Genomic DNA, 125,396 nt, shown 5'->3' with positions numbered 1-125,396 from the left:
AGGAGGCCGGCGGGGCCAGTGCTCACGCCACGCCACTCGCTGACCACTGCAGATCCACCAGGAAGCCACATCCCCTGCCCCTGGGCCCTGTTACCATCCCCGCGGGAGGAGGGAAGGTTTCCTCCTGCCCCGGCAACAGCTCGGCCAATGAGGGGCCGTCCTGGCCCAGCCAATGAGGGGCCGTCCCGGCCCAGCCAATGAGAGGCCGTCCCGGCCCAGCCAATGAGAGGCCCCTGTACTTTGAGCCCAGTTCGCTCCCATAGGCTCTCCGTGCCCCGCCCCTGCCCCGCCCCTGCCCCGCCCCTCCCTCGGGCGGGCGGCCGGCCTCGTGCCCAGGAGAGGCGCGCGCCCCGCGGCGGCTTGTTTCCGGGCTGGGCCGTGGTGCTGGCGCGGTTCGGGGCTCGCGGCCGCCGGGGACCCGGGCGGGTGGGCGGGCCGCCGCTCCGGACCGCTGCCCGCTCGGTTCCGGGCGCTCCGTCCCGGCTTCCAGGCGGACCCGATGCCCCCGCACACCTCGGAGCGAGGCCTCGGGCGGGCCGGAGGCGGGGGCGCCGGCGGCCGGGGCTGGGTCTGACCTGGCGGCGCCGGACTCCGCCGTCCGGGCCGCTGCGCTCCCCCTGCGGCCCCCCGGGCGGGGCGCTCTGCGGCTCCGCGCTCCGCGCAGGGGAGCGGCTGGAGGGCGGCGGTCCGGCCGCGCGTGGGCAGCTCCCGCCAGCGCTCTGCAGCCGCGGGGACGCGGGGTACGCCCGCCGCCTCGGCCGGCGGCTCACAGGGCAGGCGGGGCTCCACGCCGCTGCCCCCGAGCCTGGGGGAAGGGGAGGCAGCTTGGCGGGGTGGAGCGGACCGCCGGCCGGTGGACTCCGGGCCCCGCCCGGCCTGGCAGCCCCGAAGGCCGCACAGCGTGGCCTCGACCGCCTCGACGGGCTCGCGGGCTGGGGCGGGTGCTCCCTCGGGACGGCGCTGGGGCTCGCGGGCGGCCGTCCTGGAGCCTGTGGCATCCGCCTTCCTCAGTCCTTGGAAACGGTTTCTTTTCTCATTCCGTTCTGCTTTTGTGCCTAATTTTGTACTTGCAGGTTTGCAGTCTCTTGGGGAAAAAGCCCCCAGATGTATAGAGGCTGCGGGCCAGCCCCGCACAAGAGCACAAGGGCCGCCTGCTGCCGGGGTGCGGCCAGGGCTTGCCCGACAGAGCAGTGTGGCCGCCACCTGCACAGGCCTTGTCCTCCCTGGAGCCCCGCGCCTACAGGGAGGCCACCATCCACAGGCCCATGCCCTCCTGGCCCCGCCTGTGCCCTCCTGGTCCCTGCTGGGCATGTGAGCGCTGCCGAGCTGAGCCCAGCCGGGGAACCGGGGTCTGAGGAAGGCCGCAGCTGCTGGCCAGGCACTGGGCACAAGGGGGTGCTGCTCCATGGTGGTCTCACCTATTGGACGGCAATGGCCTGGGGCCGGGAGCAGGGCAGAGGCCAGGCTTTGCTTCCCACCCTGCCCCGGTGGGGCTTGTGTCCTGGAAGACAGCCTCCGGGAGGCCCCTGGCCGGGATCTTGCTCTTCCCCTCCTAGGCTACTGGCCTGAGCGCATCATCAGCACTAGGTCAGCAGAGACAGGACAGCTCCCTCCTGGGAGGGCAAACCAAGGAGGGGAGCCTGGGTCCACAGTGGCCCTGAGCAGCTGCTGGGCACCCGGTCCGTGACCTGTGCCCGGTTGCACCCTTGTTCTTGGGGTGCCTCTCTGCCTGCATCCCGGGATCCACCTGCCTCAGGGCCAGGGGTGGGGCAAGGCCAGGGCCTGGCCCGGTTCTTCAGCCAGCACCAGCCTGCCCGAAGCCCAGGCCTCGCAGTGAAGACCAGGTTGAAAGTGAGCTCCCCGCCCTGTGGCTCTGCAGTGGGGGCCCACCCAGCGGGATGGGGAAGGCTCCCCGGGAGTCTTTGGTTGGCATGTGCGTGCACGTGTGTGTGGCTCTTGGACGAGGCACATAGAGGGTGATTTCCCGGGGGTGGTTTAGGGTTTGCTTGTGTGTTACTGCACTGCTATTCATGTCTCCCAGATGCACATGCTGGAACCTGACTTCAGGTGTGCTGGTATGAGGAGGGGGCCCCTGGGAGGTGTCCTCGTGATGGGCTCGGGCCCCTGTCAGAGGAGATGGGACGGCTAGCTTCCCGGCTGCCCTCTGCCCTCTAGGCGCACAGTGAGACAGGAGAGACCCACGGGGACTCCCAGGCTCCATCACTGTGGGAAGGAGCTTGTCCGAGCCTCCCTCGAGGTGGTGTGCTGTGCCGGCGGCCAGAGGCTGTTGAGACACAGCGTCCCCTCTGGCACCCGCCCCCTCTCGTGGGCCGCCCCACTCGCACCTGGTCCCGGCCATCCGTGTCCGTGCCAGGCCGGGCTCCCGCGGGGTCAGGGCACAGGTCTGCTCCTCGGGTCTTCTTCCCACGGATCCTGGTGCTGTCCCCGGGACCTGGGCACTCTGTCTTGTGTCTGCTCCCTCTGTCCGTCTGTCTGCGTCCTGCTCGGATGGTTTCCATGGACCCATGGGCGCTCACGGACTGCTCCCCTGCTGGCCAGGTCTGCCATCAGGCCCTTCTCCAGAAGGGCTCGCGTTTGGGGTGGCGGGGCCCGCTTTGTGTGTTGCCGTTTTGTTCTTTTGTGTAACTTCCGAGTCTCCCACGCGTGTGCCGCTTTCCCACCAGACCCTCCCCAGCTGTACCCGCACCCTTTCACGGTCTGGGACCTGCACCGTTGGGGCCGTCTCTGCCTCTGCTCCTGGGGTTCTCGCATTTTCATGGACCTGTGCTGTCTCGCTGTCTGCTAAGTACCCGCCGGCCGTGGGGCCGAGGCTCGGTCCTACTGCCACTCCCAGAGGCCTCCCGTGTCTGCGGGAGCACTGGCCGGGCTCTGGACATGAGCCCGGCCGCCAGGTTCATAGACCACTGGAGGCTCCCCTTGCCCCATTCTAGGTCCCTGCACCATGCCTCGGCCTTGCTACCCTGTGGAGCCTCTAGAGTGGGCAGCCGGAACCCCGAGCAGAGTGGTGGGGGGGTCTCTCACTTCTCCAGCCCTCTTCTGAGAGAGGCTGGCTCTACTTGGGGATTTTCTGTCAGCCTTCCCTCCTTACAGCCCATTCTGAGCACTCAGCGAGGACCCAGAGCTGGACAAGGGATCCCTGGGGCCCCGCCCCTCCCGCTCTGCGCCGGGGGCACTGAGTTCAACTAATGCAGGTTCCTTGGCGTCCTCAGCTCCGAGATGGCTCTGAATCCCGATGTCGTAGCGGACGGGCTGCGTTCCGGCGGGCGCAGTCGGAGGGGGCCGGCCAGCGCTCACTCTCCCCATTTGGAAGGCCCCTCCTTGAGCACCTGGCCAGACACCGGACACCGCATCTGAGCCAGACTTGATGTCTGCTTGGACACGGACTGAGGGACAGGGACAGCCCTAGCCTCTGGCTTGGGGAACAGAGCTGGGGCGCTGGGCTGGCCAGGGTTCAGGAGAGAGGTCAGCCGCGCAGGGGAGTTCCGTGCATGTCCCAGAGGGAATCTGGGGGAGGAGGCCGAGCACAGAACAGTCCGTCTTGGGTTCTAGTCTGACTTTAAGTACAGGCCGGGAAATGATGGCACGTCCCAGTGGGTCTCTGCTTGTAGGGCCCCGGAGACCCTGGGCGGAGGCTGCCTTCTGGGGAAAGCAGGTGGCGGAACAGCAGTTTCCAAATTTTCTCTCTCTCTAGCTGAAAATGAAAAATGAGGGCAGGTTTCCCGAACCTGCAGCACGAAAGAAACGTGATCACGCCTTCCCATAAGCCTCAAAGACCACTGCAGCCTGGAGAGGCAGGGACACCCCTCTCCCCGGGACAGGCGACATCTGCTGGCCACTGTGTCCCCCCCGCGGTCACTGTTTGGGTCTGACTCCAGGGTGGACGGAGCTGGCCTAAGGCAGGACAGACGCTCCAGCAGAGGGACGGGGCGGGGCGGGGGCAGCATCGGGCATGGGAGCCTGCGCCGCCGCGCTTCTGACAGCGGCCCCCACGAAGCAGATGAGCCAGCGAGAACGCGGCCTTGTCCAGGCCATTTTATTTAATAAAAATTTTACAAAAGTCAGTGCCTTCGCCAGAACCAGAGAAAGCCTGCTGGGAGTCAGAGGGGAGGGCCGGACACAGAGAGAGGCCACCGGATGGGTGCTGGCGCAGGGAAGGGCTCCCAGGGCCTTGGCGTCCCCCTGCCCCAGGTGTGACAGTAACGTGCTCCGGACCCCGAGTGTTTGGACACCTGCCTCCTGCGGACAGTCCCAGCTGACCACCAGGCCAGCCTGGTGTGCCCCTGGTGGCCACACAGGCAGCCAGGCCTGGGGTCCCTCCCCAGGCGGCCACAGGGGCCAGCAGCACCTGCACCGGGTGGAGGCCACCAGAGCCACCTTGGTTCACGTCAAGCTGGGGCAGAGCTCCTGGGGACCTGGGGCACCCCTTTCCTATTGAGACCGGCTCTGCCAAAGGACCCACTCTTCTAAAGGGGCCAGACCCCAAGGTGCACCAGCGGGCACGCACGGCTTCCTGCATGGCTTCCCGCACAGCGTCCCCAGAAACACGCCCACGGAATAGTTCTGGTTTCCAGCACCAAACCAAGCCGGTAAAAAAACGTATAATTCCTCATAAAAATACAAAGTTCTCCTGTTTTAGCAAACGTCACTATTAAACAAGGTCATTTTTAGTTTACGTGGATTGAACATCTTCTTTTTCCACGGAATTGTGATGTACTGCCCGTTTCTGGGTAAGGGGGTCTTCAGAAAGACGCTGTAGGCAAGCAGGCCCCCCTGTCTGCTGCCAGACGTCCCGGGGAGCTGACGGGAAAGGAAGGGCATGGCATGGTCAGGGCCTCCTGAGGCTGGCTTGCTGGCCCTGCCGCTTGGGCCTGTGCAGCTTCCTCCCCTCCCACGGTCGTGCGGTCAACACAGAGATGCACGGGACAGAGCGGACAGCTCTGTGGCCTCTCCCAGGACTAAGCGGGCTCCACGCTGGCAGGATGGCTGTGCCGTGTGCCCAGGGCCATGCAGGCCTCCCCATCCCTTTTTTTTTTTTTTTTTTTAAAGATTTTATTTATTTGTCAGAGAGAGCGAGTGAGAGCGAGCACAGGCAGACAGAGAGGCAGGCAGAGGCAGAGGGAGAAGCAGGCTCCCTGCTGAGCAAGGAGCCCGATGTGGGACTCGATCCCAGGACGCTGGGATCATGACCTGAGCCGAAGGCAGCCGCTTAACCAACTGAGCCACCCAGGCGTCCCAGGCCTCCCCATCCCTAAGTGACCCTATGACCCTGGCCTGAGGGCCTAGGTGGGGTCCCAGGACCCGTCCTGCTCTTGTCTGCAGTGTCCACGGACGTCCACTACCAGTGCCGCGCACATTTCAGTGTCTTGCTGATCTAAGATGGTCCCTTCCTGCACTTCTAGAAGTTCCCACCTCCTGCTCTGTGGGGTTTCCCGTAGAGCAGAGGGACCAGCATGCCTGGAGATGGCCCTGGCCCCGGCTGGATGACAGGGGGCCCACACTGTCCACACCAACCATCAGAGCACACCTTGGTAGTGGACGCCCCCTGGTGCCACTGCGTTCCTGGGGCAGGGGTACAGGCAGAGCGAACCCCACCTGTGCTCCAGGTCCTGGGCAGAACAGGCCCCTCCAGACTGGGCACTGCTCCCCACAGTACCTGGCCACGAGGGGCAGGTGCCCCCACTCCCAGGAAACACTGTGCCCTGGCCTCAGAAGAGGACACCTGCCCCTCACGTGCGCCTCTCTGCCGCTCCCCCCGCCTGCCTGCTTCCCAGCAGCCCCGCGGGGGCCCTGACAGCTGCTCACATCCCAGCGCCTGGTGCTGCCCGGCCTGCCCCGGACGGCGGCCGCGCTCCCTTCCCCCGAGTCTGTGGGACTCAGGGAGCAGGTGTCGGCACGCAGACCCGCGCGGCCCGCACAGCCCAGGCGTCTCCCGGGGGTGGGCGGCGACGACTCACCTTGGTCTGGATCACGGCTCTGCAGGGCTGCAGAGAGAAGGCAGGCGCGCCCAGGTCGTCAGACTGTTTGAGGTCAGAACATTCCAGAATGTGACCCAGGTCTCCAGAAGGGTTCTAGTGAGACAAGCCACTGTCACCCGCCGGGAAGGACGATATAGGACGGCTTTCTCTGCGTCTGCCTCGTGAACCCGGACCCTCCGGCACATCAAACTGCTCAACGGCCACGTGCCATGACTCGGTGTCCGCAGGGTCGGGCAGCCGGCTGGCCCCCGCCCTCCGCTCACCCGGCTCACAGCCATCCCTGCCCTCCAGACCCGCAGGGCCCTCCACCTCCCCGAGTCCGCCCCCACCTCAGGGTGAGCCGTGCTCCCCAGCCTGGCTGAGCCGAGCTGGCCCACCTTCCGCCTCCTGTCCAAGCTGCCCGTCCCCTTCCCCACCCTCCTGGCTGCTTTTCTGGCACAAACACAAAGGCAGGGCGGCCTCGTCAGGCCCCTCCGGCCCCTCCCACCCCTCCCGTCCCTCCCGGCTGGCCCCGGGTGCCCCCTCGGCCCAGCGGCCATCCCAAGACCGGCCATCAGGAAGGCCTGCCAGCCCCTTCTGGGTTTTCCGTGTTTGAAAATTTCCACGACAGCAACAAACAGGAAAGGATCTCTGTGGACTTGACAGCCAGCTCCGCATACAACTTGCATTTTCTCTTGTAACCCCTGCCACGCCTCTCGCCGACGCCTCCCTGCCCCCACTCTGCCGCTTCCAGCCTCAAGCGCAGGGGACCCACCTGGTGGCCGGCCTCACGCCCCGCCCGCACCTGCCGCTCCTCGCAGGGCCCCCTCCTCCCTCCCCTCCCCTCCACCGGGAGCCCTGCCGGCCCCACAAGCTGCCTCGGCCCCTCCCTCACCAGGCGCAGAGGGCGGCGCTGCCCTGGACGTCTGCACGGCCTGCCCCAACCAGACCCCGCCTGCGACGCCTCATCCTCCCAGCACCCCCGCAATGCGGTCCATGTAGGCGGCTCCCGTGGCCCCCCCAGGGGCGCCCGGCTCACCTTCTGAGCAGCATCTATTCCGAGAACGAGGAACAGGTTCTCCTGGCAGCGGGACCCGCTCCAGGGGCAGCGAGAGGCTGACGCGCCGTCTGGGCTCTGCAGGGCTCTCCAGAGTCTGCGGGACTCAGGGCTGAACAGAGACCCATTCGTTAACGGCTGAGCGGGAAGCCTTCCAGACGGACGCCGAGGGACCTGCCCCAGGGGCTGTGAGGACAGAGTTCTCCCTTCCAGGCCGGCCCACGTGTTGCTGCCCCCTGAGTACCCCCGCACCCCCGTCCTCCTCCCCGGGCACCGGAGTGGCCAGCGGCTCCTCCAGGGGGCAGACCCTCCCCGAGGCCCGGTACTTTGCGGTTTTGTTCCTGATGGTCTCGGGGACCACGAGCTGCACCGGGGGCCACAGGGACACTCAGAAACTAGAAGCGGGGCAATGCTTAGGGGATGACCACTGGGTGTCCGCTGTGCACCGTCCATAGCTGCGAGCCACTCCCCAGCGGCCGCGTGCCACCAGGGCGGCTAGCGCGGCTCCTACCACGGAACGGAGGGTGTGCACAGGAGGGGCCACGCTAAGTGCCCACAGCATTTGCAAGTCGTCTTCCTGTTTTCACACCCTGAAGTCACAGCCACCTCCCGTCACACCACAGTGTCCAGCCCTGCTGGACCTGACGGCCAGGACCACCTGTGTCTCCCCGTGTCTGCGGCTCCTGCTCCCACCAGAGGCCCTTCTGCCTGCTGGTCCGGGCCACACCCTGGGGAAGCGCTGTATCCAGAGAGCCCTCTGGCCACGGTGGTGACAGCCTTCCGGGGTTCAGGCCTCTGTCCCCCCAGGCCCCTGCTGGGGGAGGTTCCCTGGCTTGGACCCCAGCAGTAGCCCTGCCTGGACCCAAGGCCAGAGCCCAGAAGGGCAGTCTGCAGAACTCCCTGACAAAGAGAACACGGGTCAGGGAGGCCAGCTCAGCCCCTCCTCCTGTGGCCTGGGCCCCGCAGACCTCAAGCCGACCACGCCGGCCCCCACAGCTGAGCTGCGCCTGTTCTGCCAGCGCCCAGTGAAGGTGCGTCAGAGAACACAGCCATCCGCGGGCCTGCGTCTGTGGTTTCCCAGACAACGAGCCCCGGGGACCATCAGCCTTGCCGGCAGCAGCAGATGCGCTCGGGCGGGCTGGCCCTGTGGGTTCAGACTGTCCCTCGGGGGCACTGGTATGTTTCTCTGTGGCTGAGGATCAGGCAGTCCAGTCCTCCGGGACCAGCACTGACACGGAGACACCAGGAACTGGCGCCCCTGGTCTCCCTTGATCCAGGTGAACACAGCTCTGAGGGCGACCGTGGCCAGAGCATCAACCCATGCTGCCCGGTCCTTGAGGACCCCACGACACCAAGGTTGTGGGGTCTTTGGGACAGACAGGCTCTCTCTAAAAGGCCACTTGGTCAACCAAAGTACAAACTCGGACTCACTCTAAGAACCCAAGTTCATTACCACAGCTGCTGTCCAGATTCCCAGCCGGGCGCTTCTAAGATGCGGTTCAAGGGGGAGACGCCGTCGGTCGCCTGGGGGACTGGTGCGTCTTGAAAAACACACGGGAACACATCCTCGGAGCTGTGTGGAGGCTGGAGGGAGAGAGAAACGCACGTCAGGTCACCTTGCTGCCGGCACGGGGCAGATGACACATGCAGACGATCGTGCCCTCACAGCTGCTGTAGCGTGGCCCACTCGCCCCCTGAAGTCTCTGCTCTACACGCTCCCGTGGGAATCCCAGAGCGTGGCGGGCGAGCTCCGGGCACGGCACTCACAAGCTTTGTCGGGGACACACGAGACAGCGGCACCTGATAAACACATTAGTGTTTCCCGTGTGTCAGCCGGTTGGGAAGGCTGTCCACACGGCGGTCAAGGCGGCCTTTCCTGGGCGGAGACCTGAGGTCGGAAGGTCGGGAGTTAATGTGAAGGGCCGGAGTGAGGGCTGTCCGAAGTCTGGCAGGAAGTGACAGGAGTGCAAACCAGGAGGGGAGGGCGGGCGTGCACAGGGGGCAGGCTGGAGGGGAGGGTGGGTGTGCGAGCTGGGGGTGCGGGGAGCCCCGAGAGCTGCTGGAGGCACGCGTGTGTGCGGCATATGTGCATGTCCGTGCGGGGCTATTTTCTGTCGTCACCTAGTGTCTCTTGCAAAGTTCACATCGTGGTCAGATTGTTCCCTGATCTGTTAGCCCCACAGTCCTGTTTTCACCAGCGCACTCGCGGAGTGCACGGCGCGGGGAGCGCCTCCCGCCAGAGGTCCAGGGCGCACAGACGGGCTCCGGAAGCCAGCGCTCATCCCCAGAACCAGTGACGCTTTCCTCTCATCCCTTCCTGACTCCTTCTGTTCTTACGGTGCGTGGGGGCTTGGGGGTGAGCCCTTGGGAAGAGACGGCAGAGAAACAGGAGCAAGGGGAGGAAGAGGACGAAGAGAGGCGTCAGATGCGTCACTGCGCGTCTGTGCAAGAGGCGGTCGGGCCAAGAAGCGCGTGCGGAGACGACGCGGCGGGGCGGACTCTCCTGGCCAAGTCCAGGGCCCGGTGGCCACACACAGGCTGGAAGGGACTCTAGAGGGTGAGGCTTTCTGAGTAAGGAGCGTGACAGTTTGGACCAAAAGCTCCTTCCCAGTGTGCCCTGAAGGGAGCCGGGAAAGTGGGCTGGCGCGGGGAGCGCTGCGCACACCAGCACCCGCTCCTGAGTGGCCCCCCGCGTGGTCCAGCCTCCCTCCCTGGCTCAGGAGGACAGCGCAGCCAGCCGCACAGGCGGGCCGGGGCCAGGACAGAAGCAGACCCCCTCCCGGGCCAGCCCAGCGAAGCGGAGGTCCGCTGCGGAAATACCTCACGAGGTGCGCTGCCCGCGGCTCCTGGCACCCCAGGCCCGCGCTGGGCAGGCTGGCGAGCACCGCGCTCCTTTTGGGTAGAAGCCACTGTCTGCCGCCGAGGACGCGGGGGTCGCTCCGGGCGCTCCAAGTTTGGGGAGAACTGCTCAGACTGGGCCGAAGCGTCCCGAAAGCCTTCAAACTCCCCCCAGGCGCTGCCGGGCTCCGCGGGGTCCGGGCCTCGGGCCGGGCAGGGGGAAGGGCCCTCGAGCGCCCCGGAGAGGCGCTCCCCGCAGCGCCGCTGCGCGCCTGCCCCTGCCCGCCCCCCGGGCGCCCTGCTCGCGCCGCGCCCCTCAGAAGCGGGGCGCAGGGAGACGGGAGCGGCGCCTGCTCCCGCGACAGGGTCGCTCGGACTCCCGCGGGGAGGGGGCGCCTGGCCCGGCGCGGCGTCCCGCTGCCGCTGGCCCTGCATGTCGGAGCCGCGCGGGGCTGCACGGGGCGCGGGCGCGGGGCTGACGGCAGCCCGGGGCGGGGGTCCCCGCGAGGGCCCGGCCTGCGCCCCCGGCCCGCACCCACCGCGGCTCGCTGGAGCAGCGCGCGCTGCGGTCACCACGCCCGCCCGTTGCCCGGCAACGGGGCTCGCCGGCCCCCGCGCCCCGCGACCGACGCCATGACGTCAGCGCGCCGGCCCCCCCCCCCCTGCGCCTGCGTGCCCCGCCGCACCCCCACCCCAGGCCCTCGCCCTCCCCCTCCTGCGAGCCGGGTCCCGGGTTCCTTGGAGCCCGGACAGCCCTCCCCGCTGCCCCCCGCTGCCCCCCGCTGCCCCCGGAGCCCGGGGCAAGGCCACTGCCCGGCCCGCCCCCAGCTCGCTCCCGGCCCCCTCGCTCCCGGCCCCCGCGGACCCTTCCCCGCGCGCCCCCAGCCGGCCCGCGGACCCCCCGGGAGGCGTGCGCCGGACTCCAGCGTCGCAGAAGTGCCCGCAACCCCGGTCCGCACCCCGGTCCCGGCCCCTCCGTGCGCCCACCCCTCCACCCTGTGACCTCCTCGGGGCCGTCCTGTGGGCACGAATCACCCGCTCTCCTTGGTCCCCGCCAGCCCAGCTACCGAAAATCTTAATTTTGAGAATTACCAGATGAGATCATCCCTGACCCCTGTCCCTCCTGGGCTTCCTGAGGGTACATCGGCCAGCACCACAGTGCGCAAGCAATGCAGTCCGACTGCCCAGCTCTGGGCGGACACCCGGGTGACCCTGCGGGGAGGGCGCCGCCTCTCCGGCCTGCACGTCATCCCAGGGACAGTGTCCGTATCCCAGGGACAGTGTCGGCGCTCGGACCCCCCTCCTCCGTTGTGCCTGCTGTCCTCCTAGTCCAGGGAGCAGGACAGGGGTAGAAGCGTTGTCCTCGTGTACAGGTGGGGAAACTGAGGCCCAGGCCCAAAGGCCGCGTGAGAAGTGTTGCTGGGGCTGGAGCCAGCTCTGGGGAGCTCCGGAGTTCCCCACACCCAGTCTGGACGGGCCTCAGCCGACAGTGGCGCTGTGACCTTCAGGGTGCGGGTGGGCTGACCTATCTTACTAGCTGTGGTGGCTGAGTAATGCTGCCCAGAAATGGCCACATCCTGTCTTCAGAATCCGTGAATATGGGACCCTATGTGTTCTACGAGGGATTTTACAGACATGATTACGTTAAGGCTTTTGGGGTGGGGACAAAGTCCTGGGTTAGGCGGTTGAGCCCGATGCCCTGAGGAGGAGGAAGCAGCGGGTCAGGGTCTGGGGAGCCGGAGAGACTGAACCAGAGGCCCCAGTGATGCGGGGCTCCCAACAAAGGGATGCAGGACCCCCCAAGAACCTGAAAAGGGCAAGGACATACACCTGGCCAGAAACCCCGGAAGGAATACTGCCCCATCGAGGCCGGGAACCACAAGGGAATGGGCGCGCCAGGGTGAGCCACTGTGCAGTTATGTTACTGCCCTCACGGGGAACACACAGACTTGGGTGCCCTCCGGCTGCTGAAAACGTGCTGCTTCAGGGGGGCCAAGACCCCGAGGAGGTGGCAGAGGTGATCTGATGTAGGGTGCTCAGCCCCGGTTGCAGTGTGGGGGGTGGGAGCTGGGGACCGGACGCGGGCGGCCCCTGGCTCCTCCTGCCGGCCACTGGGCAAACTGGGCACAAGACGCAGGGCACCAGCCGAGGGTCAGGCCTCCGGGTGGGGGGTGCAGGGGAGGTACCTGTTCAGGTTGAAAAGGCCTCACCTGCTGAGGGAGACTGGTCAGAGGGGAGCATGGTGCCCTTCAGGTGGGGATTCAGGGGACACAAGCACGAGTGTCCGAGGGGCCGTGGAGGGGGTGGGCACAGTGTAGTCAGGAGGAAGAGCCCATGTGGCCCTCCAGGCTCCTCTCGGGACACCTCAGTCCATCCCTGACCTCGGCCCTACCGAACAGGGGTGGGAGGCGGCTTCTCTGGCATCAAGCTAAGCCTCCCCCGTCCCAGCCCCCAGAAGCACCCTGCTTGCCTGGGGTTCTCAGACCCAGACCACTGGGATGAGTCTGGGAGCCCACTTTCCCCAGGCTGGAGCAGGCCCTCAGCCTGGGGGAGACAGAAGCAGTTAGAGGCCGGGGGTCAGCAGACTCGAAGCCCACTACCTCCTCACCGTGTAGGGCAAAAGGGGAGGGCAGGGGGTTGCCGATGGGGTCCTACAGGGCCCCCAGCTCTGCTGTGATTCTTGGGCCGGGCCGGGCTGGGGCAGGGACAATGCAGAGCTATTTTTGCTCCTGGTGCAGCGGCTGCTGCACAGAGACATCAATCATTGATGCCCTGGGTGTCCCTGCTGCCTGGAGAGGCCTGGGGAGCAGCCTGCCAGGCAGGGGGAGCCCTGCTGAGGAGCCACAGCCTGTGGAGGGGGCGGCCACGGCTCCTCATCCTGGCCCCACCTGTGTCGCGCGTCCTGGGCCCCAGTTCCCAGGCTCGTGGCCTTGGGAAGCTGCTGGTGAGCCTGAGACCCCCGCCCGTCAGTGAGGGCCAGGCTGACATGTGGCCTAGCATGGTGGTCCCAGGGAGGAGAGTGAGCCTGTGTGTGCCCATGGGACAGGGTGTGGGGCACTGCAGAACTGTCACATGCCGCCCAGCGCTCCAAGGGTGCGAGCCTTGTAGGGGTCGGGGCGGCTGTGAGTCGGGCTTGTGGAGTAACAGCGACTCCTGGGCTATGTCCAGTGGCTGTCATCTTTCCCGGCAGGGCGTCTGTCCCTGGAGGGGCCACGGGGGCAGGGCTGTAGTAGGATGTGACGAAGGCAGTCCTGGCAGCTCAGGGCCCTGCGGCAGCTCACAGCCAGGATTCGGCTGGGGTGGGAGGTGGTGAGGTTGGGTGCGGAGTGCGGGGGAGGGACTGGCGGTGGTTGGGGGTGGGGGACGGTGGGGAGGGGCAAGGGGGACAAGGATGGGCTTTACAGCTTTTCTGCTGGGGCCGACCCTGTAACCCTGGGGCCATCCTGGGGCGTCGAGACCCCTGGCAGGAGGGGAGGGATTGAGCACAAGGAGGCAGGGCCGAGTCTGGTGGGCCTGGTGGGGGTGGGGGTGGGGGTTGGGGGCCAACGTTGGGGCCATCGCTCCCGCCCCATACACAACAGCATACACTGCTGAGGCGCCAGGCCCTCCAAGAGATAAAATGGGTCCCCCAGGGACCCCCGAGGCTGTAGGGGTGAGCATAACAGGTGAGGCCAGCCTTTTGCCTGAGAGCAGGCAGGAGAGGGGGCAGTCTCTGGGACAGGAGTGTCCTGATCTGGGCCATGAGCCAATGCCGAGACAACTGCCTTGCTGCAGAGGGAGCAAGGCCCCAGCAGGGCAGTGTAAGCCCACCCAGCCTTCAGCAAGGCCAAGTGCAGGAGTGGCCCCCGAGAGGGTCCCTGGCCAACCAGGGGTCCCAGGGACCACCCAGCCGCACAGGGGCTGGCTGAGGGCTGTTCCTGCAGTAACTGTGTGAGACCTCTGCTCAGGAGGGGCAGCTCCCTGGCCTTCCCCCCAGGCCTCATCATCCCCCTCCCCGCAGAGCTGGGAGGAGCCAGCCTAGCCCCAGGGGCATCATGGTGGACAAACAGAATATGTCGCACGGAATGAGGCCATTTCACTTGGACAGGGAGACAGGGTCCACACAACTTGGCCAAGGTCACTCACCTAGTGGCGCAGGGGGACACAGAACTGGGTCTGTGTCCTAAGGTCCCTGATTATAAAAGTGGCGCTTGTTTCCAGGCCCCCACTTCCAGACTCATATACACAGATGGGCAGGCTGAGATCCCAACAGATCTGGACAGATGTGGGACACAGCCGGGGACACAAAGAATGCCCCCTGCCTGCACCCATGAGCGACGGACTCCCAGATGGACAGAGTGGGGCTCAGGATCTCCATCTCCAGGGCAATGCTGCCCAGCCTGCAGAAAAACCCCAGGGCAGGAGGGACAGGACTGTGCCCTGTTGTGCCACGGGCGCAGTGGGGGACAGGCTGCCAGAGGATCTTCCGAGCACTGATGTGCGTGTCTGTCCGACCTGCTGCTGGCGCGCTGCCCGGCTGCAGCCCAGCTAACGGGAACTGGCACGCATGAGTCATCCTGCCGGGCAGGCTCACCTGGGCCCGGCTGGCCATGCACGTCCCCGCGGAAGCCTGGGAGCAGAGGGTGCCGGTGTGTGCCCCTGGGCGTGTCTGTGTCCTCTTGTGCATCTCTGGGCACACGGACACACCTGCGTAGTACGTGTGGGCCTGTGTGTGCACGGAGACATATCCCAGTCCATCTGTGTCTGTGTGCAGTGTGAGTGTGCACGTCGTCTTGTGTCACGTGTGCGTCTGATGCGCTTCCCTGTGTCTAGTCCGTGTGTCTCCGCGGCCCCCTGTTGCAGCCTGTCTCTTTCTGCCCCAGGAGCGTGTGGTGTGTGTGTGTGTCTGTCTGTCCCAGCAGCACTGGCACCAGTCCTAGAAAGCCCCCAGGAATGGTTCCCCCCAGTAGCTGGGCTTTTCTGGGTCTGTTCTGGCCCAGGCCCCCCCACCCCCAGCCCCAGCAGGACCCACAGCTCCAAGGTCCCCTTCCTCAAATTTGCATCAGGCTGGACTTCAGCTAACTCCCTGCTTCGGTGGAAACAGAGTTCTCCTGGGCCTTGCCACTCCTTGCCCATTCCCTAAGGAGGCCATCTTCTGCATGCTCCCCAGGCCTGGAGCCCAGGGGCCCTTCAGCATCCCACTACAGCCCTTACCAAGGCCCTCTGGCAGCTTCTGGAACATCCTGGGTCCTTGGCTCCCTCCTCATACTGCTGCCCTGCCCAGCCCCACACACGCTCTTGCAGGCTCCGGACTTCCAGCAGCAATCCCCAGGCCACGTGCCTGGACACCGCTCCGACCACCGGGGTGGTCATTCCTCTGTTCCCACTGCCCATGCTCGCTGCCCTGGCCTCACTGCCCCTAATCCTCAGCCTGGGCTGTCTTACCCTGTGCTGGGCACACACGCCACTCTGGCCTCTGCACGCAGCACTCTTCCCGCACCCCTGAAGTCCCAGCTCATCCTGTCCCTTGGGAGCCTGCCAGGACCCCCGCCCCACGCATCCCCACCGCGGCGCCGCGCCGGCCGGCAGAGCGCGCCTCTAGCCTGGGAGCCCCCGGGGCAGGGCAGGGCCGGCGGGGTCGGATCACAGGCCCCGCGCCCCCACGGGCTCCCGCTGCCTTGTGGCCCCCAGAGGGCCTCGCACCCCATCTTGTCACTAAAACGTCCGTCTCTGGGCTGGGGGGTAAGACCGCGGAGCGCGGGTCCGGCCGGGGGCCCGACCCCTCCCCGGCGGCCGCCCGGAGTCACACGCGGGAACCCAGAAAGGCCGGCGGAGGGCGCGGGGCGGGGGCCTGCAGCGGGGGTCGGGCCGGGGTCGGGCCCGGGGTCGGGCCCGGGGGCGGGCCCGGGGGCGGGCCCGGGGGCGTGGCCGGGCGGGCGGCAGCCAATGGGCTGAATGAGGCCGGGCGGGGCGGGGCGGGGCGGGGTCCGGGCGGCGGCGGGGTCCCGGGCGCGCCGGCGGGGTCCGCAGTCCGAGGCGGGCGGCCCGCGGCAGCACGAGCCGGCGGAGGCTCCCCGGCCGCCCGCGCGCCGCAGCCGAGACCCGCGACTGGACGCGACGGGCCGCCGCCGGCCCGCACCGCCCGGCCGCCGCGATGTGCGACTGTTTCCACATGGTGCTGCCCACCTGGCCCGGAGCCCCCGGCAGCGGTGCGCCTCCTCCCCGCCTGCCGCCCGCGCCCCTCGGGAGGGTGGGCTCTGCGCGGGGGCGCGCGCCGGGCGGGTCGCGGTGCGCAGTGCGGGCAGGGGTGGGGCGCCTGGGGACCGGCCCGGGGCGTCGCGCGCGGGGTGCGCCTCGGGGCTGCGCGGGGCTGCCTCCCTCCTGCCGCGCCTGGACCTGGCTCGGCTGTCTCCGTCTCTCTGGGTCGCTGACTCATCTCTGCCGCTCCCTCTCGCTCCCCACCTCTGTCCCTCACGCTCCTTGCCTGTCTCCCCCTCCGTCACTGTCCCCCTGCTCTAGCCCTCTGGGACGTTGTCTTGTCCCTAGAGGCGGCCGCGTGGGGAGGGCTGCACGTGCGAGTGGGGCGTGAGGGCTGTGGGTCACCAGGCGTGGGGACGTGCTACCAGGCTCGCCCTCTGCCCTGCCTTGGGGGAGAGCAGCCTGGCCAGAATAGGACTTAGGGCTGTTGGCCTTGGTGCAGAGTCCGAGGAGGGGATGGGTGCACAGTGTGGCCACTGTGTGGCTGGGTCACTGGCTAGGTGGTGGCTACGGCAGGCCGAGACCTGAGGTCTGGGGCTTGGTGAGGGGTCCGAATGGGGTCAGAGCTCAGGCCACAGAGTACCCAGTGCTGGGCAAGGGAGGGGAAGGTGGGTGTTGCCCTCTCTCCACGCCTCCGGCCGCAGAATGGGAGCCAGGTGCTTTGTTATCCGTGTGTCCCTGCACGAGGTCTGGTTCCAGAGCCTGGGTGTCTCTGCACCCCGGGGGGCAGGGTGGCGTGAGGCAGGGGCCACTCTCCCAGCGCTGGGTCATTGATGCGGCAGCCACACCCAGGGCATCGGGCCAGTTGCCAGCGAGGGGGGCTGGGCCTTGCTGCAGTGGCGCAGACCGGACCCCACTCCTTGGGGAACTGAGAGGGAAGATGGTGATGCCGAGGGGGAGGGGCGCCCCGTGGCCTGGGCCTGCCCCTGCAGCTGCAGCAGGAGCCCCCATGGTCCCTTCTGCTGCCCATTTGTCTGGTGAACACTGAGGCCTAGCTGGCCTCCTGTTTGGGCCTCCCTTGTCTCGGGGATTTTCCCTGGCCAAGCATGTGAGGATGGTGGCTGCAGTGGGCCTCCAGCCCCCTCCCCCTGGCTGTGGCTGGCCCTGGCCCACATCCCTGGGGATCCGCTGCGTCACAGGGAAAGGAGAGGGGGCAGAAGGACCTGGGGCTCCCTCCTGCATCCCACACGGGCCCATATGTTCACTCCCAGGTTACCCAGAGACTCCCAAGGTGCAGGGTCCAAGGCCATCTCGTCCACCTTCCTGCCTCGAAGAGGCCTGGTCTGGACACTCCTCCCCAGCTGAGACCCTTATTTTCTGCTTGGACTTGGGACTGGCTTCTGGGGCCAGCCCTCCTCATGCTGTGCCCACGAAATCATCAGCTCTTAGGGAATGTCAGTGGCTCTCATGGGCACTGACAGGAGACCTGCCGGATCAGAGCCGCTGGGGCTTGGGTCCACCGAGCAGATTCCCAGGCCCTCCCCCGCCCTGCACTAAGGCTGGGGAAGGTGCGTTTCAGATAAGGCGCTGGGTGGGGCCGCGGGGTTGGGGTTGGTCCCGGTCCTCCTAGCCCGGTTCCCTCCTTCCAGGCCAGGGACGAGTAGGCCTTGCCCCATCTCATCGTCCTGCCCAGTCCAAACCTGCGCTCCTGGGCCAGCCACACTAGGTCCTTCGGAGACTCTTCCCGGACCCCCCTCAGGCCCCCGGGAGGAAGCGGGCACCGTCCAGCCTGCACTCGGAGGCTGCCCCCTGGTGGCTGCCCTGGGAGCACACCCGCGGGGGATCCGGCCAGCCTCAGGGCACCTTGGCCATGCCATCCCAGGGGCTTGGCCCCCAGTGCCTTCCAGACCCTGCTGGCATGGGAATGGAGCTCCACCTGGGGGCCCTGCTCCCACTCCACTCTGTGATGGGTAACAGCCATCACACGCCTTCCTTCCCCAGAGGCAGCTAGTTTCTGCGCTAGCAGCACTGGGTCCTGGGCAGCTGGGCTGACGGGGAGCCCCCTACTCCTGCTCTGGGCCCGTGCCCTGCCCCCGAATCCCCTGGCTTGGCCTCAGCCCTCCTCCCATCCCCACTCTCAGAAGCCCCCACTGGGTCCAGGAAGGCCCCACCAGGAGGGAGGGTCTGGGTGGTCTCCCCTTGTGGGGGGCCATGGTAGCTTTGGGGCCCTTCCCAGGAGCACCGCAGTGTGGGGCGTCCCTATGCTGGCCTCCCTCTTTCCAACAGGGCTTGTGGCCTTGCGTGGCCCTGGCCTTGGGGCTGCAAGGGGCTTCGGGCTAGAAGTTGTGTCTGGGAACAGAAGTGGCCGTAGCTGCCCACAGCAGAGGCGGGGCAGAGAGCCGGAGCTGTGTGGTCACGGAGGCCACAGGCCGTGCGGCGGCAGGTGTCTCCGCACTGCCCGCACCGGCAGCTCTCCCCGGGCTGTCCACGTTGGCAGAGGGTTGGGTCCCCCCATTTTGGAGACAGGGACACTGAATCTTGGGGCCGTGAGTCAGAGCCCTGCACCAGCGTGGGGCCTCTCTGGCCTCCACGGGTGCTGAGTGGCCACACCACACGCTTAGGGCCCAGTGGCCAGCAGGTGCAGGCGCTGCCCCCCAGCCGCCCCCCCCTCCCGCCTAGGTAGAGCTCTGGGGCGCCCCCTGCAGCCCGAAGCATCCATGGCAGGAGCGGGCTGCGCGGAGGGGGCAGCAGAGGGCATCCTGCGGGGGCAGCGGGAGACCCAGGCAGACTCTCCAAGCCCCGCTGCGGAGGCCGACGTGCTCCGTCAGCGCGCTTGTTCTTCTCCCTGGGGGGAACTGAAGCTGGACCGCCTGCTGCTGCCCCAGTGCCCCCCGCCTCCCCTGCGCACCACAGTGCGTGTGTCCCCACGGCGGGGGATTGCTGACCGCGGCCTCTCTGTACCCTTTCTCCCATGGCCGCCCTTGGCTGAAAGCTGCTGTGCTTCAGGCTGAGCCTGGGGCTGGCCTGCCCAGGCTGGGGAGTGGAGGTGTCGGGGGAAGGACCCAAGCATTAGCCATCGGGAGGCCCTGACTCTCACTCCAGTGAAAACCCGGATGGCCCCAGTGGCGGGGGGCTTGGGTCCTTCACTCATGGCCTTGTCAGGGGCCCTGACCCTTGGGAGGTCACACAGGAGGGAACAGCATGCCATTGTTTGTTCCGGTAAGGGGAGTCAGACACGGCTTCTGCCATTCGTCCAACCGCGGGCATGCAGAGGAGTCAGGGAGGGCTTCCTGGAGGAAGGTGCATGTGGTAGGGAGAACAGAGGAGTGCAAGAGGGCTGGGGAGAGCTTTGTCTGGAGAACAAGTGGATTACAGGGTGGGTCTGGGGGCACACCTAGGGGTGAAGGGTAGAGAGGCAGGGTCAGCTGTCAGGAGTGAGGTTTGTTCGGGGCAGTCTGCATGGGAAGAGTCGAGGCCAGGCAGAGGAGGAGGAGATGGAGGGGCAGAGGGCTGAGCAGGGAAGTGGGGAGAGCTGGGGCGGGGGCTCTTAGCTGGGTGCGCAGTGAGACCGGGCTGTGTGACCCTGACCTCCCTGGCATGCCCCCCACACCCCCCTTGAAGGGCGGGGGCACTTTCTTCTGGGAGTCTGAGCCTCCCAGTGAACCCAGCTCTGCTTCTACCTCCAGGCTTCCCTCTGTTTGTCTTTTTTGGGAAGCCGCAGGTGGCCGGGAGCCAAGGGTCCGCCTTGCTGGGATAAATATTTACTAGTTTGAGGCACTTTCTCAAATGGAAAGGCCTGAGGGGCTGGGATAGGGGCGTGTGGTGGCGCGGGGCCTTGGGTTCCCACCCTGCTTCCTGCCCTGTGCTGACCCCAGTGTGTGTATGAGGGGGAGTGGGTGGCATGGACCACCTGTCCACAGAGCTTTTGGGAAGGACCCGGGCGCCTGAGGGAGAGCAGGCAGAGAGCAGAGACCTGCTGGCGGCCTCCTGGACCCCACTGGGGGCTGGGGCAGGAATCCTGAGAGGGACCCACAAGCCGCAAGCAGCACTCCTGCCTGCACACGGCCCCGGGTGCGGGTGTCCACTGCCAAGAGGACACTTGAGGTTCTGTGGGGAGCAGCCAGGGACAGGACCGCTTGGGGTCCTTGTCTGGGCCTCACCTGCTGGGTAATGGCATCTTGTGGGGTGGAGGGAGTGGCGGTGACTCAGCCCACCTCTGGCCAGGTCATGTCTCCGTTGTTTGGGGCTCGAGCCCCTGGCGGGCTGCTGCCCTAAGTGGGGGTTAGACCACGGGCAGCCTGTACCAAGCTCTGTCCCGCCCCCCAGCCCTGCGCCTCTGTCTCTGGTTGAGGCCCATGTTTCCCAAGAGCTGCCAGCCTTGCTGGACCCCTCCTGGGGTGGGGATGAGGAAGGCCTCCCGCAGGCTCTTGGCCACGGGACCACTGGCTCGAGGGGCAGCTCCCTCTCTGGCAGGCCTTACCCTCAGTGGCTCCGGCCCCCAGGGCTCCTCCGTGACACATCTCCCAGGAACGCTGTGCGTGGCCCTGGCGGCCTCCCCAGCTGATTCACTATCAGCCGGCCCTGGGCCTGCCCACGCTGACTCCCAGCTGGAGCCTGGGGTGCCCGCGGCTTTGAGCTACAACAGCCTGGGTAGTGGGTATCGGCTGGCACGTGCGGACGGCCTGGGTCTCCGCATCTGCGGTGTGGAGGGTCAGCAGACACCCGGCAGCCAGCCTGGCACCTGCCTGCCCTCCCCACCAGGCTGTGTGGGGCCCTTGGGGGCTGAGACAAGTGAGCAGAGCCTTGCCCCGGGGCCCCTGTGCGCTGGAGAGCCAGGTCTGACCCTCGTGGGACGAGACACCAGCTCAAGGGCAAGGGGTGACAGGCGGCCCCTGACTCTTGCCCCTACAAGCTCCCAGACTGGACCCAGAGCCCTGAGGCCCCGGCCTGACTCTGTGCCTTCCCAGGGCTCCCGGCTGGCTTGCCCCTCTGCAGGTGCTGCGAGACCCCATCGCCCATTGCCGGGGCGGCCGGGAGCACACGGCGCTTCCCATGGCGGGAGCCGGGGCCCGGGCTGGGAGCGCGCCCCCACTCAGAGTCCGAAAGGGGTCTGTGCAAGCCAGGAGCAGAGCCCCGTCTGGGGGGAGGGTGGGGCCGGGGGACAGGCCCCAGCCTGCAGGCCGGGGAGCAGAGAGTGGGGAGGAGCGGGCCGCGCCTCCCTCTGGCGGTGTGAAGTGGGGCCCGGCCCAGGCCACCTCCGCGCTCCCAGGCCAAAAGGCCGGTGGTGGCAACGGAGGTGGGGGTGGGGTGGGGTCCCCAGAGATGGCGATGACGGGGCTCTGTGGGTTTGGGGCCCCCAGGCTTGGGAGCGAGGTCGGGGGTGGCCCTGCTCTGGACCAGCAGAAACCTCCCTTCCATGGGGCTCAGCCCTGCCCTGGGGGAGGGGACGGGCCGTTGGGTGTCAGGCAGTAAACAGTTTCCAGGCGAGCACCATCTGGGGCTGTGGGAGGGGGTGAGGACACGGGCCAGCAGGCTTGGCCAGCTTTCCCGTCTCACTGTAAATAGAGTCACTTGTGACCGTTAAATTTTTAGAGAGGGAGAGGCTGGGAGAGGCCTGGGTACCGTCCCTCCTTCCGGGACGGTGGACCCATGCGGAGCCAAGAGGGTCCGCTGACCCAGGCTGGCCAGAGCCTTCTCCTCACCTGAGAGGCCAGGTGCCCTGCCTCACTGTCCCCCACCTCCAGCTGCTCCCGGCTGCTTGTGTCCCGGTGCGGGGCCTGCTGCCCTCAGCGGTCCCCAGAGCCCCCGGCCCGAAGCTGCCTTGCTGATCCTGGCCGGGGTGCAGCTGTCCACCACCACCTCCCTGGGGCTGGGCCTGACCCCTCACTACCCTGGAGCCCCAGGCCGGGCTCCTTCACTGTGTGGGCCAGCTCCAGCCTGCTCGTGGAGTGCAGGGCGGGGCAGCTGCGGGACCCAGGGAGAGATCTGCTGATGGCACAGCCTGTGGAGTCCTGCCCGGGCCTGCCAGGACTCCTGGGGCGGGGAGGGGCCTAGGAGCAGGAATCTGCCTCCTCCCACCGGCCACTTGGCTGCTCGCGTGGGGGCTGAGTCTTGGGGGTCAGCAGGGTGGGGGACAAGAGGGAACAGGCCAGGTGGGCAATGCTCCAAGGAGCGGATGGCTCCTCGGCCCGCACTCAAGCCCCATGATGGGGAGAGGGTTCGAAATGCAGGTTCCAGGGCCTGCCCCGCCGGGCTCAGCAGAGGCCCTGGTGCTTTGGGAAGTGGTAGCTGCTGAGTCTGGGCTGGGGGGCTGGAAGGAGGCCCCCGAGGGACATGGGCGGGGTCAGGCTGCCCCCGAGGGACATGGGCGGATGAGCAGGGCTTCCCTGAGGGCACCCAGCAGCCCAGGCCATGAGTGGGCTTGGGCTGGCCCTGCTCTGGCCTTGCTGGTCTGTGCAGCGGAAAGGGATGGCTGTGCCCCGGGCAGGGGTCTCCCCAGAGCCCAAAGGGCTGTGTCCCCCTCGCGCCGCAGATGAAGTCCCGATCTGCCGCAGGACTGTCTCGGGAGGGCCTGTCTACCCCTCGGGCCGCAGATGAAGTCCCGATCTGCCGCAGGACTGTCTCGGGAGGGCCTGTGTCCCCCTCGGGCCGCAGATGAAGTCCCGATCTGCCGCAGGACTGTCTCGGGAGGGCCTGTCTACCCCTCGGGCCGTGCCTCCCTTCCCTGCACCCCTCGCCTGGCCGGCCCCAAGCCTCTGTTCCCGCATATACCGGGAAACTGAGGCGCGGGGCCCATGAACAGCCCAGCGGAGGGGGGGGATCCTATCTGACATCTGGGCCTGCCTACCTGTCTACACAGCAGGACTGGACTGGGCTGCGCTGGAGGGTGGTAGTGACTCAGACATCCCAAGGCAGGCGGGCGTTTCCTTTCCCAGTCAGCTGCTTGGGCTTGGGGGGGCACAATCTGGGGTGGGGCGGGCTCCCCAGCTCCTGGAAGCTGCTGGGGGCGGGGCCTGGCCCAGCTCTGGGCCTGTGAGGGGGCTGCCCATCCCTCCGCTGGGCCGAGGAGGGGGGCTTGGCGGGACTCCAGGCCTGCCTGAGGAGGAGGCCAGGGCGGGCCGTGTGGCGAGGGCTGTGGAGGGGAGGGACCCGGAGGGCGGCGGACGGAGCTCAGCTGGGATCTTCACTTCTGGGCAAGTTGGGAGGACGTCGACCTGGGTAAGCCACTGCAGCTGTCCTCTGTCCCTGCTCCTGCCCGCGGCCCACGGCCCGCTGGCCCCTGCCCCCTGCCCCCAGCCTCCAGACCTCTGCCTGCAGCTCCCTGCCCCCTGCTCCCAGCCCGCAGCCTGCAGCCCCCTGCCCCCTGTACCCAGCTGCCAGCCCCTGTTGCCAGTCCCCTTCCCGGGTCCAGCCCTTGTGTGCCTGCCCACCTCACCACCCAGGAGGCCTGTGGGGGCCGGGTGGGGGCTCAAGCTGGGGGCTAAACCAGGCTGTCGTCTCCCTGACTCTCCCCCCTGCCTCAGCCCGAGCCCACGCTGGAGGGACAGGCCTTTAGTTCCTGGGGGCCAAGGGCTCCAGCACAGCCCCTGAAGTCCCAGGGTAGGCAGATCCCCGAGGTGGGACCATGTGGCTGGGCAGGGTCCCTCTGGGGATGCCCAATGTCCTTGTTTGGTGCACTGAGGGCCCTAAAGGTCTGGGGAGCCCAGGTTCACGGCAGGTGGCCCGTGACAGGTAGGCAGGACGTTGGGTATGGGGTTTTCAGCTTAGAGAAACAGGCCCAGGCCCACTGGTGCAGCTGGGATGGGCAGGAGGGTGAGGCCTTTCCTTTCGGCTGCTGGGCCCTCCGTCGTGGGTAGACAGGCACGTCTGCCTTAGCTTCTCCAGGTGCAGAAGGAGACGCGCTAAGCCCACGGCTGCCCTCCCGGTTCCACAGCTCGGTCACACCCTCAGGCTGGGTAGGGCTTGCTCCTTTCCTGGACATCTGCCTGCTCTCTGCACCAGCGTTTGTTATGCACCTACTGTGTGCGGGGCTCTGAGTGCTTGGGATCAGAGGGCAAGTGATGGCAAGGTGGGCCACGCCGTGTCTGTGAGTTGGCAGGGTAGCCACAGGTGAGAAGTGCCAGGGCTGGGGATTGGGGGAAGCCTGGGCCCAGGCAGCTGTGGGTGGGCTGGGCATCTGGGAGCGATGCCGGGTGATGTGGACGTGTCCTGGGTGCAGCCCCGGCAGCAGTGGGAGTGGGTGTGGGGGGTGGCAACCCTCCCCGGCAGGCCTAGGCAGCCAGGCTAGGGCCTTGGGGACAGAGCGGGAGCTGGGCTGGCCTCCCCAAACCACGGAGTTACCTTGAGAAAGCTGGGAAGGGGTGCGGGGAGGGAGGCAGGCCCACGCTGCTCTGGGAAGTCTGCAGGTCTCATGACCCGTCAGCCGAGCCCAGCACTTGCCTCGTGAGGTTCCAGGACAGGGTGAGGTCTGGGCGTGCTGTGCGCTGTGTGGGCACTGGGCCCTAAGCCGAAGGCCAGCGTCCCCTGAGCGGGGAGCCTGCCTCGCGGGCTCCCGCCCCCACAGCTCCCTGGGCAGCCTGGGAGAGCAGGGGGGCCCCATCTGGGACTGCGCGGGAGCTCCAGGGAGGGGCCCCGGCCCAGGCCCACGGGTCCACGCACACGCCCTCGTGGGCGCACGCACACACACACGCGCGCACGCGCACACCGCACCTCTCGGCCCCCATCTGGGCCCCGTCTGCAGTTGTCCTCCTGGCCCTCTCACAGTCCCCCAGGCCCGCCATTGCCCTGGTGACATGCAGACGTGCCCACCCTGCGGCCCCCTGGAGGGCAGCCAAGGTCCATGCAAACTCGGGTTTTGTTTGAGGAAGATGGCCCCACCACAGGCGGCCTCCTCTGGCCAGGGCCTGGCAGGAGAGTCCCGGGGCAGGCCTGGAGCCCCGCGGGCGGCGGTGAGTGTGGGGAGGGCATCCTGGCCAGCGCCCCCCTTTCTGCCCCCTCCTCCACCTGGCCAGTCCGCACACCTCCCCACCTTGGCTCTGCCCTCTCTCCAGACGCACTTCCTTGAGACCCTGCCCCAGAACGACCCCCTGGTCTGTGGAGTGGAGCTGTTGGGAGCGCAGACCCCCGTCCCTCATTGGGAGGGCTCGGGCGCTCCCCTCCAGGGTGCATAAGGCCTGAGCCCTCATGCCAGCCCCGGCGGGCGCTGGACACGGCAGTAGTGTCTGAGGCCCTGAGGGTCAGGGTGGGGGCCTGCGCCGAGCAGCGGGACGGGGCGTGTGGGAAGCCCCCGTCCTCCTCTGCCAGGTGGGGCTTGGGTTCGCCATTAGTCATTATTCGAGGTGACCGCCCTGGGCTGCCTGCAGAGCCTGTCTGTGGGGCCGCAGCGGGCAGGGGGCCAGGTCAGGCTGGCAGGTCACCGGTCACCAGCCATGCGCTCACGGCGGCGGGGGCGGCGGTGGAGGGCCTTGGCTGATGGGGACAGATAGGACGATGCAGTGGGGGATCCTGGGCTGCCTCTTCCCCCTTCCCTGGGGAGCAGGTCTGAGGCTGGCAGGCTCTGGGCAGCTTGGCCCCACAGCAGGCGGGCAGGATTTCCTCCTTCCTGTTTGTGCGTCCCGGGCCGGGTGCTGGCCAGTGACCCTCCTACCTGAGGGGGGCACAGAGGGACCCAGCGCTTGAACCACAGCCTGCGTCCTCCTAGTGCTGTGGCCTCCGGGAACCGAGTGCGGAGCAGGTCCCGCTGCCTCCTGGAGCCTGCTGTTCGCCCCGCGGTGGGCGAGGGACACGGGGCGGGGGTGGTGGCGGTGCGGGGCCACAGCGGGGCTGGTGGCTGGAGCAGCGCCAGCGCCAGCGGGGGGACCCCCGGCTCAGGTTCCTGGCTGAGGGGCGGGGTGGGGGGGGAGTGGCCCCGCCTCCACGCTGCACCTTGGCCTCGACACCCGAAATGCCTCAGGAGTAGATCTGGGGATGCAGGTTCTTGGGGCCGGGGATCCCTGCCCCACCCCGGACGCTTCCACTGTGGTGTGGGGTCTCCCACCCCCCAGTTCCCCAGCACGGGGCGCCTAGCTGGAGGCCCCGCCTGGGTCCCCTTCCCAGGCCAGCGGGGGTGGGGGGCGGGACTGGGTCAGGGGAACACGCCTGCCTTCCTGCCTGCCAGGAGAAGGAGAGGGCGGTCACCCGCCCTGGTTGTGTTGTCTGACTCACAGAAGCTGCGGAGAGCGGGCGGCCGGTCTCTGGGCAGGCGGGGGAGCTTGGCAGCTCTCTCCAAGCCCCTCTGCCAGTGGGACTGCCTGAGACCCCCCACCTGCCGGCCAAGGCCCCACCCCAGACCAGACCCTCCTCCGTGCAGCCCCCACTGCTGCCCCTTGCCCGAGGGCGGGGCGCCCCACTTCTTTCGGACTCAGCCCTCCCCTGCACCCCTCCCCCTGGGGGCGAGCCACCTTGGGCAAGAGGCTTCCCCCCATCCAGGCCCGCTCTCACGTCTCGCTGCTTACACACAGCCCGCCCGCCCGCCTGCCCGCCGTGGGCAGAATTGGAGCGAAACGGAGGCCTTTAGCCGGCAAGCAGGGGAGCCGGGACAAGAGGCGGGGTCTGGAATCCGAGGGAGGGACTTGCTCCCGACTCTCCGCTCCCCATCTGGGCAGTTGCCCTGGGGCTTCTGGGTGGGCACAGCAGCCCTCAGATGTCCCTAGGGAATTCAAGGCCTGGAGAGGGACCGGCGTGTTCGGGGTCACGCAGCAGCTTGGCCGGAGAGTAGGCACCCAAGCCACACGGCTGTGGGGGCTGGGCCTCCCCTATCTGCTCCGCAGGGACAGGGACCTGCCCCGTCCCCCAGGCTGGGTGCCCACCCCATGGGGCAGGGACTCGCTCCTCCCACGTGGCGCCCTGCTGGCTGCAGGGGGCTGGGGCTTGGTCCCTCATCACCGGCAGTGTGGGCCTCAGCAGAGAGGGCGTCCCCAAGCCCAGGCCCACGTGCCAGAGCTGGTGTCCCTCCCTGCTGTGTCTTCGTGGAACATGTGGCCCAGTTCCGGGGGGTCGGGCTGGAGTTGTGTTTGTGGAAAGGCGGTGAACAGGCGGTGACTGTCGGGTCGGGACGGAAGCATGCAGACGGCCGACTTCTCCCCGCGCCGGCCCTGCGCTTCTCGACAGATGGGTCTAGTTCGTCGGGCTGTTCGGACTCATTGGCATGAAGCTGACCATTTCCTCATTTCAGTTTCATGGAGAATTTCAAAAATTCTTTCTTGAGAAGAGTGCAAGTTGTACAAACTAGAACGGGACGGAGAGGGAGAGCGAGCGTGCGCACAAGCAGGGGGAGCGCAGGGGGAGGGCAGGGGGAGGGCAGGGGGAGGAGCAGGCTCCCCGTGGAGCAGAGCCCTCGGACACGACCTGCGCCGAAGGCGGTCGCCTCACCGACGGAGCCCCCTGGTGCCCACAGGTGGGCACTTCTGTACCCGCCTTTTGGGAATGCATTTTGTCGGTCGTGTCCGCGGGTGCAGAGCTGCTTGGCCATAGAGTGGACTCAGCTTCCAGGAGACGTGCCAGGCTCTTTCCCAAAGTGGTCGTGCCAGGTCACCCCACACGCGCCTCAGGATGGGTGTTCCATGGTTCGCCCCCCAGGCTAGACAGCAGCCTGCGGCAGGTCAGCCTCGGTCCTTTCCTCCGCTCCTGTGGGGGCGGGCGGAGTGGGGGCGGCGGGGAAGGGCACCTGGTCTGCGGCGGGGCCTAGGCCGGAGGGCGGAGGCGTCTCTGCCCGCGGGGTTCTCCTGGCCTTGTCCCCGCCACCCAACACGCTGCGCTCAGGTGCTAATTGGCCACTAGATGTCTTCTTTGGTGAGTTGCCTTTCCAAGGTTTTCTTGCCCATTTTCCTATTGGGTTGTTGGTATTTTCCTTTCGGTTGGCAAGAAATCTTCGTACTTTCCAGGCAGGAGGCTTCGGTTTGGTTAGGCATGTTGCGTGTCCCTGCCCAGCGCATGGCCCGACGGCCGACTCCCGTGGCGCTGCCTTTTGATGAGCTGAAGCTCTTCAAGTTACCGTAGGCCAGTTCTCCACCGAACCTTGTCGGCCTGGCCGCTTGCGCGCGATGCAGAGGGATTGCTGTCCCACCACCCCCAAGGTCGTTTCTGTTTATCTTCTGGAAGCTTTACGGTTAAACCTTCTGCTTTGGTCCTATAATCTGCATGAAATCAGTACTTTCTGTGGCTGGTATAGGGTTGAGATTAATATTTTTCACATGGATAGTCACCGGACCCACACAAGTAACTGAAAAGATCATCCATTTCCCACGGCTTTGCATCTGTGAGTTTGGTTCTGGGATCTTTGATCTGGTCTGTTGGGTTTTGTTTGCACTTTCCTGATGGCTGAGGAAGTTGTCCATCTTTTCTAGTGCACATCAGTATATTTTCTTTTGTCAAGTGTCTGGTGTCTGTTCAAATCTTTTGCCCATGTTTAATTGAGGTGGGCTTTTTTTTTTTTTTTTTTTTGGTCTTTATTGATCTGTCAGAGTTTATCTGGAATACAAGTCCTTTGTCAGATCTAGGCACTGCTTTTTCATTTTCTTTTTTTTTTTAAGATTTTATTTATTTATTTGACAGATACCACAAGTGGGCAGAAAGGCAGGCAGAGAGAGAGGAGGAAGCAGGCTCCCTGCAGAGTGGAGAGCTTGATGTGGGGCTCGATCCCAGGACCCCAGGATCATGTCCTGAGCCGAAGGCAGAGGCTTTAACCCACTGAGCCACCCAAGCGCCCCGCTTTTTCCTTTTTTTAAGAATGTCCTTCAAGACCGGAAGTGTTTAATTATGATGACATGTAATCTATCACATCTTCTTTTGTGGGTCACACCCTTGGTCTCAGAAAACATTGCCTCCCCAGGGTGGTGAAGAATGTCCCCTGTGTTTTCTTCCAGAGGCTTATAGTTTTACATTTTACATTTATCTCTCTGATTCATTTTGAATTCATTTTTATGTGTGATGTGAGGTGAGAGTCAATGATTTTTTTTTGTTTTTTATTTTTCAAACACATACCCCATTGTCCCAGCACCTTTGTTGAAAAGACGATCATTTTTCTATTGAAATAACTTGGTCACTTTGTCAAAAATCAATCAACTGCACAAAGTGTGGGGTTACTCTGGACTTTCTGTTCTGTTTCATCGATCTTTTATATTTATATCATACTGTCTTGATTCCACGGGGGATCAGAGAAAATACCTAGCATGATTTCAATTGTCTTAAACTTACTGAAACATTTTATTTATTTTATTTTTTAAAAAGACAATTTATTTCTGAGAGAAAGAGAGAGAGTGAATGACAGGGCCAGAGGGAGAGAGAGATCTCAAGCAGACTCCTTGCTGAGCGTGGAGCTGAGATCATGACCTGAGTTGAAACTAAAAGTTGGATGCTCAACCAACTGTGCCCCCAGGTGACCCCCCTTTTATTCTAAACTTACCGAGACAAATAGTCTATTTTGGTGAATGTCTTGTGCATGTGGGAGGAATGTGTATGCTGCTGTCAGCAGGTGGACGGGTCTCCAACTGCCAATTTGGTCTCACTGATTCACAGGTGGTTCACCTTTCTTACTTGTCCTAGTTTGTACCCAAGGGAGTGTTGGGCTCTCCTGTTATCACATGGATTTAGGTGTCCTGTCAGTGTGGCCATCTTTTCTGTTTGTAACCGGTTATTAGGTGTATACAGACATAAATATATTGTGTTTTTTTTAAATTAATTATTCCCTTTTTAAATAGGGTTATTAATTTGAGAGAGAGTGCACAGTGGGGAGGGGCACAGGCAGAGGGACAGAGTCTCAGACTCTGTAAACATGTGGATCCCGACACAGAGCTCGATCTCAGGACCCCGAGAGCACGACCTGAGCTGAAACCAAGAGTCTGACGCTTAGCCGACTGAGCCACCTACGTCCCCCAATCCCTTTTATCATTACAAAATGTTAGGATGGTTAGTGGGTGATGTATACTTTTCTTTCCTTTCACTTGACCTATCTATATCTTTACATTTATAGTCCATTTCCTGTAAAGAACGTAAAAATAGGTTTTACCTCTTTAAATCATTTCTGACCATCTCTCTCTTTTGATTGGAATTTTAAGTCCCTATATAGTTAATGTGACTGTCAACATGATTGGTCGAAACCCCACCATACTGCTGATGGCTTTCGATTTTATCCTTGGTCCTCTCTCCTTCGTTGCTTACCGTGTTTTAGGATTCATGAAATTCATTGACACATATATAACTATTCAGGAATATACATTTTATATGTAGATACACACGTACTATGTGTGCTTACAGATAATGTGTGTTTAGGCTCCATCCCATGCCCACTGTTGGCTTATCAGCTCTGCGTCTTCTTCAGTGGCTCCTTTATGGTTAATACTGGGGACTCTGCACCCATGGCGGTATACTGCCTCGCACGTAAGGTAAGAACTTTACAACTTTATGGCAACTTCTATCCCCTCAACCCCATCCTCCAAATTATAGTCTTCATAGCTTTACTTCTACACGTGGTCAATTTTACATTTTGTTACTTTTGTTTTGTGCAATTAATTCCATTTTTCTTTCACAGCATAATAGAGGGATACTTTATTGACCGTAAAACCCACCCGTCGTGAATGTACAGTGCAGTCATTCTTAGTAACTTCATGAAGTTGTGTGACCATCTGCACAATGCACTTCGGGGACATTCCCATCACCCCAGATTCCCCTGGGCCTGTGTACGGCCCACGCCTGCGCCCAGCCGTAACCCTAGTGACATGTACTTCCTTCCGGTAAAATACAAAAACTCGACCCAACATACGTGCTTTCCTCCCCTCCCTCTTGCTGCAGTCATCACGTTCGGAACGCATCTATATGTGCGGTCATCCCGACGAGAGGGCCCTGGGACGACTGCCTTCCCTGGGGAGCAGAAGGACTGGCCTGTGCACTGAACCCTGCCCACTGCTCGTTTGGGCAGTTAAGTCTGTTGCAACGGTCATGTGGCTCGTTTTTGTCAGCACGGCCACTCCTTGGCCACAGTTCCTGTGGCCTGCAAAGCCTAAACTATCTACTCTCTGGCCGTCTACAGGAAAACTTTGCCAATCTTGTGTCTTTTAAAGAAGTGAAGACATGGACGGAGGAAAAACGTATTTATAGTGTCTGATGCTCGCCCACGTGTGCGGCATTTAGCACATTCTCTGTGTCCTCCCTGCGGACTCGAGTTAGCGTCCAGCAGCCTCACCTTTTCTTCAATGCTGCTGGTGTGGCCGGCGCCCCAGCGGTGGATTCTGCCCGTCTTTACTCATTTGTGTGTCCCTCCGTTTGCCTTTCCTTGTGCGGGACGGTGTGCTAGACCCGGACATCTAGCTTCCCCGTGTTTTCCCTTCAGCACTGTGAGGGTGTCCTCCGGGTCCCGTGGCCCCTGGGGCACCAGGGGCTGATTGGGCCGTCCTGCCCTTCCCGTGCGGCTCATGTTTCCCTTGTTGCTTTGAAAAACCTCCCCTCTCTCCTCCGTTCGGACTGTGATGGGCCGGGTCCGGATCCCGCTGCCATGGCTTCCAGCCGCCCTCCTCCTCTCTCCCGCCCTGCCCCCGCCCGTCCCCCTCTCTCTCCCGGAGACCCAGGCCACGGGAGTGCTGATGGGCTGACTGTGTTCCCACACAGCTCTCAGGCACTGCCACTTCCTTGAATCTTTTTTCCTCTTTTCTCAAAATGGGTTAATTTCTATTAATTTACAAGTTTTGCGATGCTTTCTCCAGGCGTGTCAGTTCTGCTCCTGAGTCTCTGTAGTACATTTCCAACTCCAGAATTTTCATGTAGCCCTTTTACAATTTCTGTTTTTTATGACAACTGCCCTTCGCTGAGCCACAGCATTTTCTATCTCGAGTTGTTGAAGTCGGCGCCCGGTCCCTCCTCCCTGGGTGTTCGGAGACTCGCCTTGGGTGGCCCTGTTCCCGGGAACAGATCGGATGCTTTCGTTGCTCCGCATGTCTTGTAAGCTCCGGCTGGATGCTGGACATTGTGGGGGAGATGTCCCAGCGTCTCTGGATTCTGGCCCCTCGGGGCGGTGAGTGTTGTTTCTCCGTGTTTGCTTAGTGACTCTCTTGGACTGGATCTGTGAAGGCTGCCTGGCCTGAGCTGCCCTCGTGCGGGCTCACTGCCACCCAGCCTGTGTCACAACCTGCCCAGCCCCGCATGTGCTCTCAATGCAGAATGGGGTGATGCGTGCACCAACACGGCGCAGCGACGGACACGCCTGGCCCCGCCCCCGGGTCCGCCATCTGATCTGCCTGCCTGCACGGGCCCCCCTGACTCGGACTCTCTCTTTACAGTGTCCGGCCGGCAGCTGCAGCCGGAGGAGCAGGAGGCCGAAACAGAAGACGACCCCTTGGTAAGTGAGGCCCCTGGAGGACGCCCACCTACCTCACACAGCCCCTGCTCAGACCCCAGGGGGCTGAGGGCTGCCTGCTTTCTCTCTGCTGCCAGGTGACCGAAGGGCCCGTGGACGACATCATTCGGCCACGGCCACAGGGGTCCTCCCCTGTGTATGAATACGCGGCTGAGGGTACCAGCTTTGGACTCCCGGTAAGCCTGCGGGACAGAGACCCACGGGCCGAGGGGGGGTGCCGGTGTGGGGCCACGGATGGCCATGTCTCCTTCATCACCCTGTGTGGACAACTCCCTTCCATTTGTGCAGCCACACAGCCCTGCCCTGCTGCCCGCTGGGCCACAGTGATGCCCATTCCACCATCCTCTCTGACTGTCCTGTGCCCAGAACCCCTCCCTTCAGTGGGCCAGGACGTGGCTGAGACTGTGCACGTGTGTGCACATGTGGGAAAGAGAGGCTGTGCTCTGGATGTGTGCGTACGTGGGCTGTCCCTGGAGAGGGCCTGGGGAGGGGTGGGAGCAGGGCTGTTTCCTAAAAGACTTGTTCTTGCTGTGTCTCCTTACCCTGCACACAAAACCCCAGTCCTGTGGGGTCTGCCCTGGAGGTGGGGGCTCGGCCTGGTCAGGCAGCACCAGGACAAAGAGTTACCCCCACCCCCGGCCTGTCCCCCAAGCCATGAGGTCAGCTCCCCTGGCAAACAGCACTGCTCTGGGGCCCCCTGGTCTCCTGAGTCCCTCCCGTGCCCGGGGCATGGACAGGTGCATGACCTCTGGCCTCTGTGGCTGCAGGAGGACACACCAAGGCGGCGGGCTTCCTCAGGCTCCGGGGGACTGAGGTCCTGGTGGAAGCGAGATTCAGGGGACTCACGGACATTCTCCAGAATGAGTCGACCACAGGTGAGTGTGGTAGGGCCTGAGGGTCAGAAAGATGGTCTGTCTGCACGGGCCTCAGCTTGGGGGAGGCAGGGCTGGGGTGGAGCCAGGAAAGAGGCCAGGGACGGGCCTGTGGGGAGGCGGGAGCGCCAGAGGATGGACAAGGCTTTGGCCACCCTGCAAGCAGGAGGCCGTTGGCTTTGCTGCCTGCTCGCGCTGGGCCTAGACAGCAGCTCCTGCGAGCTGGCAGCTGGGGTGCAGATAAGAGGAGGCCGCTCCTGCCGGAGGTGGCTTGCAGCTGGCTCCCTCCGAGACCCGGACACGACAGCCCCGGCCCTGCCTGGGGGCCCTGAGCTTGCCCCACGTCACCTAGAGGGTGCACAGGACTCTGGGGTCCCTGTGCTCAGGGAGAGTGGGTCCCCAGCTCTGAGGCCCATGGTGGCATAGGCAGAAGCGCACCACGGCCCTGATGTGCTTGTGCTCTGGTCTGTGCAGGAGGCGACGGAGGTGACGCTGATGACCGAGGTGGAAGCCGGAGCCAGCGGCTACAGCGTCACAGGGGGCGGGCACCAGGGCATTTTTGTGAAGCAGGTGCTGAAGGACTCGTCAGCGGCCAAGCTCTTCAGCCTGAGAGAAGGTGCCTCGAATGCCCCTCCCTGGGCCCCCCACGGTCTCCCTGAGGACGGAGGGACTCGGAGGAAAACGGGCCATACGTGCTGCTCAGGACGGCCCTGCTGAGACGGCTTGGCCACCTCCAGACGGGGCTGCCGCCTGTGTGGGGCGGGGTGGCCTCCTGCCCCCGTGGGGCTCTGTGGAGGGGATGTGGGTCTCCTGCTCTGGGGCCTGCCTCCCCTGGCCCGGTGGACGCGTCTCTCGGGGTCGTGGCAAGACCGGGGACCAACCCGAGGCTCTGTCTGTCCAGGGGACCAGCTGCTCAGTGCCACCGTGTTCTTCGACAACATTAAGTATGAAGACGCTCTCAAAATCCTGCAGTACTCAGAGCCCTACAGGGTTCAGTTCCAAGTCAGACGGAAACGTCCCGCCCCAGACGACGAGGACGTGGCCGCTGGGGGCACTCAGCCTGGCCCGAAGGACAGGGAGAAGCAGGTGAGGCCCCGCAGCCCGGGAGGCCGGGCCCCACTGAGCTCCCCACCTGCAGGGCCGAGGCCGAGGTGGGGGCCCCACACCACCCTCTTCTCTCCCCTGAGCCCCGGGACTCAGCGGTCTGGTCTGAGCACCCGCAAGTTCCCACGCCTTGTCTTTCAGGACAAAGATGTGGCTGACGGCTCCACCGAGACCCCCCCTCAGACCCTAGAAGGAAGCGGAGACCAGGAGAGACTGCTCGCCAAGCCCAGGGAGGGCAGAGGCAGGCGAGCCCAGAAGGAGAGGCTGTCCTGGCCCAAGCTCCAATCCATAACAAGCAAGCGCAGGCCGGGACCGCGGAGGTCCCACAGCTCCTCCGAGGCCGACGGGCACGGGAACGCCCCAGACGTATCCCCCACCAGCACAGACACGGAAGCCCCGCGCCCAGCGGAGGAGCGGGAGCCGAAGGCAGGACCGGACAGTCCGCGCAGGAAGAGGTTCCTGACCCTGAGATTCAGGATGGGCTCGGGGAAGGGCCCGACTCTGGAGGGGCGGCCCAGCGGAGGGGACCCCGGGGGAGCGCTCCAGACCGGGGTCGTAGAGGAGGCCGGGACCAGGGAGGACAGACAACAGGCCGCCGAGGCCACTGTGCTCAGCAGGAAAGAGGACTGGATGGCAGAGGGACCGGAGGGGACACCGGAGCTGCCCAAGGAGCCTGGTGCCCCCGCCCTGGGAGCCCTGCGGGGAGGGGCCAGCATGGTGTCCGGGGGCCGAAAACAAACAAAGGAGGCAAAGGAGCAGGAGGACGCTGTGGCCGAGGGGAGGCCTGGGCCGAGCTCACCTGCACACGGGGTGGACGGCCAGAGACAGGCGGCCCGGGGCACAGAAGTGGGGATTGCTGGGTCCGCTGGGCCAGGCGAAGGAGACGCACGGGGCCTCCACGCAGATATCCACATCCAAATCCCCAACTTACAAACACCCAGGTTTACAGTTTCCAAAGAAAACAAACACGACCCAGAGGGAGGCCTAGCGCCGGGGCCGGAGGACAGGCGCAGAAGGACCCTGGAGGACAGGGAACACGTTGCTGAGCGGGCAGCGCCCAGGAAGCCCTCTGGGCACCGGCAACGGGGCGAGGTAGGAGGAGCAGACGGAGCAGAGGCAGGTCACAGGACAGGACACATGACGGGCGGGGACAAGGACAAAGGAAGGAGGGAGAGCAGGAGGACGGTGCTCAAGTTCAACGTTAGCTCCTTCGCGTGGTCGCCCCGAAAGGAAGTGAGAGCCGCCTCGGAAGCACCAACGGAGGAGCTGCACCAGGAGAAAGGAGGCACCTTAACAGAGTGGACCCTGCAGACAGAGGACAAAGACACACTGAGAGAAAAACAAGAAGAAAAAATACGCACCGAGGGGGGACAGCCATCTGCAAGAGAGACACAAAGACAGAAGAAAGGGGAGGTGACACTGGGAGACAAGGAGGTGTCCGCCAGAGACAGCAAGTTCAAGATGCCCAAGTTCAAGATGCCGTCCTTCGGCGTGTCGGCGCCGAGCAAGGATTTGGGAACCTCCGTGGACGTGACCGTGCCCAAGGTCGGAGGCGAGGCCACACTGCCGTCCCTGGGAGGGGAGGCGCGAGCCCCAGAGGGTGCCGTCCAGCTGCCCGCTGCTGACATCCAGCTCCCTGGGGGAGAGCTGGAGGTGTCCGTCCCCGAGGCAGAGGTGGCTGTGTCCGGGCTGAAGGGCAAAGCGGAAGGGGTCAAGATCAAGGGCCAGCTGCCCACAGTGCAGATGCCCAGCCTCAAGATGCCCAAGGTGGACATCAAGGCCCCGCAGGTGGACGTCAAGGCCCCGCAGGTGGACATCAAGGGGCCGAAACTGGACCTGAAGGCCGCCAAAGGGGAGGTGAGCGCCCCCGATGTGAAGGTGTCCCTGCCCAGCGTGGAGGTGGACGCCCAGGTGCCCGGCGCCAGGCTGGACGCTGACCTGTCCCTGGGAGACAAGGAGGTGGCCGCCAGAGACAGCAAGTTCAAGATGCCCAAGTTCAAGATGCCGTCCTTCGGCGCCTCGGCGCCGAGCAAGTCCTTGGAGGCCTCCGTGGACGCGTCCCTGCCCAAGGTGCAGGCTGAGGTGTCCGTGCCCTCCGTACAGGCCGACGTCAAGGCCGGTGAGGTGACCGTGGAGCTGCCATCCGCCGACCTGGAGGTCAAGACTGCCTCGTTGGGCCTGAAGCTCCCTGAGGGCCACGTGCCCGAGGGGGAGCTCCAGGAACCCTCGGCCGGGGCCGGACTCAAAGGGCACCTGCCCAAGGTGCAGATGCCCAGCATCAAAATGCCCAAGGTGGACTTCAAGGCCCCCCAGGTGGACATCAAGGCGCCGAAGCTGGACCTGAAGGCCGCCAAAGGGGAGGTGAGCGCCCCCGATGTGGAGGTGTCCCTGCCCAGCGTGGAGGTGGACGCCCCGGCGCCCGGCGCCAGGCTGGACGCTGACCTGTCCCTGGGAGACAAGGAGGTGTCCGCCAGAGACAGCAAGTTCAAGATGCCCAAGTTCAAGATGCCGTCCTTCGGCGTGTCGGCGCCGAGCAAGGATTTGGGAACCTCCGTGGACGTGACCGTGCCCAAGGTCGGAGGCGAGGCCACACTGCCGTCCCTGGGAGGGGAGGCGCGAGCCCCAGAGGGTGCCGTCCAGCTGCCCGCTGCTGACATCCAGCTCCCTGGGGGAGAGCTGGAGGTGTCCGTCCCCGAGGCAGAGGTGGCTGTGTCCGGGCTGAAGGGCAAAGCGGAAGGGGTCAAGATCAAGGGCCAGCTGCCCACAGTGCAGATGCCCAGCCTCAAGATGCCCAAGGTGGACATCAAGGCCCCGCAGGTGGACGTCAAGGCCCCGCAGGTGGACATCAAGGGGCCGAAACTGGACCTGAAGGCCGCCAAAGGGGAGGTGAGCGCCCCCGATGTGAAGGTGTCCCTGCCCAGCGTGGAGGTGGACGCCCAGGTGCCCGGCGCCAGGCTGGACGCTGACCTGTCCCTGGGAGACAAGGAGGTGGCCGCCAGAGACAGCAAGTTCAAGATGCCCAAGTTCAAGATGCCGTCCTTCGGCGCGTCGGCGCCGAGCAAGTCCTTGGAGGCCTCCGTGGACGCGTCCCTGCCCAAGGTGCAGGCTGAGGTGTCCGTGCCCTCCGTACAGGCCGACGTCAAGGCCGGCGAGGTGACCGTGGAGCTGCCATCCGCCGACCTGGAGGTCAAGACTGCCTCGTTGGGCCTGAAGCTCCCTGAGGGCCACGTGCCCGAGGGGGAGCTCCAGGAACCCTCGGCCGGGGCCGGACTCAAAGGGCACCTGCCCAAGGTGCAGATGCCCAGCATCAAAATGCCCAAGGTGGACTTCAAGGCCCCCCAGGTGGACATCAAGGCGCCGAAGCTGGACCTGAAGGCCGCCAAAGGGGAGGTGAGCGCCCCCGATGTGGAGGTGTCCCTGCCCAGCGTGGAGGTGGACGCCCCGGCGCCCGGCGCCAGGCTGGACGCTGACCTGTCCCTGGGAGACAAGGAGGTGTCCGCCAGAGACAGCAAGTTCAAGATGCCCAAGTTCAAGATGCCGTCCTTCGGCGTGTCGGCGCCGAGCAAGGATTTGGGAACCTCCGTGGACGTGACCGTGCCCAAGGTCGGAGGCGAGGCCACACTGCCGTCCCTGGGAGGGGAGGCGCGAGCCCCAGAGGGTGCCGTCCAGCTGCCCGCTGCTGACATCCAGCTCCCTGGGGGAGAGCTGGAGGTGTCCGTCCCCGAGGCAGAGGTGGCTGTGTCCGGGCTGAAGGGCAAAGCGGAAGGGGTCAAGATCAAGGGCCAGCTGCCCACAGTGCAGATGCCCAGCCTCAAGATGCCCAAGGTGGACATCAAGGCCCCGCAGGTGGACGTCAAGGCCCCGCAGGTGGACATCAAGGGGCCGAAACTGGACCTGAAGGCCGCCAAAGGGGAGGTGAGCGCCCCCGATGTGAAGGTGTCCCTGCCCAGCGTGGAGGTGGACGCCCAGGTGCCCGGCGCCAGGCTGGACGCTGACCTGTCCCTGGGAGACAAGGAGGTGGCCGCCAGAGACAGCAAGTTCAAGATGCCCAAGTTCAAGATGCCGTCCTTCGGCGCCTCGGCGCCGAGCAAGTCCTTGGAGGCCTCCGTGGACGCGTCCCTGCCCAAGGTGCAGGCTGAGGTGTCCGTGCCCTCCGTACAGGCCGACGTCAAGGCCGGTGAGGTGACCGTGGAGCTGCCATCCGCCGACCTGGAGGTCAAGACTGCCTCGTTGGGCCTGAAGCTCCCTGAGGGCCACGTGCCCGAGGGGGAGCTCCAGGAACCCTCGGCCGGGGCCGGACTCAAAGGGCACCTGCCCAAGGTGCAGATGCCCAGCATCAAAATGCCCAAGGTGGACTTCAAGGCCCCCCAGGTGGACATCAAGGCGCCGAAGCTGGACCTGAAGGCCGCCAAAGGGGAGGTGAGCGCCCCCGATGTGGAGGTGTCCCTGCCCAGCGTGGAGGTGGACGCCCCGGCGCCCGGCGCCAGGCTGGACGCTGACCTGTCCCTGGGAGACAAGGAGGTGTCCGCCAGAGACAGCAAGTTCAAGATGCCCAAGTTCAAGATGCCGTCCTTCGGCGTGTCGGCGCCGAGCAAGGATTTGGGAACCTCCGTGGACGTGACCGTGCCCAAGGTCGGAGGCGAGGCCACACTGCCGTCCCTGGGAGGGGAGGCGCGAGCCCCAGAGGGTGCCGTCCAGCTGCCCGCTGCTGACATCCAGCTCCCTGGGGGAGAGCTGGAGGTGTCCGTCCCCGAGGCAGAGGTGGCTGTGTCCGGGCTGAAGGGCAAAGCGGAAGGGGTCAAGATCAAGGGCCAGCTGCCCACAGTGCAGATGCCCAGCCTCAAGATGCCCAAGGTGGACATCAAGGCCCCGCAGGTGGACGTCAAGGCCCCGCAGGTGGACATCAAGGGGCCGAAACTGGACCTGAAGGCCGCCAAAGGGGAGGTGAGCGCCCCCGATGTGAAGGTGTCCCTGCCCAGCGTGGAGGTGGACGCCCAGGTGCCCGGCGCCAGGCTGGACGCTGACCTGTCCCTGGGAGACAAGGAGGTGGCCGCCAGAGACAGCAAGTTCAAGATGCCCAAGTTCAAGATGCCGTCCTTCGGCGCGTCGGCGCCGAGCAAGTCCTTGGAGGCCTCCGTGGACGCGTCCCTGCCCAAGGTGCAGGCTGAGGTGTCCGTGCCCTCCGTACAGGCCGACGTCAAGGCCGGCGAGGTGACCGTGGAGCTGCCATCCGCCGACCTGGAGGTCAAGACTGCCTCGTTGGGCCTGAAGCTCCCTGAGGGCCACGTGCCCGAGGGGGAGCTCCAGGAACCCTCGGCCGGGGCCGGACTCAAAGGGCACCTGCCCAAGGTGCAGATGCCCAGCATCAAAATGCCCAAGGTGGACTTCAAGGCCCCCCAGGTGGACATCAAGGCGCCGAAGCTGGACCTGAAGGCCGCCAAAGGGGAGGTGAGCGCCCCCGATGTGGAGGTGTCCCTGCCCAGCGTGGAGGTGGACGCCCCGGCGCCCGGCGCCAGGCTGGACGCTGACCTGTCCCTGGGAGACAAGGAGGTGTCCGCCAGAGACAGCAAGTTCAAGATGCCCAAGTTCAAGATGCCGTCCTTCGGCGTGTCGGCGCCGAGCAAGGATTTGGGAACCTCCGTGGACGTGACCGTGCCCAAGGTCGGAGGCGAGGCCACACTGCCGTCCCTGGGAGGGGAGGCGCGAGCCCCAGAGGGTGCCGTCCAGCTGCCCGCTGCTGACATCCAGCTCCCTGGGGGAGAGCTGGAGGTGTCCGTCCCCGAGGCAGAGGTGGCTGTGTCCGGGCTGAAGGGCAAAGCGGAAGGGGTCAAGATCAAGGGCCAGCTGCCCACAGTGCAGATGCCCAGCCTCAAGATGCCCAAGGTGGACATCAAGGCCCCGCAGGTGGACGTCAAGGCCCCGCAGGTGGACATCAAGGGGCCGAAACTGGACCTGAAGGCCGCCAAAGGGGAGGTGAGCGCCCCCGATGTGAAGGTGTCCCTGCCCAGCGTGGAGGTGGACGCCCAGGTGCCCGGCGCCAGGCTGGACGCTGACCTGTCCCTGGGAGACAAGGAGGTGGCCGCCAGAGACAGCAAGTTCAAGATGCCCAAGTTCAAGATGCCGTCCTTCGGCGCATCGGCGCCGAGCAAGTCCTTGGAGGCCTCCGTGGACGCGTCCCTGCCCAAGGTGCAGGCTGAGGTGTCCGTGCCCTCCGTACAGGCCGACGTCAAGGCCGGCGAGGTGACCGTTGAGCTGCCATCCGCCGACCTGGAGGTCAAGACTGCCTCGTTGGGCCTGAAGCTCCCTGAGGGCCACGTGCCCGAGGGGGAGCTCCAGGAACCCTCGGCCGGGGCCGGACTCAAAGGGCACCTGCCCAAGGTGCAGATGCCCAGCATCAAAATGCCCAAGGTGGACTTCAAGGCCCCCCAGGTGGACATCAAGGCGCCGAAGCTGGACCTGAAGGCCGCCAAAGGGGAGGTGAGCGCCCCCGATGTGGAGGTGTCCCTGCCCAGCGTGGAGGTGGACGCCCCGGCGCCCGGCGCCAGGCTGGACGCTGACCTGTCCCTGGGAGACAAGGAGGTGTCCGCCAGAGACAGCAAGTTCAAGATGCCCAAGTTCAAGATGCCGTCCTTCGGCGTGTCGGCGCCGAGCAAGGATTTGGGAACCTCCGTGGACGTGACCGTGCCCAAGGTCGGAGGCGAGGCCACACTGCCGTCCCTGGGAGGGGAGGCGCGAGCCCCAGAGGGTGCCGTCCAGCTGCCCGCTGCTGACATCCAGCTCCCTGGGGGAGAGCTGGAGGTGTCCGTCCCCGAGGCAGAGGTGGCTGTGTCCGGGCTGAAGGGCAAAGCGGAAGGGGTCAAGATCAAGGGCCAGCTGCCCACAGTGCAGATGCCCAGCCTCAAGATGCCCAAGGTGGACATCAAGGCCCCGCAGGTGGACGTCAAGGCCCCGCAGGTGGACATCAAGGGGCCGAAACTGGACCTGAAGGCCGCCAAAGGGGAGGTGAGCGCCCCCGATGTGAAGGTGTCCCTGCCCAGCGTGGAGGTGGACGCCCAGGTGCCCGGCGCCAGGCTGGACGCTGACCTGTCCCTGGGAGACAAGGAGGTGGCCGCCAGAGACAGCAAGTTCAAGATGCCCAAGTTCAAGATGCCGTCCTTCGGCGCGTCGGCGCCGAGCAAGTCCTTGGAGGCCTCCGTGGACGCGTCCCTGCCCAAGGTGCAGGCTGAGGTGTCCGTGCCCTCCGTACAGGCCGACGTCAAGGCCGGTGAGGTGACCGTGGAGCTGCCATCCGCCGACCTGGAGGTCAAGACTGCCTCGTTGGGCCTGAAGCTCCCTGAGGGCCACGTGCCCGAGGGGGAGCTCCAGGAACCCTCGGCCGGGGCCGGACTCAAAGGGCACCTGCCCAAGGTGCAGATGCCCAGCATCAAAATGCCCAAGGTGGACTTCAAGGCCCCCCAGGTGGACATCAAGGCGCCGAAGCTGGACCTGAAGGCCGCCAAAGGGGAGGTGAGCGCCCCCGATGTGGAGGTGTCCCTGCCCAGCGTGGAGGTGGACGCCCCGGCGCCCGGCGCCAGGCTGGACGCTGACCTGTCCCTGGGAGACAAGGAGGTGTCCGCCAGAGACAGCAAGTTCAAGATGCCCAAGTTCAAGATGCCGTCCTTCGGCGTGTCGGCGCCGAGCAAGGATTTGGGAACCTCCGTGGACGTGACCGTGCCCAAGGTCGGAGGCGAGGCCACACTGCCGTCCCTGGGAGGGGAGGCGCGAGCCCCAGAGGGTGCCGTCCAGCTGCCCGCTGCTGACATCCAGCTCCCTGGGGGAGAGCTGGAGGTGTCCGTCCCCGAGGCAGAGGTGGCTGTGTCCGGGCTGAAGGGCAAAGCGGAAGGGGTCAAGATCAAGGGCCAGCTGCCCACAGTGCAGATGCCCAGCCTCAAGATGCCCAAGGTGGACATCAAGGCCCCGCAGGTGGACGTCAAGGCCCCGCAGGTGGACATCAAGGGGCCGAAACTGGACCTGAAGGCCGCCAAAGGGGAGGTGAGCGCCCCCGATGTGAAGGTGTCCCTGCCCAGCGTGGAGGTGGACGCCCAGGTGCCCGGCGCCAGGCTGGACGCTGACCTGTCCCTGGGAGACAAGGAGGTGGCCGCCAGAGACAGCAAGTTCAAGATGCCCAAGTTCAAGATGCCGTCCTTCGGCGCGTCGGCGCCGAGCAAGTCCTTGGAGGCCTCCGTGGACGCGTCCCTGCCCAAGGTGCAGGCTGAGGTGTCCGTGCCCTCCGTACAGGCCGACGTCAAGGCCGGCGAGGTGACCGTTGAGCTGCCATCCGCCGACCTGGAGGTCAAGACTGCCTCGTTGGGCCTGAAGCTCCCTGAGGGCCACGTGCCCGAGGGGGAGCTCCAGGAACCCTCGGCCGGGGCCGGACTCAAAGGGCACCTGCCCAAGGTGCAGATGCCCAGCATCAAAATGCCCAAGGTGGACTTCAAGGCCCCCCAGGTGGACATCAAGGCGCCGAAGCTGGACCTGAAGGCCGCCAAAGGGGAGGTGAGCGCCCCCGATGTGGAGGTGTCCCTGCCCAGCGTGGAGGTGGACGCCCCGGCGCCCGGCGCCAGGCTGGACGCTGACCTGTCCCTGGGAGACAAGGAGGTGTCCGCCAGAGACAGCAAGTTCAAGATGCCCAAGTTCAAGATGCCGTCCTTCGGCGTGTCGGCGCCGAGCAAGGATTTGGGAACCTCCGTGGACGTGACCGTGCCCAAGGTCGGAGGCGAGGCCACACTGCCGTCCCTGGGAGGGGAGGCGCGAGCCCCAGAGGGTGCCGTCCAGCTGCCCGCTGCTGACATCCAGCTCCCTGGGGGAGAGCTGGAGGTGTCCGTCCCCGAGGCAGAGGTGGCTGTGTCCGGGCTGAAGGGCAAAGCGGAAGGGGTCAAGATCAAGGGCCAGCTGCCCACAGTGCAGATGCCCAGCCTCAAGATGCCCAAGGTGGACATCAAGGCCCCGCAGGTGGATGTCAAGGCCCCGCAGGTGGACATCAAGGGGCCGAAACTGGACCTGAAGGCCGCCAAAGGGGAGGTGAGCGCCCCCGATGTGAAGGTGTCCCTGCCCAGCGTGGAGGTGGACGCCCAGGTGCCCGGCGCCAGGCTGGACGCTGACCTGTCCCTGGGAGACAAGGAGGTGGCCGCCAGAGACAGCAAGTTCAAGATGCCCAAGTTCAAGATGCCGTCCTTCGGCGCGTCGGCGCCGAGCAAGTCCTTGGAGGCCTCCGTGGACGCGTCCCTGCCCAAGGTGCAGGCTGAGGTGTCCGTGCCCTCCGTACAGGCCGACGTCAAGGCCGGCGAGGTGACCGTGGAGCTGCCATCCGCCGACCTGGAGGTCAAGACTGCCTCGTTGGGCCTGAAGCTCCCTGAGGGCCACGTGCCCGAGGGGGAGCTCCAGGAACCCTCGGCCGGGGCCGGACTCAAAGGGCACCTGCCCAAGGTGCAGATGCCCAGCATCAAAATGCCCAAGGTGGACTTCAAGGCCCCCCAGGTGGACATCAAGGCGCCGAAGCTGGACCTGAAGGCCGCCAAAGGGGAGGTGAGCGCCCCCGATGTGGAGGTGTCCCTGCCCAGCGTGGAGGTGGACGCCCCGGCGCCCGGCGCCAGGCTGGACGCTGACCTGTCCCTGGGAGACAAGGAGGTGTCCGCCAGAGACAGCAAGTTCAAGATGCCCAAGTTCAAGATGCCGTCCTTCGGCGTGTCGGCGCCGAGCAAGGATTTGGGAACCTCCGTGGACGTGACCGTGCCCAAGGTCGGAGGCGAGGCCACACTGCCGTCCCTGGGAGGGGAGGCGCGAGCCCCAGAGGGTGCCGTCCAGCTGCCCGCTGCTGACATCCAGCTCCCTGGGGGAGAGCTGGAGGTGTCCGTCCCCGAGGCAGAGGTGGCTGTGTCCGGGCTGAAGGGCAAAGCGGAAGGGGTCAAGATCAAGGGCCAGCTGCCCACAGTGCAGATGCCCAGCCTCAAGATGCCCAAGGTGGACATCAAGGCCCCGCAGGTGGACGTCAAGGCCCCGCAGGTGGACATCAAGGGGCCGAAACTGGACCTGAAGGCCGCCAAAGGGGACGTGAGCGCCCCCGATGTGAAGGTGTCCCTGCCCAGTGTGGAGGTGGACGCCCAGGTGCCCGGCGCCAGGCTGGACGCTGACCTGTCCCTGGGAGACAAGGAGGTGGCCGCCAGAGACAGCAAGTTCAAGATGCCCAAGTTCAAGATGCCGTCCTTCGGCGCGTCGGCGCCGAGCAAGTCCTTGGAGGCCTCCGTGGACGCGTCCCTGCCCAAGGTGCAGGCTGAGGTGTCCGTGCCCTCCGTACAGGCCGACGTCAAGGCCGGCGAGGTGACCGTTGAGCTGCCATCCGCCGACCTGGAGGTCAAGACTGCCTCGTTGGGCCTGAAGCTCCCTGAGGGCCACGTGCCCGAGGGGGAGCTCCAGGAACCCTCGGCCGGGGCCGGACTCAAAGGGCACCTGCCCAAGGTGCAGATGCCCAGCATCAAAATGCCCAAGGTGGACTTCAAGGCCCCCCAGGTGGACATCAAGGCGCCGAAGCTGGACCTGAAGGCCGCCAAAGGGGAGGTGAGCGCCCCCGATGTGGAGGTGTCCCTGCCCAGCGTGGAGGTGGACGCCCCGGCGCCCGTCGCCAGGCTGGACGCTGACCTGTCCCTGGGAGACAAGGAGGTGTCCGCCAGAGACAGCAAGTTCAAGATGCCCAAGTTCAAGATGCCGTCCTTCGGCGTGTCGGCGCCGAGCAAGGATTTGGGAACCTCCGTGGACGTGACCGTGCCCAAGGTCGGAGGCGAGGCCACACTGCCGTCCCTGGGAGGGGAGGCGCGAGCCCCAGAGGGTGCCGTCCAGCTGCCCGCTGCTGACATCCAGCTCCCTGGGGGAGAGCTGGAGGTGTCCGTCCCCGAGGCAGAGGTGGCTGTGTCCGGGCTGAAGGGCAAAGCGGAAGGGGTCAAGATCAAGGGCCAGCTGCCCACAGTGCAGATGCCCAGCCTCAAGATGCCCAAGGTGGACATCAAGGCCCCGCAGGTGGATGTCAAGGCCCCGCAGGTGGACATCAAGGGGCCGAAACTGGACCTGAAGGCCGCCAAAGGGGAGGTGAGCGCCCCCGATGTGAAGGTGTCCCTGCCCAGCGTGGAGGTGGACGCCCAGGTGCCCGGCGCCAGGCTGGACGCTGACCTGTCCCTGGGAGACAAGGAGGTGGCCGCCAGAGACAGCAAGTTCAAGATGCCCAAGTTCAAGATGCCGTCCTTCGGCGCGTCGGCGCCGAGCAAGTCCTTGGAGGCCTCCGTGGACGCGTCCCTGCCCAAGGTGCAGGCTGAGGTGTCCGTGCCCTCCGTACAGGCCGACGTCAAGGCCGGCGAGGTGACCGTGGAGCTGCCATCCGCCGACCTGGAGGTCAAGACTGCCTCGTTGGGCCTGAAGCTCCCTGAGGGCCACGTGCCCGAGGGGGAGCTCCAGGAACCCTCGGCCGGGGCCGGACTCAAAGGGCACCTGCCCAAGGTGCAGATGCCCAGCATCAAAATGCCCAAGGTGGACTTCAAGGCCCCCCAGGTGGACATCAAGGCGCCGAAGCTGGACCTGAAGGCCGCCAAAGGGGAGGTGAGCGCCCCCGATGTGGAGGTGTCCCTGCCCAGCGTGGAGGTGGACGCCCCGGCGCCCGGCGCCAGGCTGGACGCTGACCTGTCCCTGGGAGACAAGGAGGTGTCCGCCAGAGACAGCAAGTTCAAGATGCCCAAGTTCAAGATGCCGTCCTTCGGCGTGTCGGCGCCGAGCAAGGATTTGGGAACCTCCGTGGACGTGACCGTGCCCAAGGTCGGAGGCGAGGCCACACTGCCGTCCCTGGGAGGGGAGGCGCGAGCCCCAGAGGGTGCCGTCCAGCTGCCCGCTGCTGACATCCAGCTCCCTGGGGGAGAGCTGGAGGTGTCCGTCCCCGAGGCAGAGGTGGCTGTGTCCGGGCTGAAGGGCAAAGCGGAAGGGGTCAAGATCAAGGGCCAGCTGCCCACAGTGCAGATGCCCAGCCTCAAGATGCCCAAGGTGGACATCAAGGCCCCGCAGGTGGACGTCAAGGCCCCGCAGGTGGACATCAAGGGGCCGAAACTGGACCTGAAGGCCGCCAAAGGGGAGGTGAGCGCCCCCGATGTGAAGGTGTCCCTGCCCAGCGTGGAGGTGGACGCCCAGGTGCCCGGCGCCAGGCTGGACGCTGACCTGTCCCTGGGAGACAAGGAGGTGGCCGCCAGAGACAGCAAGTTCAAGATGCCCAAGTTCAAGATGCCGTCCTTCGGCGCGTCGGCGCCGAGCAAGTCCTTGGAGGCCTCCGTGGACGCGTCCCTGCCCAAGGTGCAGGCTGAGGTGTCCGTGCCCTCCGTACAGGCCGACGTCAAGGCCGGTGAGGTGACCGTGGAGCTGCCATCCGCCGACCTGGAGGTCAAGACTGCCTCGTTGGGCCTGAAGCTCCCTGAGGGCCACGTGCCCGAGGGGGAGCTCCAGGAACCCTCGGCCGGGGCCGGACTCAAAGGGCACCTGCCCAAGGTGCAGATGCCCAGCATCAAAATGCCCAAGGTGGACTTCAAGGCCCCCCAGGTGGACATCAAGGCGCCGAAGCTGGACCTGAAGGCCGCCAAAGGGGAGGTGAGCGCCCCCGATGTGGAGGTGTCCCTGCCCAGCGTGGAGGTGGACGCCCCGGCGCCCGGCGCCAGGCTGGACGCTGACCTGTCCCTGGGAGACAAGGAGGTGTCCGCCAGAGACAGCAAGTTCAAGATGCCCAAGTTCAAGATGCCGTCCTTCGGCGTGTCGGCGCCGAGCAAGGATTTGGGAACCTCCGTGGACGTGACCGTGCCCAAGGTCGGAGGCGAGGCCACACTGCCGTCCCTGGGAGGGGAGGCGCGAGCCCCAGAGGGTGCCGTCCAGCTGCCCGCTGCTGACATCCAGCTCCCTGGGGGAGAGCTGGAGGTGTCCGTCCCCGAGGCAGAGGTGGCTGTGTCCGGGCTGAAGGGCAAAGCGGAAGGGGTCAAGATCAAGGGCCAGCTGCCCACAGTGCAGATGCCCAGCCTCAAGATGCCCAAGGTGGACATCAAGGCCCCGCAGGTGGACGTCAAGGCCCCGCAGGTGGACATCAAGGGGCCGAAACTGGACCTGAAGGCCGCCAAAGGGGAGGTGAGCGCCCCCGATGTGAAGGTGTCCCTGCCCAGCGTGGAGGTGGACGCCCAGGTGCCCGGCGCCAGGCTGGACACTGACCTGTCCCTGGGAGACAAGGAGGTGGCCGCCAGAGACAGCAAGTTCAAGATGCCCAAGTTCAAGATGCCGTCCTTCGGCGCGTCGGCGCCGAGCAAGTCCTTGGAGGCCTCCGTGGACGCGTCCCTGCCCAAGGTGCAGGCTGAGGTGTCCGTGCCCTCCGTACAGGCCGACGTCAAGGCCGGTGAGGTGACCGTTGAGCTGCCATCCGCTGACCTGGAGGTCAAGACTGCCTCGTTGGGCCTGAAGCTCCCTGAGGGCCACGTGCCCGAGGGGGAGCTCCAGGAACCCTCGGCCGGGGCCGGACTCAAAGGGCACCTGCCCAAGGTGCAGATGCCCAGCATCAAAATGCCCAAGGTGGACTTCAAGGCCCCCCAGGTGGACATCAAGGCGCCGAAGCTGGACCTGAAGGCCGCCAAAGGGGAGGTGAGCGCCCCCGATGTGGAGGTGTCCCTGCCCAGCGTGGAGGTGGACGCCCCGGCGCCCGTCGCCAGGCTGGACGCTGACCTGTCCCTGGGAGACAAGGAGGTGTCCGCCAGAGACAGCAAGTTCAAGATGCCCAAGTTCAAGATGCCGTCCTTCGGCGCGTCGGCGCCGAGCAAGTCCTTGGAGGCCTCCGTGGACGCGTCCCTGCCCACGGTGCAGGCTGAGGTGTCCGTGCCCTCCGTACAGGCCGACGTCAAGGCCGGTGAAGTGACCGTTGAGCTGCCATCCGCCGACCTGGAGGTCAAGACTGCCTCGTTGGGCCTGAAGCTCCCTGAGGGCCACGTGCCCGAGGGGGAGCTCCAGGAACCCTCGGCCGGGGCCGGACTCAAAGGGCACCTGCCCAAGGTGCAGATGCCCAGCATCAAAATGCCCAAGGTGGACTTCAAGGCCCCCCAGGTGGACATCAAGGCGCCGAAGCTGGACCTGAAGGCCGCCAAAGGGGAGGTGAGCGCCCCCGATGTGGAGGTGTCCCTGCCCAGCGTGGAGGTGGACGCCCCGGCGCCCGGCGCCAGGCTGGACGCTGACCTGTCCCTGGGAGACAAGGAGGTGTCCGCCAGAGACAGCAAGTTCAAGATGCCCAAGTTCAAGATGCCGTCCTTCGGCGTGTCGGCGCCGAGCAAGGATTTGGGAACCTCCGTGGACGTGACCGTGCCCAAGGTCGGAGGCGAGGCCACACTGCCGTCTTTGGGAGGGGAGGCGCGAGCCCCAGAGGGTGCCGTCCAGCTGCCCGCTGCTGACATCCAGCTCCCTGGGGGAGAGCTGGAGGTGTCCGTCCCCGAGGCAGAGGTGGCTGTGTCCGGGCTGAAGGGCAAAGCGGAAGGGGTCAAGATCAAGGGCCAGCTGCCCACAGTGCAGATGCCCAGCCTCAAGATGCCCAAGGTGGACATCAAGGCCCCGCAGGTGGACGTCAAGGCCCCGCAGGTGGACATCAAGGGGCCGAAACTGGACCTGAAGGCCGCCAAAGGGGAGGTGAGCGCCCCCGATGTGAAGGTGTCCCTGCCCAGCGTGGAGGTGGACGCCCAGGTGCCCGGCGCCAGGCTGGACGCTGACCTGTCCCTGGGAGACAAGGAGGTGGCCGCCAGAGACAGCAAGTTCAAGATGCCCAAGGTCAAGATACCGTTTTTCAGTTCGTCGGTGCGGAGGAAGTCCTCGGAGGCTGCCGTGGATATGTCCCTGCCTATGCTCAGAGGTGAACCGTCCCTGCTCTTCCTGGAGGAGGAGTCACGTTTTGTGTCCCATGCTCTCCACGTGCCCACTGTGGATATTGGCCATCCTGCAGGAGAGCTGGAGCTGTTCGTCCCCGAAGCGGAGATCACTGTGTCCACAACGTCTCAAAAAGCCGAAGCAGTGACCACCATGGGCCCGCCTCTTGAGACGGGAATGCACTCGGTCATGATTCCTGTTGTGGACGTCAAGGCCCCGCAGGTGGACATCAAGTCACCGCAACTGGACATCAAGGGCTCTAAAGAGTTCGTGAGTGCCCCTGAGAGTGACATGTCTGTGTCTGGTGTGGACGTGGACGCCCAGGTCCACGGCTCACAGTTGGCCGGAGGTATTATCTCTGGGGATGGGAAAGATTTTTCCGCAGGGAAGACATTCAAGATTTCTAAAATCAGCATTTCCCCCTCCGTCCCGTCCCCCAGCAAGCCTTCCGGGGGAGCTGAAGACACCGCTCCTTCCTCCTCCTCCGGCCTCGGACTTCCAGTGGTCTCTGGCAGCGGGCAGCATCTCCATACAGACGGTGATGTGCTTTTGTCAGTTGGAAAAGGTGGAGAAAGAAGCAAAAGCAAAAAACCCTATTTTAAATTGCCCAAAGTCTTCTCTCCTCCAGGGAAAACAGGTAAAGGCTTTGCAGTGTCTGCAGAGGAGCACGAAGTCCCATCACCTGGGAGTGTCTCTGCCCAGGGGCCGCCTGTGGCTTCCGTGGAGGCTTCCCTGCCGATGTCCATGCTGGGTCGGCTCAGGGGTCCCCCTGTGGAACCCTCCAGCCTCGGCCCCTGCGAGGACGTCACTCTTACAAAATTCCAGGTGACTGTCCCCAGAGGCCCTGTGCCCCCTGAGCTGCCTTGTGAAGCCCCTTCTGGGTCCCAGATCGATCCTCAGCTTCCGAGCTCAGCAGGGGCGGGCGACCCCAGCTCCACTGAGCACGTTCTACTGTCCCAGCCTGACGGGTCCCCGGGGCCCATGGGCACTGTTCTTCCTGACTCTTACGGCCGGGTGACTTTTCCTAAATTTCATCGACCCAAATTCTGCCTGTCACTCTCAACCTCAGGGTCCGGAGTGCCGGCGCCCGGAGACCACGAGTGCGCGTCCCCTACGTCTGCCCAGCTCGCTGCGCAGGGGCTGGACTCCTCCACGGAGGAAGCCGTGGCCCGCCCAGTGCCAGGCCCCCCGGGGCCACCTGTGGGGATGTCTGTGTCTGAGGGGGCAGAGGGACGCGCAGGCACGGCAGGGACGGCAGCTCCAGGCAGAGGTGTCGCACGCAAGGGGCAAGGCAGTCCGGGGAGCTCACCGAGGCTTCCCTCGCTCAGCTGGTCCCCGAGGAAGGGGGCAGAGACCAAAGCAGACCCTGGCCACAGCCCGGGGGATGCCGGCGCCCTGGGCGGCCGGCCAGGGGGTCGCGTTCCAGCTGCAGAGGCTGCTGCACACGTGACCCTCGGGAAGGAGGGAGAGGCGGGAGCGGTCAGCGCGGCTGCCCTTGCCCTGCTGAAGGTTGCGCCTCCCGGAATGAAGGCTTCCCCAGGAGGGCCTGGCCTGCCTCAGGGAGACCCGGGTCTGGCCCGCAGTGAGGGTGGTGTTGGGGGTGTTGGCGCAGCCATGGGCCTGCCTGAAGTGGCCGATGTGAGCCTCCACCTCTCGGAGACCCCCATTCCCAGCTTGGACTTTGTCCAGCCTGACCTCAGCCCCGGCGAAGCTGCGGCACAGGGGGGCCTGGCCGCAGGCCCCCTCCCTCTTTCCAAACATGGCCTGTCTCCCCGAGACAGCGCCCAAGGCCTTGGGCTTGCGGCCGGCTCAGCAAGCCTGCTGTGTGGGGAGGGGACGGCCGCCTTGGCAGAGGAGCCCCTCCCGCCGTCCCTGATGGTGGGGCGCTCAGAGCAGGGAGCAGCACCGGGGGGCCCCAGGGTGAGCTGGTTTAGGATGCCCTCACTCGGCCTGCCCAGCCTCCGACGCGCCCCCAAGGAGTGGGCGGAGTCTGCAGGTGCGCCAGGGGAGGGCGAGGCAGTGGTCCCCGCACCTGCCACAGAGGTGGGCACGGCTAAGTCCCTGCAGCCCCGGGAGCCTGGTGCGGACAGGGCAGCCGCGGGCAGCCCGGCTTCTTCCTACGCAGATGTCCTGCGGAGGAACCTTGACCCGCGCATGCCTGCAGGGCCGTCTGCTCCCGAGGTCAGGGTCCGGCCGGGCGCAGGCTCCCTGCCCCTCCAGCTGCACGGACCACCTCCAGCAGAAGCAGGAGAGGCCCCTCTTCCTGCACCAGGGGGTCAGGGCCTGGTCGGGGGGCCCGAGGGGAACGAGGGGCCGCCTTCCCAGCCCGAGGGCCCTCTCAGACTGCGGGCTTGCAGCACGCACTTGCCGTCGCAGGTTTCCGTGGTCAGTGTGGGTCGGGTCTGGGAAGACTCTGTGCTGCGCGTCCAGATCCCCAAGTTAAAGGTCCCGAAGTTCAGCTTCCAGGCCCCCAGCTCGGAGGCCGTTGTTTTCGTGCCCAGTGTGAGAGAGCTGTCCTGCCCGCAGAGAGCTCCCGACGCGGCCCTGCTCACATGCAGTGCTGGAGGGCGGGGCACCCGCACCCCGGAGGCCCCCCCGGCCCTCAGCCCCCCCTCAGAAAGTGCCCCCGTTTGTAAGGTCAGGGTGCACATCCAGGGCGTGGAGGCGGCCAGCCGCCAGGTGGCCGTGCACAGCATGGTGACCACTGTGTGCACTGAGCTCTCGGGGCCCGAGGTCTCTCCTACCCAGATCGTGCGGGAGTCAGAGGTCCCCATGTCAGAGACCCAAACGCTTTCTTACGGGTTTTCCTTGCTAAAGGGGAGGGTCCCAGAGCCCCCAACACGGGCACGAGTGCACGTGGCGCCTGCAGACCGTGGGCCAGCGGGACACCGAGAGGCTCAGGAACTGGTGGTCCCAGGACCGGACCCCACTTCTGGAGACCTCCAGCCTGACACCGGGGAGCCTTTCGAAATCATCGGTCCCAGCGTAGACGAGCCGGGACCGGCAGCGGGCCCGTCCGACCTGCGCTCCGGCCGCGGGCGCACAGACAGCTGCTCCGACGATGAGCCGGCGGAGATACTCGAGCTCCTGCCGGAAGAGGACCAGGAGACAGAGGAGGCCGGGGCCCGGGCTGCAGACGACCAGGCTCCCAAAGCAAGACCGGAAGGCAAAAGGTCCTCTGGTCTGTTCAGGTTTTGGCTCCCGAGCATCGGCTTTTCCTCCTCGGTCTCCGAGACCAGTGCCGATTCCCCAGCCGGTGCCCAGAGACCGGCTCCTGTGCAGACCCAGCCCGAGGCGCGGCTGCCTCCCTCGCAGGAGAAGGGGGGCTGGTTCCGATTTCCCAAGCTGGGCTTCTCCTCCTCCCCTACCAAGAAAGGCAAAAGTGCAGAAGAGGAGGCCAGCCCAGCCGAGGAAAACCTCCAGGACGAGGCAGGCACCTTCTACGATGCGCGAGAAAGCCTCTCCCCGGAAGAGCCAGGAGCCGGGGAGCCGGCAGAGGCGGTGGGCGCCGGCGCGGCTCCAGTTCCACGGTGACCTCCGCGGCAAGAACCGAGCGGGTCCTGCTGCAGCGGGACGCAGCCGCCAGCCGGCAGTCCGCGCCCGGCCCGCCATGGCATGAGGACTGGGAAGGGGAGACTGTTCCACGCCCACACCGAGCTCCAGAACCCCCTCCCACCCGACCGCGCGGGCACCCACCGCTCTCCTGGCGCTGAGGCGCGCAACACACAGCCGGCCCCGACGCGCGGCCGAGCTGCAGAAGCGGGGAGGCAGCCCGATGGCCCAGGCGCCAGGCGCCGTCCAGGGTGGGGGTGCTGCGCCGGCGGCTGGGGTGAGGCCTCCCTGAGCCGCGCCTCCAGGGAGCCACAGGCAGTGCCCAGCGGGTCCCAGCCGCGCTCTCGGGGAAGGGGGTGGTTAACCACCGTGGGTGTAGATGTAGTGTTTGCCGTGGCCCCTGTCTTCTCCTGCTGCTTCGGGCAACGTGGTTTCCCTCGACTCCAGGCAGTCGGGTGCGTTCCAGGAGCCCCCTGCCTGCTTCGCTGTAAGGAGCTCGTGTGTGGGACATCCTCCCCCGGGCAAGCCTGGGTGCTTGGTGTAGATGCGGCCCACGCGGCTGGACATGGCGGTCGAGGGGGGAGCCGGTGGAGGTCTGCAGTGTCCCGCCCGCACAGCCCTCACTGTACACGCTGCAGCCAGGACGCCATTGGAACCCCCCCTCCCCGCAAAGGACAATAAAGAGCAAGACCCACCCCAGCACCGGCTGCGGCTGCGAGGTCTTTTGTTCCGGCCGTGCTCTGCCCACACGCCCCAGAGCTAACCTCTCCCGGCCCTAGAGGGGTTGTGGGTCTTCCAGCTGTCCTGGGTCCAACGGGTCCTTCCCTGGCCCGGCAGCCAGAAGGAGGAGCAGGCCGGGAGCTCAGAGCGAGGCCGGCCGTCAGGGCGACACAGCACCCACAAAGGCAGCGCAGGGACAGCTGGGCCGACACCCCTGGCTGTGATGGGGGCCCCGCTCGGGGGCTGCCCTCCCTCCGCCCAAGCAGCTCCCAGGTACCCAGTCTCCTCGTCTTGAGTGCCCTGCAGGCCCCTCCCAGGCCGGGAGCTCACAGCTCCCAGTGTAGCCTGCCCCGCCCCCGCCTGGCCCCGGGGGACTCCTGATGACCCGCTCCTTCCCCCTTTCAGACTGTGGCTGAGCCCCCACCTGGTGCTGCCCCAGCAGGCAGAGCAGAGGGCTCCCCTCCTAGCGTGTGCACGCCGTGCCCTCCCCGTGGCTGGTGGGAAGGCCACCCACCCTGAGGACGGGCCATCCTCTGGAGAACGGGCAGTCTGTGAACTCGAAAGGGGACCGAGTCAGCGGGGCGTTTGTCCCGAAGTCAGGAGAGACCAGCAGCCCCAGGCAGACGCCCCTGGCCTATCCCGTGTGTCAGGCCCTCCTCCTGGGAACACCGCCGTGGGGGTCAGCTAGGCGCCATGGGCTTCTGGCCTCAGGTGAGGCTGCGGTCAGGGCCGGAGACATGGGGGCCTTGGGGCTGGAGGCGGGAAGTGTGGAGGGTCTCCCACGCGGCCTCCATGCTGCGGGCGGCCTTGCCACAGGCCAGCAGCTGACAACAACGCGCGTTTGGACCTCCCAGTTCCTGTGCCTCGAGAGTCCGAGCCCCGATTAGCTGGGTCCTCAGCCCAGGGTCCTGCAGGCTGGAGTTGGGGTGAGGGCCGGGGCTGGGGTCCCTCCGTCCGAGTGGGGAAAGAGCCGCCGGCCGCTCACAGCACTTGCGGGCTGCGTCTCGCTGCGTCTCGCTGCCGCGCTCGGTGCCCTGCCTCGGGGGCCTCGCTGAGGACCGGCCACAGCCCAGGAGCTTCCTCCGGCCTGTGAGGAGCGGACCCCCAGCGGGCGCACTCACAGACGCGCGTCACACAGTCGCAGAAGTGACAGATCGGCCCCTTTGTGTGCTCTATTGCTTACAAGCAAACACGGTTGTGCCCCCCGCCGAGGGGAGGGGTCACACAGGACACGGCTTCCGGGGCAAGGTCGTGAGTCTGTCCACCGAGGCCCAGAAGGAGCCACATCAAGGCACCCCGGGGGGCCTCTCAAGCCTCACAAGCTGGGTCTCCTGACGGGAAGGTCTGCTTTGGAACAGGCCATAGAGACTGCCCCGACGTGTGGCCACCAGCCCCTTCCGTGGCGATGGCCACTGGGCCATGGCTGTGGCTTTTTCCCTGTCATCCAGGCACGACCTGGAGCACGGGGACCTGATGGCTCGTGGCTGACCGGCCCGGGGACACCACTGCTGGGGGCCAGGACCAGAGTGCAAACCCCCACTCAGCTCTGGAGGGCACCATGGGTCCAGGACAGGGTCTCTTTCTGACGGGGTCGCTGTGCAGTCCACAGGCAGGGGACAGGAGCTGTGGGGAGCCGCCACAGAGGCGGGGGGCTTGGTTTGGTCCAGGGCTGCTCACACACAGACCAGCTCCCAGAGGCTGGGCCTGCCCTGCAGGTCTGGGCAGGGGAGCAGGCTGGGTCGGGGACCTTCCTCACCAACAAGGATGCTGACACATGGGGCCCGGCTGCAGCCCTCCTGCTCACTGTGGGGCAGAGAGGACGGGGCGGCCAGGGGGGCGGCACTCCAGGATGTGGGAGGGCGGACGCGGGCATCTCCTCGCTCAGCTCCTCAGAGTCCAGGGTCCCCTGGCCACGGAGCTCACCCCACACTGCCGCCCAGGGCGGCCTCCACAGATCGGGTGGGCTCTGGAGCCTTGGTCAGAAACCAGAAGTCGGGAGAGGCCAAGTGGGTGCGCTGGGACGGCCTCCGATCCGGCAGAAGGGCCAGAACCCAGGTGTCAGACAGGATTCAGAGCCTCTGCAGGGCGGTGTCCGGGCGCCTCCTGGGGCGGTGTCCCCTGGGCAGGTCCATGTCCAAGGCTCCACCCCGGCTTGGTGCCAGTACCCCACCCCCACCCCCCCAGCCCTGGCTCCAAACCAGGTTCTCTCGACCCTGCCTGAAGTGCCGGCCCTCACTGCACATGGTCCTGGGGCCACACAGCAGCCCTGCACCCCTCCCCTCTCCATCTGTCCCCCATCCTGGGTCCGCCTGTCCCAGCACCTGCTCCAGCCCCACCCCCGGCTCCTGTGGGTGAGGCCTAGGCACCGACAGGCAGGCAGAGCCGTCCCAGGGTGGGGGGTGCAGAACCCCAGCCTGGGGCTGGGAGGAGTGGAAGCCGCCCATGCCAGACCCACACAGACAGGGAGGGAGGTGCGTGGATTCTAAAGCCTCTTCGTGGGTAGGGACTGTGGTTCTGTGGGTCAGGGAGGACAATCCCGGAAGGCTCCCTGGAGGAGGTGGGGCGTGCAAGGGGCCGGTTCAGGCGCCAAGGGCAAGCCGTCCATCTGTACCTGCCGGGAGCTGGGAGGTCCTAGACGTGAGCAGGGCTTGTGAGGAGGGCGGCTCAGAGCCCTGACCCGCGGCAGGTGGGGAGGCGCAGCGGGACGTGGGAACTGCGGGCTGGGGACTGGGCAGAGCAGCCCCTCAGCCTCGCCAGGCGCAATCCTGGCCCTGGGCTTGTGCGTCCAGGCCCACGGCGTAGCGGGAATCCCAGTCTCGCTCGAACAGGCGACGCAGCTGCTCCTGCACGGTGAGGAGCCCTGGCCGGCCGCTGGGCGCTCTCTGGCTGACCACCAGGCCCACCCCCGAGGTGCTGCTGAAGTAGTCCTCCGACCAGTTGGAGGTGCCTGGGGCGGTGGGCGGGAGAGAGTCCCGTGTGACTGGGAGGGGGCTCTCTCCCTCCGCAGGGCCCAGCCATCAGGCTCGGCCACGACGCTGGGGACGGAGGGGCTCCAAGGCCACTCTGCTGCCAGAAACTGCAGCCGGGCCAGCCCCTCGATGCAGAAGAGCCAACCAGCTCTCCGCGCGTGCGGTGCGGCTCCTCCCAATTCCCCTGGGGCTGGTGTCCCGACTCAGCGTCCTGAAAACTTGGGGCTTGGGGCTTCCCACCCGCCTGGTGCCCTGAGCCTGGACCTGTCCTGGACCTGAGAGCCCCCCCCGGCTCGCCTCTGTCCTGAGGGGTCCGTGCCGCCCGTGAGAACAGAGTCCCCTTTAGCACCCTGGCCCAGCCACTGCTTGGGGGTCATGTCCCTCTTCTGTGGGTTTTTGTGGCCTCCGTGGTCATGCACACGTGCTCGGTGCCCCTCAAAGACTCGGGGTCCTGGGGCAGCGCCTGCTCACCGATGTAGGCCTCCTTCTCTGTGACCATGAACTTGCTGTGGCTCACCCTGCTGAAGGGGATGTTGGAGTGATTTCCCACTGGCATGATGAAGACTTTCTTTGGGGAACAGAAAGGGAGCACGTGAGGAGGGGGAGGAGGACCACCCACCCAGCCCGGCCCTGGTGGGGGGGTCCTCACCACATCCACCGAGACCCCGGCCGTGGGGTTGCTGAAGGCCTGCAGGGACCTCAGGTTGGGGAACATGCTGGGGTCCGTGTGGGGCCAGCAGCTGACCAGCAGGCGCACGCGCACACCCCTGTTGAAGGCCGCTGTCCGCAGCGCGGTGTCCAGCACCGGCCAGTACCTGTGGGAGGGCGGCTCAGGGTCCTCGGGCCAACGGGGACCCTGACTGCAAGCCGGGGCTGAGCAGGGGTCCCAGTGGGAGAGGAAATGCGCCGGGGGCTGCCCCTCCGCAGAGCGGACCCCCATCCCGGGCTCCCACGCCCCTACCTGGCCGGGTGGCTGAAGCGCGTGGTGGGGAAGTACTCCATCACCGAGACGTAGATGAACTCCCGGGCACCACGCACCACGGCCAGCAGGGCTTCCAGGTCCCGCGTGCGGCCGTGTGGGCAGAGTGCCGGTGGCGAGGCCTGTCCAGGCAGAGAGGTCCCCGAGGGCACTGAGCCACTTGCTTCCTGGACCTGCGACCCAGCCTGCCCTCACCCTCCAGCATGTGGGATCTCAGAGGAAGACCAGAGGGGCCCCCTGGAGAGGTGGGGACAGGGGAGGGAGGCTCTGCACCGGGACCTAGGGCTGCCCTCAGTCTGGGTAGGAAGGCCGGGAAGCCTGCCCCATGCCGCACCCCCGGCCCCCCGGAGGACCCCGCCCCGGCCGATGCTGGGTCTCAGAGACCAGCCCCTGCTCCCACTCGCCCAGATGGAGGGTCAGTCCGCCCCCAGCCCCTTCCCTGACGGACCCACTTGATGAGCTGGTCCGCCCTGGCCCTCCCAGGCCCCAGGCAAAAGCCCCTCCACCCCACCCAACAGTTATTTGAGCCCCCCTCCCTGGGCCACGGGAAGCCCCGCCCCCTCCCAGGCTGCCTGTCTCCCGTGGCCGTGGACGGCGCAGCCTGCGTCCTCTCCTGGTGCTGGGTCTGTGGATAGCCCGCCGCTGGCCGGGGGACCACAGCTGGGTCCTGGGCGCTGGGCAGCACGGCGGCGGGGCAGGCTCCCCGGGGGTCTGGCAGGCCCCCTCGGCCGCTCTTACGGAGAAATAGGCCGTGGTGGGCACCCCGTCAAAGTGGCCCCGGAGAGGCTGGAAGCGGTTGATGTGGGACGAGAAGCTCCGAGGCCAGGCGCTGGGGAGGACAGCCCTCGGTGCCCCCAGGACCCAGTAGGTCTGGAAGGTCCTCTCCAGGTCGAGGGCCAGGCGGCTGCAGTTGTAGATGACGGCGCCCAGCTCCTTCACCTGTAGGGACAGGGCGGCGGCTGCGGGGGGCGGGCCTCTGCCCCGGGACGGAGCGTGGCCCCCGCACTGGCAGCGGCGCTGCGGGAGTCAGGACAGACAGTGTGACAGACAGTGCTCGCAGGAGCTGCGGGGTGACCGGGGCCCTGCTGGTCTTGCACATTGTACCCAACCGTCAAAGCCACGGCGCGTGCTGGTTACCGCAGAAACAGAAAATGCCTAAGAGAAGTCGCTCGCCGCGTCCCTGTCCGGCGACCGACGACCGGCGTGGCTGCGCTGGCCGCCACCCTTCTCGGGCTGGTTTTTCATGCTTTGTTTTTCCTTCAGGGACGCAGGTTTCCCTGGTGCAGAGACTGCGGCGTCTTCCCGTGGGTGCAACGATGTTCCGGGGCGCGAAGGCAGGCGCCGTGTGGGATCCCCGAACCCCCGAGCCGGCGCCTGTTCCGCGCACCAGGGCGACGCCCCACCCCTGTTCCACCCGGGGCCGCACAGGACATCGCCAGGCCCCGGGAGCACGGGCAGCGGACGGGTCCCTGATGGGTCTCCCTCCCTTGGGACTCACCTGCGTCAGGGCCCGCCAGTCCATGTTGGCACTGCCCAGGTAGACATGCCGTCCGTCCACGACCCAGAATTTGGAGTGCAAAACGCCCCCGGTGAGCTTCCTCAAGGGCACGAACCGCACCTGGGCACCTGGCCGGGGGGCGAGGACCGTGCGGTCACCGGGGTCTCGCCAGGTGTCCGCTTCACGGTGAGCCCAGTTCCTCGAGGCGGGACAGCTTGTTGGCCCTCAGAGCAGTCCTGCTAAGCTCATGGCGTCATCATCCCCACTTCGCAGGGAGGCGACGAAAGCACCGACTGGCCCCGCACCCCTCGGGGCAGCCCCTCTCCAGAGCCCGGGGCTGCAAGGATCACTTCCCAGCTGAGCTCCCAGCCCGAGCCCACCCACAGGTCAGAGCAGCTGGGCTCAGGGGGGCCCCGAGGCCACCCACCTCTGCCCACCACGCAGGATGACCGTCTGGCCCCTTGGAACCAGCCCCAGTCCCGCGAGGCTGACTTTAAGCACGCCGCCCCGGGCCCCTGCCCTCCTGGCGAACGAGCGAAGCACGGGGCCCCTCCTGGCCCCTCCCACGCAGCTCTGCGCGCCTTCCTCGTCCGTGGCACCAGCTGGTCACGAACCATGCCTGCCCCCGAGCCTGCGGGCCTGGGCCGGACAGGCACCTACCTCGGGCCGCCAGGACCTGGAGGTCCGTGGAGTTCTTGGCCAGTGACGGGCTGTTGGTCGCCACAGCCAGGGAAATGTTCTTGTCCAGCAGCTGCTCCAGCTTCCGCAGAAGGGCCTCCCCCTGCGAGGCCGGGCCAGCCATGGGGGGTGAGGCCCCACCAACTAGGAAGGACCCAGACCTCTCCCGGGAGGCCACCTTGCCCACCCACAGCTCAGAGTGAGAGAGATGCGCCCCGGCACCCAGGCGGGGTGGGCAGGGCCGGCCATACCAGCTGGGAAGACGAGTCGTTGACCCCAATGTCGGCCCCTGTGAGGGACCAGTAGAAGGAAGCCACGTGAATGCTGTGCCGCGCGGCGTCCAGCAGCTGCAGCCAGGCCTGGGCCAGGGGCTGGGCCGACGGGCTGCCGGCCGCAGCAGGCAGGTCCCAGGGGGTGCTCTCCACAAGGACAAGCCTGCAGAGACAGCCCGTGGGGCCTGAGCGGAGCACGGGGGCCACCAACCCACCTCGCATCCCCTGCCCCGTCCCCACTGGTCAGGCCTGGGGATCACCGCCAACATGGGGTCCGAGCCCAGGCCAGGGGAGCCAACTAGACTGGATGGGGCAGGCATGAGCCCCCACGAGCCCACTGCGGGCAGCGACCCGGGGGCGGTGGGGGCAGCCAGGGAGGGAGCAGCGCAGACTGGGGCCCCGGGCCCAGCCCAGTTCCAGGCACGGCCGCCGGAGAGCCGTCGCTCTGAGCCGAGGTTGGGTCTGGGTTGCCGACCGGAAGGGAGGCCGCGGGAGGCGGCCCAAGCTGACCGGCCGGGCCCAGGGTGCAGGAGCGCCCTGCAGGCCTGGCCCCAGGCGCGGCCCGGACCAGGCGGTGGTGGGAGCGCATCTTGGGCTCCACGGGCTGGGCTCTGAGCAGGACTCCCCCCACAGCAGAAAGCGTGAAAGGCAGGTGGCCGGGCAGCTGGGAACAGCGACACCGTGACAGGAAGGCTGAGAAGCTGCCCAGGCGGCTCTGGGCTTTGCAGCGGAGCTGTGGGGCAGCGGCCTGTGTTGCTGCGCGGAGCACCCCAAGTCCGTCAGCTCCGGCCCATCCCCACCTTGGGGCCGCCCTTCCCGGCCAGCACTCTCTTCTGAGAAGTGGCAGAGGGCCATGCCGGCCGACGGGCCGGTCCAAGGGCGGGAAGCTCGCAGAGGGGCAGAGCTGAGCGCGGCCACGGGCCTGCAGACCTCACAGACACTCACCGGCAGGCGTCCTTCAGCCGCGGCGCAGCCTCCCCTCTCTGGGGCTCCCAGGGCCGGCGGGAGCCTTGGCCCGGGGACGAGGTGGGCCCTTCCTCCGGGTGCAGCCGGCCGCTGGTGGGCGGGAGGTGCATTTGCCACAGGACGTAGGCAAGAGCCCCAGCACCAAGCCCCAGCACGGCCAGCGCTCCCAGCACCTGCAGCAGGAAAGGGTGTCACTGTGGGGTCCCCGGATGGCGTGCGTCTGCTCTACTTCTGGGTGGGCTGAGGTGGCCCTTCGGTGCTGACAGAGACTGTCCCCGGCTCCCAGGGAGGGCCAGGCCTGCAGGGGTGCTGGGTGGGCGAAGGACAGGGGAGGACGCTGAGCAGGGCCGAGCCCACTGCGGGGCAGCGGGACCAAGTGGCCTGAGGCTCTCCCTTGGGCCCCGAGACAGGGATTGGGGAGCTGAGGGAAGCGCGCTGGTCTGGCTGGTTTCATCCTTGCCTGCGGAGCCCCCTCCCTCGAGCCCCCTGTTCTGCTGCGCTAGGCTCTCTGTCCCTGGGCTGTGGGCCTGTGGAGCGGGGGCGCCAGGGCCTCTGATGCGCTCTGCGGAGCTCTCGGCCCCTGACACGGCGACCTGGTGCCACCAGCAGCCGCAGGCCCGGCCCTGGTCTGCCCTCCACTGCCCTCCGCAGGCCCTGCAGATGGGGACCCCGTGTGGAGCCCGAAGCCGGTGTGCGTGTGCGTGTGCGTTGTGTGTGCGTGAGTGTGCGTGCGTGCGTGTGTGCACATGGCTGTGTGTGTGCGCGCGTGGGTGTTCGTGTCCGTCTGTGCCGGAGCAGCTAGCCCGGCCCTGTGGCCCCCCTCGCCCTCTTGCTCTCATCGGGCGCCCGCGTGTCTGAACCTTGGTTCCTTCTTTCAGCCATGTGCGTGGTGAGGCCCGGAGCCATTTCTGCTTTCAGCTGGGCCCTCCTTACCAGCCCGTGAAAAGCTGCTTCCTTTCCCAGGGTGGGGCCTCAGCCTGGGGGGCCTCAGCAGCCCCCTCCTGGGACTCAGGAGGACTTCCTGGCTGGGAAGGCATGGCGGGGGCTGAGCGGAGACCCTTCGCTGCCATCCGGGGGCCTGAGGGCTGGGGAACCTGGGGTGCTGTGTGGGGGCCCCCCTCTGCCCCAGGACTCTACCCCCTCAGGGCAGCTAGTCCCACAGAGAGCTGGAAGCCAGGCGGACAGGGCACCCCCATAGTGGCCTCGGTGGGCCAAGCACTCCAGGGATCGGTGCGCCCGCCGGGAGTGCAGGGAGGGGCCTCGGAAGCCAAAACGAGGCCTCCGGCAGAAGCAGGGAGTCCCCCCAGAGGGAAGCCAGGATGCTCCCCCAGAGCTGCGTTCAGAACCTCACTCTGCCCCCCAAAATGGCAGAGCCCAGCTCAGGGGACCGCCCATGCCCCGGGGTCCATCGAGCCTTCACCGAGTCTCAGGAGATGCAGCGCGTGGGAAGTCCGAGGCTGGGGGCTGAGCAAAGGGGCCCCAGGGACCTCCTTGGACTGGCCGCTCCCTCCCCCACCTTTCCGCTGTACCACAGGGGAAAGGGGCCTGTTCCCCAAGTGTCCCAGGCAGAGAGGGCAGATCAGAGCCCCACAGCCTCACTGGGACTCGGAGCTGTCCCAGGCGCCTCTCTGACCTCCGCTCCCCGGAGCACATCCTCCCCTGTCTTGGGCCCTCGGAACAGCACTGGGGCCTGGGGAGGCCACCCCCGGGGCAGTTCCAAGCAGCTGCAGAACTGCTGGCTCGCTGCAGTGACAGAAAGCCTGTGTCCCTGGGCTGGGGCCGGCCGTGGGGAGGGGGTGGCCCAATAGCCACCGTGCTCCTGGGCTGGGGATAGGCTGGGGCCCTCCGGGCATCAGCGGTCACGGCTGGCAGCGTGCGACTTCCTGCCCTGCGGAGCCGGGGTGAGGCCGCCAGGCCCCGCGGGGCGCCCTGTGATCCCCTGGGCCTGGGCTCGCTGGCCGCCCGCTTCGGCCTGCCTCTCCCGCCTGGCCCCGGGCTCCCGGACTCACCTCCGGAGCCACCGCCTTGGCTTTCATCTTGTTCCGGCCGCGGACTGCAGGACCGCAGGCCCTAAGCCCCGGCGGCCGCCCCCGCCCCCAGCCCACCTGCCTCCTCCCTGCGGCCCGCTGCTTCCCCTTTCGGCCACTTCCTCTTCGTCCGGAGTACCTCCCTCGCTGGCACCCCCAACAGACATCTGGAGCTGGGTGGGCCAGCCAGAGGGTGCGGCTGGGAACTGCCGCCTCCAGAGAAAGTCTCCCCCCCGGCCCCACTCCCCAGGTGGAGGCCCGGGCATCGGTTGGGCTCGACACGAGCTCCAGAGACCCAAGGAGCCTGGCTCGAGCAACACTGTTCATCTCTCTCTTGCGCTGACCGAGCGTAGGGGCTGGCGGCTTAAAGACGCTGTTGGCTCTAAGGCCATGGGGAGCCAGGTCCCTCCGGGCCCCTCCTTGGGGACCCTAGCTCCCGAACCCTGGGGTGGATGAGCAGCCTCGTGGCCCACAATGGCTGCTGGGGTTCAGCCGTCAGCTCCGTGTTCCCAGGAGCGTAGGCCAGGCTTCCCTGAGTCTGCTCAGGCTGCTCTAACCAAGCGGCACGGACCGGGCAGCTTGGAGATGGCAGACACTTGCTCCTCACCACTCTGAGGGTCGGGAGTAAGGTCGCGGCACCCGCAGATTGGGTCCCGCATCTCTCCTCGCTGGTCTTCGCGAGAGGGAAGGGCCGGGGCTCTCTGGGGGCTCTTTCATAAGGGCACTAACAGCTGCATCGTCTGACCTGGCCACTACCCGGAGATCCACCTGCCCTCCCCACGGAGTCTCTGCTCCTCGCCCTGCAACCGGGCGCAGGGAGTGAGGCGGAGACGGCTCGTCCTGGCAGCAATGCCGTCCTGGGCTTCGGGGGCCCCGGGTCCTGCTGGCTCTCAGCTTCCCGGCGTGGGATGCTCTGTGTGACTGTTAGAAAAAAGTGCCTCCTGCCTCGCTCCCAGCAAGGACCCAGGGCTCATGCCCCGCGCGACGCACATTCCTGCTTCCTGACCAGCCCGGCTGCCGGCGCCACTCCGTCCGCGGTCACACGGCTGACGGCCTTCGGCAAGAGCTTCCAAGTCAGCCGCGACATCACGAGGGCTGCTTTCTTTTCTTGCTTCTTAATTTTATTACCCCCCCACCCCGTTTTATGGTGATGGAGCTGGCGTGTGTCACACCGGTTTCCGGGGGACATGGAACCATCGCGGTTTGCTTATACCGCAGGATGACCGCCAAGTCACCTCACAGAATCGGGGTTTTTCCCTCTGATGCGGACGCTCAAGGCCTGCACTCTCAGCAGCGTCCCAGGACGCAGCACCGCGCCCCGTGCGCCCCTGGCCCATCCCCGGCCCGGCCGACCGAGGTGTGTCCATGTGCCCCTCACGTGCTCCGCCGGCCCTGCCCCAGGCACCTGCTGGTCCCGCTCCGAGTCCTGAGGTCGCCGTTGGCATTCCACACCTGGAAACGATCACTCGGCTCCCTTCAAAGTGCGCCTCTGGGTCCACCCACGTGGCAGGATCTCCTCCCCTTTCATGGCTGAGAAGGTCTCGCCGTGTGTGCGAGCACACCACACCTTTCTTCAGCCACTGTCTCCGGGGGACACGAACGCCGCCATCCTGTCTCAGCTGCGGTGGGTCACGCTGCCGTGGACGTGCGGGGACGCGTCTCCCTCGGGGAGGACAAGCTCTCCTCCCGCGCGGGTTTGTACTCCGCTCCCTTCTCTTCCACACGCGAACATGCGGCCCCGGACACTCATACAATTACTTGTTAGCTTTGGCTTATAACATGTTTAACACAGTTTCCAAGTAATAATCCTAGCATCACTACAAACAATAATGCTACTAACCGAAATTTAAGACTTCTCTACAAGGATTTTCTTGCTATTACATGTGTCTGAGGAGGTAAAAATCAAGCACTATGTTCTAAAGCCAGACTTTAAAAACCAAAGCTGGAGGGCCGCCTGGGTGGCTCAGTCGTGAGGTGTCTGCCTTTGGCTCTGGTCATGGTCCCAGGGTCCTGGGATCGAGCCCCGCATTGGGGTGCCTGCTTGGTGGGGAGTCTACTTCTCCCTCTCCCGCTTCTCCTGCTTGTGTCTCTCTCCCTGTCAAATAAATATATTTTTTAAGAAAACTATTTAAAAAAACCCTGAAGCTGGAGGCATCATGTTGCCTGACTTCAAGCTCTATTACAAAGCTGTGATCACCAAGACAGCATGGTACCGGCACAAAAACAGACACATAGACCAGTGGAACAGAGTAGAGAGCCCAGATATGGACCCTCAAGTCTATGGTCAACTAATCTTCGACAAAGCAGGAAAGAATGTCCAATGGAAAAAAGATAATCTCTTCAATAAATGGTGCTGGGAAAATTGGACAGCCACATGCAGAATCAGACTGGACCATTCTCTGACTCCACACACAAAGATAAACTCAAAATGGATAAAAGACCTCAACATGAGGCAGGAATCCATCAGAACCCTAGAGGAGAACATAGGCAGTAACCTCTCCGACATCGGCCACAGCAGCTTCTTCCAAGATATGTCTCCAAAGGCAAAGGAAACAAAAGAGAAAGTGAACTTTTGGGACTTCATCAAGATCAAAAGCTTCTGCACAGCAAAGGAAACAGTCAAAAAACAAAGAGGCAACCCACGGAATGGGAGAAGATATTTGCAAATGACAGTACAGACAAAAGGTTGATATCCAGGATCTATAATGAACTCCTCAAACTCAACACACACAAAACAGATAATCATGTCAAAAAATGGGCAGAGGACATGAACAGACATTTCTGCAAAGAAGACATCCAGATGGCCAACAGACCCATAAAAAAGTGCTCCACATCGCTCGGCACCAGGGAAACACAAATCAAAACCACAATGAGATCCCACCTCACACCAGTCAGAATGGCTAAAATTAACAAGTCAGGAAATGACAGATTCTGGCGAGGATGCGGAGAAAGGGGAGCCCTCTTACACTGTTGGTGGGAATGCAAGCTGGTGCAGCCACTCTGGAAAACAGCATGGAGGTTCCTCAAAATGTTGAAAACAGAGCTACCCTACCACCCCACAATCGCACTATTGGGTATTTACCCTAAAGATACCAATGTAGTGATCTGAAGGGGCACGTGCACCCGAATGTTTATAGCAGCAATGGCCGCGGTCACTAAACTGTGGAAAGAACGAAGATGCCCTTCAACGGACGAATGGATAAGGAAGATGTGGTCCATATACACTATGGAGTATTATGCCTCCATCAGAAAGGACGAATACCCAACTTTTGTAGCAACATGGACGGGACTGGAAGAGATTATGCTGAGTGAAATAAGTCAAGCAGAGAGAGTCAATTATCATATGGTTTCACTTATTTGTGGAGCATAAGAGACAAAACAGAGGACCATAGGGGAAGGGAAGGAAAAATAAAAGAAGATGAAATCAGAGAGGAAGACAAACCCAAAGAGACTCTTAACTCTGGGAAACAAACAGGGTTGCTGGAAGGGTGGGGGTGGGGGTCGGGGTAACCGGGTGACGGGCATGAAGGAGGCACGTGATGCGATGAGCCCTGAGGGCTACGCGCAGCTGATGAATCCGTAAGTTCTACCTCTGAAACCAGTGATCCACTCTGTGCCAACTAACTTGAATTTAAATAAAATTTTTAAAGTTGAGTTCAAGCCCCATGTTGGGTATAGAGATTACTTAAAAATTAAGTCTTGGGGCACCTGGCTGGCTCAGTGGGTTAAAGCCTCTGCCTTTGGCTCAGGTCATGATCTCAGGGTCCTGGGATTGAGCCCCGCATCGGGCTCTCTGTTCAGTGGGGAGCCTGCTTCCCCCTCTCTCTGCCGGCCTCTCTGTCTACTTGTGATCTCTGTCTGTCAAATAAATAAATAAAATCTTTAAAAATAAATAAATAAAGTCATAAAAAAAAAGGAAATTCAGTTTAAGATTTCCAAGCATACGTGAAGTTCTTTCTTCCTGACTGATTCCCAACATTCAGTCGTGTTGGGTTAGAAAGCAAAGCCCGCAGAGCGTCACGTTTTTAATGTTGCTCAAGAGGCGTCTCGTGTGCACATTGTGGGCTCAGAACTGAAACGCGCTTGAGAAGAGCGTGCCCCCTCTGCCAGGGGGGCTCTGGCATCTAGATCCGTCTGCGAATCCCGCTCACGGATGTGCTTTCAACTCTTATGTGTCACTTATGAACGTTCTGTGTCCTCGGCCCGGAATCCGTGGGAGGGCTGTGCTGGTCCGTGGCTTCCCACGTGGACTCTGGCTTCCTGCAGTGGAGGCTGCACTGCCGGGTCTCTTTGTCTCCGACTAAGCCACCTGTACCTGCGCTCTCACTTGCCCTGGTAAGCACTCGGTTTTAAAAAGCTTTGTTGTGGGGTGCCTGGGTGGCTCAGTGGATTAAAGCCTCTGCCTTTGGCTCAGGTCATGATCCCAGGGTCCTGGGATCGAGCCCCACATCGGGCTCTCTGCTCAGCGGGGAGCCTGCTTCCCCCTCTCTCTGCCTGCCTCTCTGCCTACTTGTGATCTCTGTCTATCAAAAAAAAAAACCTTAAAAAAAAGCTATGTTGTCTTATTTTTAGCTTAAAATCTGTGTGGTTTTTAAAAAAATGTCCTCTACCTTAGGTTGATGGGCCTTCTTGCATTTCAGATCTGTGTCTCGTGAGTAACAGAGCTGGAATTTAATTTTTTTAAGATTTTATTTATTTATTGGAGAGAGAGAGAGCAGGAGCAGGGGGAGGGGCAGAGGGAGAAGCAGACTCCCCGTGGCGCAGGGAGCCCGACCTGGGGCTCGATCCCAGGACCCTGAGATGACCCGAGTCCGAGGCAGACGCTCCCCGACTGAGCCTCCAGCGCCGCCAGCTCCGGCGTGTAAAGCGCCGTGCCAGCGGCCGACCTTACCCGTTCCAGCTGGGTTTCGTCTGTTGACGTTTGTTGGGATCACCGCTGCATTTCCATGGGTCATGCCGTCTGTCGTCTGCTTGGCCCACTCCTGCGGTTCTTGGGCTTCTTCTTGCTCTTCTGGTGGACTAATTTTTCTCCTGTTTTCCTGTCCCGCTCGAGCTGTGACCTCTCGGTGACGGGCCCTCCACGGCCCCCCCACGCCGCTCTTCGCGAGCGCTCTTCTGCACTTCCGAGAGCCGAGAGGGTCATTCTTCCCGCTGGCTGTGGTCCCCGTGATGGCCACGGCGCGGGTTCTGACCCACGCGCTGCCCAGGGAGACGCCCGGTGAAGGGGGCTCCGTCGCTCCCTCCTGGGATCTGGCCACGCAGCCAGGAGGGAGCTGGGGCGCCAGCTTCGCACCTGAAGGACAGGCCACTGCGAGTCTGCTCCCGCGGTAAACGCCCTTTCGTGTGTTGCTGCAGGCGGTCACGTCCCCGTGCTGTCACCGGCTCGTCTTTGGGTGTTCACCCATAAGCTCCATGAGGAGGCACAGACATCAGGAACATCTTTCCCTCTTCCTGGGGAGCGCAAGGGCCTTCGTGAACTTCACCTCTGATGATCTCCAGCGCGTGCGCCTCTCGCGTCTGTCCTGTCTTGCGATACTGTTACTATTATTACTTCAAGCCCCACACGTCGTACACCGTATCATCACTTTGTGCAGTCAGGGTGTGCGAGAATGATCTGCTCACCCTTCCTTCTCCTATTTCACAGCTGCCCGCTGCTCGCCTCCCAAAACACATCCTTTGCAAGCGGCCGGAGTAGGGGCGCTCCCGGCTGTGCGGCCTCAGCCGCCGGTTATTGCCCTTTCACGGGCGCGTCTTGGGGACACTCGGTCCTCGGGAACGTGAGAATGTCTCTAGTGTTCCTTCCCTATGGAAGGGTAGCGCTCCAGGCACAGAATTCTGGACAGACCGTTGTTTTCCCTAGAACCCAAGGTCCTTAGGGGTCTGTTATGGTGAGAACCCCATCATTCCATTCCTGTGTAAGGGATTTCTTTACTCTGTGGTTCGTTTTATTTTTATTTTTTATTTTTTTTAAGATTTTATGTATTTATTTGACAGAGAGAGATCACAAGTAGGCAGAGAGGCAGGCAGAGAGAGGGAAGGAAGCAGGCTCCCCCCTGAGCAGAGAGCCCGATGTGGGGCTCGATCCCAAGACCCCCGAAATCATGACCTGAGCGGAAGGCAGAGGCTTTACCCCACTGAGCCCCCCAGGCGCCACTGTGGCTGGTTTTAAAACATTCTCCTTGACGGAGGCGTTCTTCAGTGTTCCTGGGGTGGTTTCCTTTTTTTTTTTTTTTTTTGAAGTTTATTTACTTCAGGCATCTCTACGTCCAACGCAGGCCTCGAGCTCACGACCCCGAGATCAGGAGTCGCACGCTGTAGCGACCGAGCCCGCCGGGTGCCCCAGCAGTCTCCTTTTGGATCCTGGATGCTGTCCGGCACACAGCGCGGGAGCCCAGGTCCGGGCACTCGGCGCACACAGCAGGTGGCTTCAGACCCGCCCTGGAGGCCGGAGGGGCCGGTCCCGCCCCCCAACCCCAGGCTCTTCATTCCTTCTTTCGAGAACTTAGAAGGATGTGGTGCCAGGCTTCCGAGGCAGACTGAGGAAAGAACGAGCTGACGCCAAGTCCTGAGACCCCATAAAGGTCTCCTTTGTGATGGGCCCCTGGTGGGCCCTGCTGCTCCCACACCTTCGGGGGTGCAGTGTGATCCCTGCCACCGTGTCCCCACAGGAGAGGTCAGGCAGGACCCCCAGATGGAAAGTTTGACGGTTCACTCTCCTCAGGGTCCCTCCAGGCCAGCACGGGGCTTGGCGCAGGCTGAGCGGGCAGGGGGGCCGTAATCCACCGTGAGGCGGCGCACGAGCTCCCACACCCCCTCCCTAGCCCAACTCCCGCTTCTGCGGCCTCTAAGGGCCACTGGCCTTTGCAGCCCCGCTAAGGGCTCGCTCCGCCCCTGAATAGGAGGAACTTGCTTCCCGCGACGGCCTGGGGGTTCCGTGCATTTACCTCTGGGGTGTCAGCCCCCCTTTCCTGGGGGATGCACCCCAGCGACGGTCGTGGGCACTGAGACCACACTCCGTGGGTCCCGAGACTTGCCGCCCATGGGCTGGTTTCCTCCCCGCCGGCTCGCGGTTCTGCTCCTCCGAGCTCCGCTGACACCTTTCCGGACCCCTGCGTCCCCACCCGCAGAGCGAACGCGTCCGGCTTCCCAGCCCGAGACCGCCTCTCTCTCCCTCACTCTGAAAGGACAGTTTAGCTGGGTGACAACTGTCTTCCTGTCCCCGAAGGCCCCGATCCAACCTCGGTGCAGCGCTCCCAGGAGGAAGGGGCGTCCGTCCCCGGGCTGTCCCTCTGAGGCCACTTCTCTCACCGGCCGGTTGGCTCTGGAGGTTTTCTCTCTGACTGGGGTCTTCTGGGTTTCAGCGGGGCATGTCGCGGTGAGACTGGTTCTCACCTTGGGGCTTGGAGCTCTCAAACCGCAGGAGTTATGCCTGTGATCATTTCTAGAACATTCTCAGCCCTTCTCTCCGAGGCCGCGGCCTCTGCCTCTTTCCCATGTCCTCCCCTCGCGGAACGCGGGCGGCGCGTGCGGTGAGCCTCCACACCCGCGCCCCGCGCCTCCGACTCCCCCCCCCCCCCCCCCCCCCCCCGGCTGCCGTCTGCGCCTCAGCCTTGCCGCCGCAGGAGCGACTCGGCTCGGCTAACCCGCTGCTCAGCATCGTCTGAGGTTTCCGCTCCTGCCGCAGGTTTTCCTCCCACCCAGAGCCTGGGGAAAAGATGAGCTTCCCTGCTCGCTCCCCGGGGACCCCGGGGAGGGCTCTCTTCCCCCTTCCCTGTGCGTCAGCCTTGAGGACGCTCGGCTCTGAGCACGGTTCTTAATTCCACCCCTGCTCTTGCTGGACACGAGTCCTGTGTCCCGAGTGCGTGTGGACAGAAATCTCAAGAGCTCGGCCATGAGGGGCATTTCTGGGCCCGTAGCTGTCCCCAGAGGGACTTGAATGCGGCCCCTTGGCCATTCCAGCTTCCAGGTCCCCACGTGACGCCCGGTGCATGGGGACTGCCCTTTCTACCTCAAATAATCTCACCTCCGCGCGGTTTCAGCACGACTCGGGCTAACAATTCCCGATGCCCCCGCGGGCAGAGAGGAGGCGGAGCGCGAGAGGCTGAGAGGCAGGGCATGTTCTGGGAGCCCCACGGAGCCGGCACGGGAACCCTGCGACTCCGCCGGGGTCTCCCGGACTCGGGGGCCGCCTTCCCTCGTGAGGCGCTGACAGATGTCCTGCGCAGGGACAAGAGGCTGAGGGCACAGCCCTGAGCTTGAGAAGCTGAACAGAGCTCAATGCTATTATGGTTCTGGGGACTCAAACGTGAGTCCGGGCTCTGCTTCCATGGAGGACAGGGTGCTGGCAGCTGTGACCCACAGGTGGGGCTCCTGCTGAGCCCCGGAGAGCAGAGCCCCAGGAGGACGGGCGGACAGGAGCTAAGAGGTGGAGCACGCCTCGTCACATCTGAAGTTTCGCCCCTGACTGCACGGGACCAGTCCCTGCTCAGCAGTGACCCTCTCCGAGCGACAGCGTCCTCTAGGGGGTCCCTCTTCACCCCATTCACAGCGTTTATCACTTCAAGTCAAGGGTCACCTAACATCCAACCACGGAACAAGCGCAGAGGCCGGGGTCAGAGCTCCTGCATGAGGTCGATGGAGACTTCCACTTAGAGAAATACAATATAGTGTTGTTAAATTGAAGGAGTTCTAGAACTAAAAATAAAATAACCGAAGTAAGGAGTCAACTGGACAGAACTGAAGGGCATCTAGGCTGCTGTAGGGTCTGCAGAGAGTAAAAGGTAGAAAACACGGACCACGGTGCGAGAGACGCACAGGGCACACGTGAAGGTCTGACGCACACATGAAGGGAATCCCAGCAAAGTTGGGGACGGGGCAGACTGTGTCTGAAGAGAAAATGGATGAGGTGTTCCCCAAACCGGGGAAAGCCGGACAGACAGACACTCGGGAAGAAGCGCCACAAACGTCAACACAGACGAGCGCGAAGATGCCCGTCGTTGTAGGAAAACCACAGAAAAACTACAAACAAAGAGAAAGTCTAAAAGGACACCATTTAGAAAGTCTACAGTAATACGCTTGACTTCTCCACATAAGCAGTGAAATCCAGAAGACAATGGACAACATGTTCGCATGCCCCAAAACATTACTGGCGACTTAGAATGCTCTATCAGTACGATCAGTACGACAAGGGAAAGGAAAAGGCAAAGCATTTCCAAACACGCCTGCTCAAGAGGGGAGAGATTTTATCACAGTAAACCAACACCAGAAACACACTCCAAGACGGTCTGTTGGCAAATGGTCCCACGTGGGAACACGGTCGTGCAGGAGTGGGGGGGGGGCAGCAGAGACAAACACGGCAATACCTTTAGGCCATGTCGACTGTAGAAATTAATAAAATAGTTCACTGTAGGGTTTATGGTATTTGCAGAGTTAAAATGCCTGATCATGGGAGCACAAAGGTGGGAGAAGCAGACAGATTTAAAGTGTTGGAAGGTCTTTACAGGGACCAAGAAGTGGTAAAACTGCAAACTTACATCAGGCCCTAATAAGTGAAAAATAAATTTTATCATTGAATTTTATAATTGTGAACTGTTTTATAATTGCCAGGAAGTAGTAAAATGAATTTCATTAGACCATAATAAGTAAAGGATGAATTTTATAGTTGTTGGAGTACCCACTAAGAGTACAAGGAGGAGCGCCTGGGGGGCTCAGCGGGTGAAGCCTCTGCCTTCGGCTCAGGTCATGATCTCAGGGTCCTGGGATCGAGCCCCGCATCGGGCTCTCTGCTTAGCAGGGAGCCACCTTCCCCCTCTCTCTGCCTGCTTCTCTGCCTACTTGTGTTCTCTGTCAAGTAAATAAATAAAATCTTAAAAAAAAAAAAAGACTTCATGATGACGAAAGGCCCATCAGGAATACAGTTCTAAACTTTACGCACCTAATAATACAACTTCAAAATACATAAGGAAAAACCGATGGCACTGAAGGGAAAAACAGACCCATAATCAGTGCGGACTAATGCGGCCTTGCAGCAGCTGTAGAGCAAGCAGACATAACATTAATGGATATATTTGAAGATCTGAACACAATAAAGCTGATCAAATTGGCAAAAGATAATCTCTCTAAAAAAATGGAAGTATGTATTACTTTCAAGGGCACATGAAGCATTTGTTACAACTGTCCCTATTCTGGGTGAAAAAGCATACTCTATACCTTTCCAAAAATTGAAATGATTTAAGGTATGTATTCTGACCGCAGTGGGAATAAGCTAGAATAAGTAGGAATGTTCAAGAATAACTAGGAAATATTCAAATGTTTGGTAATTTAGCAACACGCATCCAAATAATGCATGGGCCAAGGAAGGAATCCTAATGAACACAACAACTTTTTTTCACCTGAATAATAATGAAAACACAATGTATCAAACGTCACGAGATCAGCTGAAGTTACATTTAGGAAGCAATTTGTAGCCTTAAATCCATGGATCAGAAAATAAGGAAAGCTGAAAATCAATCTCACAGAGTACGGAAAGGAAGAACGAAATACTGAAACAGGGAAGGGGGAAACGAACAAAGATGAGGGCGAGGACGGTTAATGAAGCAGCGAACAAACGTGTCACGGAGAAAACCGACCAAACCAAACAGCCGGCTCCATGCGGAGGAACGAGATTGTAGACCCCGCACAGCCGGCGCACAGAGGACGGTGTGAATCGCCCTGTTTAGGCGGAAAATGAGAGCCCAGAAACAGGTCTCACGGACACTTTTACAAAAGCAAAGGAACATTATGAAGAATTTTATGTTAATACATTCATTTTCCATTCCTGGTTACTGTGTTGAATTCTTAGTGCAGCATAACGTCCACATGTTGGGGGGTGCAGATTTTCGGGTGTACACAGCGGAGGCGGGGAACAGCTGGCGTGGGGAACAGAGCCGAGGTGGGGCCCCGAGGAGATACTAGGGCCTCCTGGGCGTGCTCGAGGGACCCGGAGGGCAGGTCCTGTGGCGGCCAGCCTCCTGGGCGGACAGCAGGCTGCACACTCTCCTCAGCCCGTCCGGCTCCTGTGGGCCCTCCTTGCAGCCGGGGTTGGGGGTGTCTGAAGACCCGGGGACGTCATCACAGCCCTGGGGTCAGGTCAGAGACGCTCCGAAGCCACAGAAAGCGTGAGGGAATCGGAAGGAGCTGCGGCTGGGCACCCGGAGCCGGGACCGCTGCGCGTCCACAGCACGGCCTGAGGGCGGTTCTGGTCACCCTTGAACAGCTCGAAGGAAGCAATTTCTTTCTTGGGGGAGAAACGTGTGAAATTTCCCGGCCGCGTCCTCGCCTGCGCCGCCCCCTGGCGGCTGGGTCCGGGCATCGCAGCATCCCCCGACCGCGGGGAAGGGGAGTTCCCAGCCAGGGAGGGGAGACCCCACCCCAGACCCCCGCAGCGGCGAACCCAGGCCAAGGCAGCAGACGCCAGGATCTTCGCCATGTGACAGAATGATTTATTAGAACAAACCCCATGACAACTCATATAAAATAACCGTTTCCTGAAAGACATCCATGAGACCACCCAAGGACAGACAGACAGAAGTACCTCCAAGAAGCCAGACAGGTAAGTTACCAATCCCAAGGGGAAGCTGGATGGGGGAGGGACGGAAGTGGGTGAATAAGAAGCGGCGGCGATGGCAGAGCGTGGGTGTGGATGGGACGGCCACCGCGCTTCCGGGGGACAGGCTGCGGGCAACCGCGCGGCATGCAGGGGCGGGAGGGGGCCCGGCGCCGCCTCCCTGTGGACACAGCAGGCTCAGGGGCGGGGTCCTGGCAGGGAGCCCACCACTCACACTCGCACACACTCACACACACGGACACGTGGGGGCGGGGGCCCAGGACCCATGCACGCGACTGCACGTCGGCTACACGTAAACAGAGACAACGCGTCGCCCATGGCGGCCGGGCTCACAACCGCCCGCCGGGCCCCTTCCTGCAGTCGCCACTCACATAGGGGCCGGGCTGGTGCGCAGCCACCCGTGCCCCCACCTGCCACCACCCATGGGCTCTTTGGCTTTAGAGGCTCCAGAAACACCCCCTGCCCCGGGGGCGGCGCACACTCTGCCCACCCGTGTTCCCAGCTGGAAGAATCCTGAGAAGGCAAGACTGTCCCTGGGGGCTCTCCGTGTCCCCCAGCCCCCACGGGACCAGGAGCACAGCAGCCTGCAGGGCCTGGAGCTGGCTGCAGACACCCCAGAAATGCCCACAGCATCAGGGAGGACAGGGGTGAGGGCTGGGGGAGGGGTACAGCCCAGGAAGCTTCCGGAAGCCTGGCTTCCCGCAGCCTCGGGCTAGGGCTCCCCTCCCGACCCCCAGCCCCAGCCTCGGACTGCAGGAAGCCAAGTGCAGGAGCCCAGCCTCCGTGGCCGGGAAGGGTGGCCCCGCCACGTGCGCGCGCACCTGGGCTCGCCGGGAGAGTGGGCGCGCGTGTCCAGCATGTGTGCCCGTATGCCCAGCCTGCGCGGCCGCAGCCTGTACACTTGTGGGTTTGGCAGTTGCATTGGCACCAAAGGCTCGAAGCAGTGGGGTTCCCACCCCAGACAACTCCACAGGCCACCCGACCCCGGGGCCGCGGGAGCCACCGGCTCCATGGCAGAGCGGGCTGCAGGGCCAGCCGGGAGCACCCTGCCCTCGAGTCCCGGGGCTCCAGCAGCCCCTCCCGGCTCCGTGTTTGGCACTGAATGATACCCACCCCTGGTCCAGCCCCTCCTTGGCCTGGGCCCGGCCAGCCCACAGGGACGGGACTGCTGAGCCCACAGAGCCCGTAGCAGAACAGCCGCCCCCAGCGCACGGGCGGGATGATGGCCTTCCAGGCCCGGGGCTGCCGTACTGGCCCAGACCACTCTTCCCTTAACAGCTAAAGACAAAAATAACAGGAGTAGAGAGGAGACAGGGTACACACCTGTGACGCCCGCCCTCGGGATGGCCGCAGCAGGAGCTGGGCCAGAGGGTCTGCGGGGGCAGCCGCAGGGGCTGGACTGTCCAGCTGGGGCGCTGGCTGGGAGCTAGGGAGGGGGTCTGGGCACAGAGGCACCTGCCCACAGGGTTATGGCACATGTGGGGGTCTGCGGTGAACCATCCGCAGCCGGGAAGGGCCGTGGAGGCAGACAAGGGGCGCCGGCAGCGCTGGACCCAGGCACGTGGAGGCCGCCTAGAGCAGGAACCTCTCTGCGTCCGGCAGGAAGTCGGGGAGGAGGGCAGGGTCCGGGAGGCCTGGGGAGCCGCAGTTCACCCGCTGTGGGAAGCTCCTCAGACACAGGGCCAAGGGGGGCGAGCCTGGGCTCTGGGCGGCCGGCCGGCCTTTCCCGAGCTGGGCGGAGCCCGCGGGGCTCCGGTTCCCGGTCAGCAGGTCTAGGTTCCCACTGGGGTCCACGATGGCATTGATGACTGTGGGGCAGGCAGGGAGGGTCAGGCCAGCTGGCGGGTCCTGCCCTGCCTCCCGGGCCTCCCTCTGCCTGCGCCAGGGGTGGCAGCGCTGGGGGTCACCCACCCCGCAGCCGGCCCCCCCACCCAGGCTCCCCCTGACCCAGGCTCCCCCTTCCAGCCCCCCAGCCCCCACCCCGCCGCAGCCCACCCACCTTGCAGCTGCTTCTGCACGCGCCTCAGTTCCTTCAGGATGGAGCTGATCTCCTGGAAGCGGGCGGGAGGGGGCACATGGGGCAGAACCGCCGAGCGGGTGAGTCCCCGCGCCCTGCGCCGCGGGGCTGGGGGGCGGCTGGCGCTCACCTTGTTGGACGTCTTCAGGAGCGGCACCTCGTTCTCCGCGTTGATCCTGGCCTCCAGCTCCTCCCAGGCCCGCCCCGTGTTCTGAAAGAGGATCCTGCCGCCGGGGGAGTGGGCAGAGGCCCAGATGACGGGGCCCAGACCCGCGCGCCCGGACCTGCTCCCACCACCCCCGGCCTGTCCCCAAGCGGGAACGCAGGCCCAGAGCAGGAACGGGGCTGGCTGGACCCAGAGTCCTGGCCTCCGGCCTGACGCAGGGAGGGCTGGGCTGGGGGCTGTGGTCGTCCTGGAAGCCCTAGTTCCCGAAGCTGGGGAGGCATGTGCACCCGTGTACCCCCAGGGCAGTGCGCCCCTCTCTGCCCCGCAGGTCCTGGCTGATGTGCACGTGTTCATGTTGGTGTCTGAGGGGGTATGGGGGGGTCTGGGGGCAGCTCCCACTGGCCCACGGAGCTCGTGGGGCCCTACGCACTTCATCTTCTCGGCGAGGTGCTCCGTGTTCTCCCGGATGGCGTGGGACAGCTGCGACACGGGGTTCAGCATCAGGTTGTCGAAGATCACCTGCGAGGACCAGGGCTCAGCGCGCTGCCCTGGGCCCTCCTGAAGGCCCCGCCCTGGGCACACCCCGACGGCCGACCAGCTTGGGGGGGGAGGGCGCCTGCCTCCTCACGGCTCCGAGGCCGCGTCTTGCTGGCGAGCGAGTCCCCACAGCGGTCGTTCATGTTCTGGTCCAAGTCTCGGGAGCTCAGGGAGCCAGGGGGCACCTTCTGGAAGTTGAGGCCGGCCTCGGGGATGCGCTGCACCAGCTGTGGACGAGGCAGGAGCCGTCAGTCCTCCTTGGCACCCGCCGGCCTCCACACAGGAGGCTCCCGCTCGCAGGGGCCGACCGCACCTCTCCTGCTCCCACGACAGGGGGACGGAGCGGACCCCACGTGCAGCCCACTGGGGGCCCCGGGACCCCCCAACCCCTAAGGAGGGTGGTCCCAGACTTCGAGCTTCAGGCCAGCCGTGTGGGAGAGCTCCCGGCTGAGATGCGCATGGGGCCGGGGCGGGGGCAGGGGCGGTGGTGGGGGGCGTACCTCCTCACGGGCGGAGATGGTTGAAGCAGGGGTGCTGGGCACGTTGCTGAGGGAGGGGCTGCGTGCGGGCCCCGGGGAGCCCAGCGAGTCGCCGTCCCCAGCCACATCGTGGATCTCCCGCGCCAGGATGGCCACGTCCTTCACTAGCGTCTGGCTCAGCCTACAGCCCGCAGGAGAGAAGGCAGGTCCTGCGGGGTCCTCCTGGCCAGGTACCAGCGCTGGGGAGGTTGGGGAGCGGCAGCCTGACAGAACCTCCCCGGGCCAACCTCTCCTCTCCAGCGGAGGCAGGGGTCCCTCTCAAGAGGCAAGTGCTCCGTGAGGGGCAGCGGCCAAGGTGTGTGGCCCCCAGCCTGGCCCAAACTGTGCCTGACCAGCCACCAGCAATGCCCAATGGACAGGGCCCCGTGGGAGGCTCAAGTGTCTGAGGGCCCAAGAGGGGGGCCAGGGCTGGGGCTGGGGCTGGGCAGGAAGGGGGAGGGGGGCACTCTCAGGCCCCAGGGCAGGCCACACCTTCCCGTCACTACCAGGGGACAGGTGGGGCCACCCAGGCCCTACTCGACAGGCACGGACACTTGAGGCAGGGAAGGGGTCACAGACAAGGGTCAGAATCAGGCAAAGGGTGACACGGGCAGGCAGACAGAGACCAGGAGCCTCCACACAGGGGCGGGAGGGAGGCCAAGGGAGGCCAGCGGCAGCCGGCCCCAGCCCGGCCCAGCCCGGCCCAGCCCGGCCCCAGCCCGGCCCTGCTCAAGCTCCCGGGCAGGCTCTGCGTGCTTCCCCACCAGGCCCTCAGGCCACCTGGAAAGGGACAGAGGCCAGCAGGGACCAGAAGCACATTCTACCCCAAACTGCCCAGGACATCCCCAGACTGAGCCCTGTCCTCGGAGCACAGCAGGTCCCTCCACCAGCCTGTCCTGTGCACTGCAGCCCCCGGCCCAGGCTGGGCGTACAGGAGTCACCTGTCAGTGTCCATGCCGCTCCTTTCACTGGCGGGCACACGAGCAACAGCCCCAAGGTTCCCGGCACACCAGTGCCTGCAGGCGCCCAGGCGACGGGGCCTTCAAGACCTACCAAGGCCCAGGCATCCCCCCTCAGCTGTCCCAGCACTGCCCAGGGCACCTCCTAGCCGGCTCTCGGGGCCTGTCCGCTCCCAATGCCACCTGCCCCTCGCCGGGCATAACCGCCTGAACTCAGAAATGCTTTGCGCGGCTGGGGAAAACTACCCCGGCCGGCCCCTACCTCCCAGCAAGGCTGACCTAGACCCCCTCAAGATGGGGGTCCCCCAACTGGTTCCCACCCTGCCTACACCAAGAAAATACAGAAGGACATCCCTCAGACTCATGGACGCCCAACGGACGTGTGCCCCTGACTTAGCACTGACCCCCACGTCTCTCTGGAGCCCCCAGCACATTGGGATGCCCCAGCCTGCCCCCTCCGGACCGCCCCTCGTCAGCCCCGGGAACCGTCCCCCACATCCAGGTAGCTCTGTCCCCGGCCCTCTTCACGCCCTACAGGTCCTCTCCATTCAACCTGCAGCCGCCATGGCCACTGTCACCATCGCGGTGCCTGTCCCCACGGACCATTCTCCCAAGGACTACCTGCCCCCGCTCACCTGTCTGAAGGGCACAAGTTCAGCCTCCTCAGCACCAAACACGGGCCACGCACTCGGCCCTGGACCCCTCCTGCCCCTGCACGAGCCCCAAAGGACCCAGCCACCAAAGCACCGACCGCCCTCGGCAGAAGACCCCTTCCCGGTCCCACCACCTGTGCGTCAGCCTCCCCGGTCTGGAGGCGACCCCGGGGACCACAACACAGAAGCTCCTCTTTAACGCACACCGTGGAGCCCTTCCTCCTCCCGGACACCCCCCAGCCTCCCGGGCAGATCTGCAGCCCCCCACGCCCCCCTCCGTCCCCCACACCTCCTCCGAGCGGCACGTGCTGAGCACCCTCGAGAAAAGAGCCTCCAGCCCAACGCCTGCCCTGGGGTGCCCCCAGGCCTCCTGCCGAGCCGGAGCCACTCACCTGGCGATCTCCGCGATCTCCGCGGTCTGCACGATGAAGCCGTACGGGTCTGGGTCTTCTTCCTCGTCATCCGTGTCCCGGAGGCCGGGGGCCCGGGGGCGCGTGCGGCTGGAGCCGCCAGCCCGCGGGGTCTGCGTGGCTGTTGAGGCGAGGGAGCGTGCGTGCTTAGGGGAGCCGTGGTGGGAGCCGTACTCCTCCTCGGACGTGGACGTGCAATCTGAGCCCTGCTGCCGGCGACGCGTGCCTCAGGGGCGCGGATGGTTTCCAGAAGCAAGAACAGAACAGAGCCGCGCTCAGCACCCTGCCGCAGCCCCGGGGTCCTTCCAGACGGCCCCGCGCCGCAGGGCAGGCCACGCTGATGCCGCCCCCTCACCCCCGGCCCAGAGGCCCGGCCGCTGAAGCACCAGCAGCTACAGAGCCGCACCACTGCAAGGCCATCACCAGCCCAGACGCATGGGCGCGGCGGGGAGAGGGACAGGGAGGGATCGGGAGGCCACGGAGGAGAGGCAGGGACAGAAGAAAGAGGAGGGACGGGCAGAGACCGGCAGGGACGGAGAGGGACCAGCGCAGGAGGGACACGGGCAAGACAGGCAGGCAGGGGCAGCCTGACATCCCCACAGCCCGTGGCAGAGGCCGCGTCCCAGGGGGACGGTCTGTGCCCACCAGATGGGAACTGTTGGCCTTGGTGCCAAGGCACGGAAACCACAGACACCCCCGGTCAGGGCCGACCTCCCCATGCGGATCAGCCCCAGGGTGGGGTCGGACCTCAGAGGGCGGCTGAGCTCGCAGCCCCTCCCTTGCCCGCCTGGTCTTCTGGGACCCGCTCCTCGCCCGCCCTGCTCTGGGGCCCCCGTGGCGGCGGCAGCAAACACGCAGCCAGAGCAGCAGCGGGACAGGCTCACAGGGGGCAGCGGTCCTCGTCCTCCCCCGCCGCCCCACCCCTTCCCTTTCTCCGGTCCCCCCAGCGTGCCCAGTGCCCTCAGCCACCCCACTGGGGGACAAGCACCCACGACCCCAGCACCATCTGTCCACACCTCGCGTGGGCGCAGACCACAGGCCACCCGGGGCCCGGGTGTGTGGGAGACTGCGCGGCCCTCCCCCAGTGCCTGCTCCCCAGGGGACGGCACCAGGGCACAGCGGGCAGCCCCAGAGGCCCCCTGCGGGAGTCAGCAGGAGCCCCTCCCCGGGCTCAGCGGAGCACGCGACACGCGCACTCAGGACACTCGGGTGCGTCTGTGGAGCCAGGCCTGCTTGGGAACGGGGGCTCTTCTAGGCTGGAACTGGGGTCCCCCAGCACTGAGCGGGGCTGACCCAGGATGTGGCAGACCCCTCCCCCGGGCTTGCAGGGCGCAGGGCCCCTCGCCTGTTCCCGGACTCACTGGGTGAGGAGTATCGGGCGCTGCCTGGGCGGGCCCTGCTGAAGGGCTGGCGGGGGGCCACGGCGGTACCAGCAGACTTCCTGGTGGCGGCAGTGCGAGCCTCGGCCATGACGGGTTTGCGGCTGGAGCAGTACAACTCGACACTGCGGCCCGAGAAGCCGGCGCGGGCAGGGGCCGCCTCGGAGTCGCTGGGCCCCGTGAAGGAGCCCGCCCGCTTTCGGGGCATGGCCAAGATATCCAGGCGTGACAGCTTCTTGGCTTGCTCGGGCGCTGGCCGCCCTGCCGGCTCAGGGTTGGCCGGGGGCCCCCGCTCACCATCAGCAGCCTCTGTGTCTGAGGTGTCCCCCAGCCGGGCCCGCCTCAGCCGGGAGGCCCGCGTGGGCCGCGGCGTAGACAGGCTGTTGGAGCGGGTCAGCACCTGCTGTACCTTCTGGGCAGAGCCACGGGCCTGCTCCTCCCGGGGAGCCGGGGCTGGTGCTGGTGGTGCCGGTTTCCGGCGAGGCCCTGGCCGCCCCACCCCAGCGGCCACAGGGCTCTCGTGGTCAGAGGTGACCGTGTCTGTGCCGGGCGGGTGGGCCAGGCCAGAGCCTTGGTCTTCGTCAGGCCAGTCCGAGGACCCCCGGGGCCCAGTGCCGCGCCGCGTGGCCAGGCGCCTCCCTGGCTCTGCCCGGCCTGTGTCTGTGGGGCCCAGGGCACGACGGTGCTTTTCTGAGAGCATCTCTCGGCCGCAGTTCAGGGGGATGCCTGCTGGGTCCTGCGCTGCTGCTGGGGACGGCGGCTTCTCCTTCTGCGGCCCCGCGGGCTTGGGGCTGGTCGGGCTGGGCCCGTTCTTGCCACTGAGCAGGCTGACCGTGCTTGCCGTGTCCACGTCAGAGTCCCCGGACAGGGAATCCTCCTGCGGCCCAGGGACGCTGCCCATCGGGCCCTCTGCCTCCTCCATGGGCTTGGAGAGCAGCCGGGCCTCCAGCGCTGCCAGGGCTGTCTCTGTCTCCTTCAGGATCAGGCGGGTGTCCTGGGGGTGGAGGTCCATGCGGGAGGCCCGGGTGGCAGCCAGGTCCTTCAGGAGGGGGTGGCTGGAGACGTGTGGAAGCTGGCCGGGCGCGGGGGTGCCGCCGGCCGGCTCCTTGCTGAAGCTCTCCTGCCGCACCAAGGCTGGGGCAGGGCTCTCAGGCTCCGGGGACCGCTCTGTGTGCCGCCGGAGGACCGCCCGCCCTGGGCCCTCCACCGCCCCTGCAGCCACAGAGGGCTGCCTGGGGAAGGCTGGTTCTGCATTCTGGTCCCCAATGAAGAAAGAGGTGGCGGCTGGCTCTCCGGGGGCCCTTGGCGAGCGCCGGCCCTTTGTCCACGCTACTCCCTCCTGGGGGCCTGCACCCAACTCAGAGCCCCGCCCACCGTCTGACCCACTGGCGTCACTGAGGCTGTCGGGCTCCAAGTCCTCCTGGCCCAAGAGGCAGCCGGGCTGCTCACTGGCCGATTCCGGAGGCCCAGGGCCGCTCCTCCCGGTGGCCTCAAGACGCCCAGGGCTATCTGCGCGGTCACTGGGCAGCTGTGGCAGTCGCCGTCGCTGGCGCACAGGCGGGGCCCCCTCCGGCTCCCCAGCTCTGCGCCCAGGACTCTCCTCTGTGAAGACAAGGGCAGCCTGGTTGGAGCGGCCACGGTCTGCGGGCCCCTGGTGTGTGCCGGAAGCCTGACCCTCCTCCAGACTCGGCTGGCACGCGCTCACGGCTGCCAGTCCAGCAGGAAGCCCGGGCCCATGCCCTCCCCGGGGGCCGGACCACTCACCTGTCTGCCCTGGGTCCGAGTAGCTGTCAGCCAGGCTGGCCCAGCGGGACACCCACTTCTGACCCCCGGGGGAGCCGGGCCCCGCGAGGCCCTGCAGGGCAGAGGGCGAGCGAGCGTCAGCAGCAGCAGAGCCCCACGGACCCCTCACCCTAACACCTGGCCCCGAACTCGCTGTCTCCAGACCGGAGACACCTCGCCCCAAAGAAACAGCCAGGAAACCACCTGCCTACTTCCGAGCTTACAGACCTCCACGCAACTGCACACCCCGAGGTCAGCAGCTGTGGCTCACACCGGCCCTTGCGTGGGCACACGGGGCCCAGCCTGACTTGGGACCTCACGGCTTGCCCTTGAACCTCCACCTAGGGGCCCCCGCCCGCCTGTCAGGTGGGCATGCCCCTCTGGAATCCTGTGCAGGCAGGACCCTAACCTTCGAGCTCACAGGGGACCAGATGACGGGGCCCAGGCCCTCCCCAGAGCAGCGTGCCTCCCAGGTACCTGTAGCTCCCCGTGGGGGGCTGTGCCCACCGGCCGAGAGGCAAACTCCTGCAGGAGGGCCACTCGCTGGGCGACCCCATCACCAGCCTCGTCTCTGTCCCCTCTGATGACCGGACGGAAGGCCACCGAGGACACCCTGGAAAGCTCAGGAGACTCCAGTACCCCAAAGACCTGCGAGGAGGGAGGACCAGCCCTGAGGTCAGAGCCAGCCCGGCCCCCCCCAGCCCAGCCCCCAGCCCCCGGCCCTGCAGACCTGGTCGATCATCTGGCGGGCCTCCTCCACCTCCGGGTCCGGCCCCTCTGTCTCGATGGTGTAGGTCCCCGCGTCACTCAGACTGTCGTCCTCATCCTGTCTGCGAGCCTTGGTCAGCTGGGGGTCGGCGGGGGGCGGTGGAGGGGTCGCAGGGGCCACAGGGCTGGCCCCTCGGGGTGTCTCGGGGGCCGGGGATGCTGGGGATGCCCGGTCAGGGCTGGGCCGGGCGGCCGGAGAGCCCTCCCGCAGGCACTGGGCCATGAAGTCCTGGGCCAGACGGGAGCGACGCCCCACGCTGCCAAAGGGTCGCACGGAGCCCCGGGAGGCAGGCGAGGGGCCCCCCGGACGCTCCTCCGTCTTCTCCCGCTTGAGCGAGCTGGCCCGCTGCGGCCCCGAGCCACCACCCGTGCCCCGCGCCGAGGCAGGAACACCTGAGCGGTCTCTGTCTGCCGGCCCGGGGCCTCGGCGTCTGTCGGCCTTGGGATCCCCGGAGGGGGTGTGCGTGAAGGACTGGGACCGCTTCTTGCGGGGTGTATCCTGGTCAAAGAACTCGATGACGAAGGCTTGCTGGTTGTGCAGCAGCTCCTGGGGGTCACGTTTCATCTGCCTCTGCAGCCGCACCGGTCCCCCGCCGCCCTCTGCGGGGACCCCAGCTGATGCCGCCGCTGCCGCCTTGGCCGTGGGGTCCTCCGAGTCGCTCTGGGTGCCATCCTCGTGCTTGTGGCCTGGGGGTGGGGGGACCGCAACGCATCAGGCCAAGGGAAAGGATGCAGTGGTCCTGGGGGGCAGAGGGGCTCTTCACCCCTCCCCAAGCTGTCCCGGACAGCACACTTCATGGGACCCCCGCCCCCGTGGGGAGGTGAGCACCGGGAGCACACCTGCAACCCAGTGCACGCAGAAACCAGCCCCAGGGAGGAGGGCACCCCACCAGGAGGCAAAGATGCTGCGGCCCCAGCCCACCCAGAGCTCACCCTTCAGGGTGCGGGTGTGGATGGGCAGGTCGCTCTTGGTGCTGTGCCGGTCCTCGCCCGGGCCCGCCCGGCACAGCAGGCTTGGGTCATTCTGCACCAGCCAGTCGGCCACCTTGGTCTCGGCAGACACGGCCTCCACAGGTGTGGCCTCCTTGCCCAGGGGCCTCCTCTGCCGCAGTGAGAACTTGGTGACGTGGTCCTTGATGGTCACCTTGCCGGGGCTGCAGTCGTCGAACTCGATGGTGAAGGAGGCGTGGCTCTGCACCACGGGGGCCGCCCCACCCCCGCTGGGCTCCGTGTCCTTGGTGGGTGCCTCCTGGGCCGCCCCCTCGGGGGGCCGCGGCGGTGGCGGTGGCGGGGACGGAGCCTCTTTTGTGGGGATCTCAAAGTAACTGGGCTCCCGCCGGAACGGGAAGCCCTGAGGCTCCGCCGCAGCCCGGAACCCGGCCATAGTCGCAGAGAGCTCCCCGTCCGGCTGCACCAGCTCCTTGGGCCGCTCTGGGTTGGGAGTGAGAAAACACGTCCCCGGGGGCTGCAGGGTGGCGGCCTCCACCCACCCCGCCACCAGCAGCGTCCGCCGTCTCCCCCGGAACGGGCCCTCCCGCCGGGCCCCCTTCAGGGGGTGCGGGGCCTCTGGGACCTACCGGCGTAGGGCTCCTCCCGGCGCCGGTCCTCGAGGGGGCTGCCGCCGTCCTCCTCTCCCCACCAGGAGGGCTGCCCGTACAGGGGTGTGCGGTAGGCCGCCGCCTCTGCACAAGGACCAGGAGCTCGAGCCGGTCCCTGAGCCCCAGTGCAGACAAGGGCTGGGAAGGCTCGGGGCTCTGGGGGTCCCCAGGGTCACCTCCCAGCTCAGCCCAGGACCCTGCCCTGGTGCACCAACTTGGTCACTCGAAGGCCCGTTTCCACGTCCACAGCAGGTGGTGCTCGCCGCCCCCGGCCCCGCCCTGGCCTCCCGTGCAAGAGGCTCACCTGGGGCACCACAGCCCTCGGCACCCCCGACCTGGGAAACAACCTCTCCAGCCCTCCCCGAGCCCTCTGCCCCAGAGCCTGCCCGCTGGAAGGGCAGGTGGACAGCAGGGTCTGCACCCAGGGTGGGTCTCTCCAAGGTCTGTAAGCGACTTGAGCCACAGAGCGGCGGCCCTGAAGGGGGGCCCCACCCACCAGGCAGACCGGGCCACACAAGGCACAGGGGGCAGTGCCCACGGCGGGTGTGTCTCGTGCGGCTGTGGGGTGTGTGGACGCCTGAGCCCACAGGACGGCAGCTCAGTGCTCTGGCTGCCCAAGAGGCTGCCGGGCAGCATCAAGGGCTATACTGGAACACGGCCCAGAGCAGACGGATCAAAGCCCACCATGGGGGAGGCCCGTGGGGGGCAGGCCTGTGTGCACGTCCCCCCCGGGACCCCGCCACGACGCTGACCTTACCTGCTCCCGGCCTCCGGTCCCCCCTCTCCGGCCTGGGGGCCGAGGACTCACAGCAAGGGGCATGCTGGGGCGGGGCCTCGCCCTTCCCAGGCGCCAGGCCCCGGGCGCTCACCTGCAGCTGGCTGGTGTACTTCTCGTGCTGCGGGCGGCGGGGGGGCGGTGAGGGCCGGGCCAGCTCGGGAGCACCCCCAGGGCAGCTGCCTCCCTCTGGCTCCAGAGAGGGCTGGGACTGGCCCCATGCGCCACGAGGCCTCCTTCACAGCCCCCACGGAGGGGACATCCCAAGGCTTGAAGCTGGGGGGTTCCTCACGGCCACAAAGCTTCCGAGAAGAAGCTGGGGTTTGCTCGGGTCGGGGAGGCAGGGCTGGGCGGCAGTCATCAGAGGTGACAAGCAATGCCCACTCAGGACCCACGAGGCAAGGGCGGGATGGGCCCCAGGCCACGGAGGACGCTGCTCAGGGGCCCCGGAGGTGTGGGGCAGCGGTCTGTCCGAGCCCGTGGACGCAGGGCCCGCCCGGCTGAGCTCTGTGGCTGTCAGACCCAGGCTCACATCGGCTGTGTGACTCTGCGCAGGCCACCCACAGTTCGTTTAAAGATGGGGCTAAGGCTAGTGTCTCCCACAACGGGCTCCCGGGGAAAGCACTGGGCGAGCTCCCCCAAGTCAGTGCTCTGTGACTCCCGCACTATCAAGCAAGGGGAGAGGACAGGTCCCACCTGCCACGGCCGCCGACCCAGGTCCCTACTTTCTGTCCTGGACACCACCTGTGGTAGCCTGACTGGGGTCCTCCTCAGCACCCAAGATGCCCCTGGGCCTCCCTCCCCCAGCCACCTGCAGCTGCATTAACCCCGGGGAGGGGGGGGATCCTCCCCACCGGCCAGACTGGGCCGTCCTGCAGGACAGGCCAGGCCAGGCCGGGCTGACTCATGGTACCACAGCCAGGCCGAGGGAGCCAGGAGGCGTGGGAGTGAGGACGGGTGCAGGGTGCAGGGGTGCCGGGGCCTCCGGCGGGGCGTCGGCACTGACCCTGAGTGCCTCCTCGGGGACCCGGTGCTGCACCCGCTCCAGGACGTACATGTTGGAATGTAGCCGGGAGTTAAGGCAAACCCAGAGCAGAAGAGCCAGGACGGCCTCTGCACGAGGCGGCGGGACCACGCGGTTGGGGATTCTCCGCAGCAGGACGTGCACACAACTCGGGAGCAGGTCAGACAGAGCAGTGAGGTGTGGGGGGGGCTGCGCTGGCCCCCACGCCCACTTGTGCACCAGGCCCGTGTCCGCACCACACTGAGTCGGAGAAGCGGGACCAGGGCCACGCCAGATCACAGGTCACACCCACGCTGGTACTGTGCACGCGCCCTTTAACCCCTCCGCCAAGGGCATGCAGGGCCGGCAGGGGACGTGCCCAGGAGCCACACCACACAGCTAGCTCCCAGCTCCTCCCTAGACCACCCCTCTGCGCTGGCTCCCAGGGATCTAGGGGACGGAAGGGCCTCAGACAGCGGCTGGGTCCACCCCCACAGGCAGCTGTGCCAACAAGAGTGCCGGCTGAGGAGAGCAGAGCACATGCTCCCGCCATGGCTATGGGTCCCCAGGACGACCACGCAGCCCCCACTCACGCATGGTCTGAGCACGGAACGCCACGCCTGGGCAGGCCCCTGGTCACTGGGGACCCTGGGTCCCAGGGGGGCTCACTTGTTCCTGGGGCTCTGTGTAAACTCAGGCCAGGATGCAAGAAGCAGGTTCCTATGATCAGGGTGTCTGTCAGGGGGCCAGGGGCTGGGGTCACACTGGCGACTGTCTCATGCCCGCGGGCCCCAGCTGCGCTGCGACAACGGTGCGACTGAGGCCAGAAGGCGGCCCCCATCCGAGGGAGGAGCACAGCCAGGAAAGGATATCATAGCCAAATCGGACGGCGTCATGAAGCTTCAGCGGGACGTACTTCTGGTCCGGGATGCGCACGTCATTCACAAATGTCTGCAGAGGGAACAGGTGGCAGGGCCAGGCCAGCAGCAGGCAGGGCCCCCCAGGGGGGTCCCCTCCTTCCCTGCTGCTCTGGACCAGGCACTGTCCCTCCAACACACGTGCACCCAGCCTCACCCCTGCAGGGAGCATGGGACAGGTGCCTGCTGAAGGACTGGCCTTGCCCAGCGCCCAGGACCCTGAGGTGGCCGAGGGATGCCCACGGGCCGGCCCCATGGCAAGGCTGGCCAGGCTGAGTGAGGCTGCCTGCTCCTCCAAAACCCTCTTCCCCCAACCAGAGCCGCCACGGACTGGCCACGGGCACTGCGCTCTGGCCAGATGATGACTCTCAGGGCCTTGGGGGCCAGCCAGATGACAGGAGACAGAGGAGCTTGGGCATGGCAACTGTGCCGTTGTCACTAGAAGGTACGAGAACCAGGGAGGACCCGTTACAGGACGGAAGGGGGTCTCCGGAGCGAGCAGGAGGGCAGGCCCCCAGGGAGGGGTCCCAGGCCAGGGCTGGGCCGTGCAGGGACGACCCAGCCGGGTGGCAGAGAGGGCTGGAAGCCCGGCAGCGTCAGGCTGGATGTGCCGTGGGTGACGCAGGAGTTCTGGGAGCTCAGAGCCAGGAGCAGAGGGCAGCACGCCTGGCAGAGTGCAGCCTGTCAGCTCGAGCCTGTGGCTTGGTGCTCCACAAGCAGGTAAGACTGGGTCCTCATATGTGGACATCACACAAGCCTCCACACCACGCACCAGGCCCGCAGCCCTGGGGACCCTCTCTGAGCCGCGGCGATCTGGGGGCCAGGACCCCCGTGCAGCCCCATGCAGTGAGGACCACTCTGGCTTCTGTGAGGGCCAGCAGAGGAGGGGCTCAGGGGCAGACCCCCAGAGCCTGAGACCGCTCCCGGGGAGCCCCGTGGAGGATGTGGTGAGGTGTGCCCAGCACTCGGCAGCCTCAGGCTGCTGCGGGACCCCCCCCAGCTCACGATGAAGAGAGCAGACCTCACGCGTGGGAAGCACGGGGCGGAAGGCCGGCCTCGGGCAGGTGCCTGTCCACCAAACACAGAAGGAAACCACACGACCACACGGCCAGACACTGGACCCCGCAGGGACCCCTCACCGGACCCCTCCCCACTCACACGGGAGCTCACACCGCCCCCAGGACAGGGTGTCGCGGCAGACAGCCTGCAGGGGGTCCAACACGGGAGGGACCACAGCAGGTGGGCAGGGCTGGGGTGGGCCGGGGAGAGGAGCGGGGCCCATCAGAAGGGGGGTCACTAAGAAGAGTGGGGTCAAGGCGGACGAACAGGCCATGATGGGGGACAGGCTGCAGAAGGAGCTGGAGTGCGGCTGGTATGGGGCGGGGCGTCAGGAAGAGGGGCGGGGCCAGCAGAGGGGCGGAGTCCGGAAGGGGCGGGGCCAACACCAAGGGAGGGTCGCGAAGGGGGGGGCCAGCACAGAGGGAGGGGTTACGAAGGGCCGGGCCCCTTGCCCGAGGCACTCACCCCGTTCAGGCTTCCCAGGTCCTTCACCCAGTGCTCGTCCCTGTCCTGGTCGTAGTTGATGACGGCGTGCTGCTTGTCCACGCTGCGGGACTGGGAACACACGGGTCGCCTTCAGCGCGCCCGGCGGGCTGCGTCAGGCCCAGGACGGGGAGGACGGCCCGGCGGGAGCCTCATCCACCCGACGTCAATGTCAACACCAGCCGCCTGGGCCTGGGGGCCCACAAGGTCCAGCCCACGCCCCCACACCTCGAGTGTGGGTGTCCCAGAGAGCCCACCCCGGCCTGACTCAACCATCCCAGCCACGGGAACAGGCCACAGGAACTCGCGGAGAGGCCAAGGCCAGGTCCTCCCACCCCCAGCGACCACCCGGGCCCTCCTTTTCTGTCCCTCTTTAGCACCAACCGGCCAGTGCTCCCCTCAAGCCTGGGTTAGCCAGAGGAAGGGCAGGGAGCCTCCTGCCATCTGGCACATGCCGCTCCCTCCCAAGGGCAGGTGGGGGCAGGCAGAGCCACAGAGAGGACAGCAGCACTGTAGTGGGGCAGCTCACAGACAGGCCTCCCCCTCACTCCCGGCCGGCCGCACAGGGCACAGCCTCTCCCCGTGCTGGCCAGGCACGTGCAGGATGGATCTCAGACCCTCTGCCTACATGTCCGGGCGCACAGGCCTCACGCACACCCCAAACACACACACATGTGCCCGCTGTCCCTCACCCCCAACCCTCCCAGGACCCTTCCCCAGGCCAGTCACCGGGCCCCCTCCCGCAGTCGGCTGCAAGATCGAGACCATCCCCAGCACGCCTCTCTGCTGCGGCACTCGGGGCCCAGAGCAGGGACAGGGTCACGGGGCCACGTTCCCTCGGCCGAGACACTGCCAGCCCAGGCCACGTCCCCCAGCCACAGGTCAGTAGTCCCAGCCCAGAGTCCACCACCACTGCCCACCTCACACCCGCTCTGCCAGAGGCCCAGGCGTCTGCATCCATCTCTTGCCACCTAAGGAGACACAGGCCTGCGGACCGGCCCGAGATGCCGGCAGAACCATCCATCTGGATGCTCACACCGGCTGGGACAGCACAGGACCCCCACACCTCCCTCCAGAGCCCCCGTGTGGGACCGACAGGCTGCACAGCGGCTCTCCACCACCTGGCTCCGGATGGCCCCTAGCCCACGAGGTCGTGCCCCAGGACCTCATGCCCTGTGTCCCCACACCGCCAGGCTTCTCTGTTCCCACAGGTGAGGACCCAGACCCTCCCTCCCTAAGGCAACTGCCCCCACAGAACCCACGATCTCCCTGGCTTCCAGGAGGGGCCCCGGCACCCTCCCAAGGACTAGAAGCCCCCAGGGCAGGGCTTCCTGTCTCATCCAGAGCCAGGGACACAGCAAGGCGGGGGTGTGGTGGGCAAGGGCTCTGGCCCAGCCCCACCCTGTCCCAGGTTCCTCAGCCTGGCAGATGCGCAGAGACCCCTGGAGGGCTGGGCATCGTAGGCAGGGCTCGTGGGGGCCGTGGCCCTCACCCGCAGCAGAAGCCTCCATGCTCCAGCCCTGCCTGTGCTCAGAGGCCCCAGGTGGCCAACTGGACCCACAGGATGCTGTCACGGCGGGTGTCCCGGGGGGTGGCATCAAGATGAACGGGGCGCAGGACCCACACCTCATCCTGCTGCAGACCCTCAGTCCTCTGGAAGGAAGAGGGATACAGGGGCCATGCAAGGTGCCCAGCAGCGCCAGCTGGAGCCACCCTGACACCGCGGCCATCCCTGGGCCATTGGCCCCAGGGCTGCTCAAGGGGGCCAGGTCAGCAGCGCAGGCGGCTGCCAGCACCTGCCCCGAGGGGCCCCCAGGACAGCCTGGCGGGGCTCCCGCTGCCAGTGCACCTGCAGCAACAGCTCTCCAACAGGGCGGGGCGGGGGGGACATGACTCTGACCTTGAGACCTACTGCTCACTCCCCAGGCCTCACCTCTGCCCCCACCCCGATCTCCTCACGCAGAGGCGGCACCTGCAGCCGGACAGCTCTGGCCACAGCCTCTTCCCTGGGTGTGAGGCACCCCTCCTGCATCAGACTCCCCTGCCTGTCCGGGATGCGGCCGGCCCGGCGCTCACCTACCCCAGCCAGCCCTGCACGGCAGCCGCCCCACCCCCTGCCCTGGCCTGGGCCTCCCGCACCGGCACAGGCGGAGGACCCTGGCACGCCCTTACCTGGGCCTCAGGCTCCGGGCTGCAGCGGGACTGACAGGACCCAGCAGCTGGCTGGGGCAGCCCCAGCGCTCAGGCTCGCCTCAGCCCCAGGCCCTGAGCCGCCCGTCTGGGCAGCCCACGAGCAGCTGCCGCGACTCCCCAAGTGCAGCCAGGCTGTGCGGAGAACAGTGCTTGCCGCGCGGGGTCTGGGGGATTGCCTCCTCCTGCGCCCCCTCCCACGCACCTCCCAGGGCTCGAGAATGGGCCAGCCACCCGCCGCAGCCCCGCCACACACCCCGGCGCCAAAGGGCCCCGGTCTCTGGAAGGTGAGCCTGGGGGTGGGCTGTGGCCATCATGCTGCCAAGTGTCGGTCCGCAGGGGCGCTGCCAGCCTGGGACGGGCCCTGGGCAGGGGTGCACCACCCCAGCATGCAGCACAACACAGGCCGGCCCGAGGCGGGCAGGGGCGGGCAGGAGCAAGGGCACACTGCCCCTCAGGCTTGGACGCGCCACCTCCGCCAAGGAGGAACTCCCTAGAGGGACTTCCGGGCTGACCTCCCAGCCCGAGCCCCCCACTGCCCCCCGCCCAAGCCTCAGACTCCCGACTCCCGGCCACAGCCCAGCCGGGCCCTATCGGACTCCTCCTGCCCCGTCCCCCAGGCAGGCAGCAGCCGGGGGTCCAGAGCCTCCCACCACACCCCTTGCCCGCAGACGCCCGCTGGCCCTCCCCGGCAGCCTGTCCCCCGCGGCCATCTTTCTCCTGCCCTCCCAGCCCCGTCAGTCCTGCCCATCACTGTCTGCAGAAACTTCCTGAGGCTCCTGGCCAGCATGAGAGGAAAGGCTGGCCTTGTCCCATGAGCCACAGGCCACGGAGGCCTCTCCAAACCGTCTTCCTGCCCTGGCCAGGCGAGCCCTCGGGCCAGACTGCTCTGCGGTTCTGGAGATGCCACGCCCATTCTTGGACCTGGGCCCTTCACCCACGACCACCACCCTCTCTGTGCCCTCCTTCCTTGCCCCCCCCAGCCATCTTCCGGCTTCTTGGACCTTGCACAGTGTTCCCCCATGTGCCCTCAGAGCCTGGGCCGACCCCTCCAGCCCCCAGGCCTAGCCCCCACTCCCGCCCAGGGCTCTAGCACCAGGCACGGCTGCTGCAAGCCCCCTTCCCAGACAGCGGGTAGCAGCAGGACTGATGGGAAGCAGGCAAGAGGGACCCCAGCTCCGGAAACCCTCCCAGCCCCGACGTCCCAAGCCAGAAGCAGACCCCAGTTCCACCAGGCCCAAATGCTCAGAGGCTAGACAGCCACCTGAGCCGGGACCACCATGGACAGGTGGGGCCGGCATGTGTGCAGGGGGCTGCCGGCGTGGGGCTGTAGTCTCTGCAGGAGAACGTGAGCAGATAGACACCCGCTGCCACACCCCTACAGGGCAAACTGGGCAGAGGCGGGGAAGCCACGTGTGTGCAGGGGCACACAGACACAGAGACACGCATGGGCACACACACATGTGCACAGGCACAGAGACACACATGGGCACACACACACGTGCACGGGCACAGAGACACGCATGGGCACACACACATGTGCACAGGCACAGAGACACGCATGGGCACACACACACGTGCACAGGCACAGAGACACGCATGAGCACACACAGACATACACAGGCACAGAGACACGCATGGGCACACACACATGTGCACAGGCATAGAGACACGCATGGGCACACACACACGTGCACGGGCACAGAGACACGCATGGGCACACACACACGTGCACAGGCACAGAGACACGCATGAGCACACAAAGACATACACAGGCACAGAGACACGCATGGGCACACACACGTGCACGGGCACAGAGACACGCATGGGCACACACACATGTGCACAGGCACAGAGACACACATGGGCACACACACACACGTGCACGGGCACAGAGACACACATGAGCACACACAGACATACACAGGCACAGAGACACGCATGGGCACACACACATGTGCACAGGCACAGAGACACGCATGGGCACACACACATGTGCACAGGCACAGAGACACGCATGGGCACACACACACACGTGCACGGGCACAGAGACACGCATGAGCACACACAGACATACACAGGCACAGAGACACGCATGGGCACACACACACGTGCATGGGCACAGAGACACGCATGGGCACAGGCACAGAGACACGCATGGGCACACACACACGTGCACGAGCACAGAGACACGCATGGGCACACACACATGTGCACAGGCACAGAGACACGCATGGGCACACACACAAACGTGCACGGGCACAGAGACACGCATGGGCACACAAAGACATACACAGGCACAGAGACACGCATGGGCACACACACACACGTGCACGGGCACAGAGACACGCATGAGCACACACAGACATACACAGGCACAGAGACACGCATGGGCACACACACACGTGCACGGGCACAGAGACACGCATGGGCACACACAGACATACACAGGCACAGAGACACGCATGGGCACACACACAAACGTGCACGGGCACAGAGACACGCATGGGCACACAAAGACATACACAGGCACAGAGACACGCACGGGCACACACACACGTGCACGGGCACAGAGACACGCATGAGCACACACAGACATACACAGGCACAGAGACACGCATGGGCACACACACACACGTGCATGGGCACAGAGACACGCATGGGCACACACACACGTGCACGGGCACAGAGACACGCATGGGCACACACAGACATACACAGGCACAGAGACACGCATGGGCACACACCCACGTGCACGGGCACATGCCCCGCATCACAGCACTGGGCCCCCGGTGGCAAGGGCCAGGGCAGGCAGCCCGCGTGCACACTCATGCTCGCGTCAGTCCGTACACGCCACCGGGGCACTGGCTCTGTGCCGGGCTCAGAAAGCGGGGGGCAGCACAGGCCCCTGCACGGCCCTCCGCTGCCTCCCCGCACCACCTCCTCCCTGCACCCAGCACCTCTGCTGGCCCCCCGCACCCCTCCTGAGAGGCCCACTGGCCCCACCGCCCTCCATCCTGTTCCCAGCACCGACTCCCGCAGACCTCCGCCCTTGGGACTCATCCGGTCCCTGCTGACATGGCTGTGGCCGGCCCCGCTCCGGGAGCAGCGACCCGGGAAGGCAAGGTCTCTGCAGGTCGGCCAAGCGGCAACACGGGGGTGAGGACACGGAGCCTCCAGAGGAGAGCACGAGGCAGGCGGGGGTGAGAAGGACCTGCCTGGGAAGGATGGGGGGCAGCCGTAGGGCAAGGCTGGGACCCACCGGTGTGCCTGCCCCTTGAGCCAGTGCGGCGACAGAGCCACCTGCGGATAAGGGAGAGGGAAGGTCAGGGTGTGTCCCCGGACCGCTGGTGGGGACGCTGGTGGGGACGCTGCTAGGGGATGGAGGATGGGGCTTCTGCACAGAGCTTGGGCCGCCTCGGTGACGCCCACACAGGCTATGAACGCAGGTGACAGAGGCCGGGGACAGGACAGGCAAGGACACCACGGGAATCACCCGAACAGATGAGAAAACTAAGGCACAGGTGTGACAGGACCCCCAGGAGACACAAGGGGTGGACCCCCAGGAGCTCGGGGCCGGGCAGGAAAGGAGGCTGCAGGCGTGGACAGCAAGCATGGTCTCCTGGAGCCTCAGTTTCCCCAGGTGCCCGAGGACAGCAAGGGGAGGAACACAGGTGCACCTGAGCCAGGGGCTGGCCCTGCGTGAAGGCTCCACCAATGACAAACCAGGGCCAGGAACAGGAACCAGACCCCAGAACCAGGAACCGGACCCCAAACAAGGAACCGGACCCCAAACTCACTCAAGCATCCCGATCCCCACCTCCTGACCCAGAAACCTCTCCACAATCCCTGGGGAGCCGGGCCTTGGCCCCCATCAAATGCTGCCTCCTCCAAGAGGCCCTCCTGACCACCCTAGGAAGACCCGCAAAGCACGAACACACTACCCAGGCGCACAGCACCTTGCCGGGGCTTAGAGACTCAGCATGCTTCCAGACCCGCCTCCAGTGACAGAGAACGGGGCTCCGGTTCCGAGTCACCATCAGGATCCGCCAGACACATCCAGACCTCAACAGGCGGCTCAGGGCGCCAGGGGTGCGACCCACAGCCCGCGGTCTGCTCTGTGCGCACCACACGCTCGGGGCCCCCTTCTATCTGCCAATGGGTTTCTGTAAGTCGAGACCATCTCATGACATGTGGAAGCCACAGGACGCTGAGATTTCGATGCCCACAGAGAGGGTTCCCCGGCGCTACCTGCGCAACTGCTCTCAGGCCGCTGCTTCCGGACGCCGGCAGAGCGGTCGCCACCGAGGCACTGTGTGGCCCAAGAGGCCTCCAGGACGCACCCCGGTCTTTACAGAAGACAGGTGCTCACCCCCATACAATCACCGACTCAGTTTCTCCAGCAGCCAGAGGCACGAAGAGACGTAAGACGACAGACGGTTCTGGATCAAAGACACTCAGAAGGCCCAGACACCTGTGCGACTGGGGCACTTTGCTGGTCTAGTCAAGCAAGTCTGAGGACCCTCAGGGCAAGCCAGGGTGTCCGGACAAGGACGGGTCTGTCCTCAAGAGAGGGACACTGACACCTGCTGCCCAAGCGTGCGTGCCCACAGTGGCACCCCCGGCGGCAGCCCAAGGCCCGGCGGCCCAGGGAGCGGGCGACAACAGCCGGCCCTGCACAAGGGAGCCACGGCCTGCGCGAGGCCTCTCCCTGCACCCGAGAGGCCCGCCCAGGACACCTGTTTCCTTCTGAGGGTCCCACAGTGGGGGGCGTGGAACTTGGGGGGCTTTAAGGGCCCACGTGCCATGTGGGGGGAGCAGGGCTGCAGGAAGCCTGACTCAATCAGACCCATGAAGCACAGGGAAAAGGACACTAACCCTCCTTGCTCCCAGACACACGAGCCCGGTGACAGCCAAACCCACACTCCAAAACCGAGGGCCTGAGACGGCCAAGAGCACGGTGCCCTGGCCCCACCAGGTTTCTCCGGCAGAGAAAGGACCCTTCCCTGCCCTTGGGTGCCTCAGAGGGGCAGGGCCTTCCCCAGGCAGCTCCAAGATTCCCAGCTGGCTCGGGGGCCTCCCACTCCGTGCAATGGCCCAATGGGGCCCCAGACAACAAAGCTATGGATAGGTCCGCTTTCCAGCACCTTCCAAAGGTGGGTCCCTGATGCCCTGAGAACCCGAGAGGAGCCTCAACACTCTCCTGTCCGAGACAGTCCACGAGGCAGAGGCAGGGACCCACCGTGCGAGCCCACGCTCGGGCCCGCACACCTGCACCTGCGGGGCCAGGGCCGCCTGGAGGGCTCCCCGCTGGTGTCCCCCACGAGCCGGACAGGCGGCCTGGCCCGGGCCCACCCCCGCCTCTCAGCCCGGAGCGGCTCACCTGCAGCATGAGCTCACACTCATCCCGTCCCACGAAGATGAGCTCTCGCGGGAGCCGGTGGCGGGTGCCGCTGCTGCTCACCAGGAACCAGGATGTGACGCTCATCTTGGCACCGGCCAGGCCCGTGCGGCCCTACGGGGAAGAAGACGTGAGAGCTGCCTTCCCGCCCTGGGCCCCAGGCCCTGGACACAAAAGGCCCAGCCCAGATCCTACCCCCGCCACCCGCCAAGGCTCGAGCACCCCCATGGCCACTCAGCGGCCACTCCCAGAAACGCTGGGCCCCGGCCATACGAGGCCACCTGCCCGTCCCTGCAAACGCCTACCCCTATATTCTCCCGTCCTCCCTGTGCTCTAGGCCCCTCTCCCCTCCCTCCTAGGTGCCAGCTGCTGAGTCTAGGAGGGAGGAGGCCGGGCCACACTGCCCACATGTGGAGCCGCACATGTCCTCAAAACCCGAAAAGGAACAGGGACTTGGCGGCCCATCGGGGTGCCCACGACCCCAGACCCAACCCCACCCCAGGAAATAAACTCTGCCCCAGGGTTTGGGCTGCCCTAGCCGGACACTCGGGGATGCACTGGCAGGTGGGCCAGGGGAAGACACCCGAGGACAGGAGCCCTGAGCCATCAACACACCGGTCACTTAGACAGCCCTTGAGGACCACTACAGCCATCCTGCTGAGGTCCCCCAGCCAGGACAGTACCAGGTGACCATGGCAGCATGTGACAGAGGTAGTGCCTGGTGCCCGAGATCCCGAGGGCATCGTGACACACTGGTATGGCCCAGATGGGCACGGAAACCCCATGGTAGCTTGGGGGGCACAGTGGGGGCAATTTGAGTGACAACAAGGGCCAATGTCACCAAAGACCAGGCCCTGGGGCAACCTGAGGCCCCATGCAGCCCCCCCACCGACACACACACACACACACTCTCACACAGGTGTCTTGCTTACCCAGAGCCCCAGAGAAGGGCTGTGTCACTGCCGTGGGCCCTGTACATAGACGACAAACGTACATACGCGTGTACATGTCCCACGTGTACACATGGGACACACATGTGCACCCAGAGCACAGCCCACTAGTGTCCCAGCCACTCCTCTCCACACACACACACACTGAACAGATCACATGGGAGCACTGCTGGGTGCCAGAGGTGTCCTAAGCTCTGAGATAGCCGGGGCCTGCGCCACGGGCCTTCCCGCCAGCTGGTGAGGCAGGCGGCAGAGGTGGAAAGCTCTGCGAAGGTGTACATGTCTTAAAGGGAAAATGAAGACGTGGGGGAGCAATGGGGGGGGGTCTGGGAAGGTTCCCTGGGATGCTGACATGTGAGCGATGCCAGGAACAGGGCAGGGCCGGGTGGATGGAAGCGGCCGTGCGGGCGGCGGCGGCTGGGTCCAGGCAGAGGGAAGAAACCAGTCCAGAGACACAGGTCACAAGGTGTGGGGAGTCCTGTGGTGGGTGCTGGAGGCAAAAGGTAGTTCCAGGACCTGCTTCCGCTGTGGCAGGCTCAGTGCGAAGAGAGAATGGGCAGCCTTGTCCACAAGTCATAATGAATTTCAAAAACACCTCTGTGCCAGAGGGCCAGTGAGCAGCAGAGCGTGGGGCCTGAGCAGGGGACACAGTGGAAGGGCGTGGGTCGGCGCCCCGTGGCCAGCCCTGGAGGTCCTGAGGCCCAGACATGACTCAGAGAATGGAGCACGGACAGGAGGTAAGACGATAAGGGAGAGAATTGACGGTGGGTGCAGTGGGGGGTCCCCAGTCCCTGTTCCTGCAGTACCCACGCCCAGAGGCCCCAGCTCTCAGCTCCCTTCGGGCCAGGTGGTGAGCAAAGCCAACACCAGGACCCACCAGGCCACGGAGACCCAAGCGACCCCACGACATAGCCTCATGTCACCTGGGGCAAGAAGGTGGGAAAAATCCAGGCCAGGAGAAGTCTGCCAGAACCCCCTCCCCAGAGCCCCGGGCACTTCGTCTGAGTCCAGCCAGAGGAGCAGGCACTAGAGGCCAAAGGAGTGGGGACCTCCACCATCACTGCCCTGCAGGGCTCTGGGGGCCTCCACAACCCCAACCTACTCTAAAACCCCTCCTCAGGGCCATGGGAGTAGGGACAGGTGGGGACAGGCTTTCTGCGGCAGAGCCCCAGCCCCATCCGAGCCGTTCCCAGCCCCCACATCCCGCCCTCTCCATCACCTGCTACCGGCTCCCACAGGCAGCGACCCCACCCAGAGGAGGCCACAGCCTGGGTTTACAGCAAAGGGAGGCCAAGCCCCGGGACCCTGCTTCTGCCACCACCAGCCCATCCTGGAAAGGCTCAGGCCGGGAAGCCCAGGATGCTCCCAAACAGCCTGGGCTGGCCATCCCTGCTAGGAGGGGCAATAATAAACACCCCGAACTTGAACCCACGGCCGCCCCAGCCAGAAAAGCCACCGGCCCGGAGGTGAGGAGGGCCGGGGGAGCCGCCCGGGGCAGGGGCTGGGAGCCGGCGGGGACCCGGGGAGGGAACGGACGGGGGTCGGGTCCGGGCGCGGCAGGAGCTGGGGCGGGCGGGCGGCTGGAAGGAGCAGACGGAACGCAGGCCGGGAGCAGGCCGGGAGAGGAGGCAGCGACCGCGCAGAGGCGACGGCGACGAGGGAAATGAGGAGGAGGAGGAGGAGGGACCGCGGGAGGACAGGCCGGGCGGCGGCCGGGCCCGGAGGGGGAGGGAGCGGCGCCTTCTGAATCAGCGCTCGCCGGGGCAGCCATGGCCAAGCCGGTGCCTGGGCGGGGACCCCGGCGCGCAGGGCCTGCGCCCCCGTCTCCAGGCCGCGTAGACGCGCGCCGGGCGCCCCTCCAGGCCTGGCGCAGACCCGGGCCGCCTCCGCGGCGGGGGGGACCAGCCCGGCCAGGTACGCCCGCGGCCGCCGTCCCACGCCTTTGTCCGGCCCGGAGGAGACCCGCTCCCCCGGCTCCTGCCCCCCGCCCATCCCCATCCCCGCGCGGCCCGGCGGGCGCAGGTGCGGGCGCAGGGAGGCCCCGGCCGCGGCGGGCGCGGGGCGCGCGTCTTACCTGCGGCTCGGCCCCGGCTCGGCCCCGGCTCGGCCCCGGCTCGGCCCCGGCCCCGGCCCTCCCGCCCGCCGGCCGAGCGCTGGGCGGGGCCGCCGCCTAGGACATGCCCGGCGCGGCCCGCACGCTCGCGGCAGCCCCGGCCGAGCCCACGGGCGGAGCGGCGGCGCGGGCCTGGCGCGCGGGTCCCTGACGTCTGCGGGCGCCCCGCCCCCGCGCCCCGCCCCGCCCCGCGCCCCGCCCCCGCGCCCCGCCCCGCCCCCGGAAATCCAGGTTAGGGCGGGCCCCGGCGCCAGGTGCGCGCGGCGCTCGCCCCCGCCCCCCCGCGCGCCCCCCCCCCCCCCCGGTCCCCCGCAGACCCCTCCCCTCTCTGTGTCGGTCGGGTCCCCCGAGCTCACCACTAGGTCGCCCGCGTCCGCCCCCTCGTCTCTAGGTCCCACCCGCCGGCAGACCCCCCAGCTCACCTCCCGCTCCCCGCCCCGCGCTCGGCTGGGGGACCCGCCCCCGCGGGTCAAGCGGAACCTGGGGCCGGAGCAGCCCGGAGTCCGGGCCCTGGGCCGCAGGGTTAACGCTTAACCCCGCTCGGGGGGCGTTCCCCAGCCCCGAACCCTTAGCCCCGCCCGCCCAAATGAGGGTGGCGCTTGGGGGAGGGGAAGGGAGTCCCAGAGGCCCGTCGCCCCCCGCCCCGACCCTCCCTCCCGCGCCCCCAGCTCCCGGACACCTGGCGTTCCAGGCTGGGCTCGTGGGATGGGCTCGTGGGCGTTGACGGAGGCGTGGGCCGGGGGGCGCGGTGGGTCTGGGGGCCGTGGAGATGCTCCCGGCTCCGGGGGTCAGGGCTCCCGGGCTGCTTGCGGGCGTCGGGTGACCCGGGAGCTGGGACAGGGAAAGGGATTACGCTGGGGCGGGGGCAGCGTGGGAGACGTCTCCTACCTGCCCGCATCCTCCCGTCCAGGTGTGGGGAAGGTCTTGAGCAGAGGCTCGGGGCTGAGCAGGGCGGTGCGGGGAAGTCCCGCGGGCAGGGCTTGGGAGGGGGCTGTGCTGGGGAGCCTGGGCTCTGTGGCCCGGACCGCTGGGGCTGCGACGCTGCCCACCTGCCGTGCACCCGTGCGACAGTCCGCCCTCATGGTCCTCGGTCCCCACGAAACTCTCGTGCCGGGCCCTGACTGGGGGTGGGAGCAAGAAGCGGGGCGCGCACCTGGAGTATGGAAGGGAGCCCCAGGCACGTACCGTGTAGGTGGAAACCCACCCGCCGGGGCGGGGAGCGGCTGGGGCACTGCCTGGACTGTGCGGGGCAGCAGGCGCCCCCCACACACACTCTGGCCGGCACACAGGACCCCTGGTGGGAACACGGAGGCAGGGAACCCGGGCTTGAGGTGGTGGGAGGAGGAACAGGCCAGGGGAGGGACCTGCCGCTGGGTGATCAAGAAGTTTGGACTTGGTCCCAAGGGCAACGTGGCGCCGCAGGAGAGTTTCATGCCAGCCGAGACGCGCCCTGATGAGGGTATTAGCTCTGGGTGCCCAAGAGGGTGGGTGGCGGGGGGTGTGGGAACGGTCAGGTATCCAGCCAGAGGCCCTGCGCTAGAAGCGGTGGGGGCTGAGGAGCGGGAAGAGAACGGAGTATTCCCCGGTGGCCCCCCGGACCTGCCCTTCTCCCGCTGCAGCCCCGCCCTGGGCTCCGCACCGCGTCTGTGGCCCCATGCCCCACCCCCACTGGCTTCCGGGTGAGTCTGGCCTCCAGCCCAGAGGTTGGGGAATTTCCCCAACTTCCTACTGGACCAGAGGCCCCAGTCCCTCCCCAGGGTCCCTTTCCTGTCCTCTGAAGGCTGGGACCAGCCCCCACCCAGATGTTCACCTACCCTTGTACACAGCTTGGTAAATGGCTGTTCACAAAAGTCCTTTTCTTGGGGCACCTGGGTGGCTCAGTCGTTAAGTGTCTCCCTTTCGCTTTGGTCATGATCCCAGGGTCCTGGGATCCAGCCCAGCACCTGGCTCCCTGCTCGGCGGGGAGCCTGCTTCTCCGTCTCCCGCTCCCCCTGCTTGTGCTGTGTCCCTCCCTCTCTCTCTCTGATAAATAAATAAATAAATAAATAATAAAATCTTAAAAAAAATTTTTTTTAAAGTCCTTTTCTCTCTTTGTGTCTGTCTCCTGCCAGGATCCTGACTTCTCTAGGGAGAAGGACAGGAGAGGCAAGTGTGGTTCCCGGCGGTCACCTGGGCAGCCCGCTGTCCCTGGGAATCAGGGGAGCGGACGTGCAGGGATGGGCAGTTGACAGTTTGACACAGGGGTCGAGAGCCCGAGGACAAGCAGGTGAGCTGTCCGGCAATATTTGGGGGTTCAGGACAGAGCTAGGGCAGCAGCTTGGGCCCCGTCAGACAAGGGGGGATCCCTGGAACCACAGGGAGGGCCCGCAAGGAAGGAGGCGCTCCCAGGCAGGAATCCACAGAGGAGCGAGGGAAAGGAACACAGGACCAGTGGGGCCGCGGCCCCCCAAACGGACCCGTATGGTGAACACAAGCAGTGAAAGTGGCTGCAGGGTGTCCTTTATGACTACACAAACCAGTTCTGAAGTCCACCTGAAGAAGAAAGGCACGAGAATGAGCCAAGAGACACGGTCGGCTCCGTGACCACTCTCGGTTTGGGCTCAGGTCCTGATCTCGGGGTGGTGGGATGGAGCCCCATGCCGGGCTCTGCGCTCCGCGGGGAGCCTGCTTGAGAGTCTCTCTCTCCCTGTCCCTCTGCCCGTCCCCCTGTGCGTGCTCTCTCTCTCTCTCAAATGAATAAATAAATCTTTATAAAGGGGGGGGAGAAGAAGAAATAGGCCGAAAGTGCTAGGACAGCCACGTCCCCGAGACAGTGCACGGACAGCCACGAGCGCATGGAAGGGTCTCGGCATCACCCGCCCCCGGGCAGCCCAGCGTGTCCCACCGCGAGACCCAGCGAACACCATCAGGAGAGCTACTAGCAAGAAAAGCAGGTACGTCGATAGATAAAATAAGCTCTGGCTGGGATGTGGAGAAATTGGAACCCTGTGCACTGCTGGTGGGCATGTAGCATGGTGCAGCTGCTCTGGGGAACAGTATGGCAGTTCTTCAAAAACTTACAAATAGGATTATTATATGATGCATTCATTCCACGTCAGGTTTCACCCGGAGAGCTGAAGGCAGGGACCCAGACGCCTCCCGCGCGGGGCTCCCAGCACCACTACTCACAGTGGCCAAAAGGTGGCAGCACCCAGCACCCATCCGTGGATGAATGGATGTGACCCCAGCGATCCGGCCCTACCTGAAGTGTCGCTCAGTCAAGAAGGAAGGAGATCCTGGCTCCTGCCGCACGCGGATGAACTGTGCGAACATCAGCCAGTCACAAAAGGAAAAAAACGTTGTGGGTCCACTAACATGAGGCCCCTAGAGGAGTCCGACTCACGGAGACGGAAAGTCCGATGCGGGCGCTGGGGCTGGGGCAACGGGCTGGGAGTGTTCAGAGGGACAGAGTTCCAGTTTGGGGAGATGGAAAAGGTTCCGGAAGTTGGTGCTGGTGCCGGTTGCACAATGAGGTAAACATGCTTAATGCCCCTGAACTTTACCTTTAAACATGGTGAAGATGGTAAGTTTCATATTATGCAGATTAAACACAACAAAAAGGGGAAAAAGGAAAAGCAGAAGATTCCTGCAACATTCTGAACCGGAGGCCTCATTCTGCTGGAGAGCAGAATCTGGTGTAGAAGCAACCGGAACATTTTGTTATGGGCAGTTCACTGGACACATGGACCACAGGTGTGTGTCGTCGTTTGTCACGTGACCGGGGGGCATTTAAAATCCACGAGAAAAGGGCATTATTTATCTATCTCCAAAATGAAACCCTTATGGTCCAGAAACATAAGTGCAAAATAACCGCAGCACAACAAAAGCATTCCAAGAAACACGGGAGACTCTGACAGTCTCGGGGTGAGGAAGGCTCTTCTCAGCATGATACAAATGCAGAAGCCACTAAAAATACAGCTTATAAATCCAATTAAATTACAAATTGCAACATTTCTCATAGATACAACCTTTTAAGTCCAAGGACGAGTGACAAATGGGAAACTTTGTAGCGCGGATGCTCAAGGATGAGCTAGCAAAGCGGTCTCCGGCTCAAGGATGAGCCAGCAAAGCGGTCTCCGGCTCAAGGATGAGCCCGCAAAGCGGTCTCCGGCTCAAGGATGAGCCCGCAAAGCGGTCTCCGGCTCAAGGATGAGCCCGCAAAGCGGTCTCCGGCTCAAGGATGAGCCCGCAAAGCGGTCTCCGGCTCAAGGATGAGCTAGCAAAGCGGTCTCCAGCTCAGTGAGGGGGAGGCCGACCCCGCGTCCGAAGCCGTCGTGCTGCCGGACGCGCGCAGGGAAACGGGAACCGCAGTTTGTTGAACGAGGCTGAACTTCACTCACGGTCAGAGAAACGCAAGTGCCTGCTCCCTGGAGGTAGCTGTTTCCCCGCAGGGAGACCAGGAAGTCTCAGCAGGGGTGGGGGGGGAGAGATGGAGAGAGGGCCCCCCCCCAGTGACATCCCGAAGGGGAGTGAGCAGTTTGCGTGGCGACGCACCTCACAAAGGCAGGTGTGGGGCCAGCCCTGCCTCCCTGCTGGGATGCGTCCTTTGGGGACAGAACCGAGGGCAGCGGCGATTCCCATCACTGCCTTGCTTCTCCCAGCAAAGCGAGAGACAGGCTGCACGTGTGTCCACGCGAGGGCGCCCCTGAGTGAGGCTGGACCCCCTGCAGCCTTGGGCGAGCAGCAGCATCCTGGGGAGCCCAGAACCATCTCTTTGATATTCGAAGTGAAGCCACAGCCCCTCTGTCTGGTCCCAGCCTGGTGTCTGCACACGGGAACTGGGGGTGGGGAGACCTTGTTTCCACCACTTACCCTTAGCTTTGCTTGAAATTTCTTAAACCAGAAAGCTGTATTAAAGATGACAAGGGGGCGCCCGGCTCAGTGGGTTAAGCCTCTGCCTTCGGCTCAGGTCATGGTCTCAGGGTCCTGGGATCGAGCCCCGCATCGGACTCTCTGCTCAGCGTGGAGTCTGCTTCCCCCTCTCTCTCTGCCTGCCTCTCTGCCTACTTGTGATCTCTGTCAAATAAATAAAATCCTTTAAAAAAATAAAGAGGACGAGATGTGCTGTGTTCCTGAAGGAAGAGAGACTCAGGAGAGGGGCGGGAGCAGCCTGCAGCACACTCAGAGTCAGGGGAGCTCCCAGCAGGGCCGGCGGGCTTGGGGCCAAGGACACAAGGCTACAAGGTCAGGCAGGGGCCTGATGGGGTGGCTACATCTTTAGGTGGAGTGTGCAGACCCCTCCTCCAGAGCTGGGACTGGAGCCAGGGGAAGAATCAAAGAGATGAAACCAGGCGGCCAGTCCCCAGCCCCAGGGCCCGGGGCCCTTTGAAGCCATTAAGCTCCACAGCCTCCAGCTGAGGTCAGGGCTGGGACCAGCCTGTGCTCCTGGGCCTCGTAGGCTACCCTCGAGGATTCGGGCCAGGGGTGTCCGTTTGAGCCTGTGCCTGCAGTGGCTGACCGTCAGGCAGCCCAGCCGCCTTGTCGTCCACGTGGGATCCTGGGGGTCCTGTGATACTGCGACTGTCCTCTTGCCTTTGGGGCTTCACACCCAGCCACTAGCATCAGGACATCGAGAGCTTCCAGCCTAAGCACTGGGCAGCGCTGCACGCAGAAGGAGGCCTCACAGCTGGCACCTGAGGACACCGGAGGACACGGAGGTGCCCGACACACACACCTGGCAGAGGGACCGCCCCGCTTCTCCCCTTCCCACAGTCAGTCTGGGCCTTGCACACCCCTGTCGGTGACCAGAAGCCGAAGGTCAGCTGCGGCCAGGCGCTGGGCCTTCCTAGAGGTGAGGCAAGGAGACGACTCCTTGTTGGCATCGGCTGTACGGCTGCCCAGGTCTGCAGGGGCCTGTCCGGCCCAGGAGAGGACAGGACCCACGCTTGTCTGCTGGCCCCAGTCCCGCTGGCCCCCAGCTAGGGAGCCTGCTGGGGCTGGGTTGCTGCCTGAGCAGTGGGGCCTGGCAATGGTGGTCCCGGGCATAGCCTTCCCCACCGGCCTCGCTGCCCATCAGAAGCCTGGAGGGCGCCCCCAGACCCCCACCCAGGCTTGCTGGCCTCCTGGAGACCCAGTCCTCGTGGCTGAAGGTGATTATCTGCAGACAGCAGGAGGCCAGAGCCCAGAAAGCCTGAGCTGCCCTTTGTCCACGCTTCGTTACCCGCCCAGCTGAGACCCGGCACCTCTCTGCGGTGGGAGGCGCGCCATCTGTCCTTCTGGGGCCTGGCTGGGGAGCAGCAGGGCCCTGGGCTGCAGCAGAAGCGGCAGGAGCCCCAGGACCGGTAAACCTGAGGGGTAGGAGGTGGCTGGAAGCGTCTGGGAGGTGGGGTCCCCCCAGGCCGTCCCTGAGCCGCCCTCCTAAAGGGCATCGTGTCTGCCCACAGCCCTCCCAGAAGTGACCCCTGCACAGGGGATCGATCCCTGATCCCCGAGTAGGGAAGACGGCATCCCTGCCCCCAGTGCCCCTCCCCCCACATCCCTGCCCCCCATGCCCCTGGCTATGGGACAGAGTCGGACAGTGAGGAGCTGGAACGTCCAGTCAAGGAAGCCCTGTTGCGGGCGCCTGGGTGGCTCAGTTGGTGGAGCGACTGCCTTCAGCTCAGGCCAGGATCCCAGACTTCCAGGATCGAGTCCCGCATCGGGCTCCCAGCTCCTTGGGGAGTCTGCTTCTCCCTCTGACCTTCTCTCTCATGCTCTCTCTCACTCATTCTCTCTCAAGTAAGTAAATTAAATCTTTAAAAAAAAAAAAAATGGGAAGCCCTGTTGCTCTCTTGCACCCTCAGTCTGGAACCCAGAGCCCATAGCAGCCGAGAGCCCAGGCCCCTCCCACCCCATGCTTGCCCACAGCCCTGCAGGTCCCCTGGGCAGACAAGGCAGGGGACCGTCTCCCGCGCCCCAGGGTCCTCTCTCAGGTGGCCCCCAGAGAGCCAGCACTGCTTCTGCTCACCTTCCCCAGCCCGCGCACACAGGAGCAGGGCCGCTGGGTGGCCCGCATCCCCTCAGTGGCCAGAGGCACCAGATCGGCTCTTCTACTGGACAGGACAGTGGCAGAAATGTCATCGGCTGGAGCTCTTGTGAAGATACAGAAGTGTCACATTTTATTAAGCAAAATGCCTTTTTATCTTGATTCCCATAATGGATGTTTTGTGTCATATCCCTAATTTATATTTTATTTTTATATATTTTATATATTTATTCTAACACTACATTTCTTTGGTGCATTTTGACTCACGCACACAGGCTCTTTGTACAGTTTCAAATTTTTAAGGAAAGCCGCATATTTTTAAAACGTGTTCCAACAGCATTTGTAGGTTATGCGCGACCCATGTGTGAGCCCACTGCACACCGTTGTCCAGGGCGCCCCACCTCCTCGGACTCTGTCCCCCGCCGGCCCTGCCTGCTCCCGGCCGCAGACCAGGCGCGCAGCTCTGTGATTCCCACGCACGTGCTCGGCCTCTCCCTCAGTGTTTGCCCCACACCCAACGTGTGCCACGCAGTCGGCTCCTTCCCTCCCAGGGAAGCATTGGAACAAAACGCGGCAAGGTTCTGTGGCCTCAAACGGGGCAGAAATCCAATCCTTCCGAGGAGAGATACACGATGGCAGCCTCCCAAGGTCAGAGGCAGAACCAAAAGGACCAACTCCCAAGTAGCAGAACGAGATGTACATGTGCTCGCTGCTCTCCGGTGCAGTGGACTGGAGTTCTCAGACTCTTCTGGAATTGTGCTCGTGCGGAGCCGAGCGTGAGGTTCCCACCCAGAAACCACGGCCGGGGGAACCGGGTTTGCTCTTGGGCCAAATGTTAGGAGAAAAAGAAAAGAATACTGTATCCTGACATGTTTCCCTCTTAACAAGTTTCTTACTAAAATAAATGCAACCTTCAAAAACAAATAAATGCAACATTATTTCTCTCATTATTCTGTTATAAAATTAAAACACACAATACAGGGCACCTGGGTGGCTCAGTCGCTGCGCGTCTGCCTTCGGCTCAGGTGATGATCCCGGGGTCCTGGTATCCAGCCCCGCATCGGGCTCCCTGCTCAAGTGGGGAGGCTGCTTCTCCCTCTCCCGCTCCCCCCGGCTGTGTTCCCTCTCTCCCTGTGTCCCTCTGTCAAATAAATAAATAGATAAATATTTTTTAAAAGATTTTATTTATTTATTTGAGAGAGAGAGAAGGAATGAGAGAGAGAGAGAGAGGGAGCATGAAAAGGGGAGTGGCAGAGGGGGAAGCAGACTCCCCGCTGAGCAGAGAGCCCGACGCGGGGCTCGATCCCGGGACCCCAGGATCATGACCTGCGCGGAAGGCAGAGGCTTAACCCTCTGAGCCACCCAGGTGCCCAATAAATAAATTTTTTTTTAAAACACAATATATATAATTTTAAAAATACAAGGTATATAATTTTTAAAATTTCTTACATCAGATCGTCTGCTGGATTAATCTTACCGTCCACCCATCAGATCTAGGCGCTCCTTATAGTTTATCAGACCATTTAGTTTTTAATCACAATCGTGAAATGCCAGGCATCCGAAAGTCTCAGCACCAAGCAAACACTTCTGTTCCTGCTCTGACGAGTAGCAAATATCAGACAAAACCTGCACCAAGAGCGACTTCAAAAGCTTGATTTGAAAGCACATGGCAGAGCGCCTGGGGGGCGCAGTCAGTGATGCCCCTGCCTTCGGCTCAGCTCATGATCCCGGGGTCCCCGGGGTGGAAGGTGGGCTCCTGGCTCTGCGGGGAGTCTGCTTCTCCTCCCCCGCCCCGACTCAAGATCGCTTTCTCTCTCCCAAATAAATAAATAACAACTTTTTTATTTTTAAAAGATTTTTATTATGTATTTGGGAGAGAGCGTGCTCGCATGAGTAGGGAGATGGGCAGAGGGAGGGGAGAAGCAGACCCCCCACGGAGCGAGGAGCCCAACGCAGGGCTCGATCCCAGGACCCCAGGATCACGACCCTAGGGGAAGGCAGGCGCTTCACTGACCGAGCTGCCCAGCTGCCCCATGAAATATTTAAAAAAAAAAAAACACACACACAGAGAAAAAGATAAAAGAAGCTGATTCACAGGTGGTCCAGATACTGGTGCTATCAGACACGGATTCTTAAACAATTATGATTAAAACATTCAAGAAACAAAGGACGGAGATGGAGAATTCTGCCAGAGGCCTGGAAGCTGTGAAAACCATTATGAATGGAAACTCTGGAACTGACAGTAAATCACTGGAACTAAGAGCGAGCTGCCTGGCCCTGGACGGCGCGTGCAGGAGAGGCTCTCGGCCGCATTCGGAGCCGGCGCCTACGGCCTCTGCTCTCAGGGAGGCGAGCTCCCAGCTCAGTCCCACCACGGTCCCGTAAAGGGGTTCCCGCGGCCCGCTGGGGCTGCCTGCCCGCCCCCTCCCTCGTGCACCCCCTCACCGCGCACTCTGGTCCTCGGCTTGGGGTCTGCCGTGGGGACACTTGCTGACCAGGAGTGTGTCCAGCACCAGGCAGTCTTCCCTGGGCGGGGGGGCGGCGGAGGCCTGGCCAGGGCAGGGCTGCGGGCAAGGTGGGGGTACCAGAGTCTGAACAGGCCTGGCTTGTGGGAGGGAAGACGGCTTCAGGAAGCGGGGCGATGCGGGTGGGGAAGGAGGAGCCACCCTTCTGCAGAAGACCCTCAGCCTCCCCTTGTGGGGGGTCAGAGCCCCCCGCCTCCCCGGAGGGCATCTGCGACCTTGGGACGCAGGGTAAGCAGACCGCAGGGAGGGCGCCCCACCTCCCCCGTCTTCCCCACCAGCCGACAGGGCCGCCCCGAAACACAAGCCCCAGGCTTTTGTGCACTCTGTTGGCTGCCACCCCCCCCACCCTCATCCCGGCTCAAAGGCCTCGTCCCCCAGGAGCAGTGCTGACCTTGCCCTTCCCTGCTGCTCCTCTGCCGTTTGCCCTGCGGCCCCTGGGCCAGCCCTGGCGCACCCACCGGTCACGCTTTATCCACCGGCGGTTAGACCCTGACAGAGAGCATGGCTGGGTGAGGAAGGGCTGATGCCCGCGGGCCACCGAGGGGCCCTGCCTGCCTCGTAGCTGCGTCACTCCGTTCACCCTCCCCCGTGGACCCCCGTGCCCTGGAGCAGGTCCCCTCTGCACACACTGTGCTCCGAGGCACCTTCCAAACCTGGAGCCCCGAGACCTTCCCACTGGAGGGACTCGCTGTCGGAAGTATGTCGCCGTGGCGGACGCATCTGAGCACAAAGACACAGACACTCCTGTGAGGACAGCCTCCACCAGAGGAAGAAGGACCCAGAGGTCCGGCGCGGCCTGGCCAGTGGTGGACACCGCCCAGACACACGTCCGGCTGTCCCGGAGGACGGTGCCAGTGGGCACTCGTGAATCACCCAGCGGCTTGGGATTTGAAGCAAGTCACGTGGCTTCTTCGTGACTCAGTTTCCTCACCATCCGAAAACCCAGATGTGGTGCCCGGCCCAGGCAGAGGGAGGGAGGGGGCGGGAGAGGTGGAAACAGGCCCCCCCAGCCCCCGGCAGGGTTTGGCAACGGGAAGGGTGAAGAGCTGCAGGAGGAGGCTCCGGGGGACCCAGTGTGGGGCCCCCAGTTGGGGACAGATGGGATTTTTCTTTTTCTTTTTTTTAAACATTTTATTTATTATTTGTTTGAGAGAGAGAGAGAGAGAGAGAGCACGAGCAGGGGGAGGGGCAGGCAGAGGGAGAAGCAGGGAGCCCGATGTGGGACCGACTGATTCCAGGACGCTGGGATCATGACCTGAGCCGAAGGCAGACGCTTAACCCACTGAGCCACCCAGGCGCCCCCGGCTGGGACTTTTTGAACGTGTGCTCTCTTTTCCCGTGAGAGAGCGGCCGCAGAGCATGTTTGGAGATGCACCCCCGTGGCTCTGAGGGATGCCAGAGACAACAGGTAGTCTTTGGAGTTCCCAAAGCCACAGCAGAGACGCTGGTCCCAAAGCCAAAGTGTTTGTCCTTCTTGGCCCAGACTGGACTCAGAGCTTCCCCCTGGAGTGGGGGTGCAGGCAGGCACGAAGGCCCCCCGGAGGGGTTACCAAGGGAAGGGGAGGCACAGCAGCTCCCCCACAGTGTCAGAGAGTCGAGGCGTCAGGGAACCTGTCCTGTCCCGACAGCTTTGTGCTAAGCCCACGGGCCAATCTGTCCCTGCTGAGCTCCCCACAGCCTCACCTGTCTGCGAGCCCTGACTCTGCCCCCACGGGACGGGGCTCCGCTCTGCCTGGATGCTGGGGCAGAGCACCGGGGGATGGGGTTCCTGCGACCTCCCTGCTGTGCGGGCCAGGGGGGTGCCACCTCCCGAGTCCTGGGCGACTTAGAAGAACCGAGGGGCGCAGACTTCGCTCTTTGCGAGAGGGAAGGCGGCTTCAGGAAGTGGGGGACACGTGGGTGCAGAAAGCAAGAAGGGGGTCTGGCCAGCAAGGAGGCTCCCGGTGCTGGGCCGGGGGGTCGGCAGGGGTGCGGCGAGGAGGCGGCCGGCACCACCGGGAGCAGGATGGGGAGCAGGATGGGGAGCCTGCGGAAAGGGCCGGTCCACAGAGAGGTGCAGACGGCGGAAGGACCACGGGCTCAGTGGGGGCAGGGCCCTGGGAGGGAGCCCTCCCTCCGAGACTGAGCACCACTGGGTGCCCCTGTGAAGCCCCGGCCTTGCCTATCCCCCGCGGGCAGCCTACGGCACCTCCACCACAGCTGGGCTGGGCGGGCTCCTCGCGGCTCTGGAGCGCTGGGCTCTAGGCTTCTCCTTCTCAGCCCCCAGGCCCCCAAGTAGGGGGCTCACGCCCCACCCCGGGCTGGGGAGAGCCACTACAGGCCCTGGGCTGCCCCACGCAGGACGCCATGCTCCAGGTGAGCAACGACCTCCCCTGACGGGTGGGCAGGGAGCAGACCCGCTGGTGAGCAAAGCGGGCAGCGCAGGAGGAGCCGGGCTGACCCTGCTCCGTCCCGCAGGGAAAGGCGGACCTCCCCTCCCCCCACCCAGGTGACCAGAAAAGAGAAGGGGGTCGTCCCGCTTACGAATACAGATGGAAGTCGGTGGTGAGCATCAGCTTGGGGGAAGGAGAGTCCGAGAGCCACTGAGGACGGTGCGCGGGGCCGCCTGGACAAGCTGACACACTCTAGTAAAAACTACCGGAATTGTAGGATAAGCGGGCGAATTGGCAAGAGAAGCGTATGGAATGATCAAACTTTTTTTTTTTTTTCTGTTCCAATAATGAGCTTTTAAAACGAGAAAAATCTGTCCCATTTCTTGCCATGACACAGAAATACGAAACACTTAAGGAGCCAGTAAGCATGGCCCAGGACCTGCGTGAAGAAAGCTCTGCGGTCTGCAGAGCGAGATCCGATGAGGGAAAGCATCGCGGGTCTGCGGCGCAGGAGGGCTTGGCAGGGCGAGACGAGCAGAGACAAGAGCCGGAGGGGATACACCGAAAAGACCCAAGGGGGCGGGGGGGCTGCCTCCCCAGGTATTAGCTCAGCCTCTGAAGCTACGGTGTAACCCAGTGAATGTGGAACGGATTTGGGACTAGACAAATCCCCGGACCCGAGTACAAGTTCCAGAAATCGTCACCCCACGTAGGAGAATTCTGTGCGGGGCGGCGGAGGACAGAGGTCGCTGAAGAGGTAGAGCCCAGGCCACGGGAGGCAAGTTCCCAGAGCAGGTCCGCGCACCAAGCAGCCTGACACAGCCACCACGTGCAGAAATCAAAAGAATTAGGGGAGAAAAAACAGATTTTGGGGGCGCCTGGACAGCTCAGTCGGTGGAGTGTGTGACTCTCGATCTCAGGGTTGTGAGTTCAAGACCCACACTGGGGGTAGAGACTGTATTAAAAACATGGTAAATTTGGAAAAACATATATATTTGTAAAGCAGACAACAGACCAGTGGTGAATATCCATAACATAGGAAAGGCTTACGTATTTAAGTCCTATATGGATATCACTTCCGTGACTGAGAATCTCTGCCATGAAAATAAAACCTCCATCGCAGAAAACATGTTCACAGATGCCTAGTAGAGCCCCGTCATCACCTAGTAGAGCCCCGTCATCACCTAGTAGAGCCCCGTCATCACCGCACAAGGGGAAAAGCTCTGGTCGGGAGAGCGAATGCCCACGGAGGCAAACAGTCATCACCGCGCTCCGCGGTTACGCACTGACCTACTACGCGCGTGACTGTTTTATGTGACTGTTTCATGTTTCATAGTCCCCACATGGGGACTATGGCTGGAAACGAATCAAAGCTCTAACCCTTACCGAAATTTTAGTCTATTAAAAAATAAGTAAATAAAAATAAACAAAAAATATATTTAAAGATTTTATTTAATTGGCAGACAGAGATCACAAGTAGGCAGAGAGGCAGGCGGGGGAGGGGGAAGCAGGCTCCCCGCTGAGCAGAGAGCCCGATGCGGGGCTCGATCCCAGGACCCTGGGATCATGACCTGAGCCGAAGGCAGAGGCTTAACCCGCTGAGCCACCCAGGCACCCCCAAAAATATATTTAAATGTTAGGGAGTAGTAAGTCCTGAGATCAAAAAAATAACTCGGGAGAGAAAAAGAAATTAAGAAAGCAGCCCATCCTCAATAGCATCTCAACAATTTAAATATTTATGGGGCACTTGGCCGTCTCAGCTCAGTCCCTTAGCCTGACACTTCCTTTCTGCTGAGGTAATGACCTTGGGTCATGAGTTCAGCCCCACAGCAGGCTCTGCCGGCAGTGGGGAGTCTGCTCAGGATCCTCTCTCCCTGTCCCTTTGTCCCTCCCCACTCACACAGGCATGTGAAATGAAATATTGAGGAATAAATCCACCTGAGCCGGGCAGAGTCCTGAGCTCTGAGAGCTACAAAGCAGCTCTGGAAAGGAATCATAAGCAGACAGACATCTGTGCCCACGGATGAGAAGCCTCGACATCGCAAAGGGTCGGTACTACCCAGGGCAACCTACAGATTCCGCGCGGTCCCCATGGGAATTCCGAAAGCCTTTCCCACGGAAATAGGCCAATCCTCAGGTTTGCGTGGAATCGCCAGGGGCCCCGAGCAGCCCAGACAGTCTTGAAAAAGACTCCAGTCGGAGGACTCACACTTCCCGACTTTGAAACTTCCTGCAGAGCTACAGTCATTAAAATAGTGCAGGACTGGCCTAAGCACGCCTGAAGGGACCCATGGAGTCGCATAGATAGCCCGGACGGAGACCTCCCCACGGATGGTCGGCCGGTGTTTGACGACGGTGCCAAGACCCCTCAATGGCGAGAGGACATTCTTGTCAACAACAGCTGGGCACTAGCAAGCAGAGAACGAAGTGGGACCCTTACCTCGGGTCGGGACCAAAAATTAACTCATGGGCGCCTGGGTGGCTCAGTGGGCTGAGTCTCTGCCTTCGGCTCAGGTCATGGTCCCAGGGTCCTGGGATCGAGGCCTGCAACAGGCTCTCTGCTCAGCCAGGAGCCTGCTTCCCCCACTCCCCGCTTGCCTCTCTGCCTGCCTCTCTGCCTACTTGTGATCTCTGTCTGTCAAATAAATCAATAAAATCTTTTTTTAAAAAACCACATACACATGAAATAAGCTTCAATAATTGTTTAAACAAAAATAAACAGTTTATCCTGGGAGGGGCCGGGGGACAGGCAAGGGTGAAGGCACTCAGCAGGAGGTGGATGTATCAGGAGCTCATCCCAGCTCCCCTGCTCTGTGGCCCCTCAGGCCTTGGCGGCCACCTCTCTCCCCTTGCCTGCCCTCCCTCTCCAAACCAGTCACCTCCCCAACTCATGGAGGCCCCAGGTCCCCAGATCTCCCCTGCCAGGGCACAGGGAGAGGCCAGGAAGCGCTGTGGTCACCCGCCCCCGGCAGCCAGCCACCTCGCTGAGTCCCCCAGGGAGGACACAGGCAGTTCTCCCCAGGAGGGATTCTGTAGGCACCCAAGGGCACCCCATTCAGTGTCTTGGGCACATGTAGGGTGGGTTCCCATGGAGAGCCCCCTCCAGAGACCCCAGATGGAGCAGCTTTGCGGGGGAGACTGCAGTCACTGTTGCGGGGAGAATGGAGCAGATGAACAGGAGCGGGGGTGGAGGGCAGGCCGGTGTGCGGGAGCCTGCGGTTCCTTGAAGACCCCTGGCAGCCCTGGGCGGGTACTGGAGCCCCTCCAGCTCCTGCACTCCCTTCCCGTTGCCGTCCTGGGGCTGCTGCCCGCCAAGCTGCCCAGAGACCCCTGGAGGTCCCCACCTCAACCGGCTCTGCCATGGCCGGGCTCCCGCAGAGACCAAGGCTGCCACTCCAGGCACCACCCCCGCAAAGGCGCCCTCCGTTCCACCCATCCCCCCAGGCTCCCGTGGGCGCCACCCAGACCTCTCTGTCCCCCCATGCCTGTGCCAGAGCCGAGGTCACGGCCCGGCGGCCCCCCCACCCCCGGCCGTGCCTGTCCAGCGGATCCTGGCCACCTGCCTCGCCTCCCCCCGTTCTGCACGCAGACGCCCACAAGGCCTTCACAGCTTGCTTGGGTCGGGGGAGTCCAGGCCTCGTCCTCGCCTCCCACCAGGGCAGCCGCCCCCCTCTCTGCACACAAAGCCCCCTGTGCTTCCCCCTTTCTCCTGGGAACCCCCCCCAGCCCCGCTGACCCCCGCCACCGGTCCCACTCGCCCCCTGGTCCGCGCGCAGGGGCAGGGTCTCCCTAGACGTCCGCTCTGACCTCCCCGCAGGGCGGGAGCCCACCTTCCACCCGCGCCAACTGCGCTCAAAGCGGGAGCTTTCCCCAGCCCCACGATCTGGGCGCGGAGCCGGCTTGCACCCAGGACCCCCAGCGCATCCCGGAGAGAGGCGGGTCCTGCGCCGAATGCGCTGCGGCTCTCGGCAGAAGCACGGGGTCTCCAGAGCGGTCCCCGGGAGGCCGGGCGCGCCCCACCCCCACCCCAGATGTGGAGAGCCGGGTGCTGAGTGTCCTCGGGACGCTGAGCGGGTCCCCAGATGCTGGGAGCCCCTGCAGACTGAGAGGAGCTGAGGACACCCCCTCACCCGCAGAGACCTCCGGGTGCTGAGGACGTCGCGGGAGGCGGAGCACCCCGAGCTCCAGAAGGAAGGGGCGTCCCCGCGCAGACGCCGGGTTCCACGCTGCCGCAGAGCAGGAGTCTAGGGCTCACCGCCTTGTGACCCCCACCCTCTGCCCTCTGGCCGTCCCAGTCCCATAGCTTCCCAAACGGACTGAACCCTCCCCCAGGAGACCTCGTGGGGGAACGTGGAAGGCCTCGATTGTACCCGCAGGGCCTGGCCGAGTGAGCCGCGGCCCGCGCTCCCAGGGGTAGTGCCCACTCCTACCCGAGCGTAAGTGCTAAAGTCCTCTTCGGCTTCAGGGGCCACGGGGGGTGAAAATCACTCATCTCCCCATGAACACGGCACCCCCATGAGGCCAAGGTCTCCCCTCCCCACCCCCCTCTGCGCAGGTAGGCAGGGCGGCCTGGTGGGCATGGAGGAGCACGGTGGCCATGGTAGGTCCCCCTGCTGCTTCTTGGAAAGCACAGGGGAGTCTGGGTCAGCCGTCTGCCTTAGGGACGTGGGGAGCCTCCTCCCTAAGCAAACCCCACCGCCTGGAATCCGGTTATGCGTCCGTCCGGCCCCCTTTTCACTCACCCTCACGCTGTGGTTTCCAACAAAAGACCGCAAACTGGGGTGATTAAAACAACAGAAGTTTATCCTCTCACACCCTGGAGGCCAGAGCCAGCATCAAGGTGTGGTCAGGGCCGCGCTCCGCATGATCCTCCGGGTGGGGGCTCTGGGCTCCCAGCTGCACCCCTTCAAACTCCGCCCCACTGTCCCACGGCCTCTCCCCCTGCGTGTCTGCGTCCAAATGTCCCTCTTCTTACAAGGAGACCAGTCATGTTGGATTAAGGCCCACCCCAATAACCTCTTCTTACTTGATTACATCGGTCAAGACCCTGTTTCCAAATAAGGTCAGTCACACATACTGGAGATCAGGACTTCAGCAGAACATTTGAGGGACACAATCCAACCCATCTGGCTGCAGAGAGAACCTACTTGATAAGCGAATGTGGATTTACAAGGAGCTGTAAGATAGCTTGAGGGTTGGGTGACGTTTCCAGGAACTGCGCCCCGACCTCCTACCAGAGCCTGTCTGGGTAATGGATCTGCAGGCTGCGCTAAGCCCAGAGACACCCCATCGCTCAGCAGCAAGCTGACGTGGCCACCACCTCCGGCCCCAGAAATACGCGGCCTTGGCCGGGAACAGACTCAGCAAAGCGTAATCCCAGCAGCCCACTGGTGTCCTGGTGTGGCAGGCCCCTTACAGGCGTCACACGAGGCAAGGGACGCGGGCTTGGGTGGTCCCTCTGAATTCCGAGTGGGAAGACAGGATTCACAAGACGGGAACAATCAAAGACATGGGACAGCCACAGTGACAGATCTCTACCCTGCCGCTAACCCCACTCTCTTCCCACCACTATAAACACCGGAAAAGCTGAGTGTCCACTCCCCCAGCTGCGCTGCCGCCATGTTGGTCTTGGGACATAGTTCTGGCCGGTGAAATGCCACCAGAGGCCCTCTGGGGAGCGTCTGGGCATTTCCATGATAAAAGAGACATTTCTGTCACTCTCCCTTTCCACTCTGTCCAGCCCGGAGCATGGGTGTAGCAGCTGGAGCTATGGCCACCCTCTGTGACCACGAGGGAAAGGCCCCTCCAGGTTACAGAGAGGCTGACACCCCTGGGCGGCTGAACTTCGCTTCCAGGCCTCCTGCCCTGGGAGGAAAACAAGTCGCGTGGGTTCAAATGACCACACTTGTCTTGCTACTCCAAGCTAAAAGGGCGTCCACTCGTAGGGCTGCGGTCGGTCCATCCTAGAGTTCACGAGCTTTTCAGCAAACGCGTGGCATTACTCAAACTCACTTCACCAAGTTTAGGAAGTAAATTGAGCTTTTTTCCAACTGCTTGGAGGGAAGAGGGGAGGGGCTTAGAACCGTCCGCCCAGGCGGAGGCGGGGGCGCGTGGGTCGCCCCGGGGACGGGAGCTGGGGCGCGTGGGGTCGCCCCGGGGGCGGGAGCTGGGGCGCGTGGGGTCGCCCCGGGGACGGAGGCGGGTGCGGGTGCGCGTGGGTCGCCCCGGAGGCGGGGACGCGTGGGTCCCCCCACCCATGTCCGCGGGCGGTGGGACTCCGCGATCTGCCGCTGCCCCGCGAGGACACCCCCGCACTCTGCCCCTGCCGCGCGACACGGCCCGTGGGGCGCAGCGCTCGCAGGCGGAGAGCCTCCTCCATCCCCTCCGGCCCCGGGAAGGGCCCCGCGCTCGCGCTGACCCGGCGCGGCGGGCGGGCGGGCGGACGAGGGTCGGGCGGGGTCCGCGGCCCGCCCCGCGGACAGGTGAGCCCGGCAGGTAAGTCGGCGCCGAGTCACCGTCCGGTCCCGCCGCCCAGCGCGCCAGACGCGCCGGCCCGGGGAGCCCCGCCCCACGCAGCCGAGGGGCCACGCGCAGCGCGTCCTCCGCGAGCGCCCACGGCGCGGGACGGACAGACTCCCCCCGAGTCCACCCGCGACCCGCGGCGGAACCCGCGGCCCAGGGGCTCGCGTTTCCCGGGGGACTTCCGGGAGCGGCCGCACGCCGTCGCCTGGGACGGGGGAGCGCGGGGAGGCGGAGCGAGCATGCGCGGTCGGGTCGGCACTTCCGGGCTGGCAGCGGGCGGAGGCTCGGCCCGTCGCCCTGTGCGGACCCCGGGTCGGCCGTGCGGGGCCGTTTCCGCCCGCTGCCCGCCTTTCCTCGCGCCCGTCAGCTGGGGGGGCGGGGCGGGGCGGGGCGGGTCGTCCCCTCGAGACCTCCCCGGGGGGGCGACGGGTCCTAACAGTGGGGAGGGGCGGGAAGGAGCGGGGTGCCCGGCCCGGCCCCGGCCCCGCACCCCAACCCCGGACCCCCTGCTCCCGCCCCGGCCCCGCACCCCAACCCCCAACCTCACCCCAGTCCTCCGGCTGCCACGGCCCCAGCGCCTGGACCCCCAGTCCCCCGCCCCCAGCCGCACATCCCTATCCCGGGACCCGCAGCCCTCCGGACCGCACACCCCCAACCCCTGGAGCCCCAGTCCGGCCCTGGACCCCACACTCCCAACGCCTGGACCTCAGCTCAGTCTCCCGGCCCCCACACCCTCGGTGCCCTGACCCCGAGTTCTCTGGCCCCAGACCTCACCCCAGTTCTCTAGCCTCAGGCCCCCACAGCCCCAGTGCCCTGACCCCCAGTCCTCCGGCCCGGACTCCACGCCCCCAGTCCCCGCAGCCCCAGCCCTCTGGCCCCAACCCCCACATCCCCAAGTCCCAGACCTCACCCCAGTGCTCCCACATCCCCAGTGCCTGGACCCCAGTCCTCTGGCCCCAGACCACCAATCCTTCAGGCCCTCGGCCCCAGCCCCCTCCCTGTGGAGGTCGATCAGGCTAGGCAGGACAGCGAGCAGCGGCTCTGGGACCTGGCTGGAGGCTGGTGACCCCAAACCCTGGAGAGGAAAGAAAGACGAGGGCAGGGCTGGGAGCCAGGGCAGGCCGGGGCCACGTCCGCCAGGGAAGAACGGGGCTGGACGTCCTAACGAGGGGGATGCGAGCTGGCAGGGCCTGACAGATGCCTTGGCAGACCAGGGCGGTCGTCGTGTGGATGGTGACTGTGACTCAGACCGGGGCGTCGGCAGTGGAGGTGGATGTCCCCGGGTCTGCTGCAGACAGAAGCCCCAGCCCTTTCTGTGGGACGTGGGGAGTAGGCAGGAGAAGGCAACGCAGGCTCCCGGGGGCCCTTGGTTGCTGGAGAGGGAGCGGCGGAGAGAGCACTGGTGTGGGGGGACGTCCAGACCTCATCCTGGGCTCCTGGAAGGCCCTCAGGAGAGCGTGTGGGTGTCACAGGCCGCATCAGCCCAGGAAGCACCGTGGGGAGGGTCTCTGGTGGAGGGCGCCTGGGGGCTCGGTCCGTAGAGCGGCTGACCCTTGATTTCATTCAGCTCGGTCCTGGGACCCAGCCCCACGCCAGGCTTCACGCTCATGCGGGGGCTGCTTCAGGATTCGCCCTCCTCCTGCCCCTCCCGTGCTCGCTTGCGCACACTCGCTCTAAAATAAGTATCTTAAAAAGGGAGAGCTGGCGTTTGTCACAACGGAGAGGGTGAGACCCCGCGGGAGCAGCAGGGACGCAGAAGGGAGCCCGCCGGGGCTGCGCCCAGCCGTGCTCGCAGAGACGGGACGGGGTAAAGCGAGGCCAGCGGGGTGGAAGGAAGCTGGGAGCCTCGGGAGCCAGGGGTGCTTAGCTGAGCGACCCACAGTCAGATGGAGGCCTGAAGGCCTGAAGACAGCCTGGAGGTCGCAGATGTCATGAGCCGCGTGGGAGGGTCGGGAGGAGCCGAGCCGGAGTGGACCGCAGGGAACAGCTTTCCCCTGAGCCGGGTGTGCGGAGTCCAGCGTCCCCGTGGAAAAGGAACGCGCAAAATTAGTCAAGTGGCACAGGAGAACGAGGGGAGGGCAGCGGAGGGCAGAGCGCACGGCACGGCAGGGCAGGGCAGGAGTGCGCGCGTGGTCGCGGCGGTCAGCAGGCCGACAGATCGCACAGGCGGTTGCTCCTCTGAAGAACGAGGAAGTTGGAGCCACACGTGACCACGCGCCGGTTAGAAAGGATCAAAGATAGAAATGTAAGTGAAGTAAACCTGTAAAAGTGCTGCCGAGAACAACGGTGAATCCCACGACACCAGAGCGGAAATGCCCAGTAGCCAAACGGACAGACGATGCTCGTGGGCACGAGCGCAGGGTCACCTGTAATGACAAATGCAGACGAAGTCATGCAGAGACACGGTTCCTTACCTGTCGGTTTTGGAAAATCCTGGAATGTGGTCACGGGCCGTGGTGGGCAAGCAGAGGGCCGGTGCGGGGCGGGGACGCAAAGCCACCGACGCCTCCGTGGAGGTGGTGCTCTCCTGGGATCACAAGTGCTGCTGCCCACGAGGATGTCCGCCCGGGCTTCCGCGGGCCAGCGAGGCCCAGTCACGGTCATTTGCTGGAGTGTCGCATGTACCAGCAGCACTCTGGGAACCCCCCAGGTGTCCGCCCCCCGGGACCCGGCGATGACACAAGCCCACGGTGAAACGGGTGGGGCTGTTCAGAGGTTACAGCCTCCAGGCCGTTTCCGCGCTGGTGCGGGAAGGTCTCTGCGGTCTGTTTTTAAGAGAAAATCCACAACATTCAGAACGGCTTTTGTGGTAGGACACCTCTCGGGGGGACACGAGAGAAAGAATATCCGTATTTACAGAAACACTGGGGAACACCCAAGAAATGAGTGGTCGTGGGAGCCCCTGGTGCTGGGGGCACACGCCGGAGGAAGCAGCCCTGGTGTGTCTTTGAATGACAGAATCAGGATGAAAACACGACCCAGGGAATCTGGGAGGTAAAAGGACCGACGTAAGCAGTGGTGGGAAGTCTTGCTGGAGGTGCGGGCTAGAGGACCCGGTTTCAAGTTTAACGTAAATCGTACGTTGGTGCCTAATGACCCATAACCCCCTAATGACCCCACTTTCCCCCGCCCAGACCCCATCAGGCAGGAACCAAGTTCCTTTCCTGCGAGTGACCAAAATTCCCAGTTGCCTTTTATTTCTTTGGTATCCTTCCAAGTAACTTCGGTCGCGACGCAAATGTGCGTTCTTGTACTTCTCGGTCCCTGGAGGGGACATACTGCCACCCCCAGGCTGCGGGGGCTGAGGCAGGGGATCGGGGACCCACAGACTGTCAGGACCGAGTCAGACACGAGCCTGCCAGGCTCAGGCCCCGCAGCCTCGCCCAGGAGGCTGTGACCACGGTGTCGTCTGTGCCGGTCTGAAGCAGGAGGGCATCGGTCAGCATCTTCTCGGAAAGCGTCACACCTGCCAGTTTCCAGAGCTCAGAGCTCCCTGCGCCCGTCGCCGGCTCCCGCAGCCGCTCGCTCCCCCTGTGCGGCCCAGCCCCGGCTCTGTCCGTGACCTTTCACTGTCTTCTTGGGGTTTCCTTAAACATACACACGTGGAAATGCACAGTGAAGTTTCTTGACGGCTACGTGGCTCACCACCCTATAAGACCAGAGAACTGTCCGCCACTCCCCAAAAGTCCCCTCGTCCCCCCGCGCAGGGGCAGATGTTGGTGGTTCTCCCGGACGCTGCCCCGCCTGTCCTAGAGCTTCGCGCAGGTGAGACTGCATGGCCGATGCCCTTCCCGCCTGCTGTCTGTCCCTCGCACCGGGGACCTTCGCCTCCCTGCGCCGTGGCTCTGGACACGGGACGGCAGCAGGTGGTGGTGGCCAGCGACCCGTGGGCTGCCCGGCCCGTTGGAGGGTGAGACCGCATCCTCAGCAAACCTTACTGACGAGAACACCGCGGGGGCCGGCTCCGATCCGGGCCTGGGTGTGCTTCTGAGGCACTGACTGCTGGAGGGGCTAGAGTGGGTCTCTCCAGAGTCTGCCTTGCACGGTCACTGAGCTGGGATGTACGGTCTTTACAGAGGCGAGGCGGTCGGCTTAAAACGAGGTTCCTGGGGGACCCTCGTCCCCTGGGACTGGCGTTCTTATAGGGGCAGGCGATCAGGACCCAGGCACGGGGAGAGGGCGGCGTCTACATGCCCCGGAGAGAGGCCCCTGGAGCACCCAGCTCTGCTGACGCCGGGACCTTGGATCTGCAGCCTCAGGAACTTCGAGAGTGTACACACCTGTGGTGCAAAGCTGCCCAGGGCGCGGTGCCGCGTCGCACAGCCGACGACAGGCGCTGTGTCTGCAGCACAGGGCAGGGAATGGGTTTTTCTGTTTACAGACTTCCGTTCAAATTGCTGAAAACAATGCCATTTGGCTCCAATCAGGGAGGTGAGTCTATGCACCCCTGGATTTCCGGCGATGCCCCAGGTCCGCTGACGTCTCCGCAGGCCCAGGCTGAAGCTGGGGGGGGTGTGCCTGCCACCCCGGGCCCCTGGCCAGCCGTCCCCATACTCCTCCCAAAGCCCCGTGTGCCCATGGGAACCCCTGTGGGGGGCTCGGCCAGGGAGGCTGAGGGCTGGGGGCAGGTGACTCCGTAAGGAGGCAGGCCCAGATCCCAACAGTGCTGGTCCCCAAACAGCAAACTGCTGGCGCCCGCAGCCCAGCACAGCCACAAGCCCAGCACGCCCAGGACGAGCGCGGCCTGCTCCGCAGGGCACTGTGGCCGAAGCCCTTGGCCTCGGGGGCTCTTCTGAGCTGGGGATGGCCCCAGGGGAGGCAGCTGTGGTACACCGGCCGTGGTCCGCAGCAGCGGGGGCGGCCAGCTCCTGGTGGCTGCTGCCTGTGTGTCCCCTGGGCATGCCCCCACTCGCCCCTCTGCAGGCATGTGCCGATGTTCCCTCCTTCACATGAGAAGACTGAGGCAGAACGGAAGCACCCTGGGGACCCGGACGAGGAGAAGGTGGCCCTCCCCAAAGGCCTCCGCTCTGTGATAAGCAGCGGAGGGCTGCTTTCCACGCTGCTGTTGGGGAGGTCGGGTGAGCGTGGCGAGAGAGACCCAGACCCATTTTCCCTTCAGTAGGGACAAAGGAGGTGCGGTGGAGCTGGGAAATACCCGAGAAGCGGGGAGCCCCCAGGGAAGGAACACCCCTTCCCCACCACTGGGCAGCGTGCACATGGCCGAGCCCCCCGTCCTCCACGTGGAAGTTGGCCCAGATTTTAGGGGTCGGTTTCTGTGGGACTCCACTGGGAAGAAGTGCTGGTGGAGGAGGAGGAGGCTCCAGGCCCTGCCACGTGCCTCAGTTTACCACGGAGGCGACAGGGCAGGCTGGATGGCTCCAGCCCCAGAGGCGTGGGTGGCGGAGCCCACAGGGAGCTGCGTGTGGGTCGGGCCTTGCAGCCCTGTCCCAGGTCAGCCCCTCCCCCTAAGGACGCCTTTCCACCGCCCGCCCCCCCACCGCCTGGTTGGCATGGCAACAGCCTCCTGGCTGGTTCTCAGAAGGCCGGCTGAGTCACCAGCCCAACTGAGAATGTGACAGGGTCTCCCTGCAGGACAGTGGCCCTGGTCCAGAAGGCAGGCTCATCGGGAGCCAGGCTTCGTGGGGCAGGGAATGTGCTGGGCACCATTTCTGAGAAGCAATGGCCTGCATTTGGGGTCAGGACTGGTAAGGCCTCAAAGTACAGCCCAAAGCCCAGCAGCCCTTTTCAGTGCCAGCTCAGCTCGGCACTGCCTTGGGGCCCCCTGGCAAGGACGGTGTCCCCTGCCCCTGGGTCTGCTTTGGCTCTACCTGGAGGACACTTTGGCCAGGACCAGGCTTGAGACACATACGTGAGGCTGTCTGCTCGTCTGCTCCGGGCCTGCAGAATACAAGGACAGCCCCGAGGGCGCCGGGGCCACGTCCCCATGCGAGGGCGGAGTAGGGGCTGGGACACCTACCCACGGCCACCTGCCAGCTCTGGTTCAGGACTCTAGAACCCCCACGGGGGCAGAGCTGCCCAGCCACTGCCCAGCTCCACCCCACTTGGTCTCCCTAGAGTTGCAAGAGGGCCCCACAGGGTGAAGGTGGGGCCAGGAGGGACACACCCCCCCAAGTTTTGCCCACATCTCCCCAGATTGGGCCTCTGGGGGCCTAGGCCCACCCGGAAGGAGGTGGGGTACGTAGGAGTTGTGGTGGGAGAGGAAAAGGCAAAGGGTATGTGGGGGACCGGTGGGGGCACCCAGGCGTTGCACCCGCCTCCAGAAGGCAGGTGGACAGGAGGGCCCAAGACCAGTGGACCAGGAGGCCTCAGATCCAAGCTTGAGGGCCTGTGGCTGCTCAGCAGGTGCCCCCATTGCCCCCTGTACAAGAAACCAGTGTCCTTACCAGGTCCCAGCCTGTGTCCTGCCTCCCACCCCCATGGCAGGGAGAGCAGCCTGAGGAAAGAGGGTGTGCCCCCATCCATGGCCCTGCACTAGCCCACACCCCCCTCTACAGGGCACCCTCTGAGACAGGGTCCCCAGAGTGGCCACTCCCCGCCTAGGACCCTCCCCTGCCCCTGGGCTTCTTCTGCCCCCACCAGCCCAAACCAGCGGTGCCCCCACTTCCCGCACACACTTGGAGATGCCCGCGCTCCTGTCCCTGGAATAATCCCGGCCATCT

General features: G+C 64.8%; 5 protein-coding genes across 12 annotated transcripts in view; 1 reads left to right on the top strand and 4 right to left on the bottom strand.

The window, feature by feature from the left end:
• Window positions 1–4,024: 4,024 nt before the first annotated feature.
• CLBA1 (clathrin binding box of aftiphilin containing 1) lies at window positions 4,025–10,456 on the bottom strand. The gene is made up of 5 exons (XM_032341616.1): window positions 9,853–10,456; window positions 8,486–8,616; window positions 7,015–7,144; window positions 5,976–6,089; window positions 4,025–4,818 (listed from the first exon to the last, which is right to left on the bottom strand). Exons 1-5 carry the CDS (start codon window positions 10,303–10,305, stop codon window positions 4,654–4,656), a joined length of 993 nt encoding a protein of 330 aa, XP_032197507.1. The 5' UTR covers window positions 10,306–10,456; the 3' UTR covers window positions 4,025–4,653.
• Window positions 10,457–15,988: 5,532 nt separating this feature from the next.
• AHNAK2 (AHNAK nucleoprotein 2) lies at window positions 15,989–53,623 on the top strand. Of its 5 annotated transcripts, none has more exons than XM_032341554.1 (7): window positions 15,989–16,058; window positions 32,355–32,413; window positions 32,509–32,607; window positions 33,199–33,306; window positions 33,769–33,919; window positions 34,205–34,389; window positions 34,549–53,623. In XM_032341554.1, exons 1-7 carry the CDS (start codon window positions 16,004–16,006, stop codon window positions 52,882–52,884), a joined length of 18,993 nt encoding a protein of 6,330 aa, XP_032197445.1. In that variant the 5' UTR covers window positions 15,989–16,003; the 3' UTR covers window positions 52,885–53,623. The 5 variants fall into 5 exon arrangements, with proteins under 5 accessions (XP_032197445.1, XP_032197448.1, XP_032197447.1 ...); XM_032341557.1 differs by lacking the exon at window positions 15,989–16,058 and adding an exon at window positions 23,151–23,265; XM_032341556.1 differs by lacking the exon at window positions 15,989–16,058 and adding an exon at window positions 26,784–26,799.
• Window positions 53,624–54,769: 1,146 nt separating this feature from the next.
• Window positions 54,770–63,145, bottom strand: PLD4 (phospholipase D family member 4). Its single transcript, XM_032341595.1, has 10 exons — window positions 62,994–63,145; window positions 60,964–61,157; window positions 59,998–60,181; window positions 59,729–59,849; window positions 59,069–59,196; window positions 58,309–58,509; window positions 57,553–57,692; window positions 57,241–57,406; window positions 57,063–57,159; window positions 54,770–56,569 (listed from the first exon to the last, which is right to left on the bottom strand). The coding sequence occupies exons 1-10, from the start codon at window positions 63,018–63,020 to the stop codon at window positions 56,367–56,369; spliced, it is 1,461 nt and encodes a 486-aa protein (XP_032197486.1). The 5' UTR covers window positions 63,021–63,145; the 3' UTR covers window positions 54,770–56,366.
• A 10,290-nt stretch (window positions 63,146–73,435) lies between these two features.
• Window positions 73,436–101,614, bottom strand: CEP170B (centrosomal protein 170B). Of its 4 annotated transcripts, XM_032341561.1 has the most exons (21): window positions 101,543–101,614; window positions 101,480–101,512; window positions 97,214–97,345; window positions 89,623–89,712; window positions 88,054–88,132; window positions 87,185–87,243; window positions 86,161–86,299; window positions 85,383–85,487; window positions 84,739–85,236; window positions 83,768–84,492; window positions 83,515–83,685; window positions 83,020–83,110; window positions 81,238–82,857; window positions 79,859–80,102; window positions 78,796–78,870; window positions 77,837–77,996; window positions 77,420–77,563; window positions 77,230–77,318; window positions 76,764–76,857; window positions 76,616–76,667; window positions 73,436–76,424 (listed from the first exon to the last, which is right to left on the bottom strand). In XM_032341561.1, exons 3-21 carry the CDS (start codon window positions 97,316–97,318, stop codon window positions 76,189–76,191), a joined length of 4,776 nt encoding a protein of 1,591 aa, XP_032197452.1. In that variant the 5' UTR covers window positions 97,319–97,345; window positions 101,480–101,512; window positions 101,543–101,614; the 3' UTR covers window positions 73,436–76,188. The 4 variants fall into 4 exon arrangements, with proteins under 4 accessions (XP_032197452.1, XP_032197449.1, XP_032197451.1 ...); XM_032341558.1 differs by lacking the exons at window positions 101,480–101,512; window positions 101,543–101,614 and adding an exon at window positions 100,256–100,442; XM_032341560.1 differs by lacking the exons at window positions 97,214–97,345; window positions 101,480–101,512; window positions 101,543–101,614 and adding an exon at window positions 88,256–88,536 and having other exon boundaries at window positions 89,623–89,698.
• A 23,779-nt stretch (window positions 101,615–125,393) lies between these two features.
• Window positions 125,394–125,396, bottom strand: part of ZBTB42 (zinc finger and BTB domain containing 42) — a 3,644-nt gene continuing 3,641 nt past the window's right edge. Inside the window, exon 1 of the mRNA XM_032341600.1 lies at window positions 125,394–125,396. This exon is cut by the window's right edge and continues 3,641 nt beyond it. The gene's annotated coding sequence lies outside the window, so the exon portion shown is untranslated.

The sequence above is a fragment of the Mustela erminea genome, chromosome 5 (genome assembly GCF_009829155.1).
Source record: "Mustela erminea isolate mMusErm1 chromosome 5, mMusErm1.Pri, whole genome shotgun sequence".
NCBI classification, from domain to species: Eukaryota; Metazoa; Chordata; class Mammalia; order Carnivora; family Mustelidae; genus Mustela; species Mustela erminea.
The sequence above is the reverse complement of the archived record's forward strand: the minus strand, read 5'-3'. Positions and strand labels throughout refer to the sequence as shown.

Bases quoted from the DNA above. Each gene is read 5' to 3' on its own strand.
- CLBA1 (XM_032341616.1), bottom strand. From the start codon at position 10,305: ATGCAGGGCCAGCGGCAGCGGGACGCCGCGCCGGGCCAGGCGCCCCCT. The intron at 7,145-8,485 runs GTAATGAACTTG...GTCTCTGTTCAG, and splicing joins GAATCTGGACAGCAGCTGTG to CCCTGAGTCCCGCAGACTCT. The intron at 4,819-5,975 runs GTGAGTCGTCGC...CTTTCCCGTCAG, and splicing joins GAGCCGTGATCCAGACCAAG to CTCCCCGGGACGTCTGGCAG.
- AHNAK2 (XM_032341553.1), top strand. From the start codon at position 32,032: ATGCTGGACATTGTGGGGGAGATGTCCCAGCGTCTCTGGATTCTGGCC. The intron at 33,307-33,768 runs GTGAGTGTGGTA...CTTGTGCTCTGG, and splicing joins CCAGAATGAGTCGACCACAG to TCTGTGCAGGAGGCGACGGA. The intron at 33,920-34,204 runs GTGCCTCGAATG...CTGTCTGTCCAG, and splicing joins GCTCTTCAGCCTGAGAGAAG to GGGACCAGCTGCTCAGTGCC.
- PLD4 (XM_032341595.1), bottom strand. From the start codon at position 63,020: ATGAAAGCCAAGGCGGTGGCTCCGGAG. The intron at 59,197-59,728 runs GTAGGTGCCTGT...CCCCCCGGCCAG, and splicing joins CCAGGTCCTGGCGGCCCGAG to GTGCCCAGGTGCGGTTCGTG. The intron at 57,160-57,240 runs GTGAGGACCCCC...TGTTCCCCAAAG, and splicing joins CCGGGGTCTCGGTGGATGTG to AAAGTCTTCATCATGCCAGT.
- CEP170B (XM_032341561.1), bottom strand. From the start codon at position 97,318: ATGAGCGTCACATCCTGGTTCCTGGTGAGCAGCAGCGGCACCCGCCAC. The intron at 83,686-83,767 runs GTCTGCAGGGCC...CCCTCCTCGCAG, and splicing joins CCCGCCAGATGATCGACCAG to GTCTTTGGGGTACTGGAGTC. The intron at 77,997-78,795 runs GTGACTCCTGTA...TGCGGGCTGTAG, and splicing joins AGCGGCATGGACACTGACAG to GCTGAGCCAGACGCTAGTGA.